General features: G+C 43.8%; 2 protein-coding genes across 3 annotated transcripts; both read left to right on the top strand.

The window, feature by feature from the left end:
- Positions 1-31,129: 31,129 nt before the first annotated feature.
- Positions 31,130-35,242, top strand: LRRC8E (leucine rich repeat containing 8 VRAC subunit E). The gene is made up of 2 exons (XM_060240682.1): positions 31,130-31,291; positions 32,597-35,242. The coding sequence occupies exons 1-2, from the start codon at positions 31,154-31,156 to the stop codon at positions 34,847-34,849; spliced, it is 2,391 nt and encodes a 796-aa protein (XP_060096665.1). The 5' UTR covers positions 31,130-31,153; the 3' UTR covers positions 34,850-35,242.
- Positions 35,243-58,783: 23,541 nt separating this feature from the next.
- On the top strand, positions 58,784-129,630 carry MAP2K7 (mitogen-activated protein kinase kinase 7). Of its 2 annotated transcripts, XM_060240680.1 has the most exons (12): positions 58,810-58,945; positions 69,733-69,780; positions 110,461-110,605; positions 111,484-111,550; positions 111,919-112,032; positions 112,307-112,426; positions 112,913-113,020; positions 115,584-115,763; positions 116,600-116,680; positions 124,618-124,760; positions 128,597-128,642; positions 128,991-129,630. In XM_060240680.1, the coding sequence occupies exons 1-12, from the start codon at positions 58,822-58,824 to the stop codon at positions 129,126-129,128; spliced, it is 1,314 nt and encodes a 437-aa protein (XP_060096663.1). In that variant the 5' UTR covers positions 58,810-58,821; the 3' UTR covers positions 129,129-129,630. The 2 variants fall into 2 exon arrangements, with proteins under 2 accessions (XP_060096664.1, XP_060096663.1); XM_060240681.1 differs by lacking the exon at positions 69,733-69,780 and having other exon boundaries at positions 58,784-58,945.
- The last annotated feature ends 14,549 nt before the right edge of the window (positions 129,631-144,179 follow it).

The following is a 144,179-nucleotide window of genomic DNA, read 5'->3' as shown; positions in this document are numbered from 1 at the left end:
GGACGTTCAGACAGAATTACTTCAGGAGGAATATGTGAATATACAAGCTCAGTACTGTGTCTCCCAATGGTCTGAATAACTGTATGGATCTTTCTTGTTTTTTATGATTTGTGAATATTAATCATTCATAATTACGGCTGTATCATTGTCAATACATATATTTTATATTTGTAAATATTGTACGGTTCGGGTTTGTTTGCGGAGTGTATGTAAATGGTCCTTTAATGGAATCCTGAGTTGGGGGCAGGGGATCCCCTGGTTTGGAGGCCCTCTCCCTGCTTCAGGGTCATCAGAAAGTGTGAGGGGGGAGATATCTGCTGGGCACTCCATTATTCCCTATGGAGGCTGATTCCCATATGGTATAATAGAGAATTGATCCATAGGTATCTGGGGCTCTAGGGGAGTTGTTTTTTGAGATAGAGGCATCAAATCTGCAGCATCCAGTGCCTCTTCTCAAAAGACCCTCCAAGTTTCAAAAAGATTGAACCAGGAGGCTCAGTTCTATGAGCCCAAAGAGAAAATGCCCCATCCTGCATTATTTCCAATTGAAGGAAGGCATTTAAAAGGTGTGCAGTCCCTTTAAATGTGATGGCCAGAACTCCCTTTGGAGTTCAATTATGCTTGTCACAACCTTGCTCCTGGCTCCACCCCCAAAGTCCCCAGATATTTCTTGAATTGAACCTGGCAACCCTAATTGAAAGTGCATTATTTAGTTTGTGTGATCACAGCCAGAATGAAATATAATGACAGAAAGACAGAGATACAGAGAAAGAATGAGAGAAAGAACAAAAGGGAGGTAGAAAAGAGGGAGGGAGGGAGAGAAAGAAAAATGAGAAAGAAGATAGAGAAAGAATGAGAGGAATGAATAAAGTTAAGGTTACATAAAAGTTTGGGAGAAAGGAATAAAATAAAGTGAACGGAAGGAAGAAGGACAGGGAAACAGAGAAATGACAGGAAGACAGGCCAGTAGACAAGGCGGCAAGCCACCATTAGAAGCCTGCCTTTCACGCTGTCCCACTTGCAGGTGGGGGGGGGGAGTGAAAGGGAGCCTTCAAATGGCTTCCTGCCTCTTAAAGCAAGCAGCCCACTTGCTTTAAGACATTTGAATAGAAAGAGTGAAGACTATTTGCAGGTGGAAAGGTGATACCGAGTCACTATAGAATCAGTTTCTCTGCTGCTGCTGCTGCTGCTGAACTTCCCCCACCCCCCGTTGTGGTGGAACATTTCTTTTCTGATAGTTGAAAAGATTTTTCTGTCAGATTTTGCTTCAGTGTATATAGTTACTAAATGATGTTCAATGTTACTTAAGCAAGTAGGTGTGCCACATGATATTAGTTCACACTGGATTTAATTACTGACTGTGCTGTAAATGAAGTGGTGTAATATAGCTGCATAAGAAGGATTTTCTGGCATACTTATAAATAGAATATATATATACCTCACCTCCCTAACAATAGGGGGGGGCGTACTTAGAGAGTGCAGTTTTGATGGGGAGTGTTAGTTGGCGGCAGCAAAATGGTGGCAGTGTGTTTTTTTTTGGGGGGGGCATGGACTGAGGAGAGCCAGTAGTGATCAGAAAGGTTCCAGGAGAACCTCTCAGCAGAGAACTGTCTCACTCAAAGGTCAGTGGCCTTCTGATGGGGTTCTGGCCTGACAGGGCCGGCAGTAGGCGAGACACAGCAAGATTACCCAGTGACAGGGGGGAGTGGTGACAGAGTGCAAGATCACTCCTGTGATTGCCACAACTTCCAATAAAAATTGATGATCGAGCCACCATGTTCAATTTTTATTATATCTACTAGGAGTAAGGCCTGTTGTGAAGAAAAAATACAACAGGTTCTAGAAGAAGGCTCTGAGCAAGTGCCCACCACCCTTGCTGTCTTCCCTCCCACCCAAGCGAAGGCATTAACTTTCCCCCACCTCAAGGGGAACTTATCTCTGCTATCTAGAGAGCACTTGTAAATCTGAGTGATCTCCAGTGGTTCCCTAGGAGGAAACTGCATTTTACCTGTCTGAGGTCCCACCCCTCCACAGGCCCTACCCTCCATAGGCCCCAACGCTTAAATATCCATGAATTTCCTAATCTGGAGTTGGCAACCCTATCTCCTTCGCTTTATCTGCCCCTCTGACTTCAGCTTTCCATCTCCTTCCCCCGCCCTGCAGCCCCTACATAGGCTGTCTTTCTCCACAGTGGGGGGAGAGGAACAAAGCAATGCATCATTCTCTTCTCACAGCCCCGTGAGGTAGGTTAGGCTGGAAGTCTGGCTGTATTTTCTGCATAACAAATCTCACATTCATACTGGATGGCTTTTATTATATCTATGATGTGTGCCTTTAAGTCTCTTATTGAATTTTCCCCTCGCTGCTAAATAACCACAATGAACATGAATATGAGGCACAGGGTATGACTTGACAATTTTCATTTGAGAAACTAAGCATATTTTTGACCTGTGTTATGATTCTGACATTCACATTGCCACCAACAGGGGAAGCAGGTATCTCAGTACAATGTTAGCTAAATGATCTTCAGTACAATCCTAAACAGAGTTACGCCCTTCTAAGCTGTTGACTTTAGTGGACTTAGAAAGGTGTGACCAGAGCTGGTTTCTGGTACCCTAGGCCCTGCCCCCCTGCCTGCTCCCAAGGGCAAGCGTGGAGGTGGCAGGTGGAACAACACTGAATGCCTCCAAGCGCACCTGGCACCACGCCGCCCCCACTCAGTCTTCCCGGGTCTGTGCTTCCGCTAGATCAGAGACCTCCAAATGTACTTTACAGAAGACAACTCACTCAACATGGCTCAAGGCCTTCAGCCATGTTGAGTGAGTTGCCTTCTGTAAAGTACATTTGGAGGTCTCTAATCCCAGTTAAGTCTGGAATGAATGTATAGCTTCATTGCTTTATTAATGCCTTTCCTGATGAAAAAAAACACTGAAACGAGACAAGTCAATGGTCTTGTTGCAACTATTTTGAGATTATAAAATATTTGGAATGAATATAATGAAATTGAACTATTCAAGAATACATTATCCAAAGGAATATTGATTATTTTGGAAGAAACAAGGACTTTGTACCTGTTTCCTGGATTCTCCCTTGTGATTGTGACTGAATGCGAAAATTTTGAAAAGTGGATTCTCTTGTATGAGTGGTATTGTATATAAAAATGCTGCATATTTTTTATGTACTATGCCGGTAGCAAATCCTTGTTGTAGAGAGTTATAGTATCATTTTTTAGTAAATATTGTCACAGTGTTACTTTTTACAAGCTTGGTTCTGATGACTCTCCTAGTGTTGGAACCTCCAGGTGGAGCCTGGAATCTCCTAGAATTACAACTGATTGCCAGACTACAGGTGGCTGTTTTGGAGGACGGACTGTATGATGCATATGGACTAGAGAGCAAGGTTTTCATTTGATTAGTTCTTTTTTGTTAGATGTTTTAATGTTGATATTTGTATTTATTTTCTCTCTCTCTCTCTCTCTCTCTCGGCTTGACTTCGCGAACGAAGATTTAAGAGGTGTGCCTCCATGCTTTGCGATCTAAGGCTAGGTCAGACCACTACTGATGGTTGATGCGACAGGTGCCAAGGGATTTCTTCAAGGAGTCCTTGTACCTCTTCTTTGGTGCCCCTCTATTTCGATGGCCGGTGGAAAGTTCGCCATACAGAGCAATCTTGAGAAGGCGGTGGTTTTCCATCCTAGAAATATGCCCTGCCCAGCGCAGCTGCGTCTTCAGCAGCAGTGCTTCGATGCTTGTAACCTCCGCCCTCTTGAGGACTTCAGTGTTGGTCACAAAGTCACTCCAGTGGATGTTGAGGATGGTGCGAAGGCAGCGCTGATGGAAGCGCTCAAGGAGTCGCAGGTGATGACGGTATAAAACCCACGTTTCGGAGCCGTAGATGAGGGTTGCCATCACAACCGCTTTGTAAACATTGATCTTTGTGCCTTTTTTCAGATGCTTGTTGCTCCACACTCTTTTGTGCAGTCGGCCAAATGCACGATTTGCCTTTGCCAGCCTGTTGTCAATCTCCTTGTCGATCTTGGCATCTGAGGAGATGATGCACCCTAGGTAGCTGAACTGCTGGACTGTCTTCAGAACTGATTCACCCACAGTGATGCAGGGAGGGTGATAATCTTCCTGGGGTGCAGGCTGGTGGAGAACTTCTGTCTTCTTCAGACTAACTTCTAGGCCGAATAGCTTGGTAGCCTCTGCAAAGCAGGACGTCATATGCTGCAGAGCTGATACCGAGTGGGAGACGAGTGCAGCATCATCAGCAAATCTTGTGGCAAATCTTGGAACATTTAGGATGTCCCCCAAGGTTCCTCAGCATGATCATCCAGCTACATGAAGACCAGCGAGGCCAAGTCAGACACTGCAACGACCTCTCAGAGCCCTTCCCAATAGGCACAGGTGTAAAGCAAGGCTGCGTTCTCGCGCCAACTCTCTTTACGATCTTCTTTAGCATGATGCTTCAAAGAGCCGCAGTAGATCTAGATGATGACGATGGTGTCTACATCCGCTATCGCACTGATGGCAGCCTGTTCAACCTGAGGCGACTAAAGGCTCACTCCAAGACAATGGAAAAACTCATCCGAGAGCTACTATTTGCTGATGATGTATTTATTTATTTACTAGTAATAAGACCCATTGTGAAGAAAAATACAACATGCTCTGAAAGAGGCACTGGGCGAGTGCCCCCTTGACCTTGCTGTCTTCCCACCCACCCAAATGAAGGCATTCACTCCCCCCCACCTCAAGAGGAGCTGATCTCTGCCCTCTAGAGAGATCTCCAGCCCTCACAGGAGGTTGGTAAACAGGAGACACCTGTGCTGCAGACTCTTACTCACAAGGAGTTTTAAAACTACTCTTATTTATCATAAAGAATTATTATTCAACCTTAATATCTGTTCAGTCAATATTATTTTTATAAATTCTTGTATACACTTATGTAATGTGAAAGAATTTTTTAAAGGGAAAACACCAAATTTTTATACAAGTATAATGTTTTAAACTCAAAACTATATCATAAACATAAAGAGAACACTGAAAAGTCCACCAAGCCAAAAGGCCTGTAATGAAATCCTTGCTTGCTACGTAGACTTCTTATTTCATCTGTTAATGTTGCTATGTAGATAGTCCCTTCAGCAACAGCGTTGCGATGCAGTCATTACAGCTGAAACAAAGTTCCAGTGCTCTCCAAAAATGCCAACAAGGTTGTGAGGTGGGCAGGACTGACAGACTGTATTGAAATATATAACGCATATTCTAGATAATCACATGTTTCGATAGCCACTTCTTCCTGATCACACTTCAAATTTTGGAATTATAACAAGATTTATACAAGAATGAACAATATTACTACAGAAATATATTTAAAGAAATACAGAACGGAGAAGGAGGTTTACCCGATGCTCAAAAGGCTATCCATGCCGTTAGTCAATTGCGGAAGAAGTTCCGCATTTATGGTGTTCCCCCTACTTTATTCACAGCCATATGTGGGTTTACAAAGTCCAATCTAACCAAAAAGTCCCCAATATTCTTAGTCCTCCTAAAACCCATCCTGGAAACATCCTGACAGTTCTTTAACCAAAACCCAAAATTTTCTATAATATTTTGGATGGAATGTGTTAAAGGGGAAAATTGCATCGCACACGTAATTCTATTTTCAGACTCCCTATGTTGAGATTGCTGTCTGTTATTCAAAAGAATGGATCTCTGAACACTGTCAATTCTAGAACAAAGTAGGAATCAAGTTTCACCTTTAAGACCAACAAAGTTTTATTCAGAATGTAAGCTTTCATACGCATGCTTCAGACGAGGGGATAGGGTACAGTGGGCCGAAATACATGTAGTTGGTGGGTTAATAGTGTGAACATTTGGTCTTGATAGCAATCAAAGGTAATAAAAGTTGTCTGCTAATTGCTGTTGCTGCACTGTTTCAGACCAACACAGCTGCCCACTTTGAACTGTCAGTTCTAGACACTATACCTTGCAGAACCCTTTCAGGATATCCACGTCAGGATATTAAGCCAGTATGTAGACCATTTCTTAAAGCCTCATCTAACTAAAATTTCTACTTATATAAAGGACATTTCAGATGTTATTTCTCAGGGGAAGGGTTTGCAAGTTACCCCAGAAGCTATATTAGTTTCGATGGATGTCAGTTCCCTCTACACTATACCCCATGATGAAGCTAGACTAGTGATACAAAATGTCCTGGAGTTGGTGCCAACTTTAAGGTTATTTGGTGTGTGTAAGAAATAGTGAAGGTTTCTTCCCTGGATTTATTGTTTGCTCTTTATAAAGCCTAGGTTGCCTTGTGCAACCCCAAAATGCGATAAGGAAATAGCTGGCAAGTGCATAGAGGAGAAGATTGATTCCGTCATCATCCATTGTGTATGGAAATTCCCTGAATTTTCTGAATTTGGGGCTCCATTTTGTGGGGTCAATCAGTGGAGGATTGTATCCTTAAGAAGACATCTATATGGATGTTTAAAGAGGAAATAGACACAGACTTGTAAACAACTACCTGATTGTGGATCCCACACCTTTATAGACTTGTTCTTTGCCTTTAAAGCTTCTGTCTTTTTGTGAGTGTGCATCAGCATTCTTACCATTGATAAATCTGTTATTATTTATTCCTACACAGTTTGTATTTTGTATTGGGGCTTTTACTGTAGCACCCATGGCCTCCACACTATGGATATTACTTAGTAACCAGCATTTCAGTCATCATCTTAGAATCATTCCAGAATGACGGTGGAGGAGGAGGAGATGATGATGATGATGAAGATCTTGGATTTATATCCCGCCCTGCAGTGAATATTAGCGTCTCAGAGTGGCTTATAATCTCCTTTACCTCCCCCTCCCCCACGACAGACACCCTGTGATGTAGGTGGGGCTGAGAGGGGCTTATAGAAAAGGTACCTTATTCTTCAAGTGACTCTGCTGTCTTAATTAAGAGGGAAAGGGGATTTTATAAGTAAAGGGTACTCAAGTACATACTGAAAGTTTTATTTCTCAATGACAAGTTAATCTTTCATATTAATTCAACAAAAGAACTTTTATCTGAGTACATAATAATTGACTGCCACCTAGTGTTTCATTCAATATTGTTCTTAACATTCAGTTCTATTTCTTTTGATTACAAAGTATACATACTAACAAAATACTATATTAGCTTTTATTGAAGGTGATACACAGCTGTATTAGTGTCAATATAAAAAAACTTGATCATTCTTCTTACTTTATATATACCTGCTCTGAATAAGGTATTTATATATTTGTATTTATATATACACATTTATTAACTCTATTAATTTAATCTGTGATTCTCAGTACCTCTATGATGTCTTTAAAATTTAAATAGTTTCTTCCAGTATTAGGGGGGTAAAGGTAAAGGTAGTCCCCTGTTCAAGCACCAGTCGTTTCCGACTCTGGGGTGACGTTGCATCATGACATTTTCACGGCAGACTTTTTAACAGGGTGGTTTGCCATTGCCTTCCCCAGTCATCTACACTCTCCCCCCCCCCCCCCGGCAAGCTAGGTACATTTTACCAACCTCAGAAAGATGGAAGGATGAGTCAACCTTGAGCCAGCTACCTGAATCCAAATTCCGCCAGGATCGAACTCAGCGCTCAGACTGCAGTACTACAGCTTTACCACTCTGAGCCACAGGGCTCCTTAGATTAGAGAGTTAAACATGATTTTTTTTTTTTAAAAGAACACTATCCAATCTATTGAAATTTCACCCAGATATAGTTTTATTGCAGCAAACCCACCTTAAGTTATCCATACCAAAATTTCCCAACTCCAATTTCAATAAAAATATCCAGCTCCTGGCACATCAAAGGAAGAGGAGCTACAATTCTTGTTTCACATAATGTTCAGTTTACACTACACTCCAAGTTAAGTGATTCCCAAGAAAGGTATATTTTCCTAAAAGAACTCCTAGACAATTATCTCACCATCATAGCTACAATTTATGCACCAAATAATAAGCAAATAGTTTTCATATAAGAAACTTTAAAGAAACTGACTGTTTTTGCTGGGAGGGGGGTGATTTCAACCTTATCATGACAACAAATTGGGTAAATCTTACCATAAACAAGGCAAAAAAAAATCTTATAAAATAGTTCTACTAAATAGGCTGACATTATAAAAGGAAATCACTTCATAAATATATGGGGGCAAATACACCCAAGAGAAAGAAAAGATTTCACTTATTTCTCAGACACCAAACTCACATTCGCATAGATCTAATTTTAATTTCGCAATCGATCACAACAGAGTTATTTCTACAAGTACAGGACTAATACAATGGTCTGACCATGACTGCTTAGAAAAGATCAACAAAACAAAGCCAGACAATGGATGCGTGATAATTCTTTATTATTAAAAAGAGAACTGGAACATGCTATTAAAAAATATTTTGAAGAAAATTATTCTGGTCTTGACTCGCCTCGTAACATGTCGATATTTTCATAGAGTTCTTCCATAAGTATTCCCATGACTCCATCTTTATTTCCTTATTTATATTTATCGCCCATTTTATCATTTGAGATTTAACTACTTCATCTTCCGTAGACCATTTCAGTAGTAATTTGTAAATTCTTGAAATCAACTTTTCATTGTCACCAAACAACATTGTCTCCAATTCTGTTTGTTCCTGTCTTATTCCATCATTTTTAATGTACTATTCCAACAAACTCTTAATTTGTTGCAATTGAAACCAATTATATTTATATTGTAATTCTTCAGCCGATTTTAGTTCCACCTTTCCTCCATGCATTTTTAACAATTGTTTATATGATAGCCACTTCTCTTCATTGGTATCTGAGTATAACTTTATTACTTCCATTGGCACAATCCAAAGCAGTTTCCTCTCATCCTCATATCTTTTATATTTTGACCAAGTATTTAACAAGTTTCTTCTTATATAGTGATGTGAGAAAAAACCATCCATCTTATTTTTTCCATAACACATATAAGCATGCCAACCAAAAATATTTCCATGACCTTCTAGTACCAGTAGTTTTCTATTTAATAACGTCATCCATTCCTTGATCCACACCAAACATACAGCATCATGGTACAGCTCTAGATCAGGCAATTGGAAACCTCCCCTTTCTTTTGCATCAGTCAAAATTTTCATTTTGATTCTTGTTTTTTTCCCGGCCCATACAAATTCTGAGATTTTCCTTTGCCATTTACTAAATTGTTTATTATCCTTCACTATTGGAATTGTTTGAAACAGGAACATAATTCTTGGTAGAACATTCATTTTAATTACAGAGATTCTACCCAGCAAAGACAAGTTCAGTTTATTCCATTTTATCAGATCTCCATCAATTTTACACCAAAGCTTCTCATAGTTATTTTTATATAGGTCAATATTTTTCATTTCCACACCTAAATATTTTACTTTTGAAGTAACTTCACACTCTGTTAAGCTTTGTAATTCTTTCTGTTTACTCTTTGACATATTCTTGCACAAAATTTTTGATGTTTCTTTATTTACATAGAAACCTGCCAATTCTCCATATTCTTTTATCTTATGAAGCAACAATGGTGTTACATGTATGGGATTTTCATTAATAAACATTACATCATCTGCGAACGCTCTGTATTTATAAGAAAAACCTCTCAATTTCAGCCCCTCTATCTCTTTGTGTTCTTGAATTTGCATAAGCAAAACCTCTAAAGTCATTATAAATATCAATGGAGATATAGGGCAACCTTGTCTTGTTCCTTTACTAATTATCATTTTTTCTGTCAAATCTGCATTTAACAAAGTCTTGCTTGTTGTTCAGAAGTTTCCAGAGTCATTTATTTGACATAAGCTCGACAGGATCCTAATCTTCTTTGGTACTCCTAAACATCTAAAGCTACAAGACCAGTGTTGATCTGGATAACTACAGAAAAGGTACAGATTGCTATCTTTCATTCCAGGACTAATTAAAATTAAACAAAATAAAATCAGAAGGTGGGAAATTGAAATCTAGAAAGCTTGGAAGAAGGGGAGAAGGGGCAAAATTTGGAATTTGTAAATTTAAAGGACAGTGCTAAAAAGTGGAAAGGAATTTATTGTTTTGTCTACTTGTGGTTTTGGAGAAAAAGCCCCATCGTCATAGATTTGCAGCTCCCACAGCCAACACAGGAAATATGTCAAGTATCATGAGATCTCTCTATCAGCAAAAACAGGATTTGGTGGCAAGCAAAGCAGGAAGTATCGGATGGAAAAAGGAAATAATTGAAGCAGCCAGCCTACTCTAGGACTATAATATCATAGAAAAACATCGGCGGCCATTGCTAGGAGGCTAAAATTTAAATAACATTTTTTAAGTGGTCGGGACATTAAAAATTGGTGGAGCCGACAAAGGTGATGATTATAAGTTAAAGACTATTGGACATTGCTGTTAATAACCATTTTAGAAGCCTCTAGAGGAAAAAGGAAAATTTTTTTGAAGTGAAGCAGAAAGTCGTGACCGCCATATTGGAAAAAATAAAAACTTTAAAAATTAATATCTGAGGAGGCTCTGAGGACGGCAAAATTAGGCTTATTGGAAAGAGCAAGCCTCACTCTTTTAAATCTGATAGTTGAAATTTAATTTGGTGAGGTCAAAATTTTCGGTGTTTTTACATGTCAGACCACAAGCAAACTCGTGCAAGGACTGCTTCACTGGAGAAAATGCAGGACCAATTAGATGCAATGGAAGCCAGGATAATGAAAGGGATGAAAGAGATGGCAACTGCTTCCAAAAAAAGAAATTAGAAAAGATATTGAAGAGCTAAAAAAAGATATAGAGGATCTCAGAAATGAGACTGTGGTGACATCAAAAAAAAGTGCAAGAGGTGGAAGAGAGAGTAAAAGTACATGATTCCACCTTGTTAAAAATACAAGAAAAAGTGGCAATTCATGACTGCAAATTGATGGAGACCCAGATACGTCTGAGAGGAGTACCTGAGGATGAAGAAACTGATTTGAAAGAATATATAATAAAAATAATTGCAGAATTTCTGGAGGAAGATCCCGAAGGGACTAGAAACATGTATGACTATATGTATAGAGTGAACTCACTATATGCAAAAAAAAAAAAATAATAATCTACCAAGAGATGTGGTTATAAGATATATAACAAAAAATGGTGGGGGAAATCACGAATAAAAACTTTGAAAAGACATTGATAGTGGGAGGCAGCAGAGTAAGAATTATGAAGGAGTTGCCAAGACAAGTGATAAATGACAGAAGAGCATATAAGAAATTGACAGAAAAATTACGGGACAATGAAATGAGGTATAGATGGATAATACTTGAAGGTTTGAGCTTTGAGCTATAAGGAAATACAATTACAAGCACACAGGAACTGCGTGGATTTTATGAAGAACATAAAGAATTTGGAACATAAAGAATTTACATCTTAGAATGTAAATGGACCTAATTCACCACAAAAAAGAAAGGCAACGTTTCATTGGATTAAAAACCAAAATTGTAATATAGTTTGTTTACAAGAAGTACATATTAAACAAAAGGATTACAAATTTTTATGAAATAAGCAATTGGGACTAGAATTTCATTCATTGGCTGAACAGAAGAAAAGGGGAGTGGTTTTTTATATTAAACAAGAATTGGACCCGAAATTAGTGTTTAAAGATAAAGAAGGAAGATTTGTAGCGGTAGAAATAATATTAAATGCAAAAAAACCCGTTGTTACTGGGACTGTATGCACCAAATGGAGCAAAGGATGCTTTTTAAAAAGACATTATACAACAATTTGATGAAGTGACATATGATAAAGTTTTGATAATAGGGGACTTTAATGGAACAATTAGGAACCCACTGGATAGGTCTGGGGGAAAAAAATAATAAGGAAGAAAAATTGCCAAAGTCTTTTTTTGAATTGGTCAAACAAGAAAATTTGGAGGATATATGGAGGAAATTTAATCCTGAAGTGCGGGACTATACCTTTTTTTCAGCAAGACATAAAACTTTTTCCAGAATTGACATGTTGTGGGGTACTAAAGATTTAGGCCTTATAACAAAGAAAATAGAGATTTTACCTAAAATAGGGGCTGATCATAACCCAATAATGTGGATTACAAAATTGTCTAAAAAGTCGAGAAGATGGAGATTGAATGAAGATTTACTACAGAATAAAGAAATAGTGACATCTCTAGAAAATGAAACTAAAGCTTTCTTCCAAATAAACTATAAAGAAGATATAGAATTTCAGATGGTGTGGGATGCTTATAAAGCAGTAATGAGAGGAATTACTCACCTTTGCCATAGGTCAGCTGTGACTTGATGGCAAAAAAACAAAAACCAATGTTAGGAATACAGAAAAGAACTAAATTTCTTTTTCTGCAAAAACTATTGGCGTAGAACAAGAAGCAAGAGGATACAAAAGTCAGTCAAAAACTATTGGCATAGAACAAGGGGATATCAGTCAGTCAAAGAAACGAGGCCATAGCTGCCACACCTCTAAGAGTTCAAGAGCGACGGTGGAAGGTTGGCTGTCATTCATCAGTCACTTCCAAGTTCTGGGACCAAGGCAGGGCTTCATACAGCAGCACTGTTTAGACTCCAGTGGGAGGAAACTTGGCAGTATCACAGAGCCCAGTTCTCCAGCCCTCATACATAGTGCTGTCAAGAAGAGAGAGAGAAAAAACAAATTGCCTATTCCAACTGCGAAACACACATGCAACCTGTTTAGAGGTAGCTCAGAGTTGGTTGAAATTCCAGGAGACAATGAAAAGCTTTGAGCCTATTCAGAGTACCTAACAATCAGCTTTCTTGAGAATATAATAAGTGTCTTTTAGAGGTCATTTTTCCTCCAGTCACCAAACTCGGAATTTAGCACAGGGTTTGTCTATAAACTTGCCACAAACAATTTACGTAATTACTGGATATGGGATTATTTTCATCTGCTTTAGCTCCGTGCTTGGCAGTACTTTGCAGAAGTGCAGCCCAAGCTAGGGGCAGCTGCATTTCAGCACCAAGCGATCTCTATTTGTGCCAAGAATTAATCACAGATGCATTAGATGGCTGGTGGCAAGATACACTAGAATCTCATTGCAGAAAACAGGAATCCCAACAGGTACTAAATGAAAAGGTCTTTGTCTTTGCTCAAAAGAAGTAGTAGAGATAGGAGACTAAGATCTTTATCATTGTAGGCGAGTAAAACCATCTGTAGCCTGGTGCTAAGAATTACTGACAGATTCAGGAGCTGGTTTTAAATGCGCGCAAGGCTGACAAAATGGTGAAGCAAGGTTCACCGTTCTGGATATTTTCCAGACCTGTGTCATGTCTGACTCTACAATCACAGATGAGAAACTGAAACAAGATTCACACAACATTTATTTTACCAAGAAAGTGATTTTTAACTCTTTGATTTAGGCCAACTACTAATTGGGTTAGATCAGATTGTGGAGACTTGCAAACTTGTGTCTGCCTGTGACCAGTCTGCCTTTTACAACTGCAATGTCTATCACCAAGTGACTCCTCCAAATCATGACCTTATGACAGAAACAGGGCTCATGTGAATCTACATGGATGAAGACACTGCAACAGATTTAACACTGGAGCAACTTGGAAAAAGTTCCCCCAATTGCTGGTTTTCCTCAGCCCATGTTAAATTTGCGAAAACCTAACTATGAGAATAGATTGCTAGTTATCAGAATGGACAATCCACGAATGGATCAAACTTGTCTACATTAACTAGTTGAGGGAATATCAGTGGAATTATTCAGAGGAACTATTCAGAGGCCTCTCCTTACAGTATTCCAGCTCTCTAAACGTGCCTTCCAGTTTACCTGAAGCCCTGAACTTTGTATAGCAGCTCAATAACTTGTTTTCAGTGGAGGGACTGGCCCTGGAACATTTAGGGTAGTAAGTCAAGAGCACCTCAAAGCATGTTCGTCACCTCAGAGTAATCTCACTCCATCCCCTCCCACCTAAGTTTAGATGGCAGAGCTTTCATACCTGCAAGCGTGGCTTGCACCTGAATGCCTCATTTTGCTTATTTAGCATTTTAAAAGCTATTTTCCCAACCAAAAAGGGTGACTTCTGTAAATAAAGCACTAGATCTACCTCTGTCATACTCACGTTTATTTTTTCCTTCGAAGAGCTGAGGGTGGCATACGTGGTTCTTCATACCCCATTTTATTTTCACACAATTCTGGTCACCGCATCTCAAAAAGGATATTATAGCATGGGGAAAAGTGCAGAAAAGGGCAACTAGAATGATTAAAGGGTTGGAACACTCTCCCTATGAAGAAAGGTTGAAACGCTTGGGGCTCTTTAGCTTGGAGAAACGTCGACTGTGAAGTGACATGATAGAGGTTTACAAGATTATGCATGGGATAGAGAAGGTAGAGAAAGAAGTCCTTTTCTCCCTTTCTCACAATACAAGAACTTGTGGGCATCAGCTGTTGACCATCAGCTACTGACTAGCCGCCTTGCCGACGTGGGGATTCAGGGGTCTGCCTTAAAGTGGTTGGCCTCTTTCCTTCAAGATCGGGGACAAAGGGTGGTGATAGGGGAAGAATCATCCCAAAGGCACCCACGTATATGTGGTGTGCCACAGGGTGCGGTTCTGTCCCTGATGTTATTTAACATCTATATGCGCCCCCTTGCCCAGATTGTCAGGAGGTATGGGCTGGAATGTCACCATTATGCAGATGACACCCAGCTCTATCTATTGATGGGTGGTCACTCTGACTGTACCCCGGAAAATCTAGACCTGGCTCTTCAAGCCGTAGCATCTTGGCTCAGGCTGAGTCGGTTGAAGTTGAATCCGACAAAGACGGAGGTTCTCTATCTGAGTCAGGGTGGTCCAGGGGGGAAGATCCCTCTGCCAGCTCTTGACGGGGTGTCACTAATCCTGGACCCCAAGGTCAAGAGCTTGGGTGTGCTCCTGGAGTCCTCTCTTACAATGGAGGCCCAGGTAGCAGCCACTACTAGATCCGCCTTTTTTCATCTTTGGCGGGTGCGGCAGTTGGCCCCCTTCCTGGAGCGCAATGACTTAGCACTGGTGATCCATGCTACGGTCACCTCAAGAATAGATCACTGTAACGCTCTCTACATGGGGCGACCCTTGGCGCTGACCCGGAAACTACAGCTAGTGCAGAACGCTGCAGCGTGGGTGCTAATGGGGCTCCCCTGGTGGGAGCACATTCGGTCAGTGCTGAGAGAGCTGCACTGGCTACCTATTGTGTTCCGAGTCCGTTTCAAGGTGTTGGTATTGACCTTTAAAGCCCTCTACGGTCAGGGGCCTGTCTATCTTCGGGACCGCCTTTCCCCACACGTTCCCCGGAGAGCACTGCGTTCAGGGACAAAAAATCTGTTGTCCGTCCCTGGACCAAGGGAGGCTAGGTTGCGGCAGATGCAAGTTAGGGCCTTCTCGGTGGCAGCGTCAGAATTGTGGAACGCTCTCCCGGAGGCCATAAGGGCCCTGCGGGATCTTTCCACTTTCCGCAGGGCCTGTATGACCGAACTGTTTTGACAGGCCTTTGAGATCTAATTTAATTTGGGAGAGAGCTGCCACTCCACACCATTACAGAATACCATGATCACCATTTACATTTATATTTATGTTAAATTATATCATAGTGATACAGCACCAAAAATGCAATGGAATGTTTTAACGTTTAAGCGTTTTAAATAATTTCAAATTGCAGTTTTATTGGTTAAATTGTAAAAATGCATGCCGTTAGCCGCCCTGAGTCCGCTTACGGAGAGGGCGGGATAGAAATTTAAAGTAATAAATAAATGCACAATATGTTCCTAAAAACAGTTTGGGAAAAACAGCTGCGCGCCGTGAAAAGCCTGACAAGTATTCATTCACCTTCTTGGACAAAGAAGGCGCTCAGCTCTCGGACTGCTCGCCCCTGGACGGCAAGGGCATGCACACGCCAAGGGCTGGTCGTGGTTGCGGGCCTCTGACGGTCCTCGGGACTCTCTACACGCCAACACACACAACACACTAGGCTTCCCAATCCCCAGGTCCCAGCAGGGGATCTCCTGGTTTTACAAGTTTCCCCCCCACCCCCCAGCCAGCTAGCCGGCGGGGGGGGGGGGAAGCCCCACCCCCCACAGCTCTAGATCTCCAGCAGTTTTAGGGAATAATGGGGAATTGATCCGCGGATATCAAGGGCTCTGGCGGGGCTGTGTTTTGAGGTAGAGGCACCAAATTTTCAGTGTAGCATCTAGTGCCTCTTCTCAAAACACCCCCCAAGTTTCAAAACGATTGGACCAGGGGGTCCAATTCTATGAGCCCCCAAAGAAGGTGCCCCTATCCTTCATGATTTCCTATGGAAGGAAGGCATCTAAAAAGGTGCGCCGTCCCTTTCAATGTGATGGCCAGAACTCCCTTGGAGTTCAATTATGCTTGTCACACCCTTGATCTTGGCTCCACCCCCAAAGTCTCCTGGCTCCACCCCCAAAGCCCCCAAATATTTCTTGAATTGGACTTGGCAACCCTACAACACACACACACACACACACACATTGGGCAACTGCCTGGGACGTGCCCGCCCAGCGGTGGTGCGGCAAGCTGCAGGGGGAGCGGGGCGGAGCTGGAAGCTCTGCTGGGGGCGGCTCCCTGGCGTGGGCCGTCGGGGCAGGTGACTTTCGGTCGTTAGTGGGCGGCGGCGCCCTGCCTGGGACTTGCTCGCTTCCCGAAGCTCTTGCACGGCGATGGGGAGGAAGGCGGGAGGGAGGCGCGCCCGGGACAGCCAGCCAGCCAGCCAGTGCCGTCGCCCGGCCGAAGGAGGAGCCGCGGGAGCGCAGAAGCCGCAGGAAGCGTCCGGGCTGCGGGGAGCAAGTCTCCCTCCTGCAGGGGGCGTCGGGGGTGGAGCGGGTCGCCGCGCTTCCGAGGAGGGAGAAGCCGCCGGGCTTCCTAGCGAGCCGGTAAGAGGCAGGGAGCGGCGGGGCGGATCCATCCCGGGGCTTTCCTCTCCCCGGACGGGGCGTCCCGGGCTGCGGCTCCGGGGGGTGGCATCCGAGGGCGGGGGCCGCTCGAGCCGCTTTTGCCAGAAGCCCCGAGAGCTCCTCGGCGTTTGCATCTCTGCTCTGCCCCTCGAGGAAGCGGAAGAAGGTGGCGGGAGTTGCGCGGCGTCGGTTTGCGGGGAGGGCGCTTCGCGGCGAGGAGCAGGAAAAGGACGCCGAGAGGAAACGTGTCGCCTTTGCCGCCGATGCAGCCCGGGCTTGGCTCCCTCGGGCTTCGGAAGCCCCGTCGCCCAAACTCCACTGGGTGTTGTCGGGATTGTTCGCTGGGGAAGGACCGGCAGTCCGCGCATGCTCGCAGTCGCCCGTCTGAGCTTGCTTTACCCGAAAAGACGCGAAGGTGCCTCGCTTTACCCGAAAAGACGCGAAGAGAGCCAGTTTGGTGTAGTGGTGAAGTGTGCGGACTCTTATCTGGGAGAACCGGGTTTGATTCCCCACTCCTCCACTTGCACCTGCTGGAATGGCCTTGGGTCAGCCAGAGCTCTCTTACCTGGGAGAACTGGGTTGGATTCCCCATTCCTCCACATGCATCTGCTGGAATGGCCTTGGGTCAGCCAGAGCTCTCTTATCTGGGAGAACCGGGTTTGATTCCCCACTCCTCCACTTGCACCTGCTGGCATGGCCTTGGGTCAGCCAGAGCTCTGGCAGAGGTTGTCCTTGAAAGGGCAGCTGCTGTGAGAGCCCTCTCCAGCCCCACCCACCTCACAGGGTGTCTGTTGTGGGGGAGGAAGGGAAAGGAGATGGTGAGCCGCTCTGAGACTCTTCAGAGTGGAGGGCGGGATATAAATCCAATATCTTCATCTACCTCACAGGGTGTCTGTTGTGGGGGAGGAAGGGAAAGGAGATTGTGAGCCCCTCTGAGACTCTTCGGAGTGGAGGGCGGGATATAAATCCAATATCTTCATCTACCTAACAGGGTGTCTGTTGTGGGGGAGGAAGGTAAAGGAGATTGTGAGCCGTTCTGAGACTCTTCGGAGTGGAGGGCGGGATATAAATCCAATATCTTCATCTACCTCACAGGGTGTCTGTTGTGGGGGAGGAAGGGAAAGGAGATGGTGAGCCGCTCTGAGACTCTTCAGAGTGGAGGGCGGGATATAAATCCAATATCTTCATCTACCTCACAGGGTGTCTGTTGTGGGGGAGGAAGGGAAAGGAGATGGTGAGCCGCTCTGAGACTCTTCAGAGTGGAGGGCGGGATATAAATCCAATATCTTCATCTACCTCACAGGGTGTCTGTTGTGGGGGAGGAAGGGAAAGGAGATTGTGAGCCGCTCTGAGACTCTTCGGAGTGGAGGGCGGGATATAAATCCAATATCTTCATCTACCTCACAGGGTGTCTGTTGTGGGGGAGGGAGGGAAAGGAGATTGTGAGCCGCTCTGAGACTCTTCGGAGTGGAGGGCGGGATATAAATCCAATATCTTCTTCTTCTTCTTCGCTGGATGGGGGTCCCTGCCCTGCTGGGAGGAGGGGACGCTTGCTTCCTTGGAATGCTTTCATCCCGCCCGCCCTTCTTGGCGGAATGTAGGGCGGTGTAAGTCCTTCGTCCTTCCTAGTCCTCGCAACCTTGTGAGGTAGGCTGGGTAGAAACGAACTCAAGGTCACCCAGCGAGCCTTGTGGCGCCTTGGGGATCATCCTAACCTCTGCACCCCTGGCACTTGAACTGCAAAAGTCCTCTATTTACCTGCTCAGGGATGTTTACAAGAAAGCGCCCAAGCACGTCCATTCACTTTAAAAATAACACCGGGTAGCAGTCCCTGGGTAAACGAATACTAAAATTGCATGGCCGGCCCTACGTGGGTTGAATGCCTAAGGTGTGCAGGGCATCTACACGCGCGAGTATAAGGGAACTTCAGTTGTGGTGAGACAGGGAGACGTGATAAGTTACAGAGTTCTTACGATTGTGGTAGGAGGTATCACAGTTTCAAGAAATTGGTGGACGCAGCAGTGCCGTAGCCAGGATTTCATGGTTGCGGGGCCCACGGCACGGCAGGATTTGTTGTTGGCGGGGGGGCCACCCTAGCTTGTAAACTGCTTTGAGTTCCACAAGCTAACCCCCCCCTTTCGCCTGGGCAGTCACAGCAGCTCCCCCCCCTTATATGCCTCTTGACTCTCCCTCCCCCCCTTTGCTCTGGAAGCTGTGTTAGGGGAGGGGAGAGAGAGAAGCAAAAAGACCAGCAGCAAGTCTACTGCTTGCTCAGAGTGAGCAAAGGGGGGGCCATACAGTTGGAAGGGGGTTTTGAAAGGATGGGCCTGCCCCCCCCCCACACCACTGTAGCTATGGGCCTGGGAGGGGGTGAGTGTGTGGGTTCCTGGCAGTGTCTCTCTCAAGCAGGTTGTCTGCGAAGTGTGAACTTTTGTTCTTTGAAAGCCTTGTGCTGCTCTGTCCCTGAGTGATTCCTGGACTGGAGATCTGTTTGCCACCATCTGTGTTAGGAGATATATATCAGTATCTATTGATCTATCTGTAGAGAGGGAGATCTCTGGAGAAAGGAGAAATAGATATATAAATGATAAAAAAAAATTAGATTAAAACTATTACGGTAGAACTGCAGTAGGAGATAGAAAGGCCCAGAATTTGGAAGGTCCCCCCCCCGCCCCCAAGATAGCAAAAAAACACCAAGCCCTTGATTGCTTTGCCCCCTTCACTGTTTATCTGAGCCAAACCACTAAATTTCCCTAAGAATTCGGAAGGGGAGGAGCAGGGAGAATTGGCCGACCAGCACAAGATAAGCAGAAACAAACAAGGGGGGTGGGGGGAGAGAAGGGCGACCAGCAGCGCCTTCTGCTTCCCTCTGATGTTTCTGCATAGGAGTTGTCTGGTGTTTTTTGTCTGTGGGTGGGGTGGGGAATCTTTGAGCATTATCAATAAGTAGATCTTGGCAAAACTTGTGCTTTTTTTTTAAGTGATTGATGTAGCCAGGTACTTTGGAGCAATAAACCCCACCTTGATTTACCTCTGCTTTAGTTTCTGTTTGAATAAAGATCAAAGGGACAAAAAAATCCCATCTTCAAGTATAGGCGAATGTGGGTTCTGAACTTGCTGAAAAAAAAACAGAAAAAAGCCACGGGAAAAAAGCTCACAGAAACCCCCGACATGGAAAAATGCCCACACAGTAAGAAGCCCACATAAAAAAAGATCTTTTACAGCACCATAGATATTTACAATTGTGGATAACCATTCACCACCATTTATGAGAATGAACAGGTATTACCAGGCCTCATTTTGGGTAGGAGCTCACAGGAGTTGCGCCCCGGAACATCTGAATTTTGTTCTATTTATTTCTTATTCCCCCCCCACAAAAAAAATACTTGCTTCTGGGCTCCGTTGTTCAAACCCCCTGTAAGAATTTTGCTGAACTCTACGATTTGACAAACTTTCTAATATTTCCCCCCACCAAAAAATGGGGAAATAACCCAAACCTATAAAGCAGACGGATGAAAATCTTCCTGTGCCACTGTGGCCACATAGGAGAAAGTAATTTTAACAGTATGATGGAAGCAGTGTTCTCTCTAAGCTGAATTAGTGTGAGCTACGTCAAAGATTTTTAGCGTCCAGCTCACGCATTTTGGTCTTAGCTCATGAAGGATGACCCCAGAGCACACGAATTGATGCAGTAGCTCACAACTTTAATGCCAGTAGCTCACAAAGTAGATTTTTTTTGCTCACAAGACTCTGCAGCTTAGAGGGAACATTGGATGGGAGTAAGGTTTTATTATGACAGTTATAATTCAAGAAGCATTTTAAGGTAGATGCTGAGCTGATATAATTTAGTACACCCCGCACGGCTGGTTCCCTAGGCAATTGCCTAATTTGCTTAGTGGAAGAGCTGGCCCTGCATTCTGAGCACTACTCATGGTGGCCCCTGGGGCCTTTCCTCTTTAAACCAAGCTCATTTTTCTTTGGTTTAAAGGGGGATTTGTGGGGAAAGTGTCCATCCATTGAGTGTCCTTCATTGCCACTGCCGGGAAGGGGTAAAGCTATGCTGAATGTTCAGAATGGCGCAGGGCAGCTCTCTACTGTACAAAATAATGTAAAAGCATAGCTTGGTGGAAGGGTCCCATGTGATCTCCATTTCACTTGGTGCTTTTTTGCAGGCGGAACTGGGGAAAAGGGTAGAAGTGGGGATGGGTGGGTGGTAAGAACATAAGAGAAGCCATGTTGGATCAGGCCAATGGCCCATCCAGTCCAACACTCTGTGTCACAGAAGAACATAAGAGAAGCCCTGTTGGATCAGGCCAGTGGCCCCTCCAGTCCAACACTCTGTGTCACATAAGAACATAAGAGAAGCCATGTTGGATCAGGCCAATGGCCCATCCAGTCCAACACTCTGTGTCACACAGTGGCCAAAATTTTATTTATTTATGCACACACACACTGTGGCTAATAGCCACTGATGGACCTCTGCTCCATATTTTTATCTAACCCCCTCTTGAAGCTGGCTATGCCTGTAGCCGCCACCACCTCCTGTGGCAGTGAATTCCACATGTTAAGGACCCTTTGGGTGAAGAAGTACTTCCTTTTATCCGTTCTAACCCGACTGTTCAGCAATTTCATTGAATGCCCACGAGTTCTTGTATTGTGAGAAAGGGAGAAAAGTACTTCTTTCTCTACCTTCTCCACCCCATGCATAATCTTGTAAACCTCTATCATGTCACCCCGCAGTCGACGTTTCTCCAAGCTAAAGAGCCCCAAGCGTTTTAACCTTTCTTCATAGGGAAAGTGTTCCAAACCTGTAATCATTCTAGTTGCCCTTTTCTGCACTTTTTCCAATGCTATAATATCCTTTTTGAGGTGCGGTGACCAGAATTGCACACCGTATTCCAAATGAGACCGCACCATCGATTTATACAGGGGCATTATGATACTGGCTGATTTGTTTTCAATTCCCTTCCTAATAATACCCAGCATGGCGTTGGCCTTTTTTATTACAATTGCACACTGTCTTGACATTTTCAGTGAGTTATCTACCACGACCCCAAGATCTCTCTCTTGGTCAGTCTCTGCCAGTTCACACCCCATCAACTTGTATTTGTAGCTGGGATTTTTGGCCCCAATGTGCATTACTTTGCACTTGGCCACATTGAACCTCATCTGCCACGTTGACGCCCACTCACCCAGCCTCAACAGATCCCTTTGAAGTTACTTACAATCCTCTCTGGTTCACGCCACCCTGAACAATTTAGTGTCATCTGCAAACTTGGCCACTTCACTGCTTACTCTCAACTCCAAATCATTTATGAACAAGTTAAAGAGCATGGCACCCAGTACTGAGCCCTGCGGCACTCCACTGTTTACCGTCCTCCACTGTGAAGACTGCCCATTTATACTCACTCTCTGCTTCCTATTAATTAGCCAGTTTTTGATCCACAAGAGGACCTGTCTTTTTACTCCATGACTCTCAAGCTTTCTAAGGAGCCTTTGATGAGGAACTTTATCAAAAGCTTTCTGGAAGTCAAGGTAAACAATATCTATCGGGTCTCCTTCGTCCACATGTTTGTTCCCCCCCTGCATGAGGACAGTTTGTGTTCCCACTCCACGTGGCTAATTTGAAATCTCTTCGGATTCTTCACCATGGTAGTTTTATTGGATGGCTGGGGAGGGGCATCCATACAAGGTTGCACATTTTGAAAGTTCTACCCACACTGGTCTCCGTGGCTACCATTCCCACCCATGAGCTTTTCAAAAAAATATTTGCTAGGTCACGGTACCACAATAACATTACAACGATCCATTGCCATGCTCTGTTAGTTTCTCTGAATTTCCATGTTTTAAAAGAGAAGAGGGAAGTGAAGAATACAGAGACAATAAGATGGAGAATTCTTTATTAAGATCCTTTTTGGAAGGACAGTAGGGAAGGGAAAAGCTGTACATAGTCAGACATATAGGTTGGACTTCAGAAAGGCAAGCTTTGACAGACTTAGAAGTATGCTGAGTAAAATCCCATGGTCAGAAATACTTAAGAATAAGGGAGTTCAAGAGGGGTGGGAGTTTCTTAAAAGTGAAATATTGAAAGCACAATCATAGACAATTCCTATGAGAAGAAAAAATGGAAAAAGCCTAAAGAAGCCGAAGTGACTCCATAAACAGCTCTCTAAAAACTTGAGAAATAATAGACTGATTTAGAAAATGGAAGGAGGGCCTTATAACCAAGGATGAATATAAACAAATAACCAGGGCTTCTAGAGAAAGTGTAAGGAAACCTAAAGCTCATTATGAGCTTAGGCTAGCAAAAGATGCTAAGAACAACCAAAAAAGGTTCTTTTCTTGTGTTCAAAGTAAGAAAAAGCAAGGACATGGTAGGCCCATTGCAGGGACAGGAAAGTGAAATTGTTAACAGGCGATGAAAAGAGGACAGAACTGCTCAATTCCTCAGTCTTTTCTGAGGGAAATGGTGCTCAACATGGCAAAAACAGAAAAAAAACATACTGAGGCTAGGGAGTTGCAACCTAGGATCAGCATGGGGTAGTACATAAACACCTAGTTTCTTTAAATGAAACAAAGTACTCAGGGTCAGATGAACTGCATCCAAGGATACTAAAAGAGCTTGCAAATGTAATTTCCAAGCCTCTGGCCATTATTTTTGAGAATTCTTGGAGAACAGGAGGTGCTAGAAGATCGGAGGCGGGCAAATGTTGTTGCCATCTTCAAGAAGGGGAAAAAAGGAGGATCCAGGTAACTACTGACCTGTCAGCTTGATGTGTATACCTGAAAATTATACCTTAGAACTGTCCCAACCGGCACTGGTCAGACCTTGACAAGCCGCCCACCCCCACCCCAGCTGCAGCCCTGGCTCCAACACAAGAACCCCCAACTCACCCTTCTCTCAGGAGCAGTGCTGGGAGGTCCAGGTCTCCAAGGACAGCACCGGAGGAGGAGCCCCTCTCGTGAAGGTCCCCCAGCTAAGGTGCAGGCCGAGCCCAAGGCTGCTTGCAGGGGAAACAGCAAGGCCCCCGTGGCTGGCCGGGGGCGGGGGGAGCAGTGAGATGTCGTCAAGCCAAAGCAACCCTGGGGCAAAGCGGGGGCCTCACATTTTGCCACAGTGTGCCCCCACAGCCCTGAGGCAGGCAGTGGCGTCCAGGAGCACATGCCTGAGCGTCTGGGCTTAAAGACAGGCAGGGCTGGTCAAAGGGGAAGTACAGGAATGGGTGGGAGATCCAGGGGGAAAATAAAAGGCGGCCATCCCCAAAGGTCGGGGTGGAAGGTAATAGGCAATGCGGGAGAGGCTGCCCAGCAGAGAGAGAGAGAAATGGGGGCCTCAATTGCTAGGCCAAGGAGGAGGGTCATAATGGTGAAGTAACCCGACCTCCCATTTTGAGACCTCTGGCCGCTTGGGGGCAGGACCGGGAAAAGTCTCAGTGCGACGGCGGCACCAGGACGACCCTGGGGGGGGGGGCGTGCAGGGGAAGCCTGACAAGAACAAATAATCAAACATTCAGCCTTGGAACATTTAGAAAGGTTGACTGTGATTACTAAGAGCCAGCATGGGTTTTTCAAGAACAAGTCATGTCAGACTAACCTGATCTCTCTTTTTTTGAGAAAGTTACTACCTTGTTGGATCAGGGGAATGCTGTAGACATAGTTTATCTTGATTTCAGTAAGGTTTTTGATAAGGTTACACATACTGTGCTTGTTGACAAGTTGGTAAAATGTGGTTTGGATCCTGTTTCTTTGAGGTGGATCAGTAACTGGTTGACAGATCACACCCAAAGAGTGCTTGTGAATGTTCCTCATCCTCTTGGAGAGGAGTGACAAGTGGAGTGCCTCAAGGATCTGTCCTGGGGCTGTTTTGTTCAACATCTTGATAAATGAATTGGAGGAAGGAGTGGAGGAAATGCTTATTAAATGTGTAAATGATACTAAATTGGGAGGGGTTGCAAATGCAATAGAAGACAGAAACAGGATACAGGATGACCTTGACAGGCTGTAAAACTGAGCTGAAACCAATAAAATGAATTTTAACAGGGATAAATGTAAAGGTCTGCGTTTAGGTAGGAAAATCCAATGCATGGTTATAGTATGGGGGAGACTTAGCAGTAGTATGTGCGAAAAGGATCTAGGGATCTTAGTAGACCATATGCTGAACATGAGTCCAGTGTGATGAGGTAGCTAAAAAGGCAATTGCAGTTTTGGGCAGTGTTAACAGAAGTATAGCGTCCAGATCACGTGAGGTGATGATATCGCTTTACTCTGCTTTGGTAAGACCTCACCTGGAGTATTATGTTCAGTTTTGGGCACCGCATTTTAACAAGGATATAGACAAGCTGGAACGGGTCCTGAGGAGGGAGACGAAGATAGTTTGAGGGATCTGGAGATCAAGTCCTATGAAGAAAGGTTGAATGAACTGGGCATGTTTAGCCTGGAGAGGAGGTGGCTGAGAAGTTATATGATCACCATCTTCAAGTACTTGAAAGACTGTCATATAGAGGATGGTGTGGAATTGTTTTCTGTGGCCCCAGAAGGTAGGACCAGAACCAATGGGTTGAAATGAAATCAAGAGTTTCCGGCTCAACATTAGGAAGAACTTCCTGACAGAGCTGTTCCTCAGTGGAACAGGCTTCCTTGGGAGGTGGTTGGCTTTCCTTCTTTGGAGGTTTTTGAACAAAGGCTAGATGGTCGTCTAACAGCAATGCTGATCCTGTGAACTTAGGGGGAGGTATCTGTGAAATACCTGCATTGTGCAGGGGGTTGGACTAGATTACCCTGGAGGTCCCTTCCACCTCTATGATTCTGTAATGTTCAGGAACACATATGTAGCAGGCTGGGAATGAACAAACCTTGTTTTCCCCTTGTACTGGAAAGAGTGACTGAAGCACATTGATTAGAAGAAACTGGTTGCTAATAGGGATGGGCAGGAACTGCAAAATGCAGTTCATGTCTGAACCTTAAACCAAACCATGAACCAAAAAGATTCTTGACCCTTGCTTTCTGCTCTCTGCCGCTTTTGGACCAAAATGGGAGATAGAAAGCAGGGGGTGGAATGGCTTTGAGCAATTTAACCCTCCACTTTCTGCTCCCCGCTGAAAGCAGTGGCAAGCAGAAAGAAGGGGGTGAAATGGCTTGGAGCTACTTAAACCCCTGTTTTCTGCCCTTCACAAACCAACACGCCACAAATTGTCTTAACTGGCCAAAATCCATGATGAACTTCAGTTCATGAGGTGATTTGTGCCCGTTGCTAGGACTTCTGAGTCTTGTTCCTATCTGGAGAAACCTTCCTATGGAAATTTAAAATGGTGATCTAAAAAAATCTGAAGAATCCAGTCAACAGCTGGATTATTAAGATTGATGCGAAGTTCTTTGCAGTTTCCCCTCCCTTTTTAACTGCTACTTGTGATTGGTAATGCATGGAAATCATTATTAACTAATTTGGTGTTTACACAAACTGCGGGGATAGCAACTGTTATAGTAGTCAGGGATGTCGTCCAGGCCTAGTAAACAATTTCATATATACTATTGTTCATAAATCACAGATGTGCATAATTACGTGGGCTGATCTCACATGTGAGTTTATAAATATGCTCAAAAACTGTGATAGTTTAGGGTTCCCCAGCACATCTGCATATATTGTATATGTACAAAAATGTACAAAAGGAAACCTAAAGAAAAAAGTAAGGACCAAATTGTATGGTTGTTCATTCTGCTGCATTGCTGCCCTCTGGTGTTTGAAAACCCATCTCTTTTATGTACGGTACCTCTCCAGCTAAGTAAAAGCAATGAAGAATACATCGTCATTCTAGGCAGGCCTCATTTCAGCCAGGAGCTCCCGGGAATGGAGCTGCAGAACTTCTACATTTTATTGTGCTTTTTCTCTCCCCACCCCCAAAAAGCTTGCTTCTGGGCTCTATTGTTCAACCCCCCTGTGAGACTTTTTTTGGAAGATTTGACAAACTTTCTAATACTTCCCCCCCCCTCAAAAAAGGGGGAAATAACAAAAACACATATAAAGCAGACAGATGGAAATCTTCATTATGCCACTGTAGTCGTATGGGAGAAAGTAATTTAAAAAGTATGATGGGAGTAAGGTTTTGTTATGACAATTATAATTCAAGAAGCATTTTAAGAGAGATGCTGAGCTGATATAAGTTAGTAGACCTTCCAGTGATGTCAGGGGTGTGGCATATGCAGATGAGTTATTCAAATGAGTTGTGCTAATTAGCTCTGGCACCTCTTTTTCTATTAAATGACCTCTGGTTCCAGGGAAGTTAAAGATTGTGTGTGTGTGTGTGTGTGTAACAGTCAGAAAGGATGAAATGAGATCTCCTATTCTCTTGGAGATCACACTGATGTCCAAATTGTAATTCTCAAATTAATAACTGTACTCAGGTAGCAGGAATGCCTTTGCATATTTGGCCACACGTCCTTGATGTAGTCCATCCTCCAAGAGCTTACAGGGCTCTTTGTACAGGGCCTACTGTAAGCTTCAGGAGGATTGGCTGCATCAGGGGTATGTGGCCTAATATGCAAAGGAGTTCCTGCTACAAAAAAGCCCTGACTGTACTGAAATATGGCCTTTGGAATTTCACATTTAAAGGTAATATAAAACCTTATATGTTCTCATTCTTAAATAGTTGAATAAACATTTGATTGTATTCTTTTTTTCCTCTTTGTTCTGTTTGTTCTGCTTGGGGTTGGGGTTTTTTAATGGGAGAGGAAAGGAAAGATATTCTATGATAATACTACTCAGGAAAAGTTTTCTTCTGGATTGCTGGACCAAACTAATGTTGAATGGTAGGAGGGTAGACTGAATTCTCACCTGCTTGGTTTCTTTTGGTACATTCCAAGCCATTCCTCTGATACGTGTAGGCAGGCTAATGGTGTGAGGGCCCAGCTACTATGGCAACCAGAATCTCAAAGATTGCTCTGTTCCATGGTGGCAAGGGAAGAACTGTGAGATGACACAGGTTTTGTTCTGCGGGGATCCCTGTAGAAGTCTTCATTCCAGGGTCAGATGCAAAGGTCTCAGCTCTCTGACATCCCATCCTGAGTCAAAACAGTGGGATGAGGGAACTCTGAATAAGCTACACTGAGCAAGTTTGATATAATTACTTTAGTCCATCACAAGATTAGATTTTTCTGCTGGTGGTGGGAGTCAGATCTACCTTGGCCATGAGCTCGCTGTTTGGGTGAGTGAGGACAAAGTTACCAGTGTGCATCTACTCCTGTGTGTGAATGTAATATAGTTGCGGCTTCACTGATACTCTGCCCGGATCATCTTCCCATCTTGCTGCACTGATGTGACGCTATCAAGCACCACCACATTTAGGAATGTAGCCAGCCTTCCATGCTTGGCAGTGGGGAGGGCTGGCAACCAACCGGCCTTGTTTATTTAGTTGGTTTATATGCCATTCCCTCCCACTATCATGGGACTCATAGCGGATCACCACATAGATGAGCAGTTAACAAACAATTAAAATTTATACATACAATTTAATATTTATACACTGCCCACTGATTTACCAGAGAAAGAGGGGAGGGGAAGAAACAGAGAGCAGTGTATAAATAGAAACTCCCTGGTCTTACCCATAAACCTGGCTAATTCCATTTTGCAGGCCCTGCAAAATTGAGCTAAGTCCCTTGGGACCTGGGTCTCATTTGGAAGCACATTCCCAAAAGCTGGAGCTATTGCCAAAAGGCTCTAGCTCTAGTTGAGGCCAGGCAAATGGTCCTTGGCCCCAGGAACATCAGGTATTGTTACCTAAGGAGCATAATGCGCTTTTTTTTTAGGGGGACGTATGCCAGGAGAGGCGATCCTGAAGATATGTTGGTCCCAGACCGTGAAGGGGTTTAAAGGTTAAAATCAACAACTTGAACTGGATCTGGCATTCAATCTGGAGCCAGTGCAACTGTTGGAGCACTGGCTGACTGCGTGCTTTAATAGGGGTTCCGATTAGGACCCTCACCACTGCATTCTGGACAAGTTGAAGTTTCCAGGCTAGTCTCAAGGGTAGCCCTATGTAGAGTGAGTTACAGTAATCCGGTCTGGAGGTGACCATTGCATGGATCACAGCGGCTAGGTCCGAGCGAGATAGAAAGGGGGCCAGCTACCGAGCCTAGCATAAGTAAAAGAACTCCGACCTGGCCACATTTGTGATCTGGGCCTCCATTGAGGTATCCAGAATCATGTCCAGGCTCTTCACTGCTGGTACTGGTGTCGGGAGGGGGGGGGGCGTTGTCCAAGATCCCAGATACCCAATCCCAGAGCTCTTTCCCCATCCACAGGACCTCCATCTTTGATGGATTTGGCATCAGCCTGCTCTGTTTCAGCCATTCAGCCGCAGCCTCCAATCCCTATGCCAGATTTTCTGGGGTGGCACATGGCTGGCCATCCATCAACAGGTATAGCTGGGTATTATCAGTGTACTAGTGACAACCCAGTGTACTAATGACAATGCACCAACTAGACAAGGGGGTCCATATAGATGTTGAATAATACTGGGGAGAAAATAGCCTCTCTCCCTTACTGCCACCTCTGTTCCCAACCTTAGACAAAGGAGGCAAACCAAGGCAGTCCTCTGAATCCCCCCTCATCAGTGAGGCGGACAGGTCATAGTCAACCTGTCAAATGCTGCCGACAACTCGAGTTGCAGCAGTGCTAATCAGCCTTGATCCTAATGTCTGCAGAGATCATCTGTCAGGGTGACCCAAGCCATCTCCATCCCATGGCCAGGACAGAAACTGGACTGGACTGGGTCCAGTGAGTATTGATGCATCCTCTAGGACAGGGATGGCCAACGGTAGCTCTCCAGATGTTTTTTACCTACAACTCCCATCAGCCCTAGCCATTGGCCATGCTGGCTGGGGCTGATGGGAGTTGTAGGCAAAAACATCTGGAGAGCTACTGTTGGCCACCCCTGCTCTAGAAAATCCTGAAGCTATTCTACTGCCGCTGTGTTAACTACCTTACCCAGAAATGGCAGATTAGAATATGGGTGGATTCATTGTCCTTGGATCCTGCTCCAGCAAACAGCCCTTATTTCCCTCTTAGAAACTGTTATTCCTGAGGCTCAGGATAATAGCCAGCCTTCCTTACTAGATGCAGTGGCTGGTTTGCAGGTGGGGCAAGCCAGCGGTCCACATGAGGTATTGTAGCAAGGCCCTCATCCTTGCTACAGCCATCACTGTGCTGTTGGTGGAATAATCTTCCATGTGATTCTGAAGATGAGCCCATTTGCAGGGGAGGGTGGGTTATAAATATAATAAATACTAGGAAATACTATGTTAGCAGCCTTTGGCGGGGAGGGTGGGAAATAAATGGGATTAACTAACTAAATAAATAAAATAAATTTACCAACCTCAGGATGAGAATCAGGCATCGTGTTTATCCCATGAACAGGCTGTTTATGATGCCAGTCTGAAATTTTGTGAGCAAGTATTACTGACGCATTGTTCTAACATAAGAACCCCCATCATATATATGAGTTGCATCCATATATTCCTAGGGGATTCCTAGGATTGCTGAAAAGCACAAGTCATTTTATCTTTGTTTTTCCATTTAACTTATTAAAATCTTCTCATTAAAAAATCCCCCAATATTAGGTAATAGTGAGAAACAGCAACCCCTTTCTTTTTCTGTAGGCTACACAAGTTGAAGTTCTGTGAATAGATCAATTCTTGAGCGTTGTTACAAAAAGCAGGCATGTGGAGTGGGGGGAGATCTGATCAGGGCCACAACGTGTATATTTCTCCCAGCATTGCAAATGGCAGTTCTAAGAGACCATTTGAGATTGGGAAATCTCTTTCCTCTAGTAACACACCTCAAGTCTGAACTGAGAACTTCCCACTTCCTAATTACCAGTAAAATCACATATGACATCCATTCACAGATACTCCACCATCTCATCTAATTTGACTCAGTGAGAGGCGGCAACCTTGGAGATTCTCGTGTCTAATTGTTGCTGTCCATAGTGCCACTGTACCTTAGAAGCATTTGCATTTCAGTGCCTGCTGAGGGAGCATACCTAGCTCTTGGCTCTCATTTGTCTATAGTAGAACTGTGTAAATGAAGGGGGCCTGGAATATACAAGACATAGCACACATCACAGACCGCAAAGCCTACCATGAGCCAAACAGATTAAAACAGACGTTGGTAAAGGGGAGGAACTTGGCAGACAGTTGTACTGTTCTAATCCCTCACTATTTTTTGGCAGGCAGCATGATCCCAGTAGCTGAATTCAAGCAATTCACAGACCAGCAGCCTGCTTTCAAAGTTCTCAAGCCCTGGTGGGATGTCCTGGCTGAGTACATTACTGTTGCCATGCTGATGATAGGTGTTTTTGGCTGCACTCTGCAAGTGAGTATGGGGGAGCACGACACAAGAATCTCAACAGGCTACACCGTCATTGACATTCTGGAGTTATATTGCACTAGTTTTTATTGGTGCAACATCAGCTCAGGAAGTCTGGGCAAGTGCAGGGAAGACCATGCCTATAACTTTTACTTATCCAACTCCACCACCCTCAGCTATCCGCAGGTCACCTGCTCCCTACAACAATGCTGCTCTTTCTCCCTTGCTGTTCCTTATGCCTGGAAGTGTCTTCCAGTATGCTTGCCTGATGCTACCTCTCTCACTCCCTTCAAATCCCTCCTCAAAATCTATCTTTTCCATGAAGCTTTACTGAAACTAAGCTTGTATAAATGAAAGGAATGCATAATCTTCCAATGGGGGAACCACTACCTCTCTTCTCTTCCAACTTTTGCCCCCTTAATGTAAAATTTTGGACTGTAAGATCCTTGGGGCACGGACTTGTCTTCTGATAGACACTGATGGAGCTATTTAATAAAACAATTTTAAAGCACTGGTTTTAATCGTTTTAATGCTGAGGGGGGGTTGCTGATTTAAATGATTTTTGAGACATGATTTTATTATGTAAGTTTTAATTTGTTAGCTGCCTTGGTGCTAGCGTTGGAAGAAGTTTAAGTGCTGGTGCATTGAACAAATGCCTAATGTTAGCACATTTCTTACAATTAAAATGCTTCTTTAAGTTTATAGAAAAACCTGGATTTATATTTAAGTGCAGGGGAAAGTGAGCTTCCCCAACAGGTCATTTCAAGTTCCCCACCGTGTAACTGGGCCCAACCTGGTGACTGCTACCACACAACTAGACCATAGTTTTCCTGGGTACAGGCCACTGAGGGAAAGCTAAAGATGAGGGGAGGCACATAAAACAGGTTGATGGGTGGATAGGAGGGGAGAAAAGCAGGAAAAGGGAAGAGGCCATGGAAGCCATCAGGGAGCGGAAAGATGAGAAATGAGTGGAGGGGGGAAATGAGAAGCCCCCTGTAAGTCCTTGCAGATCCACCCCTTGTTTGTATCTATATCTGGCATGAATTAGTGCAGTTTTATAGATGCTAGGGTGCAAATCTATTGTTTTATGTGATGGATAAATCTTGAACGCAACTTGTATATCAAAGTCTTGAAGTGGGCTTTGAACAAAGGGAAGGGGAACTGAAGGGCATTCATTGCCAGGACCATCATTTGGTCTAAGGCCAGCCTGACTTCATTCCCACTGCAGGACGCAGGCTGCTGTTCTTTGCTCTCCTGCATTCTGTGATGTGTCATGTTCTCTCTTTTCTCTTCTCTTCTCTGACCTGACAGGTGACACAGGATAAGATTATTTGTCTTCCCAACCATGTCCCCAGTGGTACATCCTTTGCTGATGCCACTTGTGAAGATTTTACCAAGAAGATAATAAATGCCTCTGAGATAACTGAGTCTCCCACCTATCAGGAAATGAATGGATTACAGAATAACCTAGACCTCCAACAGTATAGCTACATCAATCAGATGTGCTATGAGACAGCCCTCCATTGGTATGCCAAGTATTTTCCCTACCTTGTTGTCATCCACACCCTCATCTTCATGGTGTGTGCTTCTTTTTGGTTCAAATTTCCTGGTACTAGTTCCAAGATTGAACATTTCATCTCCATCTTGAGCAAGTGCTTTGACTCACCTTGGACTACTAGGGCCATCTCTGAAGTCTCTGTGGAAAACCAGGACAATGCAAGCCCAGCAAAGAGAGATCGGAGAAGGAAAAGTAGTGCTTCCAGTGAGTCTGTTGAACTTAACCCCACAGGAGGCTCCATTGCAGATAAGAAGGTTGCAGAATCCACCCCTATTAGCCTCCTCGACAAAAAGGAAGGGGAACAGGCCAAAGCCCTCTTTGAAAAGGTGAAGAAGTTCCGGCTCCATGTGGAAAAAGGAGACATCCTTTATACCATGTATATTCGCCAAACCATTCTCAAAGTCTGCAAGTTTTTAATCATCACTGCCTATAATGCTGCACTTGTCCACAACATTAGCTTTATAGTGCCATGCAGTGTCAGAATGGAAGACATGACAGGCTATGACCATTTCTGCTGTAACCACACCAAAGCACACCTGTTCTCTAAGCTAGCCATCTGCTACATCTGCTTTCTTGGCATATATGGCATGACCTGTCTCTATACTCTTTACTGGCTGTTCCACCGACCACTTAAAGAGTACTCCTTCAAGTATGCACGTGAGGAGACAGGCATCAGTGACATTCCTGATGTCAAGAATGACTTTGCTTTCATGCTTCATCTTGTAGACCAGTATGATTCCCTCTACTCTAAGCGGTTTGCCGTTTTCCTCTCAGAAGTCAGTGAGTGCAAGCTCACACAGCTCAACCTCAATCATGAGTGGACAGTAGAGAAACTGCGGCAGAAGTTGCAGAAGAACCCTCATGGCTGGTTGGAACTCCACCTCTTCATGCTACCTGGATTGCCTGACACCCTCTTTGAACTGACAGAGGTGGAATCTCTGAAACTGGAACTCCTCAAAGATGTTACATTCCCAACTTCAGTGACTCAATTGGTTAATCTCCTGGAGCTTTCACTGATTAACTGTCCTGTTAAACTGCCTTTTACTGGTCTTATATTCCTCCGTGAACAGCTGAAGGTGATGACTGTAAAGTTTGATGAGATAAAAGATATACCACTGTGGACCTACAACCTGAGAAGTCTGGAAGAGTTACACATCTCAGGACTTTTTAGCCAGGAAATAGGCCGGACAGGGACTCTGGAAAGCCTTCGTGAGCTAAAGAACCTGAAGACCCTGATGCTGCATAGCAATATCTCAAAATTGCCCCCCAGTGTAACTGATGTTGCCAGTCATCTGCAGAAGCTCATAATCCGTAATGATGGGACTAAACTAGTGACTCTCAATAACCTCAAGAAGCTCTTCTCTGTGCAAGAAGTGCAGCTCATAAATTGCAATCTGGAACGCATCCCTCATGCTGTCTTCAGCTTGGTGAATCTGCAGGAGTTGGATCTTAAAGACAATCAGCTACATTCCATTGAGGAGATCATCAGTTTCCAGCATTGCCGCAAGCTAGCATGTCTCAAACTTTGGTGCAACCACATCACCACCATCCCTGATCACATTCGCAAGCTTAAGACTTTAGAGCGCCTTGACCTCAGCCACAATCACATTGAGACCCTCCCTCACCAACTATTCCAGTGCAGTAAACTGCGCCATCTGGATCTTTCCAACAATAACATCCAGGTCATCCCTGCTGGGATGGGAGCCTTGTACAACCTTCAGCATTTTGCCATTTCTCACAATTCTTTGGAGGCGCTGCCTGATGAACTCTTCTTCTGCAAGAAACTCAAGACTCTCAAAGCAGGATACAACAAACTGCATCGCCTCTCTCAACGTGTGGGCAGTTTGACTTTGCTCACCACTCTAGAGCTGAAAGGGAATCAACTTGAATTCCTGCCCCAAGAAATTTGCATGTGCCGTGCGCTGAAGCGCTCTGGTTTGGACGTGGAAAGCACAATCTATGAGTCATTACCTTTAGAAGTCAGGGAAGCGTTGGAGGAGGAATGATGGAAAGAATTGTAGGAAGGATAGGATACTCTCTCTCAAGGTTCTGCCACACAGACATGGAGTAAGGAGGAATCTTGCTGAGTTCTTCATATTGCTTGGATATGTTTTTTTCATGCTTTCTCCCCTCTCCCATGTTTTCAGTGGGGCAGCTCTGGAAAAGCAAGGCAAGCAGACTTCAGTGTTAGGCTGGCAAGAGGGAAGAACTAACTTTTCCATCTTTGTAAGGGAAGATCAGCGATCAGTGCAACAGAGACATAACAAAATACATATTGCCTTTTGAAAAATCATTTTCCAGAATTAATAGTAGCAGGAATTACTCATGAGAAATCAATGGCTGTGCCAGACCAAATCTTCATTAGATTTTTAAAAAATTATAAATGTGTATTTATAAAACAGTGTGTGTATTTGTATAATAGTCTGGGACTTTGTGACCATGTTTCACCCTTCTGTCCAACAACTGATGCGTTGGTTTCCATGTGTCACCTTTTGAATTGATTAAGAAATTATTTTTTCTATGCTTACTGCATATATACAGATGGGGTAGTTGGGTGAGCCTTGAAGTGAGAGATAGCCTAGTTGCATTCCCTGCTAGTTTTTGTTCCTAAAGGAAGAATATTATGATGATATTGGATTACACTCTGAATCTTAGTGTCTCAGAGCAGTCACAATCTCCTTTACCTTCTCCCCCCAACAGACAACCTGTGAAGTAGGTGGGGCGGAGAGAGCTTTCACAGCAGCTGGCCTTTCAAGGACAACTCCTGTGAAAGCTATGGCTGAGCCAAGGCCATTCTAGCAGGTGCAAGTGGAGGAGTGGGGAATCAAACCCGGTTCTCCCAGATTAGAGTCCGCGCACTTAACCACTACACCAAACTGAGTTCTTCAGTGCTGAAGAGCTGAGGTGCAAAGTCTTCTTATGCTGGTGGCCTATAAGCACTGCTGGCGTGGTGTAAGTGGGTCATTCACAATTTCTGTTTGTGGCACATCATAATCAGGGTCACATGGGCAGACCTTCATTGTAGGGGTGACACTCAGTGGCTTTTCGTGTTCATTCCCACCAGCTGAGGGGAGTAGTACTCTAGCACTTAGAATCCAGTTGCTATTGCCATGTGCCTCACCATTCATTTCCTCCATTCTTTCCATCCCTTTCCATCAACATGCTTCATATTTGGAGAAGAGCGCTAGACTATCGATCCTGTCTTCACCCCCTCACAATGAAATATCTACCTCCATTTCTAATTTCACAATTCCATTACCACAGACATTCTTTGTATGCATTTTGTGTAATTTCCATAGGTAAAGCATAACAAAAATACTGTGTGAGGTGCTTGGGACATGATAAGGTTGACTGTAAACAGACTATAAACATGTTTCTTGGGCACTCCTGGTTGCTAAGCTGATTCCCCTAATCAGCACAGGCAATCTTCTCTTGCGTCCTGTCTAGGTACCAGCACTGTAACTCCAGTCTCTCTGAGATGCAAGCAGGTTCCTCTCAGGCCTACACTAACCTGACCTTCTCTAACTAGAGGACCCTAGCAGTGCATTCCCTGTTGTCAGAGGTCTTTGGGGCATGTCAGCACAAAGATAAGAGGGTAACTGTTTCCTCAGAAACAAAGCACCTGAAAGCTAGTTCTTGATATACCTATTGGCCATACCATCTCCTACCCAACTACAGAAAGTTTTTAAAGAATGTATCGAGAAGACGAGATTGAGAAGATAAAGGGGAAAATAACATTTGCACAGCAAAATGAAATGGCATCTCACCTCTATAATGCAAACTTCTGGCCCATACTTGGTTCCTACACTACAGATTCAGTAATTGCCTTCTGGTATACCATCTGTAAAAAGAGCCCCTTGGCACAGAGTGGTAAGCTGCAGTACTGCAGTCCAAGCTCTGCTCACAACCTGAGTTCTGTCCCTGCGGAAGCTGGGTTTAGGTTGCTGACTCAAGGTTGACTCAGCCTTCCATCCTTCTGAGGTTGGTAAAATGAGTACCCAGCTTGCTGGGCGGAAAGTGTAGATGACTAGGGAAGGCAATGGCAAACCACCCCATAAGAAGTCTGCCAAGAAAACATTGTGATGTGACATAAGAAGCCACGTTGGATGAGGCCAATGGCCCATCCAGTCCAACGCTCTGTGTCACACAGTGGCCAATATATGTGTGTGTGAATATATATACACACACACACATATATATATACACACACACTGTGGCTAATAGCCACTGATGGACCTCTGCTCCATATTTTTAGCCAATCCGCTCTTAAAGCTGGCTATGCATGTAGCCACCATAGCCAGTTTTAAGACACCACCCCATAGGTCGGTAATGACTTGTTGCTTGTATAGGGGACTCCCTTTACCTTTTTATACCATCTATGGAGAAACTGGGACATCTCATAATCATGCATCCATTCCCCTATCCAAAATGAAAGTTGCTAAATTAATTAAAAAGATCTAGTATCTCCCTGTAGTATTTATTGATTTTGCCTCTTTCTCTGTACCTAGAAATCCCACTATCAACCAGTCACCCAACCAGCTGACTTCAGCTTGTTGTGAGGCGTTGCCAAGTAACATTCAGATAGACTTCCACTATGCAAACATAGGTGAAGCTTTATTGATACGTTACCAGACCTTTCCTTTATGGGGGCCTTGCCAGAAGTGAAAGTAAGAATCACAGACATCATTGACATCATTAAGTAATTCAGGGAAGTGTGGGCTTTCCTCCATCCCGTCCTTCTAACAGGGTTTCCCAAACTTTTCTTTCCCATAGCCCAGTTATTTTCATATTTCTCCTTCATGGCCCACTAAAATTTGGTGGTGGAGCCAGAAGAGTTTGGGGGTTGGAGCTGGGAGACAGGAATTATGTCATTTCCTGTAGGGTAGCAGAGAATTGGTGTCACTTCCAGGTCAAGGGCCAAGTGATGTCACTTCCAGGCCACATGGAACCAAAACACCAGCTTTTCCTGTGATGTCACTTCCAGGGCACTCCCCCAAACCTGCTTCTTTTTCTGAAGAAGAAGAAGAAGATATTGGATTTATATCCCGCCCTCCACTCCAAAGAGTCTCAGAGCGGCTGACAATCTCCTTTACCTTCCTCCCCCACAACAGACACCCTGTGAGGTGGGTGGGGCTGGAGAGGGCTCTTACAGCAGCTGCCCTTTCAAGGACAGCCTCTGCCAGAGCTACATCTGACCCAAGGCCATTCCAGCAGGTGCAAGTGGAGAAGTGGGGAATCAAACCTGGTTCTCCCAGATAAGAGTCTGCACACTTAACCACTACACCAAACTGGCTCAAAGTAACTTCGTTTTCAGAAAAATCTTTGAAACTCATGCTGAGCCAAAATGGGGGTGGAAAGTGGGCGGTCTGCAACTTTTTCATACATTCCCAGGGTCCTCTCTTTCCACCCCCACACCTGCATGCACCTGTCTGTTTGTGTGTTCTTCTCCAGCCTGCAAGCACTCCTAATGCCCATGTTCAGTTGCCTGCACCACCTACACACCCCTTCCTCAACACCACTGGCCAGTGTATGCAGTTGGGAGTGCTGTTGCCATTGTCATCAGGAATGCCAGCACTGTGTACCACCCACACTGGGTCCTGGTAGCTGCTATATCTCAAAATATGCTGACACATTTAGTAGGCCTTTCCTTCAGCTGCTACTACTGGAAACCTGCCTCAAGCTACAACCAAGCTTGCTTGGTTTCAAGAAAATCCTTTGACAGCTATTTTTCATACTTTCCTTGGCTGAAATACTGGGAAATTGCTGTGAAAGGTAGCAGAGAATTGTACACCAATTAATGAATTAATTTCAAGTTATATGAAGTTCACACAAGCTTTTCTGTAGTTATCCCAAAAAGGCTATTTATGAGAAGCTTGTAGGTTTTTACTGGCTGTGTTTTCATTGCCTTTAAAAGCAACCTGTTTTGCAGATATTTAGCCAGTGAACTTCTTTCATCCTTTTTAATATCTACAGGAAGAGTTTAATTTTGGTGTCAGACAGCTGTTAAAACAGGACCAGTAAAATGGTGCCAAGTTCATAGTACCATCGCTTCCAGTTCTGTTGAGATATACAGCAGTAATCTCCAATAATCTCTTTCTGCCCCACACCTTTCGCTCTTACACAGAAATCTCACATTCCCAGGTGGCCACCATCTCCACTGTGAGAAACAAGATAACTTTTCACAGACCATCCCAAGAACATTACATATTCAATACACCACAGCCTCGTAATAACAGTTACATAGAAAAACTAACCATGGAGGAAGGCATGACAGGAGACATTGTCTACCACCAGGTTATATACAAAGGGATGAATGAATAGAGGTTTCAGCACCTCTTACTTCATTGGTCTAGAAGAGATCTATTCAATGGGAGAGTGAGGAAGAAAGCTGTGTTTAAGGTAATAAATATTATTTATAGATTTATCATATTTATTATTGCTTTAAAATCAAGATGAGCCCCACATTAACACAGGCAGACAACAAATGGTTCATTATAGCTCAGTATGCCATTCTACCTTATGTCAAGCATGGTAGAATTCCACTGGTAATTGATTGTTTTAGGGTCCTCCATAAAGCTGGCCTGTGAAATATCATGGAGGACCAAGGTCTATTAACTCTGTTATTCTTTCCCCTGTCTTGCTTTATTGCTTGCGAAGTAGAAGTAGAGAGAAACAGCCCTCATCTATGGCTCCGAATCGTGGGTTTTATACCATCATCACCTGCAACTCCTTGAGCGCTTTCATCAGCGCTGCCTTCGCACCATCCTCAACATCCACTGGAGTGACTTTGTGACCAACACTGAAGTCCTCAAGAGGGCGGAGGTTACAAGCATCGAGGCACTGCTGTTGAAGTCACAGCTGCGCTGGGCAGGGCATATTTCTAGGATGGAAAACCACCGCCTTCCCAAGATTGCTCTGTATGGCGAACTTTCCACCGGCCATCGAAATAGAGGGGCACCAAAGAAGAGGTACAAGGACTCCTTGAAGAAATCTCTTGGCACCTGTCGCATCAACCATCACCAGTGGTCTGACCTAGCCTCAGATCGCAAAGCATGGAGGCATACCATCCACCAGGCTGTCTCTTCCTTTGAGAACGCACGCATAGCTGGTCTTGAGGACAAAAGGAGATTGAGGAAGAATCGCACTGCTACAGCACCAACCCCAAATCAGACTTTTCCCTGCAGCCACTGTGGCCGGATCTGCCTGTCCCGCATTGGTCTTGTCAGCCACCAGCGAGCCTGCAGCAGACGTGGACTACTGCACCCTTCTTAAATCTTGGTTCGCGAAGTCAAGCCGAGAGGGTGTGTGAGAGTGCATCCCTCGCCCCCACCTTTTAGAATCCTTTTGAAGTATGCCTTAAAAGTATTATATCAATCTATCTTTAGCATCACTCTCAAGAATCTGTTACACAGAAAGTATCGGTCTATCAATAAACGTAGTTTTGTAGCAAACCTGACTCGTCATTGAAACCGCATGCTTGACATTTTGAGAGTGATCCTATAAGAAGTTTAACAGCCCTGGCAACTTTGTAACCGGATGGCTGAAAAGATTCCAGTGAGCAGTGAACTTCCAGAACCCGAAGAAGGGGCGAGAGCACCAACACCACCATGGCATGTGCTGGATGCCTGGAGAGTCGCTGGGAAGGGCTCCCCTCTCCTCATTCAACAACTCTCGGTCACCCCGCGCCAGTGGCAACCGCGCACTTCTACCACCACGATGGTTGAGGCCCTGGCACGCACAGATGCCATCCTAACCCGGCACAAAAAACAAACCCCTCAGTGCCTTATGGATCAATTCTCCATTATACCCTATGGGGACCTGTCTCCAAAGGGTGTGATGGAGTGCCCAGCAGACATCCCCCCACCCCGCTTTCTACTAACCCTGAAGCAGTGGGAGGGCCACTAAACCAGGGGATCCCCTGCAACCCTACAGGGCAATTCTATGCAGTTCCTCCAGTTGAAATCCATGGAAATCAAAGGGCTGAGATTGCAGTCTTAAACACACATAGAACTTGGGATAAGTATATGTATTTACAATTGCACAGGAGTGCAAAAGAGTCAGTGAACAGAGGAAATGGCTGTTTTAGATGGAACTGGAATCTTCTTGAAAGATACATCTCACAGTATGTTGGTTATTTTTGTTCCTGATGCCACTCTATCATCCATGCCTTGGTCTCTTTTAGGCTCCGTTAGTGTAATGTGCTCTACATGAGGCTGCATTTGAAAACTGTGGAAAGTTCAGCTGGTTAAAATGTTACTGCCAATTTCTTGATGGGTTTAAGGGAAGGAAACATATTACAACTTTGATCTGAAAATTACACAGTAACTACAAACTTTTCCTGTTACAATTCACTGTGCCAATTTTAACCTTTAAAGCCCTAAACAGAATGGCCAAAGGCATTTTTCTTCTGTATAAACCCTCTTGCTTTTTTACAAATAAAGCTCTGGTCAAGATTTCACTTCAAGTGGATGCAAAATTAATTCTAGGAGCAGGAGCTTAATTATAAAGCAATATAGACAGGTTTTAAAAATAAATAAAAACATAAAAGGGGTAGGAGACTATATATGCTGCCTGAGCCCTTCGGAGATTAAAAAGTAAAACAAATGTTTTCAGGGCTTTTTTTTGTAGAAAAAGCCCAGCAGGAACTCATTTGCATATCAGGCCACACCCCCTGGTGCCAAGCCAGCCAGAACTGCATTCCTGCTCCAAAAAAAGCCCTGAATGTTTTAATAATAGCCATGACAACCATTTGTTTATTGATTTCAGTTAGTCCTTTTCCTTTCTGTCTTCATATACCCTAAGTGTATTGTGGAAGAGCAAATAAAAAGAAAGAGCAAAATTGTAATTGGAAATGATCGTAGTGTCTTGGGTGGCTAGCCTTGTTTTTTACTCCAGTCCTTACCTCTAGCATGTGGCTGCCATGGAGACTGGATAAAGCCACTTGCTTTGAGAGTTGTTAGAGTTAGAGTTGTGTGCAGACTCAAAGCACAACCAACAGCTTGAAAGAAGGATCCTTATACAGTGAGGACAGCAGAACAGAAAGACTACATAAGGAGGATATCGCACACTTGCAGGTGAGGAATGAGAGTCAGAATATGATGTCAGATGTGGGGGAGGGGCTGGAGAAAGGCTTGGAGAAAGAAGGTGGCCTGGAGCACAAGCCATATAATCTTATTCAAATAGCCAGGGCTTTTTTTGTGTGCTGGAGCCCACAGGAGTGGAGCTCCACCTGGTTTGGCCAGGACTCTGGCTGCCTCAACGTGCCATGCAGCAGCGATATGTTTCCAGGCCAGATGGTGTGGCCTGATATGCAAATGAGCTCCCGCTGGGCTTTAAAAAAAACCCCAAAACCACTGCAAACAGCCCCGGAGAAGTTTGAATGGGAGTTGCTAGTGGGCCTACGTCTTCCAGGATCCCTTCTGATTGAGTGGCAGAGTTTTGGAGGGGAAACTAGTCCAAGAGGGGAGGGGGGGGGTAGGACCTGGGAAGAAGCATAAAAAGGCCTGGCTAGAAAGGAAGTTTGTTCTCAGTAGAGAGGCCAGAGAGAGAAAGGTGCTCTCTGGAAAACTGCAGTCCAGAGAAAAGGCTGTAGCTGGAGGAAGAGATTGCTCACCTAAAAGGGGTGGTGAGTTTTGGTATTAGTAGCAGGGGATGTCCAGTTGGTTGCGCCAGGGCTGTTTAGTTATTTGCACCAACCTTTACTATTTCTTATTCACTGCTGTACTGAAAGTCTTTACTATCCAGTTATTGTTTTTGAGCACTATAAATAAACTGTTGTTAACTACCTGGGTCCTCGTGTCTCCTTAGTCACGTTTAAAAGGTATCTGTTAATAAGGAAGACACGGGTTGGGTGGGTGCTCTGCCCCCCCCCCCCCGGACGGACCCTTACCAGAGTGGTGGCAGCCGGTAAAGGCCCTTCCTGGTCCCCTGCTATGTGGCACCTGTACACAGGGTTTCATGGTATGACATTACATCAAATGTCACAACAGCATCAATACAAGGGAACACTCCTTTCTGCATTGTTTATACATACCCTGTGTCCTCTTTATGGAAGATACTGTTAGCAAACATTGAGGGTGAGCGGGAAATGTATGTCAAATACATCCAGCTTTATATTGTAAAATGGGTTTTAAAAGTAGCTTTGAGTGGTTTCTTTTTTTGGTTATGGTGAAATGTTCAGACGATATGACTCGAGAATTAGCACTCCCACTTCCCTTCCATCCCACCCACCTCCAGGCGAAGTGTTCAGATATACACACGCACAAACAAACCAGCTATACCTACACGTGATGCAAATAGGGTTGCCAATCCCCAGGTGGGGGCAGGGGATTCCCCGGTTTGGAGGCCCTCCCCCCGCTTTAGGGTCATCAGAAAGCGGGGGGGGGGGGGAGGGGAGGGAAATGTCTGCTGGGAACTCTATTATTCCCTATGGAGATTTATTCCCATAGAAAATCATGGAGAATTGATCCACGGGTATCTGGGGCTCTGGGGGGGGGGCTGTTTTTTTGGATAGAGGCACCAAATTTTCAGTATAGCATCTAGTGCCTCTTCCCAAAATACCCCCCAAGTTTCAAAAGGATTGGACCAGGGGGTCCAATTCTATGAGCCCCAAAAGAAGGTGCCCCTTTCCTTCATTATTTTCTATGGAAGGAAGGAATTGAAAAGGTGTGCCGTCCCTTTAAATGTGATGGCCAGAACTCCCTTTGGAGTTCAACGATGCTTGTCGCAGCGTTGATCTTGGCTCCACCCCTAATGTCTCCTGGCTCCACCCCCAAAGTCTCCTGGCTCCACCCCCAAAGTCCCCAGATATTTCTTGAATTGGACTTGGCAACCCTAGATGCAAACAAATTTCATCTCTATAAGGAAAAAAACAGCTGAAGGCAGGAACAAACGGGAAATGCAAATATGACAGAAAACAAAGTTCTTCAACTATGATTGCAAGTCAAGTGGTGTTCGTGGGAACAGATTCATTTTCGAGTCCCGACATGATAGTTTAGGTTGTGCATCTATTACAAAAATATTTCAGTTCCATCATCTATTGCCAAGCCCTGCCTTTTCATCCTCAAGTGTTAGTAAATGCACGAATGCATAGAGCTAAGAGAGGGCCTGTGGGGGCACAGCCCTGACTTCTGGGAGAGGCCCCCTGACTCTGGGGCACCAACCAGCCCCTGGGGCCTCTGCCATGGCTCCAGGACAGTGGAGAGGTCGCTTCTGGGGTGGGGGGCATAAGCAGTCTCAGCCTCTGGCCTGAGTTAAAGGGCCTGCCAATCAGCTGAGCCACGGGCTCTTTAACTAGCAGGGGAGGCTGGGGGCTGCTTTTGCTGCCGGTTCGTGCATTATTTTACCGGTGGGGAAGAGAGGGCGGCGGTGAGCTCGCCACAGGCCTCCCTTCCCTTCCACTAAAACAGCACGTGGGCCAGTAGCAGTCGCGGCAAGTGGGGGGAGGAGGGGCGGTGAGCGGGAGAGCACAGCAGGGGGGCGAGCGGAGCAAGGGAGCAGAGCACCGCTGCAACAGGTGGGGGCGAGCGGAGCATGGCAGCAGGGGGGCGCCAGGGGGAGGTCACCTGCCTAGGGCCTATTCGCCCTAGAGCTACTCCTGGCAGCAGCAGCCCCAGCCCCCCCCTGCTACTTAATGGGCCTGTGGATCAGCTGTTTTGTGGGCCCTTAACTTGCACGGGGGCCTGCTTCTGCTGCCGGCCCGCACGTTATTTTACTGATGGGAAAGATAGGGCGGTGGTGAGCTCACGACAGCCTTCCATTCCCTGCCGCTAAAACAGTGTGCGGGCTGGCAGCAGTCACAGCGAGCAGGGGGAGGAGGGGTGGCGAGTGGGGGAGCAAAGCGTGGCAGCAGGGGGCAAGTGGAGCGCCGCAGCAGCTGGTGGGGGCAAGTGGAGTGCAGCGGCTGGAAGGCGCTGGGGGAATTGCCTGCCTAGGGCCTGTTGGCCCTAGAGCCGCTCCTGGCAGCAGAAGCAGCCCCCATCCCCTCCGCTACTTAAAGGGCCTGTGGATCAGCTGTTTCATGGGCTCTTAACTCACACAGGGGCCTGCTTCTGCTGCCAGCCAACATGTTATTTTACTGGTGGGGAAGAGAGTGTGGTGGTGAGCTTGCTACAGCCCTCCGCTCCCTGCAGCGAGCAGAGCACCAGGAAGGCAGGTGGTGGTGAGCGGAGTGCATGACTAAGGGGTGCCAGTGGGGGGTTGCCTGATGAAAGGGTCTTGGTAAAAGTCGGATCTACACAGATCTTCATGAATTCACATGATTTTTACATTGAAATGAAATAAAACCACTATTATTCTGTAGATCCTGTCTTAGACTATAGGCAGGACCACAAAAATCATGCCTCCACGGATTCGTGACGCCTCAGCAGTGCAAAAACAGGGTTCCAAAGCATGGATCCTCATGAATTCTTGTGATTTTTATGGTGAAATGAAATCAAAGCATTGTCATGCAGTACAACCTGATCTAAACTATAGGCAGCACCAGAAAGGTCATGCCTCCACGAATCCATGGGGCCACAATAGTGGAAAAACACATTTCCAAACCATGGATCCTCATGATTTTTGCATTGGGCCACCCAAGCCCACCATCCAATCACATATCATGTCCATGGGCAAAGCTTGCACCACAGAAATCATAGATCCACGACTTCATGGCAGCACTATAGACCAAAATCTTAGTTTTGAACCATGGATCCTCATGATTTTTGCTTTTGGTCCCCCCAACCTCACCATCCATTAACATATGATGTCTATGGTAGATATTGCACCACAGAAATCATGGATCCACAGCTTCGTGGCAGCACCATGGACCAAAAACTTGGTTTTGAATAATGGATCCTCATAGATCCCCATGACTTTTGCTTTGGGCCACACCAAGCCCACCGTCCAATCACATATCATGTCCATGGGCAGAACTTGCACCACAGAAATCATAGAGCCACAGCTTCGTGGCAGCAGCCTAGAGCAAAAACTTGGTTTTGAAACACGGATCCACATGGATTCTCATGATTTTTGCTTTGGATCCCCCCCAAGCTCACCATCCAGTTATATATCATGTCCATGGGCAGAGTTCGCACCACTGAAATCATGGATCCACAGCTTCGTGGCAGCACCCTAGAGCAAAAACTTGGTTTTAAACCATGGATCCTCATGATTTTTGTGTTGGATATCCCCAAGTTCACCATCCAATCACATATCATGTCCATGGGCAGAGCTTGCACCACAGAAATCATGTGGTGAACTTCATGGCAGCACCAGGGACCAAAAACTTGGTTTTGAACCATGGATCCTCATGAATCCTCATGATTTTTGCTTTGGATTCCCCCAAGCCCACCATCCAATCACAAATCTTGTCTATGGGCAGAGCTTGCATCACAGAAATCATAGATCCACGACTTCGTGGCAGTACCATGGAGCTAAAACATGGTTTTGAAACATGAATCCCCATGGATCCTCTGGGGTTTTTCTTGGAGTCACCACAACATCACCATCAAATCACGTATCATGTCCATCGGCAGAGCTTGCACCACAGAAATCATGGATCCACAGCTTCGTGGCAGCACCATGGACCAAAAACTTGATTTTGAAACACAGATCCTCATGGATCCTCATGATTTTCACTTTGGGCCACCCCAAGCTCACCATCCAGTCACATATCATGTCTATGGGCAGAGCCTGCACCACAGAAATCATGGATCCATGGCTTCGTGGCAGCACCATGGACCAAAAACTTGGTGTTGAACCATGGATCCTCATGATTTTCGCTTTGGGCCACCCCAAGCTTACCATCCTGTCACACATCATGTCCATGGGCAGAGCTTGCAACACAGAAATCATGGATCCACGGCTACGTGGCAGCACCACAGACCGAAAATTTGGTTTTGAAACACAGATCCTCATGGATCCTTATGATTTTTGCTTTGGATTCCCCTAAGCCCACCATCCAATCACAAATCTTGTCTATGGGCAGAGCTTGCATCACAGAAATCATAGATCCATGACTTCGTGGCAGTACCATGGAGCCAAAACTTGGTTTTGAAACATGAATCCCCATGGATCCTCTGGGGTTTTTCTTGGAGTCACCACAACATCACCATCAAATCATATATCATGTCCATCGGCAGAGCTTGCACCACAGAAATCATGGATCCACAGCTTTGTGGCAGCACCATGGACCAAAAACTTGATTTTGAAACACAGATCCTCATGGATCCTCATGATTTTTGTTTGGGCCACCCCAAGCTCACCATCCAGTCACATATCATGTCCATGGGCAGAAGTTGCACCACAGAAATCATGGATCCACAGCTTCATGGCAGCACCCTAGAGCAAAAACTTGGTTTTGAACCACAGGTCCTCATTGATCCTCATTATTTTTTGTTTTGAGCCACCCCAAGCTCATAATCAATTTTTATATCATGTCCATGGCCACAATTTATATCCCAATACCGTGGATCCACAGCTTTGTGGTGACACCGTGGAGCAAAAACTGGTCCAGCACCATGGAACCACATGGATCCTCATGGTTTTTGCTTGGGGTCTCTCCAACATCAACATCAAAGCACATATCATGTCCATGGGTATTATTATTTATTTATTATTTATTATGTTCAACTTATATCCCGCCCTCTCCACAAGCGGACTCAGGGCAGCTCACAACATCATATCAATACAATTAAGCCAATAAAACATATAAAACCATAATTTACATATTTCAATTTTTAAAACATATTCAATTTTTAAAACCATTCTGTGGTGCTGCATCAGTACAGTATAGGCGGCATTGAATTTTCGAACAGTGATCACCAGCATTCTATGTGATGTCCCGGTGGCAGCCCTCCTTCCGTCAAGCATCGAAGGCCTGCTTGAACAATTCGGTCTTACAGGCCCTGCGGAACGCAGACAGATCCCGCAGGGCCCTTATGGTTTCTGGAAGGGTATTCCAAAGTTCTGGTGCTGCCACCGAAAAAGCCCTGGATCTTGTCACGCATAACCTGGCTTCTTTTGGTCCGGGGGCGGACAGTAAGTTTTTTGCCCCTGAACGCAGTGCTCTCTGGGGAATATATGGAGAAAGGCGGTCCCGTAGATAGGCAGGTCCCTGCACCACAGAAGTTATGGATCCATGGGTTCGTGGCAATGCCATGGAGCATGAACAGGGTTTCAGACCATAGATCCTCATGAATCCTCAGGATGTTGTCCCAAAGAATGAATTTTCAAAACTTTGTGTGTGAGCACCACAAATTCAACATCTACTCACTTATCACATCCCTGGCCACTGCAAGTACAGAAGTTTATTCAATCATTTGCCTACCACCATGTTACGAAATCAGATATCTAACGTACAGATCTCTCATAGATTCATATTTATGACTGGGCCCTTTGAAATGCAACATGGAATCACATTTCACAGCAGGGTCCACAGACTATAGCACAAAACACACCATTTTGTGACACTAACTTTATACAAAAACTTTGGTAGAAACATGGCTCATCATGTAGCATGTCAGTAAATGCTCAACCCACCCAGTTCTGTGAGTTATGCTACCCGTGACTCTTTGGGCCCAAAAAGGCGTAAGGAGAAGGATGAAGCTCACTCTCCCTTTTCATGGTGTTACAAATCCAAAGCTGACCCGCATGGTGATTTCTCCACAAGGAGCTCACAGCTTCCATCCTGCTGCAAATCCCTGCAGCCATCTTGTGATTCATGGTCTTCTTTCACTCTTTCTTTTGCGATGCTAGAACACAGTTTTTCCTTGGTCGTCTTATAACAGGATTAATTAGGGTTGCCAAGTTGAATTCAAGAAATATCTGGGGACTTTGGGGGTGGGGTCAGGAGACTTTGGGGCCGGGAGCAAGGTTGTGACAAGTATGATTGAACTCCAAAGGGAGCTCTGGCATCACATTTAAAGGGACTGCACATTTCACATGCCTTCCGTTCATTGGAAATAATGAAAGATAGCGGCACCTTCTTTTGAGGCTCATAGAATTGGACCCCCTAGTCCAATCCTTTTGAAACTTGAAGGGTATTTTGGGTAGAGACACTGGATGCTATGCTGCAAATTTGGTGCCTCTATCTCAAAACACCCCCCTCCCTCCGAGCCCCAGATAGACGTGGATGAATTTTCCATTATACCCTATGGGAATCGGTCGCCAAAAGGAATAATGGAGTGTTCAGCTGACACCTCTCCCCCACCCCCGCTCTCTGATGACCCTGAAGTTGGGGAAGGGCCTCCAAACCGGGAGATCCTCTGTCCCCTACCTGGAGATTGGCTACCCTAGTTTCCGGGTTAAAGGGTAGGCCGGCATAGAGCAAGTTACAGTAATTTAGCCTGGAGGTGAGCACTGCATGGATTTTTTGTTGTTGTTCAGTCGCACAGTCGAGTCCGACTCTTTACGACCCCATGAACAAAGTCACGCCAGGCCCTCCTGTCTTCCACCATCCTCCGAAGTTTGCTCAAATTTGTGTTCGTTACATCAGTAACGCTGTCCAGCCATCTCATCTTTTGCCGTCCCCTTCTTTTGCCTTCTGTCTTTCCCAGCATCAGGATCTTCTCCAGTGAGTGCTCCCTTCTCATTTGATGGCCAAAGTATTTGAGCTTCAGCTTTAGCATCTGACTTTCCAGGGAACAGTCTGGGTTGATTTCCCTTAGGACTGACTGATTTGATCTTCTTGCAATCCAAGGGACTCTCAAGATTCTTCTCCAGCACCACATCTCAGAAGCATCTATTCTTTTGTGCTCGGCCTTCCTTATGGTCCAGCTCTCACAGCCATACATTACTACTGGGAATACCATCTCTTTGACTATATGGACTTTTGTTGGCAGGCTGATGTCTCTGCTTTTTATTATACTGCCTAGGTTCGCCAAAGCTGTCTTCCCAAGGAGCAAACGTCTTTTAATTTCATGGCTACAGTCACCATCTGCATTAATCTTGGATCCCAGAAATGTGAAGTCTGTCAAGACTTCCATGTCTTCCCCTTCTATTTGCCAAGGTGTGATGGGGCTGGATGCCATGATCTTAGTTTTTTTTGATGTTGAGGTTTAAGCCTACTTTTGTGCTCTCCTCTTTCACCCTCAACAAGAGGTTCTTTAGGTCCTCCTCACTTTCTGCCATTAGAGTGACGTCATCTGCATATCTGAGGTTGTTGGTGTTTTTCCCGGCAATCTTAATTCCGGCTTGTGCTTCATCCAGGCCAGTATTCCGCATGATGTACTCTGCATTTAAATTAAATAAGCATGGACTGTACGGATTACCATGGCTAAATTTGAACGAGGCAGGAGGGAAGCTTGTTGCCTGGCTTGGTGTAGGTGGAAAAATGCCATTTTAGCAATATGTGTGACCTGGGCCTCCATTGAAGGAGAGGCATCCAAGGTCACTCACAAGCTCTTGACTGTTGGTGCCGGTGTTTAGGGTGCCCCATCAAGAACAGACAACCTACTCTCTAGCTCCAACCCCGGTCCCCCCAGTCACAGAACCTCCATCTTTGAGGGATTCAGTTTCAACCTATTCTGCTTCAGCAAGCCCACTACGGCTGCCCAACCCACAGCCAAGGATGATGGGATCAAGGCCGATCAGTCACTGAACAGCAAATACAGCTGAGTGTCATCTGCATAGTGATGACACCCTAGCCCAAAACTCCATACCAGCTGGGCAAGGGGAGAGGAGTACCCCTTGAAGAACCCAGCAAACCAGGTGGTGTCGTAAGGACACATCCTCTCCTTGTGCCACCCTTTGTCCTCATCCGTGGAGAAAAGAGGAGAGCCATTGTAAGACCAAGCCACGTATTCCCATGTCATCAAAGCGGTGAGTCAACAGATCATAGTTGGCTGTATCAAAAGCTGTTGTGAGATCTAATAGTAACAGCATTGCCGACCCGCCTTGATCCAGCTGCATTTGGAGGTCATCTGATTAGAGCAACCAGAACAGTCTCGGTCCTGTGGCCAGGGTAGAAACCCGACTGGAATAGATCTAGCACCGATGTGTCCTCCAGGAATCCTGGGAGCTGCTCAGCTACCGCTCTCTCAATTACCTTACCCAGAAATGAAATATTTGATACTTGGTGGTAATTGGCGAGATCCACAGGATCTAATGATGGCTTCTTTAAGAATGGTATAACCATTGCTTCCTTTAGGCCCTCTCTGGAAACATCCAAGTTTCTAGGGACAGGTTGATAATTTCCTTCATGGGGCCCGGGAACCTCACATGACCAGCCTTAACCAGCCAAGAGGGACACAGGTCTAGTAAGCAAGTGGTAGGTCTAACAGCTCCCAGGACCGTGTCAACATTGGCAGAATAGAGCAAGTAGAAAGTCACAAACTGAACCCAAAGACAGCCAAGGGGCCTTCAGTATATTTACTGTATCAAAGTTGGCAGGTAGGTCATCATGGAGCAACAAGACTTTATGCACGAAAAAGCTCACGAATGCCTCAGAACTAATAGCCAAATTATTTCCTCTATTTGAGCCTCTAGTTGTGAGGGATGTTAGTGACCAAATTATTTTAAACATTTGAGCTTGGTGTGGGTAGGCCTGCCAAGCTCCCACGGGGAGCGGACGATCCCCCAGCCTGGAGGGCCCCAACTTGGCCCAGGGAGCAGGCCACTGGAGGGATCCCTGCGCCCAAAGAGCCCTGTCACCATGTGCTGTCCCTGGCATGATGATGTCACCCAGAAGTGACGTCGTCATGTTGGGGATATCACACCAGGGACTCTCTAGGACTTGAGAAATAAAAAAGACTCCTTTAGGAACTGGAAGGAGGGCCTTATAATGAAGGATGAATATAAACAGATCACCAGTGCTTGTAGAGAAAACGTTAGGAAAGCTAAAGCTCAGTATGAGCTTAGGTTGGCCAAAGATGCTAAGAACAGCAAAAAAAGGTTTCTTTTCTTATGTTCAGTGTAAGAAAAAGAGCAAGGACATGGTAAGCCCATTGCGAGGGCAGGAAAGTGAAAATGTAACAGGTAATGAAGAGAGGGTAGAATTGCTCAGTTCCTACTTTTCCTCAGTCTTCTCTTCTGAGGGAAACCATGATCAACATGGCAAAAACAGGACATATAATGAGGGTATGAAGTTCCAACCGAGGATCAGCATAGGGGTAGTACACATAGTTTCTTTAAATGAAACTAAGTCCTCAGGGCCAGATGAACTGCATCCAAGGATTCTAAAAGAGCTTGCAGATGTAATTCTGAGCCTCTGGCTATTATTTTTGAGAATTCTTGGAGAACAGGGGACCTGCCGGAAGACTGGAGGTGGGTGAATGTTGTTCCCATCTTCAAAAATGGGAAAAAGGAGGATCCGGGTAACTACCGACCTGTCAGCTTGACATCTATACCTGGAAAACTTTTAGAACAACTCATCAAACAGTCAGTCCTGGAACATTTAGAAAGGATGACTGTGATTACTAAGAGCCAGCATGGGTTTCTCAAAAACAAGTCATGTCAGACTAACCTGATCTCCTTTGTTGAGAAAGTGACTACCTTGCTGGATCAGGGGAATGCTGTAGACATAATTTATCTTAATTTTAGTAAGGCTTTTGATAAGGTTCCACATGCTATCCTTGTTGACAAGTTGGGAAAATGTGGTTTGAATCCTATTACCGTTAGGTGGCTCTGTAACTAGCTGACAGATCACACCCAAAGAGTGCTTGTGAATGGTTCCTCATCTTCTTGGAGAGGAGTGACAAGTGGAGTGCCTCAATGATCTGTCCTGGGACCTGTTTTGTTCGACATCTTTATAAATGATTTGGATGAAGGAATAGAGGGAATACTTATTAAATTTGCAGATGATACTTAATTGGGAGGGGTTGCAAATACAGTGGAAGACAGAAACAGGATACAGGATGAGCTTGACAGGCTGGAAAAATGGGCTAGAACCAATAAAATGAATTTTAACAGGGATAAATGTAAAAGTTCTTCATTTAGGTAGGAAAAATCCAATGCGTGGCTATAGGATGGGGAAGACTAGTCTTACCAGTAGTATGTGCAAAAAGGATCTAGGAGTCTTAGTGGACCATACGCTGAACATGAATCAACAGTTTAATGGGGTGGCTAAAAAGGCTAATGCAATTTTGGTCTGTATCAACAGAAATATAGTGTCCAGATCACATGAAGTGATGGTATCGCGTTACTCTGCTCTGGTAAGACCTCACCTGGAGTATTGTGTTCAGTTTTGGGATATAGACAAGCTGGAACATGTCCAGAGGAGGGCAACGAAGATGGTGAGGGGTCTGGAGACCAAGTCCTATGAAGAAAGGTTGAGGGAGTTGGGGATGTTTAGCCTGGAGAGGAGGTGGCTGAGAGGTGATATGACCACCATGAAGTACTTGAAGAGCTGTCATATGGAGGATGGTGTGGAATTGTTTTCTGTGGCCTCACAAGGAAGGACCAGAACCAATGGGTTGAAATTAAATCAGAAGAGTTTCCAGATCAACATGAGGAAGAACTTCCTGACAGTTAAAGCGGTTTCTCACTGGAACAGGCTTCCTTGGGAGGTGGTGGGGTCTCCTTCCTTGGAGGTTTTTAAACAGAGGCTAGATGACCATCTGACAGCAATGAAGATCTTGTGAATTTAGGGTGAGGTATTTGTGAGTTTCCTGCATTGTGCAGGGGGTTGGACTAGATGACCCTGGAGGTCCCTTCCAACTCTGTGATTCTAATAGCCCAATCTGATTAATGAAAGACTAATATGAAGATGATCCTATCAATCAATCAATCAATCAATCAATCAATCAATCAATCAAAATCCATAATGTAATCAATCGGTATTCAGTTAATTAATTCACTATCTCCTATACAGAAGTAAAATACAATTTGGGGGCCCACTATGTGATTTAATGGTGTATTTCTTCTGAACTAATGCAAACATCATAAGGATCCATGAGAATTCATGGTCTGGAACCATGCATTTGCTCCATGGTGTTGTCGCTAAGCCATGGAGCAAGCTATGCTCATGGACATCATATCTTACAGTGTGTCTTAAGGTATTTTTGGATTACTGAAGTAGAGATGTAAAATTTCTGGAAATTTTAAGCTTGGGAAAAAACCCCAGTTTTTTTCTTTCTTTTTTTTCTCGGAAAAAAATGGAAATTTTCGAAAAAATTGGCAAAAAATGCTACATTAGCACTTCCTTTTTCTTAAAAGTCATTCTGTTACTTTAGGAATATAAAATATGACTATGGTGTCAAGATCGACTAATAACAACTTAAGACTGGGGGATCATGGCCTAAGCAATAGGCCCTGTTAAAATCTTAATGGATCCACTGCTGCTAATGTTCTACCTTAGTTGCTCCCCTTCCCCCCTTTTCTTATTTTGATTTGTAACTGGGGTGAAGGAACTAGCTGGAGCCTTCTCAGGGCATGAGGTGGGAGGAAGCCTTGCATAACAATTCAAGAGCATTTGCTAGCTATCGTCTGAGGAAGTATCTAGTAGTTGTGTGTGAATGTTTCCTCCTGTAACCCCCCCCCCCCCCGTAGGAATGTTTTGAAGTGTACCTTAAAACCCATGTATCACTGTATTGGTTTCATTCTTAGCAAGCTAGAGGCTTGCGCCAGAGTACCGGTTATCAATAAATGGGAACTTAATATCAACTTTGACTCATTCTTGAAACCGTCGACTTGACATATGGACAATTTTACTTGGAAGGAAGTTATCACAACTAGCATATTAAAAATATTGTGTATCCAAACAATTATTACAAACAGAATTTTCTTTTTAAATAATATTCATTTGTAATTGCAACAAATGGAGCAACAATCTCCTGAAGTGTTTACTAGTTTATGTGGAACAGACCAAAAAACTCTACAAAACAATTTTTAAAAATCCTGAGGTAACAACTATTCATATTTCCTCTCCACGGTATTAAATAAAAATAAAAAACTCATTCTCATAGAAAGAATTGAAGAGGGGGGAAGTGTATAGAAAGGAGTGTAGGACTAAGTTTCAGTGAATGGGCAGGACCTAGGATTTGCTTGTCCTCAGTGCACAGAAATTAGAATAATCTGATACCATACATATTTTTTTTTTAATTATTTGGAAAATATTTGAACACCTCTTAAAATATTTTATTCATCATATTAAAATGATATGTTCCATAATTCATTTTTTCCCCTTTCCTTTCCTTTTTTTCAATATTTCCAATTTTTCGGAAAAAAACAAAGGCTTCATTTTTTTTCTGAATTTTTCCAGTTTTTTCCTGGGCCTTCACATCTCTAGATTGAATGCAAAGACTCTGAGCATCCAAGAGGATCTGTGCTTCAGAACCATCTTTTGGCAGAATGGTGTCATCATGGACTTGTGGATCCGAGATCTTTCTGATGTAAACCATGATCATGGGAATGATATGTGATATGATGGGGATATTGGGGTGATCCAACACAAAACCCCCAAAGATCGATGAGGATCCATGGTAAAACATGTTTTTTACAGAATGGCTTCTCAAAGAAAGTGTGGATGTATGATTTCTGTGGCGCAAGTTGTACCGTGGGTATGATATGTAATTGATGGTGATGTTGTGCTAACTCCAAGAAAAACCCCAGAGGATCCATGGGGATTCATGTTTCAAAACCATGTTTTGGCTCCATGGTGCTGCCACGAAGCCATGGATCCATTTCTGTGGTGCAAACTCTGCCCATGGACATGATATACAGTTGGATGGTGAGCTTGGAGGTATCCAAGGCAAAAATCATGAGGATCCGTGGTTGAAAACCAGGTTTTTGGTCCATTATGCTGCCACGAAGCCGCGGATCTATGATTTCTGTGGCGCAAACTCTGCTCATGGACATGATATGTGACTGGATGGTGAGCTTGGGGGGATCCAAGGCAAAAATCACGAGGATCCATGAGGATTCATGGTTCAAAACCAAGTTTTTGGTCCATGGTGCTGCCACGAAGCCATGGATCCATGATTTCTGTGGTGCAACCTCTGCCCGTGGACATGATATGTGATTGGATGGTGGGCTTGGGGTGGCCCAAAGCAAAAATCATGAGGATCCGTGGTTCAAAACCAGGTTTTTGGTCTATGCTGCAGCCACAAAGCTGTGGGTCTATGATTTCAGGGGTGCAAGCTCTGCCCATGGAATTATATATGATTGGATGGTGAGCTTGGAGGGTTCGAAAGCAAAAATCATGAGGATCCATGAGGATCCGTAGTTCAAAACTAAGATTTTGGTCTATAGTGCTGCCACGAAGTCGTGGATCCATGATTTCTGTGGTGCAGGCTTTGCCCATGTACATGATATGGGATTGGATGGTGGGCTTGGGGAGATCCAAAGCAAAAATCATAAGGATCCATGAGGATATGTGTTTCAAAACCAAATTTTCGGTCTGTGGTGCTGCCACGTAGCCGTGGATCCATGATTTCTGTGTTGCAAGCTCTGCCCATGGACATGATGTGTGACAGGATGGTGAACTTGGGGTGGCCCAAAGCGAAAATCATGAGGATCCATGGTTCAACACCAAGTTTTTGGTCCATGGTGGTGCCACGAAGGCACGGATCTATGATTTCAGGGGTGCAAGTTCTGCCCATGGACATGATACGTAATTGGATGGTGGCAGGGCTCTTTTTCTAGCAGGAGCTCCTCTGCATATTAGGCCATGCCCACCTGATGTAGCCAATCCTCCTGGAGCTTACAGTTGGCCCTGTACCAAGAGCCCTGTTAGCTCTTGGAGGATTGGCTACATCAGGGGTGTGTGGCCTAATATGCAGAAGAGCTCCTGCTAGAAAAAGAGCCCTGGATGGTGGGCTTGGGGGGGGGGGTCTAAGGCAAAAATCATGAGGATCCATGAGGATCCGTGTTTCAAAAACAAGTTTTTGGTCCATGATGCTGCCACAAAGCCGTGGATCCATGATTTCTGTGGTACAAACTCTGCCCATGGACATGATATGTGATTGGATGGTTAGCCTGGGGGGATCCAAAGCAAAAATCATGAGGATCCATGAGGATCCGTGGTTTGGAAACATGTTTTTCCACTGTTGTGGCACCACTGATTCCGGGAGGTATGATTTTTAATGGTGCTGCCTTTAGTCTAAGACAGGATCTACAGCATGACGGTGGTTTGATTTCATTTCACCGTAAAAAAATCACAAGAATTCATGAGGATCCGTGCTTTGGAACCCTGCTTTTGCACTGCTGAGGCGTCACGAATCCGTGGAAGTATGATTTTTGTGGTTCTGCCTATAGTCTAAGAAGAAGAAGAAGATATTGGATTTATATCCCGCCCTCCACTCCAAAGAGTCTCAGAGTGGCTCACAATCTCCTTCACCTTCCTCCCCCACAACAGACACCCTGTGAGATAGATGAAGATATTGTGTAACGTACTCGAAGCGGAGACGAGAGTAGGGCAACATGGTTTATTAGGAGCACGTTGCAAGAGAGGGAACACGCGGGCCGGGTCCCACTTATATACAATCCCCGGTACAACCTACAGGGTTGGTCAGGCCAATCCTGACCCGTTGAACTTCCCGCCACAGCTGTTGATAGGCGGGGAGATTCGCGCCCTGCGCTGGGGCTTCTGGGACGGCCCAGTTGCCCCTGCGCCCGGTCGCATATTATTTACTGATACACTACATATTGGATTTATATTCCACCCTCCACTCAAGAGTCTCAGAGCGGCTCACAATCTCCTTTATCTTCCTCCCCCACAACAGACACCCTGTGAGGTGGGTGGGGCTGGAGAGGGCTCTCACAGCAGCTGCCCTTTCAAGGACAGAGTCTCAGAGCAGCTCACAATCTCCCTTATCTTCCTCCCCCACAACAGACACCCTGTGAGGTAGATGAAGATATTGGATTTATATCCCGCCCTCCACTCCAAAGAGTCTCAGAGTGGCTCACAATCTCCTTTCCCTTCCTCCCCCGCAACAGACACCCTGTGAGGTGGGTGGGGCTGGAGAGGGCTCTCACAGCAGCTGCCCTTTCAAGGACAGAGTCTCAGAGCAGCTCACAATCTCCCTTATCTTCCTCCCCCACAACAGACACCCTGTGAGGTGGGTGGGGCTGGAGAGGGCTCTCACAGCAGCTGCCCTTTCAAGGACAGAGTCTCAGAGCAGCTCACAATCTCCCTTATCTTCCTCCCCCACAACAGACACCCTGTGAGGTGGGCGGGGCTGGAGAGGGCTCTCCCAGCAGCTGCCCTTTCAAGGACAACCTCTGCCAGAGCCATGGCTGACCCAAGGCCATTCCAGCAGGTGCAAGTGGAGGAGTGGGGAATCAAACCCGGTTCTCCCAGATAAGAGTCCGCACACTTAACCACTACACCAAACTGGCGCAGGATCTACAGAATAATAGTGGTTTTATTTCATTTCAATGTAAAAATCATATGAAGATCCGTATAGATCCGACTTCTACCTTTCCCCCAGAGGGCCTATTCGCTCTAGAGCCGCTGCTGGCAACAGAAGCAGCCCCCAGTCCCCCCCCTCCCCACTTAAAGGGCCCACGAATCAGCTGTTTTGCAGGCCCTTAACTGGCAGGGGGGCCTGCTTCTGCTGTGGGCCCATGCGCTGTTTTACTGGTGGGGAAGAGAGGGTGTTGGTGAGCTCCCAGCCCTCCATTCCCTGCCACTGAAACAGCACGTGGGCCAGCAGCCAGAAGCAGTCCCCAGGGCAAGTGAAGGGGCCCATGAAACAACTGGTCCTTCAACTGGCCAGGGTGGCAAAAGAGAGAGGCAGGCAGGGATGCAGCCACGAGAGGAAAGGTCCTTTGGAGCACTGGGTGGGGCATCAGTGCCCCCTGAAAAATGCAAATCCAAATGCTGGCTATGGCCACGGCAGGGCTAGCTCTGCAGAATGTGCGGGTAGTAATTGACAGCTGTGACGCAGAGGTCGAGGCAGGCGACGTCGCAGAAGCTTGCGCATGCGCGAGGGGAAAAGCCGCGAGGCAAAACAAACGTCGGGCAAGCGGGGAAGAAATTACGGTGGCCTGGGCGGCCCACGCGGCGCTTGCGCGGTGTGGTGTTTGTGTATCTGGTATGCGGGGCGGGCGGGGGAAGATGGCGGCGTCCTCGCTGGAGCAGAAATTATCCCGCTTGGAGGCGAAGCTGAAACAGGAGAACCGGGAGGCCCGGAGGCGCATCGACCTCAATTTGGAGATCAGCCCAGCCCGAGCGCGGCCTAGTAAGAGAGGAGATGTGCGGGGGGAGTGCCCCCTGCCTGGGTGTCAAGGGCCTGGCTGGGGAGGGAGGCGCCGCGGAAGGGCCGAGCGGGGAGGCGAAGCATGTCTGCACGGGGGATGGATGCAGGAGGGCCGTCGCTGGGGGTGGCACAAGGGGGCTGGGGCAGGGAAGCTGGCGGCTGTACGTTGGTGCAAGGAGGGGATTAAGGAGGGTTCCCTTTTTAAAAGTCCACTGAAGGAAAAGCGGTTGGAGCAAGAGATACTTTTAAAAAATAAGAGGGTTTGTAGGAGGCGAGGTACAGGATGAGTTGGAACCCAGTACTGGCGTTACAGGATGTTTTGAGGTTTTTGCAAGGAGCGTTGAAGACTGGATGTGGAATGAATGGGGTGCAACAGAGGTCCATGGGAACCTTGGCAACTTGGCAGCAGCACTGTGTATGGATTATCTAAAAATCTTATGTGTTGGGATTGCAACTGGATGGCATTCTTGAACTCCGTTTGAAATTCTTGGAGGGAATTAATTTATGATCAGGGGTTTTTTTTCTAGCTCAAAGTTGCTATATGATTTAGGGGGGAAGGGGAATTTTGTGTGCTGGGCACAGAAAGCGATGGGTCATAAAGCACTTGTACTGAAGAAGTACCGATTTAGGACTCTTCTACCAGTGTATCTACAATCAGATTGTAGTTCTTGTCATTCAGTGGAGGGGGAGGGTGTGGCTGATCGGTGAAGTTATGAAAATTCTTGCTTGTCTGCTTAGAAATTCCCCCAGATGCACCTTTGTGTCAGAATCAATGTGTTTTGTTGTCAGTTCATGGTATATTTCATGGATAAGGAAAGTCTCAAGCAGTGAGCTAGTTTCTAACAAGTCTCTAACAATTATGTGCATGTTAGGCAGTATTTCCCATTTTAAAAAAACTTAGAATACCACTTTTTGTCCGTCCATTAAAATTGCTGGCACACTCAAAAGAGAATTAAATAGGAGTCAGTTGCACCTTTAAGACCAACTTAGTTTTATTCAGAACATATGTGCATATAACTAAGTTGGTCTTAAAGGTGCGATTGACTCCTATTTTGTTCTACTTCTTCAGACCAACATGGCTGCCTATTTGGATCTATCTTGACCTGCTTGCAGAATAATGGACAGGCATGATCTAGCAAACTGCAGGACAATCTAGCAAACACTGCCTCCTGGCATACTGTTCTCCGCTGTACTTAGTTGCTTTCTGAGATTTCCATGCACCTGTTAGCTATAGCACAGGCTATGTAAATTAATCCTTATGTTCTTCTGGCCTTCTTTGGGATGATGTCACTGCCTATAGGTCAACAAAGAGACAGAGGATCAGTGATATACAAGAGTCTTTGATCCATGGCAGGGGGAATAGATTGGTGCATGCCCCCACTATAGTGACATAATTGTTGAAGTAATAGCTCTGCCCTCTTCTGGCAGAGTTGTGCACTCCAGTACAGAGTTTGAATGTCACTGTGATTTGTTTGAATACTTACAGAAGAGAAACTGTAAACCAGTGAATCTGATATGAAATTACTAGAATTCTGATAAATTTAAATAAAAGCTGAATGTCAAATGGATGTACTTTCTAACAAACCAGTAACCTGGGAATAATGTACAAATAATCTGGTCATAGTGTACTGTGCTGGTATTAATTTTTCAGTTTGGCAAATCTCAGTTTATGGTAATTGGCATTTAGGCACAACACAAAATTCTGATATACACACTAGAGTATGCATACAGGAGCTGCCCTGTTTACTTTGGGATTAAGGGAAACTCTTTACATGTGTATGTTTCTTTGATATGAAGGAGCAGGCCCTGCTTGCATGCATACCTGTGCTGCTGGAGTGATACCTAGGATGGCTCTGTGACATTGCCAAAAAGGCAGAAGTTTCCTTCTTAAAGTCGTAAAAGAAGGAAAGCACATGGCTCACCCATTCCTTACCGTTTTAAAATAACAATTGAGACATGATGTTTGAGGTATGGGTGACATTTCAGTTCAGTTTGGACCTAGTCACCTCCAGTAATGTGTGTCAGCAAGAACCATATAAGCAGATGAGATTATGTGATTGCTTCTTATGCCAGTGGAATGGTAAATAGCTACACCACCTTCTTCCCTCATGTCTCCTCTTTACTCACATTACCAGTGTGACATAGGTGCAACCTGGCTATGCAGAAGTAGTTCACATCTGTAAAGTTGATCCTGAATAACTTGTGAAGAACAAGGAGCATATTCCACATTGCCTGTTTCAGTTCTGAGTCTGGGTTTAAACAAGACAAAGGTGGGAGGCAGAGATTGAAGGTTTTCGTCCCGCATAGTGGTGGGTTTTATAAATGCTAACATTCTGCAGATATGAATGTCTAATGCTGTGCAGGGCTTTGTACATGATAATCAGTACCTGAATTGAACCTGGTAGGTGGTGGACAGCTAATGGCAGGGGTGGCCAAACTGTGGCTTGGGAGCCGCATGTGGCTCTTTCACACACATGGTGTGGCTCTCGAAGCCCCCACTGCCCCGTCAGCCAGCTTGGAGAAGGCATTTGTCTCTCTTAAATCGGCTTGGAGAATGCAGTTAAAGATGCTTTATTTCCACCTCTCCCTCACCATCTGTTTGCTTTCTTTCCACCTTTCTTTCAATTTTCCCTCGTTCCCTCCCTTTCTCTGACATTCATGTCTTGCAACTCTCAAACATCTGACATTTATTCTGTGTGGCTCTTATGTTAAGCAATTTTGGCCACCCCTGGCTAATGGCATGACCGCAGAATGGGTGTAATGCACGTGCCCTGTTTTGCTCTTGATAATCAAACTGAAGCCTCCAGGTTATTTTCAAGGGTAGACCCATGTAGAGTGCATTAAAGTAGTCTAATCATATTGCAAGGGCATGGATTTCCAGTAGCTAAGTGAGAGACTGTTTTCCAGGCTTGACAAAGTTGGGAAAAAGCATTTTTTGCAACTACATTAAATTGCTTCTCCAGCAGTAGTTCTGGGCCCATTATAACCCTTGGCTCTTAAGTGAGCAATAAGGGTTAGCTGAACTTCAGAGGTGGGAAGTACAATGTCCTTCAAGGCCTCAGCCTTCCCAGCTAGCAGGACCTAGGGGAGGAACGGTGGCTCAGGGGTAGAGCATCTGCTTGGGAAGCAGAAGGTCCCAGGTTCAATCCCTGGCATCTCCAAAAAAAGGGTCCAGGCAAATAGGTGTGAAAATCCTCAGCTTGAGACCCTGGAGAGCCGCTGCCAGTCTGAGAAGACAATACTGACTTTGATGGACCAGGGGTCTGATTCAGTATAAGGCAGCTTCATATGTTCATATATGTTCATATGTACCTCTTTCAGTTTGTTCTCTCTTAGCCATTTAATCATCAGTATGCTGATGACATCCGACTCTGTATCTATCCAAATTTCCTGGTGTTGCCACAGACATCTTGAACCACTGTCTGCCCAATTGATGATACCCAATTCCAAAGTTATGTATGATTTCTACGGCCGTCTTTCCATCAATATCACAGGAAGCAATAAAATCGTAGTTCCTCTTTTAATGTGCAGATATCTACATTCCTTTTAATCAAAAGGTGTTTTTGACACTAGAAATATTTACCTCTGTATTATGACCAAACAGATGTTAAAATACATATAATGAAAGGTCAACAAATCAACCCACCATAGTATGGATCACTTCTACCTCTGACAGTATGGCACTCAGCTTTTGCGGCTCCTACCTTCTCTTTCCTTTCATCACCTTTCTGCACCAGCCACTGTATCTCCACCCTTCCTAACCCAGGCATATCACAGCAGAAGCATCAAGTGGTGGACAGAACCTCTCTCAAGTGCAACATGATATGACTAATCCCCCACTCATTTCCTGAGTTTAGAGCTGGTAAATCAGTGTTGTGGTGGTACTTGCATCTGAAGAATTTACCCTTCCCCTTAATTTTGGGGTGGTTATTAAGGCCAGACCCAAATAGTGGGCCGTTGAGTATAATATTAAACCAGAAATTTAGGTAGTCTTTCTGTCTTGCCAGCTGTAATACAGCTGCTTAGTCACTTATCAGGGAAACACACCTTCACTAGTAAAAGGTAAAGGTAGTCCCCTGTGCAAGCACCAGTTGTTTCAACTCTGAGGTGACATTGCTTTCACAAAGTTTTCATGGCAGACTTTTTCACGGGGTGGTTTGCCATTGCCTTCCCAGTCATCTACACTTTCCTCCCAGCAAGCTGGGTACCTTCACTAGCTTTAGTGAAATAAGGCAAGGAATATGATTACTTGGAGTTAGTTCTTTCCTACACACTGGAATTCTGAGATGGAGTTAAATCCTGGTTTAGAATTTGGCTTTGTAAATTGAATACCACCTCTGGCTCTTCTGCATGCTTGCATTTGTACATTATGGTAACTAGTGTTAGTGTGTCTCGAATTCATATGAGAAAGGATGGTGGACAAGTGAGGTGCATGAGCATGCCACATCCCAGCTTTATTATGCCTTAAAATGATATCTGAATAGTGGATTTGTCTGTACAGCTGCTAATAAAGAACACCTATGTCCTCATTATGTCTCACGCTTAAAGCTGTCGCGTCATGTTTGTGTTGGGAGGCTCTATTCCTTTCCAGTGTCTGAAAGTTGATAATACGACTTACTGGGTCCACATCTTCATACTTAGATGAGTGTAAGGGGTGACTTTTGGTAGTTGCATGGGAAGTTTTTGGAGGAAAAAAAGAATCCAATCACAAAGCAGATATTAGCTTGACTAAGATGCTGGGAGTGTATCTTGCCAGAGCAAATTTGCATGATGAAATTGTCATGTTTTGGAAATTGTTTTGTTAAAATTCGCAGCGTATACAGATCTTTACCAAAGCGTGGAAATGCTGATGTTGTTATAATAATGATTGAAGCTACTAAATGCCCTTTAAAAATGAACAACGTGAATCAAGTAGGATTTTGACATTTGACATTTGATATTGATACATAGTCATTAATCTTTGGTTTTTATCACGCATGCAACCATTTCGATGTGTGATGTACTATGGCACTACACACTGCTACATTACTTTGGCTCCAGACTGCATTTAGAACTGTTTTTAGCTTGACTAAGATGCTGTAAAAGTAGTATGTAAAATATGCTGTTTTTCTTTGGATCAGAATAGGAAGGTACACAATTGATTTACTGCCCAAGATACATGTGGCTGACTAGGGCAGAAGGTGATTTCAAATGAGGCCTTTTAAGTACATCTCGGCCTTGAGTCACAATCCCAACTTGGTCCTATATTGACTAAATATTGTAATATCATTGCAGTGTGTGGAACCAGGGCTGTTTTTCTGCTGGAGCCCACAGGAGTGGAGCCCCAGCTGGCCCAACCTTGCCATGCGGCAGCCACAACCTCCCAGGCCGCGTGGTTTGGCCTGATCTGCAAATGAGGTCCTGCTGGGCTTTCTTTGTCTGGAGCTAATGTGTAATACCGTAACTCTGCCTGACCATTAGGCCAAAACAAATTTGTTCAGAGTTGTGTAAGGTCTATGTTTGAGATTACTGTATGATTTTAATCTGAACTGAGGCTGTATTTCGACCTGTAATTGTTTTTGAACATTTTTAATGAATACGTGTACTTTTGTATAATTGATATATTTACGTCCTATGTTCATCTGTTTTAATACTGGATCCTCTAATTTGGATTCATTTAGCCTTTAAGTTCTTAATACAGTAGCAGTCACAATGTATTTCCCAAGATGTTTGTTTGGACGAGTCTAAATTTGACCATGATAAATTTGCTATTGTTGATACACAATATTTCAGTGTTTCCAGTGTTTAGTTTAAATTGTTGTTCAAATATGCCTCTAATTGTGTTGCAATTGCATGAGTAGTCCAAATAATATACTTCCTTTTGCCTACTAAATGGTTTGTATTTTCTATTTTTCATTTTTATTTTTCATGCTAAGGTACTATAGGGTGGAGCGGTTTGTAGCTTCCTGTAATGACTGTATCCACAATTTTGCTTCTAAGCAAACTAAGGCCTTTATATGTCATAAGTACACTCAGAGCTTTTTTTGTAGCAGGAATTCTTTGCATATTAGGCCACACACCCCTGATGTAGCCAATCCTCCAAGAGCTTACAGGGCTCTTAGTACAGGGCCTACTGTAAGCACCAGGAGGATTGGCTACATCAGGAGTGTGTGGCCTAATATGCAAAGGAGTTCCTGCTACAAAAAGCCCCGAGTACACTAAATACTGCATTTTTGTATCCCAAGTTATTAATTATGCATTTCATATTAAAGCAATGAAATAAGTTTTAAGAACAAAATAATTAATTGTTTTAGATGACTATTTGATGAGTAAACCAGAAATACTACTATTGATGGATTCAGTTTGCCTACCATTTGTTTCCTACCAGAGTAGAGATTATCCCTTTCATTGGGGCAAAGGTCCTACCTAATATTTTGAGGGATTTGTCTGGAAGAAACAATGTGACAGAGGTATTTTCCTTAACTGTGTCTGCACTGCTGGTCACATGAATGGGACTGGTTTGCACTCGCTTTGGTTTGCTGCTCAGATTGCCTATAAAATTATATCAGTTGGACAGTTAAAACCTCCACCTGCTTTGTCAGTTGTCCAACATTGCACAGTGAATCAAGGCACAAAATTTGTTTTCAGTCTAATTAGGTCATGCCTTCTATCTGGATGTCGTTGCCATGGTGGTCCTACAGAGTGCAAGAAGCAGAATAGGTAAAGGCAGTGTGTTCAGAGACAACTTATCTTAAAAAGCTAGATTGTCAGATAGAAAGATGCTATTTTAGCAGTCTCTTAGAAGTCTGTTTAATTTCAAGGTCAAGAGTAAGGAGTCCCATTTTCTTGTATCCAAACATCTCTCACCACCTTTCTCCTTGCAGTACCTATGACCTCTTCTTTCGAAGCACTATGAAGAAGGTAGGTTATATATCAGCTCTTAGCTGGTTCTGTGAGCTGGATCAGTGCATCATGTGGTCTTGAGACTGTAAGAAGAGATGCAAAGATTCCAAGCACTCCTTGATGCTGACCAAGACTGGTTGGTATTTGTTAGCTCCCCAGACAGGATTTTCTTCCTTTCATAGAAATTGTTTAAACAATAGGAAATACTATCGAGAGCCAGTTTGGTGTAGCGGTTAAGTGCGTGGACTCTTATCTGGGAGAACCGGGTTTGATTCCCCACTCCTCCACTTGCACCTTGGAATGGCCCTGGGTTAGCCATAGCTATCGCAGGAGTTGTCCTTGAAAGGGCAGCTGCTGTGAGAGCCCTCTCAGACCCACCCACCTCACAGGGTGTCTGTTGTGGGGGGAGAAGATATAGGAGATTGTAAGCCGCTCTGAGTCTCTGATTCAGAGAAAAGGGCAGGGTATAAATCTGCAATTCTTCTTCTTCTTCTGGTGGCATTTTGGGAGTTTCAGTGCCAAGCTGTGAGGCTTATGTTTTTGACATTTGTCTGGTCTGAGAATGTCAGGACCAGTTGAAAAATAAGGCTTATTTCATCTTTACCCTTAACCTTAAATGGGTGTTCCTGTACTAGGCAAATATGGACTAGAAACTAATAATTAATTGGTAAATCTTTCCTGGAAGCAGCATTATTGGGTGCTGAGTACACCAACTGTTTGGAAGCATGGAGAGTGTCCTCACCATGCTTCACTACATCTTCTTGTTTTATTGTCTTCTCACTTTAGTGTTCTTAACTATAGTAGTACTAGGCTCTGATCTGAAGGGAAACTTGGAAATTTCTTGCACCAAAATCAGTTAAATTTGCTTCCAAGTAGATCTGTTATGACAAGAGTTCCACTTTGATGTGCTAGTGGCTGAAAATAACTAGAAGTACCTTTAACAAATAAGAGACATTTTTTAGTCTTTCAAGATAATTAAGGGAAGAGGGATATTAAAGATATGACAAGTATATACAGTGATGTCTTAAGGGGGAAAAATTGCTTAGAAAATTATTGTTCCTGGATTTGCTGTTGGCCATACTAGTGAAATTAAGATATAGCAAGTTTAAAAGGATGCTTTCCTCTCTCGCCATGAGAAAGCAATTATCTTCCTGTAAATAGCTATTTCCTGATCTATGATCCTGCACACAGGCTCGCTTGAGATGGCATTCCCGTTGCGGACTTTTAACTTATCCTGGAGAGATACCTGTACTTTATGGATACACAGCTCTGAATGATGTACCAAGTGCAGCTTTTTCCCTCAACCGCTGTTTTACGTAGTACAGTGTTTCTGTGGTTTAGTAATCTTGCCAGCTTGTGTGGGATTTGTTCCATACCATGTGTTAATTAGAAGTGCTGAGCTGGGGAGGCCACTGTGAAAGCTTGGACGAGGTGGGTAAATTTAAAATGGTCAGAATATTTAGGCTCCGTCATGTTAGTACACACAGACTAAGCCAGTGCCAGTGCAGGTTTTCAAAAGGAACTTGGCAGTGGGGGAATCCAGCAAAATGAGTTAATGAGTATGACTCGAGGTGTCATGAAGAAAGGTTGAAACGCTTAGGGCTCTTTAGCTTGGAGAAACGTCGACTGAGGGGTGACATGATAGAAGTTTACAAGATAATGCATGGGATGGAGAAAGTAGAGAAAGAAGTACTTTTCTCCCTTTCTCACAATACAAGAACTCGTGGGCATTCGATGAAATTGCTGAGCAGACAGGTTAAAACGGATAAAAGGAGTACTTCTTCACCCAAAGGGTGATTAACATGTGGAATTCACTGCCACAGGAGGTGGTGGCGTCCACAAGCATAGCCACCTTCAAGAAGGGGTTAGATAAAAATATGGAGCAGAGGTCCATCAGTGGCTATTAGCCACAGTGTGTGTGTGTATGTATATATATATATATATATATATATATATATATATATATATATATATATATATATATATATATATATATATATATATATTTGGCCGCTGTGTGACACAGAATGTTGGACTGGATGGGCCATTGGCCTGATCTAACATGGCTTCTCTTATGTTCTTATGTTCTTATGTGTCAGAAGCCTATTTTATAGAGAGGTTTTCAGAGGGAAAAAAATGGAGAGCTTATCCCCCTATGAGCGTTTTCATAGGGTAACAAGCTGTGATCTAGACAAAGGAAGAAAATGTTTAATAACTAGAAGTTGGATAAACATGACATTTTTGGAAAGGAGAAACATTAGATGTCTGAGCCCGTGGTGCTCCTTCGGTGGCTTGCTGAGAGCCGCAGTTACAGTTACCATCAACCAAAAGATCCATATGACTACTGTATGCCCTGTGTGGCAACCCATCAATCATACACATAACTGTTAATAGACAGTATATAACTATAACCTTTTAAATAACCAGAGTACCTTTGAGCACACGGTATCTATCGTGCCACATCACTGCTGAACCTGTACACCCTTTGTCATCTTGCTCCCTCCTGGGCAGCTCTGGTGAGAGCAAGATGGCCAGAGCTACTCTCTCAGTAGGTCAGGGAGAGCATGAGAAGGCGACAAGGGAGATAAAGGGTATCCAGGCTTCCCACTTTTGTGCCGGCCAGCAGTATTGCTGAACTTCTTTTCACAAGAAGTCTGTGCACCTTCACTTCCCTCTCCACCTTTTTGCTCTCTACCCAGGATGAGACACAGCTGCTCAGGCCAAATATTGGGATTGCCAGGGTGCCTTGAGGGAGGCTTGGCTGTGGATAAAGGGGAGTAAAACCACCACTGCCTCACTGTGGCCAGCTTGCTCTTCTGTGTAGCATTTACTTCATCTTCTCTGTTGCCAGTATGCCCTCCTGGTAGGTGCCTGGTTGCTAGGATGAGAGTGCAGAGGCTGCAGGGAATAGTGGGGGGCAGTTGGAGTGGGCAGGTCCTTTAATTCCATCCCTGGCACAAGGCACACACCTCCAAGAGCCTCACAATTTACCCACCCTCTAGTCTCTGCAGTGATGGCTGTTTCATAATGCAAACCATAAGCCTTATTGGGCAATGCTGCTGCCCACTTTCCTGAAATATGGGTAGGCACCATGTTTGGGAACAGTGCTCAGAAGAACCAAAGGTGACATGCCAGTGTTACGTGTTGCTCTGGAGCTATCGTGTGAGTGTTTCTGATCTGAGCAATCTGCTACTGGTTAAGCATATTCAGCCTAGGACAGAATTTTGGAACAGGGCATAAATTCTTTGGTCTTGCTGTTAGGTAAGGTGATCTTAATGGCCTGTTCTGGCCATGAGCTTCATATTGAAAACTGCATAGTAATATCAGGGCAGGGAATATCACTAACAGGTTTACTGGACGCCAAGATGAAAGTGCTTACTTGGTCTTGGTGTGTAGTATCGATGTGTATAAGATTGAGATTAGAATTTGAAATACGTACCCATCACTTCACTGTGCTGATTCCTAAAAACTGGAGCTGGTCTCCAGGTATTTTAAATGTTCTTAGTCCTTGATTGTGGTTGTGAAAGAGTGAACCAGTGTGTTGTTAAAGTGCTAGTCAACTGGCACTGCCATCCACAGAAATGCTGCTGTACAAGCAGTGGAGAACTACAGAACATAATGGAGCAGGGTCCATAGAGTCTGTATTAAGAGGAGGGACACCATGGCTTCCTTAACATTAGACACAGTAAGGACATGACTGCTGTGAAATTGATTCTTCCCAGTTTGATGCATCTCATTTTCACCTCGTCTGTCCCTTTATTGGTTTCTCACCACCTCCACTCCTTACCCTGGAATTGATTTTGAATATGATTTGTTTTCGTTTTGATGACTTGATTGCTTCTGTTGTGATTTATCGTGTTTTTTTTTTCTTCCTTTTCCCAATCCAGTTATTGTGATCACTCTAAGCCCTGCTCCCGCTCCATCCCAACGTGCAGGTACCAGAACTTTTTATCATCGCAGCTTGGATTTCTTGCATCATTTATTTAATGCTTCCTTCAACTGCATAGCATTGCCACTTGTCTGCTCTCTTCCAAGTGTGTGTCTGATCTTGCTTCTCTTTTCCCACTTTGGTATTCTCCTTTACTATTGATCTAGCCTAACTCACCAAGGCTAACTAGGCAGCACAGAATGTAAGGCCTTGCATGAGAACATATCCTGATTGTCCATAGCTGCAGTAGTTGCTTAGCACCTTTCTTTTCTGATAATGTCAGAGCACTTTATGAAGACTTGTAACTATGAAATGATCATGCTTCTTTAGCATCTTGAATAGCTGCATCCTCCCTCCACTGTGTGCATACATCTCTTGTGGAATGTGGAAGGTATTTATATTGTATGTTGTTTTAGTGGATGTTTTTGGGAGGAAAGGCATCTTAGAAAGTGGACTGCATATAACAAAACTAAGTAACATCTCTTTTGTGTAAAGAGTAATTGACTCTGGAATAAAACCCAATAACAAACAGTTGGAGCGGTTAAGCGCAGTTTGATTTTAGGGTAAAAGGACAAAAATTAGAATTAGAAAGGGACTATAACAACTTGGGAATCCTGGGAGCAACCTTCAACAGCAGCTCAGTAATTAAAGGCGTAAAATGATGTTTTATTAGCTTTTGCACATGCATGCAATACAACTCACTGCTTCCTAAAGCTCTTATAGCTTTAAAACTACAGATGAGGGTGTTTTAGCAATTTTATAGTTGAATTTTTAATAAAAAATTAATAAAGTAGTCCTAGTGCAGATTTGGTGCCATATTCATCCTTGTTGCTAGTTTCTGCAGCAGAGATAAAACTGGTTCCTGTGCTTCTGATAATGCCCCCCCCCCCCCCGTAGTCCCTGGTACAGAGAACTGCTTCGATCTGTTTGATGTTATATTGATTCCGTATTCTTACTGATCTATCTCCTTCAGACTCCTGAATTAATCAGGTAATGGGCACTTTAGCACTGAAAAATTAGATATAACAGTAGGTTAGAAAAGGGGTCACACTGAGTTTTAGGTGCTGCCCTGGCTTATTGAAAGTTCTCTTTGGCTTTTGCAAATGGGCTTCTTAACCTTCTGCTGTGAGTTACTAAAATGGTGAGTTATAAAATAGCTGCTATGTTTGGTTTTTCTAACATCTTCAAGATTAGGAAATACAGAGAGACCAGCATGTCATCTTTGTTAATTAGATTATCTTCCAGTAATTTCCAACTTTCCCTCCTACTGGCTGTTCCCATCTTACTAATGCATTCTAGCCCTGAACCAATAGTTCTTTGCAGATGTCATCCAGCAGGATTTTCTTATGTCTTTATTTTTTGTTTTTTTTAAAAAAGCAGCAAACTGATTGTACAACCATTAGATTTGAGTATGTAGTTGCTCTTCTTTTCCCATTGTTTTGGCATTCACCTTAAATGCTCATGGCATAGGAAACTAAAGGTTGACCAAACCCTCATGATGATAAAAAAGTAGCTTATGGGTGAGGTTCTGTTCTCTTGAGGGTGCACACAGATGGAGCCATTAAGTCCCTTCTGTTCTCTCAATGTTTTGGGGTTTCAAATGTTTCAGTTCTTATGCTCTTCGTTGTATAACTTAATTTTAGTTAATTTTTCCTGAGTGAATACAGAGATCCCAGCTTCCACTTTGAAAATAATAATAATGATGATGATGATAAACTTTTATTTATATCCCGCCCAACCCACAAGCATTTGTGATTAGAGATAATAGTTTAAAGTGTTTCTTTATTGTCAGATATAGATTGATTTATTTTTATTTAGTCAATTTGTATTCCGCCTTTTCCCAAGAATGGACTCAGGGCGGATAACATCATTTTAAAATAACAATTTAAATTATACAGTTAAAAACAGATAAAATAGCAGTATATCAAGCAATACACAAGTTAATAACCAAATTGTAAATGATGGCATAGTTAATACATTTGCAACATGTTAAGGTCTGTGACTATAGTTACGTACTAAACGATGGTAGCGCAGCAGAGATGGTTTCTTAGCATAGTGGCCAGTCAATGGAGTAGGATACCCACTGCCTCAACCAAAGGTCTGGCAGGATAGCTCCATTTTATAAGCCCTAAGAAAAGGTAGTAGTTCAGTGCGAACCCAGATTTCTACAGGGAGCTGATTCCACTAGGCCGGGGCCAAGGCTGAAAAGGCCCTGGCCCTGATAAAGGCAAGTCAGACATCCTTTAGGCCAGGTACAATCAATAGGTGTTGTGAGCTAGTTCTTGGTAATCCTCGGGCACATGTGGGGAGAGGCGGTCCCGTAAATATGTTGGTTCCAGGCCGCATAGGGCTTTAAATGTCAGAATTAAGACCTTGAAACTGATCCAGTACTCAACTGGCAGCCAGTGCAGTTGGCACACTGCTGGCTGGATGTGTGCCCAGGTAGGTGTTATAAACAGGTGAGCCACTGCATTCTGCACCTGCTGGAGCTTCTGGATCAGTCTCATGGGTAAGCCTGCGTAGAGCGAGTTACAGTAATTTAATCTGGAAGTGACCATCTCATGGATCACTGTGGCCAGGTCCTGGGGAGATAGGTAGGGGGCTAGTTGCCTGGCCTGCTGAAGATGATACAAGGCAGACCGTGCAACTGCTTTGATTTGTGCCTCCATTGAGAGTGAGGCATCCAGTGTCACTCCCAAGCTCTTCACCTTCTGAGCTGGCACAAGAGGTACACCATCCAGGGTTGGGAGCTGGATGCCTGATCCTACTTCCCCCTGGCCCATGCACAGGACCTCCGTCTTAGCAGGATTAAGCTTCAGGCGACTTTGCTGTAGCCATCCAGCCATGTCACGTTCTCAGGGTGCAGGCAGGCAGGCAGGAGTCCAAAGCCAGTCTAAGGTCAAAGTCCAGGAAATCAAGCAGGAGCCAAGTCACCAATGCAGAATCACAAGTCAATGTCCAAAAGCCAAAAGGTCAGGGTGCCAAGGAAATCAAGCAGGTCAGGATCAGGAATCAGGAAGGAGTGTGGATGCAAGCCAGAGAATATACTTGTTGCTTCCACAAGGTTACCAGATCCTGGATGGGAGCTATATGGGAGTCTCAATCAGCCTGCTCCCTGAGTGGCAGTGACTCTACTGGAACTCAGGGCTGAGAGATCTGAAGCATCAGCGTGCCTCATGTCTTCGCTCTGAAAGTTCTTTCCGGAACCTGCTTCAAACTCTTGAGATGTCAGGAGGAGAGCTTGGAGGAGATTGATCGTCAACAGCTGACACTGGTGCCTGGAGAGTGATTGATGGGCCAGCTGCTGTTTGTTCAGCTGAGGAACTGGCTGGTAACTCTTCCAGGTCTATTAATCCTTCCAGCTCTTCCTTGTCAGGGCTCATGACAGGCCACAGCTTCTAAGGCCAAGGTCAGATGACACAGGGCTGAGTCTGGGTGGCTGTCCATCAACAGATAGAGCTAGGTGTCATCTGCATATTGTTGACAACCCAGCCCCAAATCTCAGGCAACCTGGGCAAGGGAGCGCATATAGATGTTAAACATCATTGATGAAAGAATGGCTCCCTGGGGCACACCACATTTAATGGGGTGCCACAAGGAGGTCTGTTTGCCAAGCGCCACCCTTTGTTCCCGACCACAAAGAAAGGAGGAGAAACACTGTAAGGCAACCCCCTGAACTCCGGTGTCAGATTATAAACCTACATTGTATGTATCCTGTTAATATGGCAGGGGGACAAATCAGACGATGATATTGAAATTTTTGAGATAGACAGTTGTACTTGTAAAATACATTAAAAAGGTAAAGGTAGTCCCCTGTGCAAGCACCAGTTGTTTCCAACTCTTGGGTGATGTCACATCACGACGTTTTCACAGCAGACTTTTTAACGGGGTGGTTTGCCATTGCCTTCTCCAGCAAGCTAGGTACTCATTTTACCAACCTCGGAAGGATGGAAGGCTGAGTCAGCCTTGAGCTGGCTACCTGAATCCAGCTTCCCCTGGGATCGAACTCAGGTCATGAGCAGAGCTTGGACCTGCAGTACTGCAGCTTTACCACTCTGCGCCATGGGGCTCTTGTAAAATACATTACTCTGACATGAAGTAGTAGCATTATGCTGGCACTCCTTGCTTTCTGGAAATCGGTTTGAAATCCAGGACAGACTATAACAACTTGCTTCCCTTTCTTCTCCTGACAATGATTTACTTGAGGGCAGTGCAAAAATGAATTCCACTGCAAACTATTTACTCTCTGTGCTTTTCCTTGGTACAGCTAGTGAGTCTCTTTAGGATTACAATGGGTCACTGCCATTTTTTCCTCATGGGTAAACATTATGCAAGAGGAAATGCAGCAGGATACCTCCTTTAAGTAATGTACTTTTGAGCCGCCTGAGTTGAATATATTCAAAGAGACATGTGACTGCTTGCAGTCTGCATTCCAGAGTGATTCATGTATCTCACAGAATGAAAAATGAGTCCTTTTGGAATTAAAAACATTCCTGTTCCTCAAAATATTTTATATTACTTATTCTTTTAATCACCTGTTATAAAAATTCCCAGAACTGGAGAAAGGATCTAGAGATATCTTTGCCTGATCTCAGTAATGTTAAAATAGTACTAATGCCATGACAGACTTGGAACCTGTGAATTTATTTACATCTAAAAAACCCCCAAACACAGTACTCTGACTGGTAGATTTTTCTTTAACTGCATAACGTTACATAATGTGCCACCATACTACAACTATACATAATAAATCCTCACCTAATTAACTTGCACTTAGAATTACAACTGCTCTCCAGGTGGCAGAGATCAGTTCCCCTGGAGAAAATGGTGGACTCTGTGTTATTAATACCCTGCTGAGGTTGTTTCCCTCCTGCCCACTGTGGAGAAAGACTGTACTTTTCCTAGGTAGAGGCTTCAGGGAGGGGTGGGGAGATGGAAAGCTGAAGTCAAATCACTTCCTCTACGGCCACTTGAAGCACATACTCTGTGGTATACCATAACACAACCATGCCAGGCCAAAAAAGACACAAGCACATGTTGATTCTAAAAGTCTGAATATGACAGGAAAAGGTGGCAACAACGCACTGCAGATGGAAGGCATACTGAGCTTCAGCATCTGTGTGATCGTTGTCATGGTATGACACCACAGTAAATTGAGACTGAGTGCCCAAGGCCAGGGCACTCACCCAGAACCTCTTTCTAGAGCCCGTTGTATTTATTCCCATAATGGGCCTTATTCCTAGTTGTATATAAACAAAACAGGTGCGTGTGTGAGAGAAAGTTGGTTTCAAAGAACATGCCAGCAGCTCAGGTCTTCAGATAGTCAGAGGAGAAGTCTGGCTGAGGCACATAAATTTAAGTTTGCTAGGGCTTCAAAGTGTCATTTAAATTTTCTTTAATGCTTTCTGGCACAAACAAGCTTTTACTGACTAGCCACTCTGTTGGATCCTCTCACAAACACAGGATTCCACTCACACCAGCCTGTCCTTTCCCGCAAGTCAAACTAAATGGTATAAGGTCTGCTCGCTCTCAGAGACAGGCCTAGCAATTGGATACTCTATTCTCCCTCAGAGGTAAAGCTAAACAACTCTACCTAAGGATGCCATTCCCCAGTTGGGGGCAGGGGGATCCCGCAGTTTTTCAGGCTCTTGCTCATCTCTGGCAGGAGGAAATCTTGTCCCCCAGTGCAATGTGCTGATGTTATGCAGCGATGCTCTGTTTTTTGGGCAAAACACTATGGTTTGAGGGTGATTGTACCACAGAGTTTTGCCTAAAACGCAGTGTTGCTGATGCAATGATACCACTTCCATGTGACATCAGCATGTTGTCCTACTCCACCTCCACCCTTGGAAAGTCCCTCCGCTTCGCCTGCCAGCATGATCATCGGACCGGCAGCCCTAACTCTTCCACACTACCAAGCAGTGTCTTTTTTTTGAGCCAGACGTCTCACCTGATTTCTTATTCTGAGCTAGACCTGAGATCTCACTGATTTGATTGTACATGATTTATTAGATTTGTATCCCGCTCTACTCCAGGGCGGGTGACATCATTGATTAAAAACATTTTACAATTCAGATCAAAAAAGACAAAAAAGAATGCATTAGAATCAGGGCTGCATTTAGATGAAGAGAGGCCCTAGGCTACTCTACTTGTGAGGCCCTTCCCAATCCTCCACCCTCATGACTAGAAGAAAATGGAAGAGTGTTATAAACAAAATGGGTATTCAAAATTCTGCAATTCACAATTTCTCCTCTAAAGAACATGAAATGTTATTGTTAACTACCATAGTGATTGAAAAAAATGCACACATGTTAAAATTAACACTGAAAAACATTTGTAATAACTAAACTTTGTAAACCTTTTGTGGAATAAGCATTAATTTTTAGGAAAATGAAATTGTAATGTTATTCTTATAAAAAAACCCTTGAGTTTACAAAGTATATTGCCTGGGAAGTGTAAATAATATGATCATGATTACCTGACAGTGTGACACTTTTAGAATCTATTTTATGTTGTCATTAAACAGTCAGCTTTAAAATGCATATTAAGAAGTAAACTACAACCATCAAATACAGTAAGACTAAACATTTTTTTTCTAGCCTTCCTCATAGCAAAATCATCCAAAACTTCATCAAAATCTGTTTGTCTAAGTTTGTCACTTTCAATGTACAGAATGCTCAAGTGCAGACAAACCTCTCTTGAGACATCATGGCCCTTAATTCATTTTTAATTATTTTGAGTCTTGAAAAACTCTCTCCCGAGCAGTTAGTAACCATAAAGCTAAGAAATAGCCGCAAGATTGCTTCCACATTGGGAAAAGCCATCTGAATTTTCCCTTGTATATAATTTGATAAAGGTCTGCTTGAGACAGAGAGTGCTCTTCTGTAAGTCTATGGCTTTGTCTTACGTACAGGTGAAAGTGCAAAAGTTCATCAATAAGTTTCAGGTCAATATCTTCTGGGTATGCTTCCATCAACAGCTCAACACCTTGCTGAATTTCTTGCTTAGATGCTGTCAGATTACTAAGAATGGAAAACAACTGTGCAACATCACTGTACACACAGTACTTCTTTTTAAATTGGTTTCAAGTGCATCTAATATAGAAATAAAGGATTTTATCATAAACTTATCTCTTATCATCAGGTGCATAAACTTACCATCAGGTGCACTTCTGTCATTTATTTGCCATTTCCTTTTTTTGTAGTTAACATTTGGCAAAGTGGCTTTTGCTTGTTTCTGAAGCTCATCAAAATCTTCTCTAATTTTCCTTAACAAATCCAGAAGTGAACTGTACAAACTTGCACAAGAACTCAGTAACAGGTCTGATTTCTGAAGGGCTTTGCTGACCTTGTGGAAAAGACCTAGCACACAGGTCCAAAAATGCAGCAAAAATGTTCAGTTCTTCCATTTTTTGCAAAAGATTGTTAGCTTGAAGCCTGATCTCCCCCTTCCCATTAATATCAGAGTACAAATGACTGAAACCATCAGTGATAGCACTGTAACTTTCCAAAACAACTTCTGTGGCTTTTGATTGTGTGTCCTACCTAGTGTCTGACAAATATTTAGGCACTTTAGACTGAGGTGGCAAAAATGGTTTTAGAACTGCCCATCTCTTTGTGGAGGATGAAAAGAAGATATACGTTTCATTGATAATGCCAAAACAGTTCACTGCGTCAAGGCAGCAATCCACAACTGAATGGCCCACCAGATTTATTTTAAGAGTGACCTGCATATGGAACAAATCTTGCAAATTGGTTTTTTTGATGATTTTTTGCTGCATACCGTACTTACCAGCCATGTTAGCAGCATTGTCAAGACTCCCCGCGGCATTTTCTAAAGTCAGTTTCAAGCTCAGTAGTGAAATAGTTGAACACTAATCAGCCATGCTTTCTCCTGAGTGGTCTTTTAGCTCAAGGAAAGTTAAAAATCTTTCAGTTGGCAAACCATATTCAGGTAATACATATCTGATAATTAAAGTCAACTGATCATTATGTGAAATGTCAGGAGTGGAATCTACTGAAAAGCTGAAATATCCAACCTTTCTCACATCAGCCAGAATTGCATCCTTAACTTTTTTGTCATGAGTTGAATCATTTCCTCACATATAGAGCTTTTTCACACAGCCTAAATATTCCGGTATGGCAGCTGGTCAGTTACTGAACAGTAACGGATTTCTGCTGGCATTTCAGACAGACCTGATTCAGTAACTGGCTGCTACTGGAATACTGTTACCTTTTCACACAGTCCCACGGCTGCCCCGGTAGTGAGGCATGGCTGAGTCGTTATTAACAAAGAGCAGCTTTCAGTTTTTAAGCCCTCCTTCCGGGTTGAAATCGCTATGGGACGCTGTGTGAAATGTCCTGTAGTGATTCTGGAAGTGCTGTTTTCGCGCCCTTTTTTGCCTGCCGGCACACCATCTCCACCTTTTTTGGGGGGGGAACAACGGACTAAGATCGCTATAGCGCTATAGCAATGTTTCAAAACAGCACCACCATAGGGATGCCTGGGCTCCATTGAGATGCCTGAGCTCGCTGCGACTGACACTTTGTAACAAGTGCCCCATTGGATACACAGTTCAAGTGGGAGATCAGGGCACCAGGCTGTCACCTGTTGCTATCACTTCCATGCCCACACAGGAGTCATGGGAATGTGATTGGTTTGTAGGTGACTCTGAGGCATATTTATTTGGGGGGAGGCTGTTGCCACCTGGAAAGGGGTTGCCCATAGGGCAGCAGGTTTCGGCAGGAGAACAGACCAACATTGATTGATGAGACAAATGTTGCTAACCCAGCCTGATGTGCACCCATCCATGCTCACAGGCTATTGGCTGGAAAGTGACTTGTGCCAAGCTGCAGCAGGTATAAATATTAGGGGGGGAGCCACAGACCATGTTCAGATTGCCAGGCATTGTAAACTCTCTTTCCACTTGAACTGTGCATCCAATTCTATGGTGGTGCTGTTTTGAAACATTGCTATAGTGCTATAGTGATCTTAGCCCAATGTCCCCCCCCCCCCCAAAAGCCGGAGATCGTGTGCCGGCGGGCAAAAAAGGGCGCGAAAACAGCCAGCACTCGTGGAAGCAAGATAAAAGTGGAATAGTGTGAAATGGCTCGCTTCAATCACAGAACCCTACTGGGGAAAAAAAAAACATGTGTCAGAAAACTCCCATCCCTGTCCCGGATTACTCCAGGCTGGCACAATACCGGCTCCCTTCCAGTTTCCACAGGTAAGTGTGAAAAGGGCCATAGTTTTTGACAAATAAGAGGGATTGCCTGATCCAGAATGTCCATACTGATAGATATGAGCAAGTAAAAATGGATCAAATTTTGCTACTAGTTCTAAAAGACCAAGATAATTGCCATTATTTGGAGATCCAAAGTTTTCATTGTCTCCTCTGAATGGTAAGCCTCGTTCTACAAGAGTGCATATTACAGCAGCAATTCTTTCCATGACATGCTGCCAGTACTACTGTTCAGCTTTTATTTGTTCCTCTAGCTTGGAAGTTAATGCTTGCCCTCGCTTCCTTGTTAGGTAGGCCAGCATGGCATTCCTATGCTTTTCTGAGTTTTCTAGAGTTTGGATAAGCTAGGGGGTTTGCCAGTCATCAAACCCTTCCGTAGCTAAAGCTGTGGAAGAAGATGCAAGGTTTGGAAAGAGTTTACAAAAAAAGCAATAAATCCGGCCCTTAGAGGGAGAATATACAAGCTACTCTTGGCTATATGTTTCCCCATTTGCTTTTGTTGAATAAAAAAGAGCTGTTGTGCAAAACCTGGACTGCTTTTTGTACACTTGCTTGGAATTTGAAAATGGTCCACAATGATGCAGAACTTAAGCGGGACCCCTCTCTACTCAATAGAATACACCCTCATGTGATAATTTTGACCACAGATCTATGTTTGGCATTATCTTTATCTGCATCTGGAACACCTTGGACTTGTCCTATCTTACCAGGTGTGAACTGCAAAATCTGATTATTTACATTGTTTTCTTGTGGGTCTTTAGCCTCTGCCTGTCTAGTAAGTGACTCTTGAATTGGTTCTATATTTTCAGTTTGAGCCCGCATCATGGCTGCTTCCTCATAATCAGCTTGCTGTTCCACATCCTGCTTCGCTGTTTCTCTTTCAGGGAGGTTTTTGTCTGGTTGCATGCTAGTAGTTGGCTCAGGCTAGATAGCTTCACTGCTGGCTCTTGTTGCTTCAATGAGTGGTTGATGCATGAAAGCAGTGATTGGTCTTAACTTCATTACCATAGCATTTTCAAGTCTCTGTCTCTTGCGCTTGCTAGAACCACTTTCAAATCTTTTACTCATGCTCAGATTAGAATCTAAAAATAAAAAGGGCGTTTTCGCACTGACCTTAATCGGCAGCGACGTCCCTCTTCACCGCGCAGAATCTGCGCGATTTTGCACCAATTGCTGTGGAGCACCCGGAAGAGCCGCAAAGTCCCGCAGCTTTTGCGGCGCAAATGGAAACTGGTTTTTGGCGGTTTCCATTTGCGCCGCAAAAGCCGCGGTACTTTGCGGCTCTTCCGGGTGCTCCGCAGCAATTGGTGCGAAATCCGCGCAGATCCTGCGTGGTGAAGAGGGACGTCGCTGCCAATTAAGGTCAGTGCGAAAACGCCCAATAATTAATCTTCAACTGGATAAACACATGGATCAGAGGTCCATCAGTGGCTATTGGCACAAGTTAGATGGTTGCTGCTGAAGGGTTACAGAATTCAGTTTTCCACTGTGGCGAAACATGCACCCGCCCTCAGCCCTGGGGGACTGAGTAGCCGGTTTGTGGCTCGTGAGCCCTGCTTCGCCTTCCCACCTCCTTGGTGGGCTTCTGTCACTCTTCAGTAGCTGCCACCGCTCACTGACTTCCCTATGCCTTTCTTGAGAGGCAGTGGGACCCCTCTGACTGACTCATGGGGTTTGGAGATGAAAACCCCCAACTTTGGGTTTGTCCTGGAGGGTTGGCATCTGCACATTTTTGGACTTTTTCCCCTCCCAGGACCTTTTTTAAGGCACTGGTAGTGGGCAGAGCAGGGGAGACTCTGTGGTCAGAGAACCAGACTGGGTTTTTTTAAATAGAAAAAGTAACAGGATTTTAAACAGAAAAAGGCACTTTAAATCAAACACGGAAAGGAAAACACCGGGCACAAATAAAATAAGACAAAACACAGCTCCTCTGTCCCTGAACTGATCCCTATACTTATTTTCCCTTGGGATGAGGTTCAGTTACCAACCTGCAGCCTGGCCTACTGCCTTCTACAGATAGTTCTGGATCCCTCCCAGGATCCCTTCACACTGCTGCCTTCCCTGATCCCCAAGGCCTCTCTCTGCCTATAGTCAATCTGCAGCAAGAGCCTCCTGGCCTCTCTGAGGGTTGCAGGATGACTCCCCCCCTCCCAGGCTGACTGGAGTATTTATATCTTCTGACTCCGCCCCCTGGCTTTCCCGCACTTTTTGGCCATAGAGGCATCTGGGATTTGTAGGCCTACCCTGGAGTTTTGTTCTACTTCTCAGGGTGGGTGGCCATTTTAACTAAACTAAAGCAAACATAAGATGGAGTTTATTCTGTCACATCCAACAAGCCAACTCTAGAGCACAGCATCGTTCTCCAATCTAAACATTTTCGAAAGTTTATAAACTTCCAAAATTGCTAAGAGGATTCAAAATAATTTTTTCAAAGACACATGCAATTAGGAGGCTTGAACATAATGCAAAAACATAGGTTAATAATTAACTATAATTTCTCATCTAATAATTCCAGCAGCAGCAAACACCAGGCTCCCATCCAACAATCAACACTAGCCATTTAAAAGAGCTAACTGCCCAAAAATGAAAGAAATAAAAGAAATATGTAAAATAAAAGAAATATGTAAAACTTTGATTATTCTCCAATGGCTTTAGAACAATTAATCTACTATTAGGGTTTGTAGAATCTTTCGGGATCAAGTGCCGTGTTCTACTGGAGAAAGTTTTCCTTCCAGACGTTTCATTCTCAGCTGCGGAGAACATCCTCAGTGGCGTTGCAGCCGGAGCAGGCGCTCAGACCTTCTTGGCTGCTGTGCAGGTCTGAGCGCCTGCTCCGGCTGCAACGCCACTGAGGATGTTCTCCGCAGCTGAGAACGAAATGTCTGGAAGGAAAACTTTCTCCAGTAGAACACGGCACTTGATCCCGAAAGATTCTACAAACCCTAATGATGTTAAAACCTGAAATCTTTGATAATTAATCTACTATTAATGTATGAAGCAGTATTGTTTGGGTTTATTGGCATGACAGTTGACACCACCAAAATTTCTTTTCATATCCAAGAAGCTCTGAGAAAGGGGTTGCAAGGGCTCTGTGAAGTGTGATAGAGGCCAGTGCCAGTCACATGTGCTTGCTCTGTTCAAGCCAAGGAGGAGGGAAGGAATGGAAGGGACTTGAGAGAGCTTGCTTGCCTTGTCTACCTGCCCCAGTCAGCCCCCAGCTTGCACTCTCCCACTGATTCAAGTTCAGCACATACCACTACTGACCTGATCCTTGAGCTGGGGAAGGCTGTGCAGCTGGTTATTGTTGACACTGGGCTGCTGGCTCTGGAGTCCTGGGGTCTGTACTCTGAATAGTGGCACCAGGGACCTAGAAGGGTCAGGGCTTGTCAGTCCAACCCCAGGGCTGGCCTTAAGGCAATTGAAGCAATGTGGCCAAATTGGGCCCCGCGGGCCGTTCCTAAGGGGGCCCCGGCACCAGGCAATCTAGATGGATTTTATTTATATCTCTAAGATTCTGCAGACTTTGGCTGTGAACTGGGGCCCCAGAAAATTTTTTCCGTTGGGCCGCAGAGTTTCAAGTTGAGCCCCACTGGCTGGCCCTGAGTCTCATAGTTGCTGGGCCTCGAGATGCCCTGCCCTCATATGAAGTCTTGGGTTTGCAATTTTGGGAGAGGGGAGACTGCCCACTGGGGGGGGGCATGGCTGTGGAGGCCCCCTAGATTTGGAGGCCCTAGACTTCAGCCTACTTAGCCTATATATAAATCTGGCACTGATTAGCATACAGTGGAAGATGGGTTTAGCATATGTAACGAGATATATGCTAAACCTATTTTCCACTCATCCACTGTTTTCTGATGTATTCTTTTTTTTGTACTGGCAAACTGGAATGACTTTTATAATACTTTGCTAGGTGTTAAAAAGTCAGTTAGGTGGGCAGAAACACCTCTAAACAGAAGATGTTTTCTTGAGGAGAAATAGAGCAATTAACAACTACATTTATTGACTTGGGACCATGGACTCTCACCATCAATCTCCAATTCTGACATGTTTGTTGCCTTTCCTGTTTTCCCACACAACTGATGCTATCCAAACCAAGCTTGCTATTCTTTCAGTTTGTTAATTTCACTATTTTGCCATTGGATTCTTACTTGGTAAATTTTAAGGTTTATTGGATTTATATCCCTCCCTCCCTGCTAGAGCAGGCAGGGCGACTCACAACCAGTAAAATCATAAATGAACAATTAAATAGTTAAGCAAAGCAAATTAAACAGTTAAGAACAGTTAAGAACAATTAAAACAGTCTGGTGCTAATCATATTTGATGTTTTCTTGCTTTAGATGGCGTTCAGTATATATTAGATGTATCGGTCACACCATATCAGTCCTTCCATGTTAATTAAAGGCCTGCCAGAATAGGTGTCTTACAGGCCTTGCGGAACTGGGCAAAGTCCCGCAAGGCCCTAACTTCTTCCAGCAGTTGATTCCACCAATAGGGGGCAGCGATCGAGAAGGCCCTCTCTCTGGTGGACTTTAATTTGACCTCCCTCAGCCCAGGGATTGCTAATAGATTTTTCATCCCAGATCTAAGAACTCTCTGGGGAAACGTGTGGGGAGAGACGGTCCCTAAGGTAAGCAGGTCCTCGGCTAAATAGGGCTTTAAAGGTAATAACCAGCACCTTGTAGCGAATACTATTGGCAGCCAGTGCAGATCCCGCAGCCCCGGCTGTATGTGTTCCCATTTGGGGAGCCCCCAATAACAGCCTCATTGCCGCATTCTGCACTAGCTGCAATTTCCAGGTTCGAGACAGGGGCAGCCCCATGTAGAGGGCATTACAGTAGTCCAATCTTGAGGTGACTGTTGCATGGATCACCATTTCCAAGTCGCCGTGCTCAAGGAAGGGAACCAACTGCCTCACCCACCTGAGATGGAAAAAGGCGGATTTGGCGGATTTGTAGTATTTTGCAGACTTAACTACTACCCACCAGCTATATGTAGCTCTGCTCACTGTACCCCATTTCATCGTCTGATGACGTCTGCATGCATACGAAAGCTTACATTCTGAATAAAACTTTGGTCTTAAAGGTGCTACTGGACTCCAACTTTGTTCTGTTCTTTCAGACCAACACAGCTGCCTACCTGGATTTATAATCTTAATAGAGAGTGAAATGTAATGATTAATGGCCGACTTGGACCAGAGGCCTATCTGGGTGAACCTAAGCTAGTTACTCTCTGTGATGTCAGAATAAATGGGAGAAGGAGACCGTGTGTGAATTCTTTGAAGGAAGGGTAGAATACAAATGAAAAAATAAAGTCTTTCAGTACTGACACTATCTTAGTCATCCAGTATTTGACACAGACTGGTTCAGTAACTGCAAATGTGTTGAATGACCATATTCTTTTATTTCTTGGAAGCATCTTTCAAATATGTCAACAGAGTTTAGGATCCAATACCAAAGTAACCTTTAGTATATTATCAAAGATTTCAGGTTTTCACGGCTGGTAACATCATTAGGGTTTGTAGAATCTTTCGGGATCAAGTGCCGTGTTCTTTAATATATTGTTGTTCATATATTGTTTTTTCCAATTTAAGTTTTTTATTAAGCAGAAGGGGAGGGGGGAAAGAGGGAACAATACCAAAGAAAATACAAGCTACACATACATGCTACAGTTATTTCTACTACAGAAAAAGCTGTAAGATTCATTATACCTGCAAGCTACCATATAGTGACCAAATATTACCAATAAATTCTACAAACGTTTTGTGACCTTTTGTGATTTCTTACAGTTCTGTTAATCAAATTATAGATCATATCCATTTGTCCTTAATACCTATAAGAAGAAAGAAAGAAAAGAAAAGAGGAAGGAAAAATAACAAACAATAATTAAAAGTAAGAAAAAAGGAAAATGTAAAGGAAGAAGTGAGCAAAGATTTTTAGTCTGTCATGCAAGTTCATTGCTACCAAAAAATAAGATAACTTCACAATACAACCACGTATCTATCTATATTAATGAGAATTCCAAGCAAAACATGAAAAGCAGATCTCCAATGTTATAGCATATCTATTCTCTAAGATACCATAAATTGACAACAGTAAAGCTTATACTTAAAAAGTCATTCAAAATTAATTAAACATTCTTGGAAACAACGTATGCCCGAGTGCCATAATACTTACAGGAGGGGAGGGGGAGAAAACAAGAAATTTTAATCTGCCATGCAGGCTTGTTTACTACCTGAGAAAGAGAGAATGCTTCATTATGACATAACCTCCACTAAATTGCTTTACCCAAATTGAAACAAAAGAAAGCACTAAAATAATTCTATACATGGCTAAAATTTCGTCTTACTATATGCCAATAGAAGTAAGACATATCTCTTAAATACTATTCAAATTAATTGAAATTATTAGGGACAATAAAGGTAGTCCCCTGTGCAAGCACCAGTTGTTGCTTCCACAACGTTTTCATGGCATACTTTTTTACGGGGTGGTTTGCCATTTCCTTCCCCAGGTATCTACACTTCCCCCCCAGTAAGCTGGGTACTCATTTTACCGACCTCGGAAGGATGGAAGGCTGAGTTAACCTGGAGCCAGCTACTTGAACCCAGCTTCCACCGGGATCAAACTCAGGTCGTGAGCAGGAAGCTCAGACTGCAATAGTGCAGTCATATTTAAAAGCAGGGGAAAAGAGAAAAATACATTCAAAAATGTCAAAAAAAAGATGCTGCCGAATTGTGAGCTTAACTTCTAATTTGTAAAAATTATAAGTAACTACTTCTAGGTTCACTGAGGATTTAGCTTTAAAAAAATAAAATATAAAATATACCTGTACCTATTCAAAATATTTAATTCTTTATAGTTTATTAACTATTGTTTTATCCTTTTAATATTTTCTCCCCAGTGTGCCTTAAGTTTTAAAAAGCTTCCCTCTTTATAAAAAAAACGCTTATAAAACCTTCCCTGTATCTTTGATATCACCATTTCGTAGACTCCAGCCTATTTTTCCATCCAATTCCCTATTTTAAATTTAGTGTCCCTACAAACCTACAAATCCCCTGGTTTAGACTTTTATTTATACCACCCAATTGAAAAATTTAAAAAATAAATGAGAAACCCCTAAAGATCCAATTTTCCATTTCAGAGTAATACACCAATTCCATGAAGATATGTCAGTGTTATCCAAATGAAGACACCAGAGCTCATAGTCTTTTCTTCTTAAAAGCTTTCCAAGTTTTAATTGTTCTGGAGATTGCCATAGAACTGTGGATTTTTGTTGAATCCGCCAGTTCTCCCCTTAAATTGCTCATCGGTTCAGCAAGAAGCATTGAAGCCAAAACAAAGTCAAACAAAGTCACTCCCCTTTGTGTTAATCTTGATAGGCTGTAGTTTCGATTTCTGCTGTAAAACTGCGTATGTTGCCTCCATTTTGAGTTCACACAAAACATTTTCAGATACTTGTTTGTTCACTCTTCCCAGCTCATTAGGAAGATCTTGATCATCTTGGTCTGCCTGCTCCTGTATAATTTCAACCTTATTACATTTAACCAGATTTTCTGCACCTGATCTGTTAGCAACTTTAAGAAGCCGATTCCCTGTTTTATAAAAAATATGGTAGCCATAAAATCTTTTGGATCATCTGTTTTTACTTGCTGTGTTGTCTTCCCACAAAATAATTCAGTTCAATAGTGAAAGCTGAATAATACCTCAAATTAACAAATCCTTCCAAATCTCCATTTTAAAACATATTTTTCTCTTACATTCCAGTTTGAATCAATTCAGTTCCAGTAAGTCCTCAAATGCACTTCTCCCTTTTAATGTCACAGTCAGCCTTTGTTCAGGTTGTAATATGATATGTTTGTAATTCAGTTAATACTTGTTTAGTTTTAAACCATGTCTGCACCAATATGTTTGTTCTTTTCTTTTAGAAGCCTCTCTTATGGGGGGGGGGTCTCCTCCTCCCCCTCTTTCAGAACAGTCAAAGTTGGTTTTGTAATAAGGATTTCCGTAGTCAGTAAAGTTGTAGATCAGACTTACTTGCAAGATACCGTTTCAATAGTTGTAGTAGAAAAGAAGATGCTTTGAAAGATTGTTAGCATGAAAGAGAAGAAGCCGGCAGTCCTCTCCATTACCATTTAGAAATGGTGATCAAAGCAGCGGGGCATCACAGCAACAGCTGCTTAGGGAGTTGGTCGCCACCAAATTCCCAAGCCTTGTCAATCTGCTTACCTCCCAAGACCCTCCCCAGGTCTTGGAGTCGAATCTCTCCAAGAGACCCCCCCAGCTGCCAGATTTATGAGCAGCCACCGGGAGCGAGTCCGGGGCTGCTCATAACGCTGAGATGCCAAAACCAGAAGCCCATATATTGTTGTTGTTGTTATTTCAGTTTGTGAATCACTCAGTCCCTGCTGCTGCAGGGCTCTGGGCGATGTACATAAAGTTAAAAACATTTACTAGATAAAACAGTAGACAAAACTAAATACATTACAAAACCAGACGGCAAGCACAATTCCTCGTTAAAGTATCTAAATTACAGGCTGCCAGCCAGGATGGAAAGCGTTGCTGTCCTCGTTCAAAAGCCTGGAGGAACATCTCTGCCTTGCAGGCCCTGCAGAATTGTGTAAGATCCTGCAAGGCCTCCAGGTTGGGGCCAGGACCGAAAAGACCCTAGCCCTTGTTGACGACAGTCAGATGTCTTTCGGGGTGGAGACCACCAGCAAGTTGCTGTCCAAAAAATGTAACACCCTCCCGGGGACATAACAAAGGAGATGGTTCCGCAGATACATTAATCCCTGACCACTTGCCTTATAGGGCAATACCAAAATCTTGAACTTGACTTTGTATTCCACTGGGAACCTGTGCAGCACTGGATGTATATGTGCTGTCTGTGATGTTCCCACCAGGACTCATACTGCTGCATTCTGGACCAGTTGGAGTTTCAGGGTCAGCCTCAGGGACAGGTCAGCGTAGAACAAGTTATAGTAGTCTAGTCTGGAGGTGACCACTGTGTGGATTACCATGGCTGGGTCAGGGCACGACAGGAAAGGGACCAGTTGCCAAGCCTGGCATAGATGAAGAAATGCCAGCTTGATAGTATGCATGACTTGGGTCTCCATGTTCAAGGAGGTATCCAGTATTATTCCCAAGTGCTTAACAGATTGCACCGGAGTTAGGGGCACCCTGTCAAGAGCAGGTAATCTCTGCCCCAGTCCCAGCCACAGAACCTTTGTTTTAGTTGGATTTAGTTTCAGCCTGCTCTGTTTCAGCCACCCAACCACAGCCTCCAGTCCTGTAGCCAAATAGTGTGGGGTGGAATCCGGGTGGCCATCCAATAACAGATATAGCTGGGTGTTATCTGTATGTATAGCTTCATTTATGTCCAGAGTTCCTTGCTCTGCCAGAAGAAAAAAATAATTCAATGTTTTTCACTGCCCCTTTTTTTTAGAACACTGGGAGCTTTTAAAGGAATCTGACTACTCTGAGTCCCTTGAAGCCTTATGCAGATATATTTAGGCACCATAAATTTTAGATTTTTAAGGGCACTTAAAACATTAGGCACTCCTGTTTGCAGACTGCTCAAATTCCATAGATTTAAGTGTCATTCAAGTATCCTGTGTGCAGGACTGCAGCTTCAGATATCCCGTTCCCTATGGTTTCAGTATTTCCTTGATACTTTGTTCTAGCGATGAGATGCAGTTGTACAGATGGACATTATTCATTCAGCAAAATGTTGGCAACACTTATTTTGTTCCTCTGGAGACAACATGGAATTGATTCTTCCAGTCATTGGCTAGCTCAGGGGTGTCAAAAATGTGGCCGGGGACCGAATCAGGCCCCTGAGAGCTCCTATCAGGCCCCCAAGCAACTGGCTGTCATCTGTTCCCTTCGCCCTCTCTCTTGCTGCCTTCTGCATCACAGCTTGCTTTGCCAGGCTTGCTCAATCATACAGGAGCTCTGTTTTCTCCATTGGCTGAGGCCCCCCCCCCCCTTGGGGAGGAAGGGGAGGAGGGATAGCTTGGTTTGCCAGGCTCTCTCAATTGCACAGCAGAGCTACTGAGCTAATAGCCTAATAGGGGAGGGATGATGGCTCAGTGGTAGAGCATCCGCTTGGTAAGCAGAAGCCTCTCTTTCTTCTATTGTCTGAGGCTCCTCCCCCTCCTCATCCACTGGAGAAGGAAGGAAAGAGCCAGAACTTCCCTGGATCTCATGGGAGAAATACAAAGAAAACACCTTTAAGATTAACAAGTGCTAATATTTTAAGCATGTTTTAAGTTTTTTTAAAAAATCTTTAATTGTATTTGTCTGTGTCCTTTAAAAAGTTTATATCTCTGCTACCTAACCTTAAATAGGTACACACTTGGTCCAACATGGCCCGGTCCGACAAGGTCTCATTTAGGTCAGATTCGGCCCTCCTAACAAGTGAGTTTTGACACCCCTGGGCCAGCTACTTTAGCCCTCTTAGGTATGTTTATCTGGTGTTTCTTTCTGAAATAGTTACAACACATGATGTTCTTCTTGTTTCTTTCTTATGAACAAATTACTAGCTTCATATCATTGTACTAAAGATATAGTATGGGAAGCTTATATGGAGGGAGGCAAGACTATGCCAAGATTTCCAGCACACTTTGTCATAAAAAGCAGCTGGTTATATAAGTGTTTCCAGCTTCTTGAGTTCAGTGAGCAATTTGCAGGAGTATTCCTATCTTCTAAATTGATAGCATTGTAATTGGTCCTTCACAGCAGAAGATGTTTGTTTCCAGTCTACCCTGTTTTTACAGCATCTAACATGTTTCATGTATTAAACCTAGTTTCAAGTCTAATTAAATGGTACTAGTTTAAAGAGAAGCCTTGCGTGGGCAGGCCAGCTGCTGGAACGGGGTAGTTCTCTTGGCTTTACCGTTACCTTCACAATAATCTCACCTGATCTGTGGAGGGACAAAGTGTGCAGGTCTGCTGTTCCTGCAGGTCTTAGAACAGGCGTGGGGAAGCTTTTTTCTACCAAGGGCCATTTGGATATATATAACATCATTTGCGGGCCATACAAAATTGTCAACTTAAAAAATTGTCAACTGCCAAGAGAGAATGATTCAGACTGGCAAAATAAATGCAAATAATTGTTTTTCTATTTGAAGTCTTGTGGGGAGAGCCTAATTTGGCGCACGCACACACGGCCCATCAGGAACTCAGCATATTAGATCATAACCCCTAATATTAGAATACTAGGTCACACACTCACTAGCATATTAGGCCACACCATCTGGGATAATCAAATGCAAACTGAACTGGTGGTAGCTGCTCCCACCCCCCACCCCTGCCACCAATGTTCCCTCTAAACTGCAGTCTTGTGAGCAAAAATTTGTGAGCTACTGGCATTAAAGTTGTGAGCTATTGCATAAATTATTGTGCTCTGGGGCCATTTTTCCTAAGACAAAAATGTGTGAGCTGGAGGCTAAAAATCTGTGAACTAGCTCATGCTAACTCAGTTTAGAGGGAACACTGCCTGCCACCCCCTCCCTCCCTTCATGCAGAAACTGCAGCTGCTCCCAGCAGACCTTTAAAGGCACCCACATCCCCTAGCAACAGTCCTTCACAGTGCCCACCACTCAGGCTCCAGGGAGAGGGGGAGGGAAGGAAGGAAGGAGGAGAAAGGGAAATGGGGGAATGAAAAGGAAATGAAATGGAGGGAAGACAGGATAATAAAGGAAAATAAAGAAGATGACAGATTCCTAAAGAAATGGGGTGAAGAAAGGGAAGTAAATGGAAATAAAGAGAGGGGAATAAAGGGAAATGAAATGGAAGGAAGAAAGGGGAGTGGGGTAAGAAAAGGGAATAAAGGGAAAGAAAGAAAGAGAGAGAGAGAGAAAGAAAGAAAGAAAGAAAGAAAGAGAGAAAGAGAGAAAGAAAGAAAGAAAGAGGAATTCAGGGAAACAAAGAAATGGGGGGAAGAAATACAAAGAAAGGGAAATAAAGAAATGAGGGGGAAGCTTACCTGAACTGTGGCAGTGATTTTTCAAGGCCCCACAGTGATCCTGGCCAGCAGGGGTCTTTTTCTAGAAAAATAGGTAGTGGAGCTCATTAGCATAACTCATTAGCATATGCCACACACCTTTCTGACATCACCGGAAGTATGTCATAAGGCACCACTCACCATGTAGGCTTCACTGCAAAAACAAACAAACCAATCAAGAACTGGCGAGCCTATCTGGGGAAAAATTGTTTTAAAAGCACAAAGAAAGTCAAGATGTTAAATGGTTTCATTATGACATTTATTATAAAATCAACAACTCTAAAATTAATGATAAAACTTAATATAACAGATGATGAGATAGGATCTTCAGTGCCCCTCAGGATGGGCACTCAGTAAAAAGGCAATTTTAGCAACAGCATCCATTGTCACAAAGAAGATAAGAAAGTCCCAAACGTTAAAGGCTGCTTCTTTCTCACATTCTTGTCATGCTGCTTCCGCTGCAGATCTTCCTCTGGCTTGGGCCTGCAAAGAAATTAGCAGTTTACAAGGAATGGGCTTCTCACTTGCTGCTACAGGGCCAGAATGCGGCAGTGGTTATGGAATGTGAACGGGACTACTTACCTCCTCTGGATCTGGTCATGTTCTTTCAACAGTGACCACAGGTGGACTTGCTAGGCTGAAATAGCCCATAATGGCATTGGGGAAAACCTTTTTCAGTGAGCACCTGGGGGACAGAGAGAGGAGCATAGTGACTATGGAAATTAACTGAGTGAATTTCTTGTTCTGCACTCTATGACCCAGCACAGAAATCTTTACACCAAGAGGAGAAAAAGGTTATCTGCTGCTTGGGGAGGAGGGAGAATAGATAATACATTGATGCCAACATTGTGATTGAGAGGAATAAAAGAAATAAAAGCATAAATCACTTTAGTTAAGAGTGAACATAGTAAATTTTGTCTTTAACTCAACTTTGAAGGAGCTGGAGATGCCAAACTTTGGTGATGCCACCAACTTCACCTATCCTCTTTGGGGTCTTTGCTTGGGCATCCAATGATGAACAGTATCTCTGCACGCTTTTCACCTCTTTGCAGCTCTGTAAAAGAAGGTTCCACAGTCTGTTAAAGGAGATTCACCAATCATTACAAAAATGGAAAGACAGCATAATTTGCTCTACAACAGAGTGCACAAAGAATAACAACTTTCCTCAACTTAGGAGTTTCCAAACTTTAGTCCTGTCACCAGACTCCTCTGTTCTTTTTCGGGTCTTGCTTTTTGTGTCCAAAGCTGAATGATGACCTTGTCTTTACATACTTTGTTGAATCAAATACTGTTAGAGGAGGTCCAACAATTCTTATAAACAATAAATTTGTTATGGTTCTGACTTTCCAGCAGGACCTTTCTGGAGTGACAGTCAAGTTCATTTGGGAAACTCCCCTTTCACACTCACTGGAGGACATAGCAGCTGTATTGAGAATGCAGCAGATCTGAAACAGTTCCTTGGGCATTTCTTCTCTGTATTTCAGGTGCTCTCTGAAGGCTCTGAATTTCTGGTTGAATGGCTTCTCTTTCACTGAGTTGAAATCTTCTTGCCAATGTACCTATTTCTGCTTCCCCATAGAGAATACAGTCACTTGAGTTTGCTGTCCAATTCTTGGCGTCCAGAACTCTTCCACACCTTGATAGTTCTGTGTCTTCTTTTGATAGCAAGTCTTTTTTGAAGAGAAATTTTAAGTTGCTCATAGAATGTGACTGGGGATATTGGTGGGTCATCAATTCTATTTTTCTATGCAAGTAGACACCCTTAAATTGTAGCTTTTCTGTCGCCTCAAGTGCTTTTGTGTAGTAAGGACTTGGAGCAGTAACTCTCTTCCCACATATTTCAAGAAGACCCTCAATCTTACCAGGGGCTCTGTACAGATCAATATTTTTCTCTTGCAAATCCACACTTAAAACTGAAAGCTCTTGTAAAGCATCACAAAGTAATCTGAGATCCAAAACGAGTTCTGTTGATGTGCTCTTTCTATGAAGACTATCATATGTGCACTTCTCCTTTCTATCTCGACCACTCTCAGTTTTAGCTTTTTCAAAATGATGCACTGTGGCTTCATAATCCTTCCAGATAGCCATAACAGTTCTGTAACTAGATGCAACCCATCTTGTAGATAGGATCCTCGCATCTCTAACTTGGCCGCACATGCCTTGAGCTCCCTTGCAGTTTTTGGAGATGAATGGTACATTACGTATAACTTGTCCATAAAACTTTTAAATCTGTTGATTCTACCAACTTCCTTTACAACATCGTGGACTGATAATTCCAGTTTATGGCTAGCGCAATGCCTTACAACAGTGGCAGGGAACCTGTCTTTGAAAAGTTTTGCAACTCCTTCACGGGATCCTATCATCACTGCAACACCATCACAAGTCAATGAAACCAAATGCTTCTTTAAGAATCCCTCAGTGATCTTTAATGGCTCAAGAGTAGACATCAAACTTTTGAATATTCCGTTTGCTGTCACATCGTCCAGTTTTATCAAGCCAACAAAAAGATTTATAGGGTCCTGCATGTCCATCTCTTCAACGTAGGCACGAATATACACTATCAGCACTGATTATTGACTCACAGTAGTAGATTCATCAAGTAACAGTGAAATTTTACTCTTGGAATCAATGATCTTCTTAACTATTGTATTCCTCATTTCACATCCAATGTGATCTATAATATGTACACAAGAGTGCAAAATTCTCCCCATATCAATGCCATTTAAATCTTGCAAATCAATGGCAGCCTCAAAATCATTAAAAGACTGGTTCCTTCTTAGCAGTACAGAATATTTACTTGTGATTTCAATCTCTCTTTTTTGGGACTTCAAACATACTATCTTTAGAATTTCTTTCGTTGATTCAACTATGATTTTAACTGCGGCTTTATGTACTGAACTTTTTCTATGCTTACAATTTTTTTCCCTGAGAGATGACAGCTGTTGTTTCCTCAAATCACCATTAAATGATACCTCTCCATATGTCCACTCTTTAGAAAGACGCATGCCCATACTTTTTGCTGTCCCAAAAGTTCCAACATTTTTACATACTGAGCAACCTAATTTGCCAGCATTGAAAAATAGCCAGTCATTTTTTGGGAGATGGTCATTCTTCTCTACAGTCCAACAAGCGGGCCACAAGTTTTCATTGTCTCCAGAGACTCACCGGTTGTCGCAATTTCAAGTTTCAGGGGAGTTTTGTCAGGAATTGAAATTAAATCTGGATTGATTGAAGATTGTCCCTCATTAATTGCTCTATGTTTGGCTGGGGCCCCAACTAAGTAGTCTGAGATTGTCTTCCTTTTCATTGTTCTCATCCTGCATATATAAATGAAAACTTTGAATACTGTGATCTCAATTCTCAAAACAAACCACCCCATTCAGTGTCCCAATACCAGCAAAGCATTCAGGGTGAGAGGCCTGATGGCTTCCTCCCACTGGTACCTTGTGCCTTTTACAGGCATGTATCCACCAGATTGCATGGAAATGGGAGTTGGCTTCTCAAAGCAGCAAAGGAACCTAATATCAGAGCATCCCTTTGCCTTCCACCTGGGTGAACAGCCAATGGGAGGTGGCTTGGGAAAGAGCACAGCAGTGTTGCCAGGTCCTCCCTAGTCCCTGCCAGGAGGGGAGGGGGCATAGGGTTGCCAGATCCAGGCTTGGAAACTCCTGGGGATTTAGTGACAAAGCCTGGGGAGAATAGGGACCGTATTAGGTGCAATGCCATGGATTCTTTCTACCCTCCGAAATGTTTATTTTCCCAAGGGGGATTAATGTATTTTAGAGATGAGATGTAATTCTCATGGATCACCAGGGCTCACCTGGAAGCTCTAGCAACCAAAGATAGTAACATGGAAATTGGAGCAGGTGAGAAGCCCTAAGGCATCCTCGTCAAACCAGCCTCAACTGTAGAAAATTCAAATATTTTATATAGCAAATTCACTTATAAGATAATATAATGCTGTGCAAAGTGCAAATTTAAACCACACCTGAATGCAAAGTGTAATTAACAGTCTATCCCAGGCATGTCCAGCTTCGAACAGATCATGATCTATTTTTTCCGGACAAAAGTGCTGGTGATCTACCACCATGAAAATTAAGTTTCAAATTAGTTTCGAATTAGATTTTAACCCACCAAAGTTGGGTTCCACTGCGCCCCACCCCCCATTTACAATTCACCTTCTGTCATTTACTGGTAAGCAAAATAAGCAAAAGCAACACAGGGAGACGAAGATCCAGAAAGAACTGTGAACAGTTTTTCTTAAATTTTTATTGTTATAACTTTCTTTAACTGTCTTAATAACTTTTTTTAACTTTTATTGAGTAATTTGTGTTAAATGTAGGTCAAGTATTGATCCAGGCTGATCTTGCACAGTCTTTAAAACTTCGCTCTTGCTAATTAGTGAGGCGTCTGGGCCTGCATTTTATCCACCAGCTTTTTGAAGTTGGGGTGAATATTGCATGAGGGCCAGTCTCAGGGAATCCTGGAGATGTTCATCTGTCATGTTGGAGCGCTGTGTACTCTTGTCATTTTCAGATGGGAAAACGCAGATTCACACAAGTAAGTTGAACCGAAACAGGAGTGTACAGCTTCATTGCATCTTCTCAAGTTGGGAAATTTGTCTCTAGGCACTAACTTCCGAAACGATTTTTGCTCAGCATGGGTCTTGAGAAGAATGTCATTTTTAAGGGTTACTATTTCATTTTCAAGAGATGCCTTGTTCAATTAGTAATTTTTGCTGATAGCTGCAGTTTCCTTAATGTCCATATCTGCTTTGAATGGGTATGACAAGTACTCCACAACTTTTTCATTTCTTTGGAAGTCACAGAATCTTTTTTCGAATTCCTGGATAACAGAGCAGATTTCTGTCACATATTTCTCGTTCTGAAAAACAAAATCCGGATATTGTCCCAGATGGTCCTGCGTATGAGGAAAATGATCAAAAGTGTTGTTTGCAAGGTCAGTCATCATTAGCTGAAATTTGCTCTTGTAGGATGAAACTGTACTCATCATCTCGCCAATGCATTTGTTTTTACCTTGTAGTTCAATGTTCGTATCACTTAGTTCGCCTGTAAAGTCAGCGAGAAATGCCAGATCACATAACCACTCCTCATCTTCCAACTCTGCTTTGTCATTTTCCCTCTCCTTCAAAAACCTTCTTATTTCATTCAGCTAATCACGAAATCTTTGCAGAAATTTGTGCCTACTTAACCACCTTACATCTGTGTGCAAAATGATTTCCACTGCCCCTTCATCAAGAGTAAGATTGAAAAGCCGTCTTTGAAGTGATCTTCCTTGAACTGAATTTACAATTTTGAAAGTGATGTCCATCACAGTTTTTGTATTGAGTCTCTTGCTTGCCAAAACTTGCTGGCGAATGATGCACTGGTAAGAAAGGAAATCTAGAAAGTCATCATGTTGTCTACAGAGGCCTATGAAACCGTTAACCTCACCTGTCATTGCTCTTGCTCCATCAGTAGTGATGGAAACAAGTTTATGCAATGGAAGATTACACTTTGTCACAAAAGAATGGAAAGAGCTGAATATTTCCTGACCGGTAGTTTTCCCTTTTAAAGAAATCATTCCAAGTAGTTCTTCTTTAACACTGAAGTCTTCAAAAACCATCTGGATAAAGACTAGTAACTGGGCTATGTCTCTTATGTCTGTAGATTCATCCAGTTGGAGTGAGAAAGCAACACAAACTGAAACATCCTCCAACAATTGTTCAGTTGTGTCTCCACACATCTTTTCTATTCGCCGCACAACGGTGTTTCTTGACAATTGTACATCTTGAACAGCAGCTATGATCTCTCTACCTCTGACCGCTCCACGATCTACTGGTAGATTGCAGTCTACCTGTTGGACATACCTGAACTTGACCACCTAAAGATGGGAGTACTTCAACACTTTAGCAAGGGAGGCCAATTTAGTTTGGATGCCTGCTGCCTCATTCAAAGACCTGGCGAAACGGCTCCATTTTGCAGGCCCCACAGAATTGTAGAAGGTCCTGTAGGACCCTGATCTCAGCAGAAGCACATTCCACTGGGAGGGGGCTAGGTGGACAAGATGGAGCCTCTGGGGTGGCCTCAGATGTGAAAGCATCCAGCACCACCCTCAGATCCTCCACCTCCCTCCTTGGTGGAGCAGAGGTGGTCTTGGACTAGAATGACCACTGCCATTTCTGTTCCAGAGCAATCAGTGCCCAGAGACTCTCCGTCCAAACCCATTCAGCATTCATCATGACTCCCATGTGTAGTGATGTAGATGTATTGCAATGGAAACCATGCAAGTCATGTATCATCCCTGCATGGCAGTATGTCCCCAAGCCCCACCCCCATCCAAAAACATTGAGTCTGGCTGTTGCATTGGCTCTGCCACTGACTCTGGAGACTCCCATATTTCCCTGTCCCCACACCATCACCTTCAGAGATGTCTTCCTCTGGGTGATAGAAGCCCCCCACTTCCTGGAACAGACAGATAGTAATGGGCACTTGTTTGTGCACTTCCCCTCAAGTGGCTTTTGTCATTCCCTTCTCCTTTGTTTGACACTCACTTAAGCTGAGGGTGTGCATCTCACCCAAAATCACCCACCTAGCTTTCATGGAGCAAGTGGGAATGAAATCTGTGTCTCCCAGATCTAGTCTCATGTTCTAACCACCACACCAAGCTGGCTGAAGTCCTCAAAGGGAGCGACAGATGGGTTGGTGTAAGTTTCCACCTCTGGTGGCGGGGGGGGGGGGGGTGTTGTTCCCAGACTGAAAGGGCTCAGGGAACTGACTAACTCTAGTCACTCTCCCAAAACCATCCACAACTATGTCAGCACAAGGGCCTATGCCTCAGTTGCAGAAATGGTCAGCCACTGCGCCTTGCTACCAGCACCCGCAAGTGGTGGGATGGTGCTGGACCCTACGCCATTGTAAATGGACCTTACACAGCTGTATCTCAGATATATGCTAATGCAGAGGTCAGTTGGCTCCTTGACATAGCTCTGCCTGTTGTAAAACCACTGAGGTTAAAAGCTTTACTTTTCTCCAGGCAGTGGGGTAGTCAGTTAGCTCTGGGAAGGCTCCTCCTGCTCTTAAAAGAGGGTTAGCTCTTTTAAATCGATCCAGGAGTGGGAGTGGCCTGCTTCCTTGGAACCCCCCCCCCCCCAATCTATCCAGCCCTGCTTCAGAGCTCCAGAGAGCACAGTGATCCAGGGCTAGGCCTAAAGACCTACAGAGCCAGAAGGCTCTCTTTGCCTTGCTGCTTCAAGCCACAGCTGGTGGCAGATGGCAAGGGAAGCTGCCAGTGTTGGGGAATCCCCAAGAAGGGTAGCTGCAGCGGCTGACTCCTGCTTTTCGTGAGAGAGCTCCAGCCACGTTGGAGTGATTGGGAGTGTGGTGGAGTCAGTGGGAGGAACTGGTGGAGCATCAAGTCCAGACTCCTACACCAGTCCCTGGAGGATCTGGTGGGTGGAAGGGCCGGGATCCTGGGTGGTGGTAAGCTGACCACAATGGAGGGTCTAAGGAGGGGTGCACTGGGAGATGTCCCTTGGTCCCCTCTTGGTTCTTCCCTTGGGGGGGATTATCTTGGGGTAAGATACCCCAGAACTGAACCCCTGTCAGTTCCCTACATTGGTGTAGCGTGTTTGGAGAGGATTAGGCCTCTGGGGGCAAACATTGGATGCTCTGAAAAGAGCAGGAAAATAGTGGTGGCCATTTTGAACCTTTCACTTTCAGAGTGAAGGCAAGAAAATGACTGTGGAGTCAGAACAGACTAGTTCCCTGGCGGGGGGGGGGGGGTGCAGCCGGCAAGAGCGACATGCCCGGATAATTTCAGTCTGCTCAGAGTTCTGTCATTTGGGATTTAGACTTATTGGCAAAACATGCCTAGTCTAGTCTGCTTTAGTGTTTATGCTCAGATTCAATGAGAAGTCAGAGCAGCTGAATCTTCTCACAATAGGAGGCAACCACTCAAGAGAAGTTTTTTTATAAATGGGTGGGAGTACTTTTTGTTCTCCACTCAGACCCAAGAAGAACAGATATGTCAGATCCTTGAATCAAGATCTTATTATTATTTCCGCAGAGGGTGATTATGATTCCTCAGTCCAGTCATCTGAGAAGGAAGCAAGGGAACTGTCTGAGGAAGAGGAGGAAATAGTGCCTGTGGTTCAAACCAGGTTATTTCCTTAAGTACCTAAACTACTAATTTTGCCTAAACTGCTAAGGACCTTGGAGTTCTCCATGATTCCCAAGGAAAGGGAGAATCTTGATCCTGAGTTACCAGTAAGTTCAGACAAAACGATGCCAAAGCTGGGGGTTACTTAGTCTAGGATTCCCTTCCAGATTCCTTTCTACAGTATTACAAAGGCAGAGTGGGAACATCTTTCTAGATCTAAAGCTAATCGATACATGTTCTCTACATTGATTCCAGAAGCCACCAAGAGGCTCAAGCTTCAAGTAGTGGATGATCCAGGCAATCCTTTAACTTCCAACTCAGTGCTTCCTGGGGATGCTGATGATGGGAGGACACCTGGGATCAGAGAGTACAACAGGCACTTCACAAAGATTTTGTAGCATCAGTGTGTGCTATTAGAGCATCCACAGCCAGTCCTCTCTTTGCTAGAGCAGCTTATAAATGGGCTTCAGTTCAGCTTTGGTAGAGACCTTTATAGAGTTCAAGAATGTACTTAAGAAAATTGCTCTAGCCATGGCCTTTATGGTAGATGCATCACTGGATGCTCTGTACCAATTAGCCAGGTCATCTGTGTGCAGTGTAGCAACCAGGAAGAAAGCAGTACCATTTGGGAGGGTAGCCTTTTCGGAGAAATATTTTATTAAAGCTAAGGAGAAGATGCTTCCTTCAAAAAAGGCGACTAGACCTAGGAGAGGTTTTCAGCCCTTTTGTGACTTGAAGAAGTTGTTTCACTGTGGCAACTTCAGGTCCTTCAAGAGCAAGTGGCAACCAAGAAATAGACACAGTACAGCCTCCTTATCAGGTTAAAAAAATGTCTCATTGACTACACCATTTTTTCACAGAAATCTAGAGATTGGGGGGTGCCTCTAGTATTTTGCGGACCAATGGTATCTGTAAGTGATCAATGGGTGTTAGATACAGTAATGGATACTCCCTAGAATTTGAAGTGATGCCCCCCCAACCATTTCAAACAATTTCCAAAGACAAAAAAGCCAGAGTAACATCAATGGTTACTGATGAAAGTCAGAGGTAAAGAACCAGTGTCCTGTTCTCTGTGTCTTTTCCATACTGTTCATAGTGCCAAAAAAGATGTACCTAAGAAAATTGCTTTAGCCATGGCCTTTATGGTGGATGCATCACTGGATGCTCTGTACCAATTAACCAGTGTAGCAACCAGGAAGAAAGCAGTACCATTTGGGAAGGTAGCCTTTTTGGAGAAATATTTTATTAAAGCTAAGGAGAAGATGCTTCCTTCAAAAAAGGAGACTAGACCTAGGAGAGGTTTTCAGCCCTCTCTGTCTCTTCCATACTCTCTGTGTCTTTTCCATACTGTGTCTTTTCCATACTGTTCATAGTGCCAAAAAAGATTCTAGACCTGAAATGGCTAACAAGTTCATCAGAACCCAGGAGTTCAGAATGAAAACTTTAAATCCATCCTTTTGGGCATTCTGACAAAGGATTTTCTGACATCAATCTCTCTCCCATCTTTTATATTCGGTTTTGGGAATCTTATTGCAGGTCCCTTTGATTTGCTTACAATGGAACACATTTTCAGTATCAAGCCCTCACATTTTGACTGAAGTCGTCTCTGAGGGTGTTTACAAAGATGTTGGCAGTTTTGGTGGCACGCCTCAGACTACAGAGGGTGTGTTTATTTTCAGTACTTGGGCAATGTTTTGGTCAAGGCACCATCATATCTACAGAGTGCAAAAGCAACCATGTTGACAGTGGAAGCACTACAGACACACAGTTTTGTAGTGAACAGTCTGAAAAGCAAATTGCAACCCATTCAGGTATTGATTCATCTGGGAGTTCAGATAGACACTCTGCAAGATATGTTTTTCCTGTCTCGAGAGACAACAGAGGATTTAACCTTTGGCCAGAGAGGTTCTGGGCACACAAAGGTCACAGGTAATGGCTCTTGCCGGACTCTTGGACATGATATCATGTCAGGATGTTCTTCAGTGGTTTAGATTCCATATACATCCACGTCGGAGACGTCTATTCCCTTCCAGAGTGTGCCACAAAGATTCCAAATTAGTCCACGTCCCAGACATGTTGCATCAACAACTGAGGTGGCAGAAGGAACTTTCTTGGTTTCTCCAAGGGTTACCCATCAGGAACCTGGTAAGAGTTATTATGACCATGGATGCCAGTCTTTCGGGGTGGGGAGCTTACTCCCAAGGAGCAATGAAGCAAGGTTTATGGTCTCGGAAGGAATCCCTCCAGAGCATAAATTTTCTGGAGCTGAGGGCACTAAGAATGGATCTGATTAACTTCTATCCTCAACTGTCAGGTTGTCATGTCCTGGTCCAGACAGATAATATGCCTGCCAAAACCTACGCAAACAAGCAAGAGGGAACCAGGTTCTGGACATTGCATGAAGAAGCGACCAGCCTGATGAACTGGGCAGAATCCCACCTACAGTCTCCAAAGACAGTACATGTGACAGGCAAGGACAGTGTTCTGACAGACTGGTGGAACAAACATAGGCTAGATCAATTGGAGTGGATGCTGAATAACCTAGCCTTTTCATCAGATTTGTGAAAGGTATGGAACATCAGAAATGGATTTTTTTGTGATGGAACAAAATCGATGCAGCAAGATTCACAGCAAAACATCATAGTGCCTAGGCAGGAGGAGCCGATCCACTCAGCTGTGACCAGCCACAGTCCCCAGAGTCATATAAAAAGTAGTAGAACAGAAAACAGAAGCGGTGATGATTGCTCTGTTCTGGCCTCGAAGGGCTTGCTTCCTTCTCTTTGAGAGCGGGTCTTTTGGAGCAGGAGTCAGTTCTTCATCCTCAGCCGGAACGCTTAATACTCACAGATTGGAGATTGAGTGGACCTAGTTAGAGGGGCCGAGGCACTCTCCAAAAGAACTATACTAATTGGGTGTATAATACCATGTGGCAAGATTCTTCATAATTGGTGCATGAAACGTAAATGGGATCTGCTGAAGGTGGCTGTTCAGGGAGTGTTAACTTGTCTTCCGGAAGGACTGAACAAGGCTTTATCCACTTGTATGTTTTAGAGCCAGGTGGAAGCCATATCTGCAGTGGGGCGGGGTTCAGAAAGGAAAAAAAATCTTTAACTTTACATCCCCATATTCAGAGGTATTTTGAGGGGTGTTTCCTTGATAAATTCTCCTCCAATTCATAGATTTCCAACTTGGAATTTTAACACAGTGCTAAAGCTTTATGCAAATGACTTTTTAAGCCCAGGGCATCCTGTTGGGTAAATGTTGATATTTAAGACCCTGTTTTTGGTGGGTATCACTTTGGCACATAGGGTGTCAGAGTGGTGGGCCATTCCAGTACATAAAGATCCTTGTATTTGTCATAGCGACAGAGTGATTCTTCGGCCCGAGTCAATGTTTATACCCAATGCAAATTCAGTGTTTCATAGGACAGAGAAATTGGTTCTTCACTCTTTTTGTCCTAACCCCACTCCTGAAAGGGAAAAGGAGTGGCATCGTAGATGTTAAAAGAGCTTTTAGCTTCTACGTAGATTGAATGAAGGATTGGAGGAAATCAGATGCCCTGTTTATTTCCTTCTGAATATCTTCCTTAGAACATCATCTGCTTAAAGTAGGGGTGCTTAGGGGTTGCATTAGCATGGCAGTTCAGGAACAAGGCTTTGATCTTCCTGCAGGGGATGTGGCGCATTCCTTAAGCGAAGCGGCAACTTTGGTGGCTTTCACAGTCATTTCCTTTCCTAGAGGCCATCTGTAAGGCAGCTACGTGGAGGTTTGTGCATTCTTTTACCAGGCACTACAAGGTGATTAAGTGGGCCTCAGCAGAGGCTGTCTTTGGTTGCAGAGTGCTTTAACATGCTCTCTAGATGAGAAAGTTGGTTCCTGTTCTTGGGCATACTGCTTTTTTATGTTCCAGAGGTAACTGATTGCCCCACTGCCTGGACCACAGGAGAACAGAAGATTGATTTCACTTACCGTGAATCTTCCTTCTTGGTGGTCTAGGAGTGGGGCAGTCAGATCCACCCTGTTTTGGGGGTGGCTTCCTTCCTCTGGAGGGCAGGTTTGAAGAACACAGAGATGTTTTATCTTCATGTCAAGAAGGTTGGCAGTTGTTTTTATGTACAGCTAATATTACCTTTCATGTTGACTATATTCTGTCATGTTATGTTCTTCCTTAAATATGTTAAGATTCTTCTACTTTTGGGAGTGTTCTTTCCTCTTTTGGTCTGATATTCCCTAAGTGTTTGTATAGGGGGAGACATGGCTTGGTGATGACTGGGTGGTTCCAGGGAAGAAGGCCATTCCCCCTCCTGCATCAATTTAAAGGAGCCAACCCTGTTTTAGGAGGAGGAGACTTCCCAGAGGTAATTGACTACCTGCCAAGCGCCGATATTTTCCAATAACAAAGTTCTTTTGTTTTGAATCAAAAGATATGTTTATTGCAAGAAACTCAGGAGCTTTACCAAGGACATAAGCCTTGAGAGTAATGGAATACCAACAATTACACAATTGTTATGTAGGATATCATCAAAGGTTACATTACAGATGCATACTTGAGTCACGGGTTCAAAGGTTACTAAGCAACTATTTATTACCAAGGCATCTTAGGCTATTGAAAACATTAGAAAGATTTTCACACTTCTTTGTGAACAGATAAGGGTTGTCTGTGTGAAACCGGGGGAGGCCGCTTTGAGGTACCGACTGCCAGCCTATACCATAAACATCCCAGTGCCAGATATTTTTGCTACGTGCCCTCTGGGTTGTAAATAATGGGGGAGAGCTGGAGAGCTGGCGACGTGCTCTCTACATAGTAAAATGTGGTCCAGAAATGAGAGCGCTTGGCATAGCCCCACTCCTGGGCCATCAAGAAGGAAGATTCGCGGTAAATGAAATCAGATCTTCCTTTCTTTTATCCCACTTTCTCTGTCATGTGAGGAAGACGGCAAAAATGTAAAAGCAATGAGAACAGTAGCTATAAGTCCTACATTTCTCCATTATTTTGTTTTAGCGAAATGGATTTTCAGTGCTGAGCCTTGTCTTTGGGTAAGTTCTTCCACAGGCCCAAACCTGCAAGATATCAGAAGAAAAATTATATAGCTAGAATAACTTTTTTAGAATGTAAAGGCAGTTTCTTTTAAAACAATGCAGTGGAAATTTGTCTACTTATGAAAAAATTAAGTCCTAGGCTAGGCCTTCTCTATAAGGCAGCTTACTCAGTCAGCAAATAAAGCAGGAAATAGGAAATTCTAGGAAATCTCTGACTGAAGCATTGTTTTGTTAGAGGAGCTTTGACGGCTTAAAACACCCTTGTAGTGTTCGCAACTTTATCTGTTTGGAAAAATGTTGTGCCTCCAGGAACCTGCTTGAAGGAGCTTAGAAAATAAAAATTATAAAACCCACCACAGCATAAAAACATAAACCATAAAGAGAGACCACTGAAGGCTTAAAATATCAATTCCAGAGTAAAATAGTTTTAAAAGATGAACCCCATTAATTAATAGCTGGGTAGTAAATAACATTTTGGCCAGGGATCTAAAATAAAGCAATATGGATGTCAGGCATTCCTTGAGTGCCACTACTGAAATAGTCTGGTTGCCACCTGCCTCATATCTGTTCCAGTATTTAACAGACTAAAACACTTGCTTTTCTTATTTTAATGTTTTTTTTAAAAAAAAACCCACTAGTTCCATGCTTTTCTATTCATTTCCTTTATGTTTGCTTCCCCTACCCTCCTTTTATGTCTTTTTCAAGCAATCAAAACTTCACACATTCTTGAAAATCCCTGTTCTTAAACTTCTGAAAATATTTTTCTCCCCAGAAATAATCAGCTCTTTTCAGTGGCTTCTGTTTAGATTTTTAAGACAAGGAAGCTTCCTTTGGAGTTGGTTAAAATCAGCTGTTGTATATGCCATTATTTTGTAGTTGTCATCCTCATGTTCTCTAGAAGACATTTTTGATCACTCCTAGTAGGCATAGTCATTTTCTCATTTAGTGTTGTCTTGGTACCAGAACTATGACTTTCAGTAGAATTTGAAAACTCAGTCTGAATTGGGGTTTGGAATCCACTTACTTCTTCCCTTTCTTCAGTATCTTCCTCGTTACTTTAAACCACACCGTACTTCCATTACAAAAAAGTTGAAAAAGTTCCTGGTGTAAACGTTACCATGGCCTTTGACTGGTCACTCTCTTTTTCACATTGAGCCCCTAAGTGTAATGTGGGAAATAATACTACTGATTAATTTATTAATTTATGAGGGCAGTTTTGAAAATTATGAAGAGATGGCATATGGAGTGTCAGGGACACTTGACAGAAGTGGAGTGTCTTATCTCCACTGCACAGAGCAGTGGATTTAGAAACTGTGAGAGCTATGATTTAGGCACCAGAACCTCTTCCCCTCAGAAGCTCAGGTTGAAACCACATGTGCCCCAGTGGGAGGAGTCATGCCTTTTCCCCCCAGCAAGCTATCGACCTTATCAGCCTGCTAAATATATGCAATAAGTTATATTCCAGGCATTCTTTTGTTAGAGAAATTTATTTCTTGGCTAACTCAGGGAGATAGGATTGCCACAGAGCAAGCAGGTTTCAGAGAGCAGAGATCTAATTTAGATCATTGTATTGTTTTACAGCACCTCATTGAGAAATATGCTGCAAGTGGCCCAGTCTCATGATTTGCCGCTTTTATAGACCTAAAGGCCGCTTTCGATTCAGGATCAAGATCTCGGCTCTGGGCTAAGCTAGAATCGTCATCTGTAGATAAGACTCCTATTGCTCATTAGAACACTCCACGAAAACACTCAATTAAAAGTCAGATATAATAGCAATGGATGTCTCTCAGACTCTATAAATGTCAACAAGGGAGTTAGACAGGGATTTTTACTTGCCCCTTTTTATTTAATTGTTATATAAATGATGTTGTCAGTTCCCTTAACTCCCCTGATCTGCATCCTCCTAAACTACACTTGCGCCATATTTCTATTTTGCTATATGCTGATGATGCGGTGATTTTGGCTAGGACCCCGATAGGTTTGGGACTGCGCTCTCTAAATTTGCGGACTTTTGTAAGGAAAATGTTTTGGAAATAAATTACTCTAAAACTAAAATAATGGCTTTTGAGAAAAGACAAAAGAAAAAAAACACTGGGCCATTAATGGACACCCTATTAAGCAAGTGCACACCTTTAACTAGCTAAGTATGGTGATCAGGAGCAAGGATTGCTCATAGTAACTATGCAGCAACACAAGGTAAAAGATCAGCAAATGCTGTCCTAAAATTTCTGCGCACTAGAGGGGCTCATTTTATACCTGCTTCATTAAAGTTGTTTCAGGCAAAAGTGATTCCCCAGCTGCTCTATGGTACCTTTTTGGGACCTCCACCCCGTTGCTTCTGCCTACTGGAATGTATTCAGTCAAAATTCCTAAGGGCAGCAGTTCAGTTACCAAGATGTGTCTCAAATGCTAAGCTCAGACTGGAGATAGGCCTGATGTCCATTGAAGCCAAGGTAATCTTGTCCTCACTTAACAAATGGCTCAATGTCAGTTCTCAACTTCAAAACCTAACATATTTGCTTCTTTTAGATAAATTTCAATCTAGCTAGTTAAAAATGATTACCAATAAACTAAATTTACTTGGTTTCTCCCCTCAGTTTATTCTGTCCCTTAGCAGAGATCAGGCCAAAAAAGTCTTACAACAAAGGATAAAGGATGCGGAAAGACATCTTGATCTCTCAAGATGCCCGGATTTTATTGTTTCTGATTCAACTAGGTATCATCTCGTTCCTCTCCGCTATTTTACTAACATAGAGGATCACAAGATGAAGAAAGCTTTCTCCCTGGCAAGATGTTCAACCCTTCCTTCTGCTGTTCTTGAAGGAAAGTATAAGAAAATTCCATTTGCTCAGAGACTTTGCCAGTGTGAGTTGCAAGAAATAGAAACAATTGAATATGTCCCTGGCATTGTTTAGCCCATGCTAAATATATTCTCCCTTGGGTTAAGGCTAAACCAGAGCTAACAATCTGCTCAGGTAATCTGTCGCCTTTCAGATGCCAATCAGAATATCACAAAACAGATAGCTAAGTTTTGCAATGCTTGTCTCTGTATTAGAAAGGCATATATCTCTTGATTTTATTGATGCTTTTTAAAATTTTACTATCCTGTTTTAACCACATAATTTTGCCATTTGATATTTAAATTTGTCTAATTATTATTATTACTAGGCTTTTTGTTGGCTTGATGCCGTATAAATAAAACGACTGACTGACAATAAATAAACGCAGAGTAAATGCAAATTCTTCTCAGTTCTTCTTGGTTTGCTGCAGCAAAAGCACAGTTAAGGAATGTTTTGGATTTTTATCGCTTTTAAACTTACAGCCAGGATCTAGAGAACTGTGAAATTAGATCTGGAAACCCACTTCCAAATTGCTTTTTCAAATAGAAACTCCCTATTCTCTCTCCTATGCAGGGCAAGCTGTTTTTGAAAATGAGGGAATTTTCAAACATGGTTTGTAATACTGCATGGGAGTCAGTTGTTCACAGAAGAAGTAAAAAAAAATCCCACTCTCGTAGCTCTGCATTTAAGCCCAGATCTTTAGCTCACATGATGCATGGCACTTTAAACTGTTAAGAATAGTTGCCACGACTCATCTTATTTTTCTGATCATCTTTGACTGGAAAGGGGGAGGGGAGGGTGCAAGCCTGGAGGTTGTGATCACATGCTGAGTATCCTGTGCAAAATCTGAAGCAATCATTTTTGAACCAAGGCTGCCATATGAATACGTCCCCTTTTCAAGAAGCAGGAGAGGTGTTGATGCCTGGAGATGCATGAGAAGAACCATCATCCATGTGATAGCTGAGTGATTCAGGAGCTGCATTTTTCAAATATTTGTCTGCAGCTTTAAAGGGACAGAAGAATTTTGTTCTATTAGTGACTTCTGTTGAGGAACTGTGTTGTAGTCCTGGTAAGGCATGATAAAAAGCCATAGTCACGACAGGCCCTCAGTATTGCTGAGGCTTATGAAGAAAGGTGTGAGGGGTGTCTCTATTTTACTTGTGGGCAAGTCATGTCATTAGACTGTATGATTAAAGGGGCGTTAGTGCTTGTAAATGTTGGAAGTGATCCATGCAGGCAAGAGTATGAACAGGCCTGTAGCCATGGGGGGGGGCTAGGCCCCTCCACCCAACCCCCCCCACTATATGGCCCCTCCTTTTGCTGCCCCCTCTCCCCACCGCTCTGTCAGCCCCCGCCCTTCTCAGCACTGCCTTCCCGCTCCCTCCCACCCACCTGGTAAAGCGTAGGCTCCTGGCGGTCTTTCAAGGAGCCCCCCCTCCCCCGCCGATCAGCGGGAAAATCGGTGCTGAGGCTGGTGGGTCCTCTGTTGGCTTTCTGGTGCTCTCAGCATGTTCAGCTGGTCCTTCCTGCCACCGACGCCCCAGTGCTGAACGTGCTGAGAGCTCCGGAAAGCCAACAGAGGACCCACCAGCCTCAGTGCACTTTTCCCGCTGATCGGCTGGGGGGGAGCTCCTTGAAAGAGTCCCGGGAGCGGTGCTTGACCAGGTGGGAGGGGAGGGGGGAGGCGCCGCAGAGGAGGGCGGGGGCCACCAGAGCGGTGCCGGTGGAGATAGTGGAGGCCGCCATAGCGGAGGGCCCCTCCACCTAAAATTTTATTCCCTGGGCCCTCCCCCCCACCTAAAATTTTCTGGCTATGGCCCTGAGTATGAGTTACAGCTTAGCTATTACTTTGTATTTAGCTTTATCATACTGTCCAGGGTTAAGATATTGGCTGAGGAGTGGCTTGTCAACTCATTGCTTGTCAGCTTATTGCATCTGCCAAGTTCTTTCTCCTTCCTTCTGTTCTTGGGTTCAAGCTTTCTTAGAGTAACCTGGGTGGTAGCAGGAAAGATACTCTGTAACCATCAGTAACCATCGGATGGTAGCAGGAAAGATAAAAGATGAAGTGGTTTAAAATAATTGCATTGTACTGGATCTAACCATTCAGCTGCTAACCATTGTTACTAAGACTGTGAAGCATGACCTCCTATATAGGTGTCCCTGTAAATGCTCCCAGTATAACGTGGCTTCCTGATCCAGCCCTGTTTAGATTTATGACTAGTTTCAGGATAAATGGTTCTCCTTACAGTGCTTCTTTCTGCTGCCTTCTGACAAAATTGGAAGAGTGTTAGCTTGGAGAGCTTTTACATAGGCTGGTTCCAAGCAAATTCTCTTGGACAAGAAAGTGAGTACTACGGCTTTGTCCCTCAGTCCTTTTCTTGGCAAGAAATCATTTTAGAAGCTGAGCCTAATTTTAAGCCAAACCATTTCCCCTTCTGACCCCTGTTCTGTTTAGACTCAATTAAAAACCTGTAAACAGTTTGTCCATACAGAATCTGTGTAGACCTCCTCAGTAGCTAAACAGAATCACTGGTGCCTACCTATCCAGCATTCAGCACAACGCAGCATCTACCCTGGCTATGATCCCTACTTGTTAATGCTGTGTGCATAGCATTGGCATGTTTTGCTGTGATGTTGACTGCATGGTTCCTTGAATTAATAATTTCTGTTTGTGTCCAGAGTTCATATATTCCAGGCTTGTCCAAACTTGCTTAATGTAAGAGCCACATAGAATAAATGTCAGATGTTTGAGAGCCACAAGACAAGAAGGGGAGGGAGGGAGGCAAAGAAATGGGAGGAGGGAGCGGTGGAAAGAAGCAACTTTAATTTTAAATGCATCCTCCCAGCCATCAGCTGACTTGGCTTGGAGAAGTGATTTGAAGAGAGAAATGCAGTAGGGTCTTCAAGAGCCACATGATATTTGTGAAAGAGCCACACATGGCTCCCGAGCCACAGTTTGGCCACCCCTGATATAGGCCAAATCCCTTCAGAGCGAGGTATTGAAGGGCATTAAAGTCTAAAAAGATTCATTGTCTCCCTAGCCCCAGGAGTGTTCCCAGCCTTCATCCTATAAGGTCTGTGTGTATAACTTCAACAAAAGAGCACAATATAGTGACATGCAGTAGTGCATCACATGGTGTTTGGCGATAGTATGTACATTTGTGACCATTTTGAGGTTTGTAACAGTTTTTAGAACTTAAATCAGAGGTACTCAAGGGCAGCAAGGAGAACAGCGGTGATAACTTTTTAGAAATACAACTGACCTATTACTGAGACTGCTATTGAGGTGCTGGCAGCAAGCCTACATTCAATCCTGAATGCACTAGGGACTTAGGTAGCCAAAGCTTCAAACCAGGCCTCCAAGAATTATTGCCTCTGTTGGACATCCTCTTTTCTTCTCTCTCAGCATTGCAACTTCCCTTAGCCAACGATGGCAGCAGCCGCTCCTCCTCACTGGAGAGCTCACCTCAGCATCACGCCCATCCATCACGCCCCCGTAACATGCTGGGTCTGCCTCAGCCACCCTTCCTCATGCACAGAAGCATGGAGAGGTAAGCTTGGTCAGAATTGGTCAGGTGCTGGTGCTTCTGCTGAATTTATTCCCTTTTGCCAGACCTTTAACCATGCTGAATCACATGGCAAGGGACAGTCCTCTGTGCCTTTTCTGTTTAGAAGCTGTTAAGTTGGTGGCCGTAGCATGCATGACAATTCAGTTAGCATCTGGTCCGCGAACAGTACAGAAAGTCCTCATAGTCCACATGCTTGCAGAGCCCTGAGGAACAGCTTGCTGAGGGACCAGATGCTCTTTAAGCACCTAGATCACGTTGCTTTACTACTTCATAAAAGGCACGTTCTCTGATATCTGAATCCAAGAGGCCCACATTCTTCGGATGCAGCTGCTAGCGCTTTGAAAATGGGCTTGTGCTTAATACCATTTTAAGTTCACCTATATGGCTTTCAAATCCTAATTAACTGAAGCTTAATGTTTATATTGAATGCATTATCAGACCACCAGAACTATGAACTCTCCTATTTGTAAATTATACCATTTTCCCTACTGAATGAGTAGCTTGTAGCACTCATGTAAGTATACAGTAGTGGGAATACTGGCTATAAGAGCCTTGACAGATGGCAAAAGAGCTGTTTATTTCAAATTAATAATGTAGCAGGAACACAAGGCTTAAACTGCAATATTCTTATTTACAGCTAGGAAACATTTAGGGGTCTTATTATATAATCAACGAGACTTCTTCGCATTTGAAGCCACTAGAGGTGAATTCACACAGCATCTAGATAACCCCTGCGTAGAGATCTGATTAAATATAATTGCATAGAGAACTGTATGTGAATAGTGACTCCAGCAGATTGATATTTCCGTGCTGAAGATGGCAGTTGGCTCTGTAGTATTTTACCTTTTCTCTCTCTTTAGTATAGAGATTGATCAGAAGCTGCAGGAAATTATGAAGCAGACGGGTTATTTGACCATTGGAGGGCAGGTACGTTGACTTGGTTTGCATATTAAGGGCAATGGCATGACTAGCTTTGTGAGCGGGTTACGTGAGCGGGTTAGGGCAGGTAATGATTGGTGGTAAACATGATAGCCTATGGATATGAGATGGCACAGTCTGTGTTGCAGGTTGGGTAGACTACTGGGACAGCTCTAGCTTTCATTCCTGCTTGATTGTTGCAGATGGAAAGCTGGCGTCGTGGAGCAATTTGAAAGGCAAAAAAGAGTAATGCAACAACTTGAAGTCTTCATTCAGTATTGACTGCATTAAAAGTTAACCATTTCCCACATTTTCAGTAATCAGTGGACCGGTACCATCTCTTTGCCTCTAACCAGTTTGCACTCATCTCTTTGCAGAGATACCAAGCAGAAATCAATGACTTAGAAAACCTGGGTGAGATTGGCAGTGGGACATGCGGACAGGTGTGGAAAATGCGCTTCAAGAAGACTGGGCATATCATAGCAGTGAAGGTGAGGAAGGTTTTTGAGAAGCAGAAGTTTCAAAATGAATGGGAAAGACAGCAGATGGGGTGGCACAGGGGTCCATTGGCGACTGTTCGACATTTGCTTGTGCTGTTTGGAGACATGGGTTTAGAAGGGATGAGATGAAGCTTTTCAGTAGTGGCCTTTCCTTTTATGGGTGGGAAACGATGATTTATGTATTGATTATAATGCTCCGAGAACTGTGAGATGATATTTAGTCAGTTTTGTGCATGTGTGCCCTGTCATATTTCCCTCTGTCTAGCAAATGCGGCGTTCTGGTAATAAAGAGGAGAATAAGAGAATCCTGATGGACTTGGATGTCGTTCTGAAGAGTCATGACTGTCCCTACATAGTTCAGTGCTTCGGGACTTTCATCACAAATGTAAGTAAAACCAGCACTGTCACATTCTCCAGTCCGCCTGTACGTGAGGACAAATTGAGCAGAATCTTATTTATTTATTTAGAATTTATATCCCGCCCTTCCCACGAATGGCTCAGGGCGGCTTCCAATAATGAATCCAACATAAAAATTAAACAATATTTAGGCATGTAAAGGGTTAAACATTTAAAACAGATAAAACCTTAAAATTAATAAATAATCCATATGTATATAAAAGAGATCTGGCAAGTACGTTAGGTTCTCAAGCTAGGTATAGGCTAGCCGGAAGAGGGTCGTCTTACAGGCCCTGTGGAACTGGACAAGGTCCCGCAGGGCCCTCACCTCTTCCAGCAACTGATTCCACCATGTAGGGGCCATAACAGAGAAAGCCCTTTCTCTGGTGGATTTCAAGCGGGCTTCTTGTCAAAATAACTTAAAACTTTTAACTTATATAACTTATAACTTAATAACTTTCTTTTCCTGCTACAGACAGATGTTTTTATAGCCATGGAACTAATGGGCACGTGTGCTGAGAAGCTGAAAAAACGCATTCAAGGACCTATCCCTGAGAGGATCTTGGGAAAGATGACGGTGGCAGTAAGTGTTCAAAGCCAGGATCTTCAAGAGGAATAAGAGAATTGCCAACAGCTTTGTTGAATGAAGATACATATATTGGGAAGTGGTCCCCTTTTAGCAGATTCCATTTTTGAAGCACCAAAGAAATCTGGGATTGGGGAGGGTGGGAGGGTACCTCAGCAGGGCCTAGTGGTCGCAGCCTATCAGTCCATCTTCTCTGATTCCAAGGGAAGTTCCACACACCCAAACACAGAAATGAATTCATAGAAATAACATCTTTAGCTATTTTCTAGCCTTAGATAAAGAAATGAAGGAAATGTGTTAAAAAGTTTCAGTGTCCATAGGGTGGAAATGCTTTTCTCCCTGCCCCCACATATTTTTGTGGCTCTGGATTTGAGAATGCGCAATAAAAACTGTGACGACATGTAGCAAAAGTACTAAGAAGCTGTAAATCCCCTTTTTTGATCGAAAAAGGGAGGGGGGAAGACTGTAATTTGATTGCATTAGACAGAGGTATCTGATGAGTCAAATGTGATTCATCACTGCTTCAAATACTGGGTGAGCATAGAACAGGAATGGCCAGACTTGCTTAATGTAAGAGCAACATAGAATTAATGTCAGATGTTTGAGGGCCACAAGGCAGGAAGGAAGGAGAGGTGGAAAGAAAACAACTTTTTAAACGCAGCCTCCAAGCTGCCAGCTGGTTTGGCCTGGAGAAATGATTTAAAGAGAGAAATGCTTTCTCCAAGCTGACCAATGAGGCAGTGAGGGCTTCAGGAGCCACACAATGTGTGTGAGAGAGCCACACGAAGCTCCCAAGCCACAGTTCCCCCCCCCCCCCCCCTGGCATAGAATGAAAGATATATGTGAGCAGCATTGATACAGATTCTATTGTTGTATTTCTTTTGTAACATTGGGAAAGTCTTTCTTTGGAATACAAAGGGCAGATTTCCAGCTTCAGAGGAAACTGCTTGATACATGTACTCATTTCTACTTTTAGGAAAAAGCTTTGTTATCTCCAAGGTAGATGAATTTGCTAGAGCAGGGGTCCCCATTCTCATTGAGCCTGAGACCATGTGTGGGATTTGGGAGACATCCTGAATTGAACGTCACTAAGGTACTTTCCCCATTAAAGGCAGCTGATGCAAAACCATCGTTCCTTAGAAAACTCCTTCTCCCAAGTGTCTTTTTAAAAAACGTTCTTATGTTCCCATACTATCTATAAAGGTATGAAATGCAGTTTGAAATCATATTTATGCAGTTTCTCTAGCTTTTAAATTTTCAACAAATGTATAATAATGATTTCGGCGCACTGTAGTTTGAATATTAAAATATCTGACGTTCAAGAGTGAAAAGTATTAGTAGAGTCAGTCTCTAATCCAGACTCGGGAAGTAGCGATCAGTATATTTTACAGAGCTTGTGCTCCCCCTGAAAAACCATGTTTGTAGTTCGGATGTACTCCTGGATCCAACTTGGTATAGCATGGCCAGAAGTGCCTCTTATGAGCTTGTATGCTACCTATGACCCTTCTGACCACAGTTACACATGGTATGGTAAATTTCAGATTGCATTACTGTTCTCAAACAGCTTTGGTTTAGAATCTGTCTGTCAGCTTCTCTGCTTTTGGGCCCAGTTCAAGGTGCTAACAATTTGAGACTAGGAAACCTCAGGAATTGCCTGCTCCAACTTACGTAATCAGGAGAAGTCCTGCTTTGTATTTCATTGCCACTGGCTACTCAGCAGATGATCATGCACGGAGGGGCTTTCTCATTGGCAGCCCCAAAAATATTGGGTTTCCTGAGGCTGTTCTCCTTTGGCAGGTTTTGTCGCTTGTTCTGTTTTATATAGCTCTGCTACTTACCTGATGAATTACTACAACTACTACTACTACTAATAATAATACTTTTTAAATTTTACTGCAAGCTGCTTCCAGGCTTATCTGCAAAAAAGCAGGACAGTTTCTAAAAATAAATATCAGATCTCACTGAAAGTAATGAAAGTTGAGATAATTCAATGACAGGTCTTTATTGGATAGCAGATTTCTTCACAGGGTTGCAAGAAGAAGTGGTAAGGGCATAGCTTTTTGAATATTTTTCTTAAATTGTAGTCTTAAAAGCGTTTTGTAACCTGTATGACCCAAAAGAATGCTATCGCCAAATGCTCATGACATGAAATTTGTCCTAAGGTAACCAAAAATAGTCTATTTTCCAGTGATTGAGGAAGCCTTGGAGACCAGGGCTTTGATTCTAAGTACCCTTTCTTCTTGTGGTGAGCACTTGTGTTCCCTGATCCCCCTTCTCACTGCAGTTCTCTCCTCTAACCCCCTTGATGTTTCTGGGGGGAGCAGGAAAGTCACTGTTAGGCACAAATGGGGTCTTATGCCCCATTTGTGATGTGTAGGACCCAAGTCTAGCTTGTAAATAGCAATATTTCTCCAGTCAGCTGAATAAAATGGTGTTTCTCCCCAGGCATATTTATATATCATGCAGTGTTGGTAATCAGCGCTATGCTAGTGCTGTTATTTAGTATATAGTGAGCAAATGAGAGCTTTTTTTCTTCAGCATTTGTGTCTGTTGCTTTCAGATTGTCAAGGCACTCTACTACCTGAAAGAAAAACATGGTGTCATCCACAGAGATGTGAAACCTTCCAATATCTTGTTAGATGAGAGGGGCCAAATCAAACTCTGTGATTTTGGTATCAGTGGGAGACTGGTGGACTCAAAAGCCAAAACCCGGAGTGCTGGTTGTGCAGCATATATGGCGGTAAGGGGCAAGCAGGTGGTTGCAGAATGCCAGCAGAATCAAACTGTTATCTTGTTGAATTAAGGTTTTGTTTGCTACCCAAGTACACCATTCCCCAAGTTGTTCAGAGTAGGTTTTTATATAATTTTGCCAGATGGGTTCTTTCTTTGGCAGGTCTCTGGATCAGGCCTTTTGAAAATTTCATGTCTACACAAGGAACACACAGTGAGGTCAATGACAAAAAACAAATCAACTGTGTAAAAATACTGAATATGAAAACGGCTTGTGGGAGCAGTCTGTTTGAAATGGGTCTTGGAATTTACAGTGAGATTCCCTGTTTTGAATATTGACTATTCTTATATAGACCTATAAGGAACACAGTGGACATTTTCATCTATCAAAGGAAAGGATACAGCGACTGAGAGTATTAGTGTGCTTAACTTGAATAATTGTATGAATACTTTGTGTTGTAAGAATTTGTAACATAATATTATTCACATGTATTTTATTTCAAATAGAGCATATACATAGATTTCATATTCAGTAATTTTTGCACAGTTGATTGTTTTCTGCTTTTTAAAAATTTCAGCAAACTGCATTGTGTGTGCTGTAGGCCTGGCAGTTACATCTCCTTTGTTTCCCTATAAAAGACTGTCACTTAATTCTGACTTGAATTCTGGGAAGCTGCTGCAACTGTTATGCAGTTGCTGTTTGAGCAGCAAAGCTTGTCGCATTTTGCCTGCACGACATGGGTTGTGTTTTCATAATTTGGTGAAGCTTGGTACGTTTAGGTAAGAAATAAGCAGCAGACAGATGCTCTTTTGGCTAAATTGGTAATAACCTTTTTTTGTCACTAGCCTGAGAGAATTGATCCCCCTGATCCTTCAAAACCAGATTATGATATCCGTGCAGATGTGTGGAGTCTTGGTATTTCTCTGGTAAGCAATGCTTCCTTTCTTTTGTTCTTTAATGAAATATAGTTTGCTTTGTGATGTCTTGTTTGGACCTTTCAGGATCATGTCTGAAACAAACATTAATATATACAATACATGTAGCAAATGTAATGATTTGAGGTTTATTTTTAAAAGGAGTGGCGCATGAAATAAAACTGGAGCTCTTAATTCAGAGAGGATTGCAGCTGTTGCATTTGGCAAAGTCAAGTGATATCTCTATTCTAGATTTCCTGTCTGTAATGAGAGCCAGTTTGGTGTAGTGGTTAAGTGTGCAGACTCTTATCTGGGAGAACCGGGTTTGATTCCCCACTCCTCCACTTGCACCTGCTGGAATGGCCTTGGGTCAGCCATAGCTCTGGCAGAGGTTGTCCTTGAAAGGGCAGCTGCTGTGAGAGCCCTCTCCAGCCCCACCCACCTCACAGGGTGTCTGTTGTGGGGGAGGAAGGTAGAGGAGATTGTGAGCCGCTCTGAGACCCTTCGGAGTGGAGGGTGGGATATAAATCCAATATCATTATCTTCCTCCTTCTCCTTCTCCTTCTCCTTCTCCTTCTCCTTCTCTCCTTCTCCTTCTCCTTCTCCTTCTCCTCCTCCTCCTCCTCCCTCCTCCTCCTCCTCCCCTCCCCCCCCCTCCCCCTCCCCCCCCTCCCCCTCCCCCTCCCCTCCCCCTCCCCCTCCCCCTCCTCCTCCTCCTCCTCCTCCCCTCCCCCTCCCCCTCCCCCTCCCCCTCCCCCCTCCCCCTCCCCCCTCCCCCTTCCCCCTCCCCCTCCTCCTCCTCCTCCTCCTCCTCCTCCTCCTCCTCCTCCTCCTCCTCCTCCTCCTCCTTCTTCTTCTTCTTCTTCTTCTTCTTCTTCTTCTTCTCTTCTTCTTCTTCTTCTTCTTCTTCTTCTTCTTCTTCTTCTTCTTCTTCTTCTTCTTCTTCTTCTTCTTCTTCTTCTTCTTCTTCTTCTTCTTCTTCTTCTTCTTCTTCTTCTTCTTCTTCTTCTTCTTCTTCTTCTTCTTCTTCTTCTTCTTCTTCTCCTCCTCCTCCTCCTCCTCCTCCTCCTCCTCCTCCTCCTCCTCCTCCTCCCTCCTCCTCCTCCTCCTCCTCCTCCTCCTCCTCCTCCTCCTCCTCCTCCTCCTCCTCCTCCTCCTCCTCCTCCTCCTCCTCCTCCTCCTCCTCCTTCTCTATTGAAGCTTTCCCAATCTGTATTTTCGAAGCAAAAATCTTTGTCTCTCTTTTTTGTATTGCCAGGTAGAGATGGGGTAGTTATCTGGTCTGTCGGAATGCAGGTGTTTATCTTGGATTTAATTTTGGTTTTGACGTTTTGGGAAGATGATTGAAATTGACAGAAATTCAGTTGGTTTAGATTGTCAGAACCCAGTCTACTGCTGCTGGAATATCACTGAAGTGAATAAGTTGATTTTAAACCTTGAGGCAAGCATATAGTTTGGTAACTTATATCATCTTACATTGGGTAGCTGTAAATTTTGAAAGCACTAAGTTAGTTTCAGACTAGCATATCCATATACGCAAGAATTACCACTAACATGGTTTTGCCTTTTCCCAGAGCAGCCTGAAGACCTTCTCTCAATCCTATTCTTGGGGAAGATACCTTGATCTTCATCGTGGTCTCTGTGCAGTCCCACACATGGGTCTTGCCCTCGGCAACGGATCCCAACCTCGGAGACTCCAAAAGCTTGCTTGAGTGTCCTTGGCGCGCCCTGGGGAGCAGGCATCGACTGCGCATGCCTGGAGCGAGCGGAAGGCACCCCTCCCACTCAGTTTCTTCCTAACCGCCGCTTGGACAACACCTACCTCGTTGCGTTCCTCTCCTCAGCTCATTTTCTTCTAGAATCTTTCTTCTTGCAGTATTGTGTTTCTACGTTCTTTCTCTCTTTTCCTTCATCCTAAATCTTTCTTCGTCCTTATCTATTTAAAAAAAAAAGGAGGCCTTATTTCTGCGTTTTTCTTTCCTCTTCCCCTTCTCCCCTCCTTGTCTGGAGCGTATGGAAAGGAAAACTACTTTTAAAAAGTGCCGCAGGTGTGGGTCGAAGATCCCTTCAACCAACAGTCATTTCCACTATCTTTTCTGCCTTGGGGAAGCCCACAGGGTCGATTCCTGCTCTCACTGTGCCAGCTTCGGCAAACAGGAACAAAAAAACAGAACCACCAGACTGCAGAGTTTTCTTCTGGAAAAATCTCTCCAGGCTATGCCCACTTCCAGTAAATCACCACCTCCCCCACCACAAAAGGGAGATTTGGCAGCGTCGGCCGCTGTGGTATCGCTACGAAAGCATAAGTCCGACAAAAGTGCTTCCCGCCATTCTGCATCCAGTCACAAGTCGTCTAAAAAGTCTCAGCATCATTTGATTCGTCCACCTTGGCTCCAAAAAACCTCGAAAGTCCTCTTCAAAACCCACCCAGACTTCCACTTCCAAGTCAACTGTTTTGACTTCAACATCCTTGCCTTCGATGTCTTCAACTTCGACTCTTCCGCCTCCACTGTTATCAGCTACGACTCTGACACTTCTGCCTTCAGAGCTCTCAGCTCCTACTGATGTGATCTCTGAGATGCCCCATTTCACTCCAACCTCACTCATAGGCATGATTCTGGTACCATCTTGGTCTCCATCGATCCTCAGCTCTGTTCCATTAGACATCTTGAAACCTGATCTTCTGCCACTTCTACAGCCCCGACCCAGCAATCTTCTGAACCCGAATACATTCAGGGATGTTGGGGTTTCTCTCCTGTATAGGGAGCTTCGTGAGTCTTCCACCTAAGTTTCCACTCAACTTTACCGAGAATCTTCCACACAATTCTCAACTCGCAACTACAGGTCCTTCTCATCGGTTGCCCATGATAGACATTTTTCTACAGACACACTTCCATCATTGACATTCTCGTTCTCCCATCCATTGGGAATTTCATCACGACTACCACCGCCATGACCGGTACGACTGTTCTTCAGCCTCTAGATCACCTTCTCCTTGGTACTGTAGAGTTTATAGACGGTTCTCGAGATCCCCTTCAGATGAAGGGTTCAGACGCTCTTGCTATTGTAACTATGATGCATTTTCTCGGGACCTTTAATTTGGACATTCTTGGGTTCGACGTACTACTCCACCTCAATATGCTCCTCAGATCCCAACCCTGGCCTCAGCTTTCGCCTCGGCTCCAGCTCCACTTGTAACCCCGAAGTCTCCAATATGAGTTCCAAGATCACCGCTCAGATCCGTGCCTTCAGCTTCTACAGCTCCATCAAAAGAGGATCTCAACAAAGGATCTTCGCCTATGACTCCAGATCAACCACTTCCTGCTCCAGATGAGTCCATAAGCTCCAAGTCATCAGATTCTGACCACCCCAATTCTCCAGCCTCCCCAGGTTCAGATGCTCCTCGCCCAGATCGTCTGTCTCCATCAGATGGCTCTAAAGCCTATCTCAATCTTATCTCCGCTATCGTTGAGGCTCTCAATGTCACCCTACCTTCAGACAGCCCTACAATTTCGGATGTGGTGCATGACTTAGTTCAAACTGACCTACCAGCTGGGACCTTATTTCCAATGCTTCCAGTCAACCTTGAGGGACTTCGGGAAGCATGGGACAAACCGGCCTCTGTCAATCCTATGCTTAGAAGGTTTGACTCCCTTTATAGAATCCATGCTCTGGATTTCAAATTCTTCTCCTCTCATCCAGCTCCTACCTCGATTATTGTGCTTCGAAGGCTAAGCCCTCTAGGCACCCTGCTCCTCCAGACTGTGAATGGCATAAGCTCAGCACCTTAGCCTGGAAAATCTACGGCTCTACTCTAAGATTAACAATTACTTAGTTTACTTCTCAGTTTATGTCTTTATCCTTGCCAGCCAGTTTGCACCTTTGATCCCCACGCTACCAGATGCTTCTCAAAAACTAGCCAATCCATTGGTTTATGAACTCTCTAGGGTCAGTAAACAACAAATCAACACAGTCCATCATGTTGTCTCTTGCTCTTCCAGGGTCTTTGCTTCGTCAATAGTGCTCAGACGCCATGCATGGCTTCGCTCTACAAATTTGCCATCTGACATCAAACAAAAAATAGAAGAAGTATCCTTTGATGGCCAAGGGGTGTTCCATGCATCTACCGATGAAGTACTCACTTCTGTTGATGATGGCGTGCTAAGCGCTTAGGAGTCACACAGCAGCAGTCTCAGCCCTTCTCTCACTCTTGCCCCTGGAAACAACCCCACCTGAAACACCAACGTTCTCCTAAGCAGCAGTCTAAGTACTGGCGATGTAAGGGCCCACAAACTAAACAGCCCTACTAGCAAAAGTCATGTTCTCAGCCAACCAAGAAGACTATACCACCCTCCAAACAGTCTCTTTGACTTTCCTCCCATACCTCTTCCATTTACAGATGCTCTGTATCACACGAGGCTCTTTCCAATCCTCAAGACTTGGCAGAAGATCACCACAGATGTCTGGGTACTTACAATAATTCAAGTCGGTTACTCCATAGAGTTCATTTAGCCCCCTCACCACCATCACTTCATTCTAACTCCACCTTCTCTGTTTCTACAAGAAGAAATCCAAGATCTTCTCCACAAAGGGGCTATAGAACCTGTTCCTCAACATCTCCAAAGAACAGGGTTTTACTCCAGATACTTTCTAGTCCCCAAAAGAGACAGTGGCAGATGACCCATTTTGGATCTCAGAAATCTCAACGACCAAATAATCTACAAAAAATTCAGAATGATCTCTATTCAGTCAATCCTACCATTAATTCCTCAGAACACCTGGATGGCATCTTTACACCTACAAGATGCTTTCTTCCAATACCGATCAGACCCCAGCACCAAAAATATCTACAATCCGCCATGGGTCACCACCACTTCCAGTATCGGGCACTTCCATTCGACCTGTCCACAGCCCCTCGCATTTTTACAAAGTGCATGGCAGTAGTGGCAGCAGCTCTTCACCTATGCAATAGTGCCGTCTTCCCGTACCTGGACAACTGGCTCCTAACTGCTCAGTCACCTCACCAACTCGAAAAGGACATTCTAGTCATACTATCTCTCCTAGCTTCCTTAGGCCTATGTGTGAATCTTGCAAAGTCACATCTCACTCCTACCCAAGACCTTCAATTCATAGGTGTCCGTTTCTGTATGCACCTTCACATGGTCTACCTTCCTTTGCCTCGCAGTTTGCAAATTGTCACAATAGCCACTACCATTCTTCAATTTCCAAGTCAACCTGCTATCATGTTTCAACGTATTCTGGGATACATGGTGGCAACCACATCTGTAATCAAATTCGTCAGGCTTCGGATGAGCCTTTACAACTCTGGTTTGTACGTGCCTTCCACCCGCACAGTCAACCTCAGAATACTATTCTCACTGTAACCAAGGACGTTTTACTTTCTCTTCATTGGTGAACCCTTCAATCCAACCTCCTCCAGGGGATGTCCTTTACTCTGACTTCCCCTACTTCAAATGTCACTACAGACGCCTCAAAGTGGGGTTGGAGAGCCCACCCAGAGGACAAGACTGTCAGGGGCCTATGAACTATCACAGAGAGAAAATTCCACATCATCTGTCTGGAACTGATAGCGGTACACAGATCCCTACAGTCCTTCCTCCCCTCTCTAACCGGTCGCCGTGTTCAAATCACATCAGACAACATGGCAACTGTCTTTTATATCAACAGACAGGGAGAACAAGGTCAGTTCGTCTTTGCCACCTATCCATTGCCCTTTGGAACTGGTGTATCAAGCACAACATTTATCTAACAGCAGTCCATCTACCCAGGGTGGAGAACACTCTGGCGGACTCTCTCAGCAGGTTTCGTCTTGACGACCATGAGTGGTCTCTCAGTCCTGTTGATCTTCAACGCATCTTCCTATGCTTTGGGAACCCTAGCGTAGATGTCTTTGCCACCCGATCCAACACCAAATGTTGTTGTTTCTACACCACGGGCAACAACGATGCATTCCTCCACACCTGGACGGGAGGCCTTCATTACCTGTTTCCTCCATTTCCCCTAATTACATGCTTGATTCTCAAGATGGTTCGAGATCAGACAGATTGCATTCTCATCACTCCATGGTGGCCGAGACACTTGTGTTTCATGAAGCTTCTTCAGCTTTCAAACCACTGCTACTGTCGCCTTCCTCTGGCAGCCGAACTTCTCACGCAGCATCAGGGCCAAGTCTGGCATCACAACCCTCAACTTCTGCATCTCACAGCATGGAGGATTCTTCTGCCTCCAGAGGTGCAACATGTTATTCTTAATGCAAGAAAACTCTCTACTAGATGTTCTTACCTTCTAAAATGGAAGCGCTTCTGCACATATGCACAATTCCACAACTTTAATCCTGAGGCTGTTCCTCTTCTATTCTACAATACCTGTTATCATTACAAGTTTCTGGACTTAGTTACTCTTCTTTAAAGGTTCATTTGTCGGCCATCTCATTGTTCCATGTTCCAGTTGACGGCCACATAGTCTTCTCCTACCGTTAGTCCAAATCATTTCTAAAAGGGCTTCTGCACCTTCATCCCCCGGTCAAGCCCATTGTCCCTGCTTGGAGTTTATCACTAGTCCTGGCACAGCTTGTTAAGCCACTGTTTGAACCCTTAGCCTCTATTGACTTATGTTTACTCTCCTGATAGTCTGCTCTGCTAGTAGCACTCACTTCGGGTAAACGAGCAAGTGACTTATGCACATTTCATTCAGACTCACCTTATATGGTCTTCTACAGCTCTAAGGTGGTTCTTCATGCGGACCCAACTTTTCTTCCAAAGGTTGTTTCCCCGTTTCACCTTTCAAGTTCAATGTCTTTACCAGCATTTTTTCAAGAGCCCAAGGACTCAGGACAAAGGATTTTGCACACCCTCGACGAGAGGCGAGCTTTATCCTTTTACCTTGCACATACACAACCTTTCCACAAGGACCTCAGTTTGCTTATAGCCTATGGCAATCACCATAAGAGCTCCAAGATATCTGCCCAGAGACTATCTAAATGGGTGTCTAGTGCTATTCGGTTGTGTTATGAAACTGCTAAACAACCATTACCTGTGAGACTCAAAGCTCATTCTACTAGAGCTGTCTTGGCATTTCTGCAGGGTGTATCCTTGGAGGATATCTGTGCTGCAGCAACCTGGTCCTCTCCGTCCATGTTCGTCACACATTATGCTCTGGATGTACGTGCTCGATGTGATGCCTCCTTTGGCCAGGCCAGGCCAAAGTCAGATCTATCTCCACTGATTCTGTTCCGAGTGAGTGCCTATAGATAGAGTAGGTATTATTCTTTTGCTTACCAGCTTTCTAGCACCCACCTCCTTTTTTCTTTTTAGCTTGTTCATCACCCATGTGTGGGACTGCACAGGGACAATGATGAAGATAAACAGGTTGCTTACCTGTAACTGATGATCTTCGAGTGGTCATCTGTGCAGTCACACACGCCCACCCAGCCCTCCCGTCTGCTGTCTCTTTGCTTTCTCTCCTGCAAGGATGTCAGTAGTGGCTGGAAGAAACTGAGTGGGAGGGACACCTTCCGCTCACTCCAGGCATGCACAGTCAATGCCTGCTCCCCAGGGTGAGCCAGAAAGCATGCCAAGGATGCTCAAGCGAGCTTTTGGAGTCTCTGAGGCTGGGATCCGTTGCCGAGGGGAAGACCCATGTGTGTGACTGCGCAGATGACCACTCGAAGATCATCAGTTACAGGTAAGCAACCTGTTTTTTCTGGCCCGCCCCCATATCGAGGAGCATTTCAGGCTGCCATGGGAAGGGAAGAGGCAGAGAAATCATACTCCATAGGCTTTGGATCCGTGGAAGTAGTCTGGATCCAAGCCAGTTTTCATAAGTGGGGGGGAGCCTTACTGTTACTAAGTGAGGTGCTGCTGAATCTTAACAGTTTGTTTCCATTTTTAAAAAATAACTTTGCTCTGTGCATCCCCTTTTTTGTGCAGGTTGAGCTGGCTACGGGTCAGTTCCCCTACAAGAATTGTAAAACAGACTTTGAGGTTCTCACCAAGGTGTTACAAGAGGATCCCCCACTTCTCCCAAACAACATGGGGTTTTCTGTAGACTTTCAGTCCTTCGTTAAAGACTGGTGAGTGAACTGTCACTTAAATATGCTGACATAGGCACAGAACTGTCAGTCAAAAAGTTGCCAGCCAGTTCTGTGATTCCTAAAGTCCTAGTGATTTTTATACCCTTTACTCACCACTTGCACATCAGTTGCTTCTTCAAATACTGCCGGTCCTTGATTTGGGGCGTCTCCGCCTTTGAGTCTTTCAACGGTGTGCTTAAGAGAATTAGAACTGTCATGCTTGGTAAAACTGATTACATGCCATCACAAGAGACTTAGCTCAGCCTACACTGATAACAGTTTCAATAATAATAATAATAATAATACTTTTTATTTATATCCCGCCCTCCCCGCCGAAGCAGGCTCAGGGCGGCTCACAACGTTTTAGTGCAACACAATACAATACAATATAATACAATACAATCACATAGTTCAATAAATACTACATTATAAAACCATCATTTAAATCAACATTCTAATCAAAATTAACAGTTCTGGTGCTAAAGTACAGGTTTTTAATAAATTGATGGCAGAATACAACAGCAGCGAATCTATCATTAGCTCAGCCATCTTAAACCGAGTGGTCTTGCAGGCCCTGCGGAATTGGTCAAGACTCCGCAGGGCCCGCACTTCGTCCAGAAGTTGATTCCATAGGTGTGGGGCTGGAATAGAGAAGGCCCGGTCCCTTGTGTTCTTCAATCTGGCCTCCCTCGGCCCAGGGATATCCAGCTGGTTCTTTCCCGCTGACCTCAGTGCTCTCTGTGGTTCATATGAGGAGAGACGGTCCCTCAGGTAGGCAGGCCCTCGACCATATAGGGCTTTAAAGGTAATAACCAGCACTTTGTACCGAACCCGGTACGCAACCGGCAGCCAGTGCAGCCCGCTTAGCCCCGGCTGTATGTGCTCCCACTTCGGGAGCTCTAACAATAGCCTAACCGCTGCGTTCTGCACCAGCTGCAGCTTCTGGGTTTGGCACAAAGGCAGCCCCATGTAGAGGGCATTACAGTAATCCAGTCTTGAGGTGACCGTTGCATGGATCACTGTTGCTAGGTCCTGGCGCTCAAGGAAGGGGGCCAACTGCCTCGCCTGTCTAAGATGAAAAAACGCGGACTTGGCAGTGGCCGCTATCTGGGCCTCCATTGACAATGAAGGCTCCAGTAGAACCCCCAAGCTCTTGACCCAGTGTGCTGCTTTCAGCGCCACACAGTCAAAAACCGGGAGAGGAATTTCCCTTCCCAGAGCCACGACCCAAGCAAAGGACCTCTGTCTTCGTTGGATTCAGCTTCAACCCACTCAGCCTGAGCCAACCAGCCACGGCTTGCAGTGCCAGAGCCAGGTTTTTTGGGATGCAGTCAGGCCGGCTGTCCATTCGTAGATAGAGCTGGGTGTCATCTGCATATTGATGACACCCCAGCCCATACCTCCGGGCAATCTGGGCAAGGGGGCGCATGTAGATGTTAAATAACATTGGAGAGAGAACTGCTCCTTGCGGCACCCCACAATCTAGTGAGTGCCTCTGGGACAGCTCTCCCCCAATTGCCACCCTTTGTCCCCGTCCATCAAGGAAGGAGGAAAGCCACTGTAAGGCCAACCCCCTAATCCCTGCGTCGGCGAGCCGACGGGTCAGTAACCGATGGTCGACCGTGTCGAACGCGGCCGACAGGTCTAACAACATCAGCACCGCCACGCCGCCTTGATCCAGATGAAATAACCCTTTTAGCCTGTAGCGATTCAGAGAGATAACCATTTTAGCCTGTGCAGTAAGAATAAATGCAAGTCTAAAGACGTGAACTCTAGTCTGGAAAAGCTTATGTTGGAGTAAAATTTCGTTAGTGATGAGGTGTGACAAAACTTTTGCTTATTTTTGTTACACTGGCAGCATTTTCCAGAAAGCAAATTCCTATTCTGGAGAGCTAACCCTGGACATATTTATTTATCATATTTATATTCCGCCCTCCCTTAACGGGCTCAGGGCAGCTAACAACAATTAAAAGCAACATCAAAGTTAAAAAACAAAATATACAAAAAGGAATTTCATATAATTTGCAATCCCTAAAAATCCAAGATGGTGTTGATATTATTAATTATTGTTGAGCACTACATTCATTGGTGTCACTGGATGTTGTTTGGTGCTCTACACTTACACTGGAGCTGGTTAAAATTGTCAGTTCTGTGGAATGGTGGTCGTCTCCCCATTAGACATTGAAAGCCAGTTTGAACAGTTCTGTCTTGCAGGCCTTGATGTTGTTTGGGGAGAGCATTCCACAAGGCGGGAGCTGCTGCCGAAAAGGCTTTAGCTCTAGTGGTAGACAGCTGAGCTGGTTTTGGAAGTTTGAGCATAGTGGTCTCTGGGGCTCATATGGGGAGAGGCGGTCCTGGAGGTAGATAGTGGTGCCTGCATCCTCCATTATTTACAGTGGAGGGGGGAAATGCCTTTTAGTTGGCTGAGCTAAAAATCCATGTGCTACCAGCTAAAATTTTGTGCACAAGCGATGGTAGGTCATTTTGTGCTAGGGAGCTTCAAGCTTATATGTCTTGCTTCTAGAGATGTAAAAGTTCTGGAAATTTTGAAGCCATGGTGTTTGTGGGAAGGGTAAGACATTTCTCTTCATTTTTTTTAGGTGGGGGAAGAAGTTTTGGGGAAAACAGAAATATATGTAATACTTACTGTCTTATCAAACCTCAACTAATTGTACTGCTTTAACAACATAAAAAGCATCATTTATAACTTAGCATATAAAATTGCAATATTTGACATATTTATTAATTTAAAAGTTATAAAGGCCTTAGTTTTGTGCAAACAACTTGCAAATATACCCAGTAATTGAGAGAAGTCTGCACGCTGATACACTCCTTGCTGTTTTATCACATGTACCTTCATTTTTCCTATTGGGTTAGAGAGAGAAGTTCTTAATGAAACTCAGGTTTTCCTCTGAAACTTTGGTGCAGTTTCTGCCCCACCTCTTTCTGAATTTCCCTCTCCCTCCCTTTGCAAGGAAGGGCAATAAGCTACGCTTTACTCAGTCTGGGTAAATGTATCCAGGATTTTTTCCCCTAGAAAAAGACCAGCAGGAACTCATTTGCATATTAGGCCACACCCCCCTGAAATCACCATTGTTCCACAGAGGGCTTTTTTTGTAGAGAAATCCCAGCAGGAATCATTTGCATACTAGGCCACACCCCCTGACACCAAGCCAGCCGGAACTGCGTTCCTGTTCAAAGAAAGCCCTGATTGTATCATAGTGGTTTGAAGGAGAGATGAAAAAGGTCAACCACATCAGGTAAAAAGGACAACAGAAGGCATGCAAGTGTTGAGAAGCAATGAAAGCCGTGCATGGTCCCCTTTTGAAGAATAGGTGTCCTTCCTGGTGCAGAAATGTGTCTTGGATTTAACAGCTGTGTGTCCACCTTGTCTCTAAAAGCATTTCACACATTCTAAAAGAAAATATTTCATAGGAGTGTTTTTAAGTACTCCCCAACATTTCCAGGTTTTCCACTGAGAAATTTTTTTAAAAGGAGCAGGGAGGAGGTTTGTTTCCGATTTTTCCAGTTTTTCTTCCTGGCCTTCTTCCACCCCTGCTTCCTTTAAGTAGGCACACTACACAGTCGGGTTGGTGCAAGCTGTTAAGGGAAAGAAGGGTTTGGAGCATAGGAGACAGACCTTGTGGCTTCTTGCATATGACACAGCAGTGAACTTTTGTCCTGTGAGCTGGCAGAGTTCTAAAAGTAGTATAGACCACCTTAGTTCTGTTGTAAGGGTCCCAAGTAATGCCCATGTGTCATGCTAATAACACCATAATTCTTCTTCCTCATTTTTCTAAAAAGGAATTGACTGTGGTTTTTTTTTGCCTTTGCAGCCTTACTAAAGATCATAGAAAGAGACCAAAGTACAACAAGCTACTTGTGAGTATTATACAGAACTCTTCAGTGCGAAGTTTACAAATCTCAGCAAGAGGCTGCAGCATTTCCTTCTGCCAAATGTTTGAAGTTGCCACTCCAGGAAGCAATCAAGGCTAGCCTGTAACTGGCGGGCAGGCTGGAATTAATCTTGTGGTGTTCATCCTTACCTGCACCTCGTTTCTTCAAGCCAAACTTGAAGTTGCTTGTTTTTGTTTTATGTCTTGACAATTTCTTCCTGCCAGTGGGCAGCCCTTTATTGAATCCTCACTCCCTTTTGGAGAATACATGTTTTGTAAGCCCAGTTGGGGGAGCTGAGATTCCTGATTAGGTTATCCTTCTGTTTCTTTATAGGAACACAACTTCATCAAGCGTTACGAGACACTGGAAGTCGATGTGGCATCCTGGTTCAAAGATGTCATGGCCAAGACAGAGTCCCCCCGCACGAGCAACATCCTCAGCCAGCACCACCTGCCATTCTTCACCAGGTAGCCATATGGTGTGGCTCTCATGCCAGAGGAGGTCTACTTGGCAGTTGGAGCTCACAAGGAGAGGCAGCAGAGAGCACCACACCACAACAGACACCTCCCCTCACCAGAGCAACTCTTCAGCGGCACAAACTCTTCACTTTGCCTGCTCAGTCACCCTTGTCTGTTTTGTCTCCTTCGTCAGTATTGCACAGAAGAGATGGGGGAGCTGTCTGGTCTACCTTGAATGCAAGTGTATTGCTTCCCCCTCTTTGCATCTCAGTGCCAGACAGCCTAAGGATACGAAGCTTTGGGCAAGAGAGCCTTTCTGTCTTTGTATCTCCCTGTGATGAACTGCCTGCCACAAGGAACTGCCAATCAAGTGAGTGTGTGCTCCCTGCTTCTCTCTCCATTGTGACTGGAGGCTCAAGGCCACACAACAGTGACTGTTGCTCATGCACTGTGAACAGACAAAAACACACAAAAATGAAAAAAAGTAAAGAAAAAGATATTTTTTTTACCACTTATTTATTAAGTTTGGACTTCCGGCGCTGCGGGCTGTATCCTGCACCCCTTTGCCAATCCTTGCATTATTATATGTCCTTTTTTTTGTTTGTGTTTGTTGGGATTGTATTTGCCGAGGGGGAATAGGGTTGGGAGTAGCTGCTGCTTTAGTTTCTGAGCTTAGCTTTTGCTGTTGTATTGGTTTCATTTTTTCCTAGGGCCGGGGGTGGGGCAGGGTTTTGGGACAGAAAGGGAAGGTTTGAGGGTTATTCTCACTCAAGAGTAGCTCTGTTTAAGTGATTTTTCCCCTCTTCAGTTCTTTTTGATCTCAGGGGTTCCTATTTCTTTTTGTTTTGAACGTGATCAAAGGTTTGTCAATGGCATTTTATTTACCAAAGTGTGTGTTTGGTGCTAGGATAAATACTTATTCGTTTTCTTCCACTATTTAAAAAAAGGAAAAGCAAAACTTAAAAAATAATCCTGGCATCAAGAGAGCCATTTAAAAAAATGATTCAGCCCAAATGATCTCTTAGTTCTCTGTGTTAGGGACCTTTTTTAAACAACAAAAATCAGTTGGGCATATGTTTGCCCCATCAGACCTCTAGTGGTCTTCCTGTGCCAGATTCTTAACTGTAGCATTAAGTGTATCTCAAGTTGAGGAGCAGTCAAAGAATTTGCTGTCTGGATACTGGAGCAGAATCTGCACTGTCTGGATTGTTGAACTGTTGTGACTTCTCAGATGTGAGATCCTGAACAATCCACAGAACAAGGATAAGATCCTTCGTGTGCCATCCTCTGTTTCATAATAAGCTATTTTTCTGTTGGCATTTTTCACTAGGCAGATAGCAAGAAAGGATCCAGTTACTGCTAATTCAGAGGTACCTCCTAAATCGATAGGGACGTTTTTTGGGAAGTCAGGTGTCTGGATTGCCAGAATAATTCTTTAGGGACAAGCAGTGCTACCATCAGCTTTGGGAATGAAACACAGACAGAGATTTTGGGGGAACTGAGCCCTGGTTTTTCCTCTTGAACTATTCTTTCAATAACAAACTGCAGCTTCTTCAGATAGCTTCTTCAGGCTCACACAAAAGATCTGTGTGAGTCTAATGGTGAGACTTATTCCTGCTTTCTCCTGCTTCCAATATTTTGAGTAGCATGTCCCAGTCCTCTGGACGTTAGGAGTAGAGGAGGACCTCACGGCACAGGCAGGTAAGGGCCTTGTAAAGGCAGCAGTTCACTCTGATGGTTTGCGAAGCTTTCAAATGCTACACAAAGGAAGCCATAGCAGAACTCGAGATGTATATAAATCAGTTTTAAAGAAACAATCCCCCCCCCCTCCGTAAAATTAACAAAAGTTTGTGTCTGACGTCATGTAATGCTTGGAATGTCTTGAAAAGAAATGAAGCTGTGACCATATAAGATTAAGAGATATTTCTTTTAACACTTCTCTTAAACATTCTGCAACAGAGCTAGCTAATGGAGAAAAGAGCAGCTTTAGTATAATTCGGGCTTAGGCAGCCATCTCCAATTTGTGAGAGGCAAAGAAAGCTTTACTGAAGTTAGGTGTGCCAGAAGTGAGGGTTTTCATACATAGAAAAATGAACTTGCTTGCCGTGTGAGGGGGTACACTGAGTAAGGGAAGTGGTTAGTGAGTGTTGTCTGTAGTTTTTTTGTTGTTGTTCAGCAGCTGTTAACAAAAAGATACAGTATGCCAAAGATCTAAGAACAAGGCTTTACTTCCACAAGTTGGAAACTCTCAGTCCAGGTTGAGGTCTTCAGGTGCAGCGCAATGTAGAATGTGTGTATTTCTGGATTGCCGTCAAGAGTTACATGGCAGCATGTTTTTCAAAATATGAACGAAGATTATATAAGGCCAGTAGATTTATGCCAGAAAGGGAACACTACAGAGTGCATTGGGCAAAGGGATGCTGAAGAAGTTAGAAGTTAAAGGATGATGAAAATGAAGTGCAGTGAGCTAATGTGAAAATGTTGGAAGATGGGGATTTTAATAATTATTTTGGAAGTGGAGTAGATGAGTGAAGCCAGAAAGTGTGGAAAGTGTGCAGTGCAAGACAGAGCATGATACCAGGGAAGACTTTTGAGAGATGCTTAGCCACCAGATTGACTTCCTCAACACAATTTATATTTGTATACATGCCATCTCTGAAATTCTGCTAGCTGTGATGTTTTCATAAAATTTCCAAGGTTTTAAAAGAGCATAGAAAAATATGAATTCTTCCAAAGGCCTTGGATTTTTAAGATCTTAATGATGATGTATGATAACTTTTTTGATGTTGTAGCCCAGAATGGAATGTACTGTATAGGAACAGAGTTTAGTAATCTTGAATCTCCATGTCTGCCTGTAGTATTGGCATATTTTACATTAGCTATCCAAAGCTGAAGTGCTGTTTTGTGTTTTATGTGAGCAAGTCACAAGGAAGTGCAAAGATAACAAAACTCTTCAGATATTTAGAGGGTCTCACAGAAAATGTACCTTGTTTTCCTTCCTATGAACATGGTTTGGTTTGGAGATTTCCCATTACACATGTAATGATGCCTGGTTTTCCCTCAGTGACTGGCTCTAGTTCACCCACTAGTTCTTAAACGGCGCGAGAATTGCTGTGGTTATTTTGCAAGGGTACCTTGAGGTATTTATCTTGGTGTGGAAGCGAGGTCTGGGTAGGTCTTCAGGAGGTTGTTTTGGTAGGGAAGTAAATCACCCTGGGTAGAGAATGTTAGAGAAAGTAAAGAGCTGGGAGGTGTTGAAAAGTGAAGGTTGTTTCCAAATCCTGACTGATAAGCAGTGTATGCAAGTAGGGATTGGAACTGGGCTGTGTGGTGAAGATAGTGTTGTCAGGTTGAAGTGCAGAGTGCACAAGCGAAGTACTGAAAGGTGAGGGGAAGGGACAAAGATGGTTACTTGTAGCGGCCTTATAGGCAGCATACCGTTGAATAGTGTGGTTCTAGCTGCTGGAAGTGCCTCCTTCTGGCTTTGCTGCTTTGTGCTTTTTGTTTACCTCAGTATTAACAGTACTTCAAAAAGAGGGCAAACGACTAGTGTTACATGGTGTTGCTGCCCCTCCAAAATGCCCAGGGGATCTTAATGGTGGAGGTAGGAAAGAATCTTGCCTTCTAACAGAAATGAAATTCAGAGCACCCCCAACCCCCCCCCCCCAAAAAAAAAGAACTAGTGTTATTAGTAGCTGCCATATTGAATATATTAGACTCACAAAGTGGTTGGCCAGTCTCTAGCAGTCCTATCATGTAGCTGACTGTTCAAGAATGTTAGATAAGAACTAAAAGAAAGCAAATTACATCCATCATTTAATAGGCCTTACAAATACGGAAGCTAAAAACTTAACTCCAAAGCCCTAAATAAGAAGGTTCCATATTTGCAATTAATCTTCCTATTTAGGGCTTTGGAGTTACGTCTATCTTCCAATGCCTGAGAATATGTTGGCATGTGCTTTGCTGCTCTGTTCCATGAGCATCTGTTCCAGGATTCCAGCAAGTAGAGGACTGCCAGCCTCTGTGAATATGCTTCTTGTGACTGAAGTCACAAGTTTGCCAGCTTTTTTTAAAAAAAAATAACTATTCAGTTCAATGTTTGTGGTTTAAGAAGTAACTCCTATATTGACAAACTTCTTAAAAGGGACAGTAGCACTTAAGAGCATTGGTTATCTTCAGTCCTGCATCACCTAAGCTTCCATCTGGTAGCTTATTTTACCTGTCTTTTGGCTTTCATCCCTCTAAGTGCTATAAATCTCCAGAGTTTTTACTTCAGATATGCTTCTCTTTTTTAATATTGTTGGATTAATTGACCCAAGTACTTGGAGAGCCAGTTTGGTGTAGTGGTTAAGTGCGTGGACTCTTATCTGGGAGAACCAGGTTTGATTCCCCACTCCTCCACTTGCACCTGCTGGAATGGCCTTGGGTCAGCCATAGCTCTGGCACAGGTTGTCCTTGAAAGGGCAGCTGCTGTGAGAGCCCTCTCCAGCCCCACCCACCTCACAGGGTGTTTGTTGTGGGGAAGGAAGGTAAAGGAGATTGTGAGCCGCTCTGAGACTCTTCGGAGTGGAGGGCGGGATATAAATCCAATATCTTCTTCTTCTTCTACTTGCAAGTACGGTCCATGAGATTTCTGCTGTGTGTCTTACGAATGGTAACAATATGAAACAGAGATGTGCCAAGATGTTTCCCCAGTCATCTGAGTTTATCGTCTCGTCATTCCAAGGCAAAAATTATGTTATTCCTGAGAACAGGAAATGTAAGGAATATTAGACTGTCTAGTGCTTGGGTATTTTTAATACAATGGTAGCAGGACTGAGATATCTGCTTGATTATTAAGTCTCTGTTAGAGAGAAGGCAATGCAGTGGGTTGGTGCCCAGGATAGAGGATTGCTTGTTGTGAAATTTCGGCAAGGGTTAGCGAGCACTGAAGTCCTGGTCTACATTCTTATCTTAGAACTGGCAGTGTTTGGTTGCAGACCTAAGAAATAAGGATGGTGAAAGTGTTTTGAAATAAGTGGGTTAAATTCACACATAAAATTTCTGTTGTTAAGAGGATTATGACTTAGTTTATGTTGGTGTTTTAAAAGGGATTTTTTTAGAATGGATTTTAAAATCCCTTTGGATTTTTTAGAAAGGTTTCCGCAGGAGAAATGCTACTTATACACCTGTCAAGAGAATAATTTTGTTTCTGCTATTCTGTTTCTTTTGGAATTTGAAGCTTCTGAATACTGTAAACCATTCCAAAAATGTTGCCTTCTCAAAGAGCACAGCTCTCAATTCCTTTAATATCAGGAGAAAGCAAGAATAACAGGGAGGTTATCTCACTTTGAAACATTGAGGGGTATCTTCCATTCTTAACACAAGATCAAAATTTTGAATTGCCATGGCGGGGAGGGTGTTTGGGGGCAGCTTGGTAATGGTGCAAAGCTTTTTTTTTTCAAATGTTCAAAAACACAGGATGTCTTTTCAAGGGAAAAAATGAAGAAAATGCAGTTTTATTGCATTTTTAGAATTATTTTTAATGTATTAATTTAGAACAAATCTTTGTTTTAATGTTATTTTTAATCTGGGTGGCTAAATGTTTACAATCGCCTGCCTGATATCTGCTCTTAAACGTGTGTGGGGGGGTCTTGGGGGGGCACATGTTTGCAGTGCGTGGTGCATGCCATTCAAGTGGGGATTTTAAAATAAAACTGTACAAAAAAATCATGCCAAAGGTAAGGCAGAGACTAGCTGGGTAGATGGTTATATTCTAGGCATTAGCATTTCACTATATTCTCTATATATCATATATTATAAATTTGCATGTTAAAGTAAATAGAAGTAACTTTTATCTTATATGGAAAGGGAATTTAACTTTGGAGTACTTGTAAATTTGGTCACTGTCTCAGTTCAGGGTTGCCTGAAACATTTTAAGCTTTAGGAGCTGCTTGATTTTGTTTTTGTAGCCCCCTTTTTTCTTGGGAGGGGGGGTAGCCAGCAAACTTTCATTTTGCCTTATTTTAATGTAAAAAGGGCATGGTTTATCCAGGGTTTCCTAGAAGGGTTTGAAAGCAAAAGCAGCTAAAATGCAGCAGCAAAAATTGGTTTGAATTGCTGCCCACATGGAACCAATAACCAGTTAGTTCTCTCTAAACACTTTATCTTTCATTGCCGGCCTGTCACATTGAAGTCTACACCATGGCTATGTTTTGAAGGCTTTTGTTGTACCACTGACGTCCCCCTGGACAATGCTGTGCTCTTAGGAGCAGGCAAGAGGTTTTCAGATGGCTAGTGGTTTACATTTGCTTGTTAACCAACTTCTCTACCTTCCTTCCAAGAGATCAAAGCTATTACTTGTGTAAATTTATTTATCACCCAGAGGGAACTCTGTGTGTTTGTGTGTGAGAGTGTGTGTGTGTGTGTGTTGGAGTGTATGTGAGTGAGTGAGTGTGCATGGATATCTATAATTTAATTTTTTAAACATTCCCTCAATTATGGGAATGTGTTTTTCATCAGTTGTATTTGGGTAGGCTGTTGGATCAAAGTGGGAGGATGGAACATTTGATTTCATATAAATCTCTCTCTCTCTCTCTCTCTCCCCTGGACAAATAGCAAATTGCAATACCTGATCCTTGTCAAAGAGATCTGCAGTAAATTTTAGCTCGGGTTGCTTTGTAATTGGGCACAAGAGATCTTGGAGCCAGGTGCCTCAAAGTTTAGTGAATCACTTTTTTGCTGTTCAAGGGATCCAGAAAAGAGTAGATGATCTGGTAAGGAGTACAAAGTTTCATATTACTTTCCCAAGCTGGGCCCCAGAGTTGGTGGGATCAGTGGGCTCTTTGGGGAACTGAGGCTGAGAACTGGAAGCATCAGGAGGTGCACATTTGATCAAATTTGGGGAAATGGTTGATTTAACAATCATGATTTAAGGCAACATGTTGATAAATTTTCACTTGCCTTCTGGCTTCAGACTTTGGATTCAGCACCGACACTGTAGTCATTTAGCACAAAACATTTTTTAAAGACGTTTTATTGTAGATTAATCTCTTTGAGGTTCTTTTCAAACACCTGAATTGCAGGAGTATATGAGGGGAAGATAACCTGCCAGGGGGAGGTGATACAATACTATACAAGTGCTATTGCTCTAGCATCTGTTGTGCTTGTTACATTTCACCCCGAATCACAGAAGTGCTCCAGGCATGGCTGGAACTGAGTGCACAACATTTATAGATAATGGGACTGTAGGGGGAGAAGGTTGTCCTTGGGAGCAATTTTTCCTGTTATTTCTGAAAACAAATAGTATTATTTAGTACATTTTGTCCCACTCTTCCTCCAGAGAACTCATGCTGTCATATATCGATAGCTGCCCTTGCTTCCATTTTATTCTCACAACACACCTGTGAGGTAAATTGGGCCGAGACAGAATACCTGGTGCAAGATCATGCAGCAAGTTTAGTGGCAGAGTAGGGAATGGAACCTGGGTCTTTCCGAACCTAGTCAGACACATTAGTAGCTACCCAAAACCGTTCTTTGTTTTATTTTTGATTTCAACACAGTGCAATTTGAAGGGATTGTCAGATCTCTTAAAATTGTTGGAAAAGATTGATACTTTGAACAGGTCTGAAAAGAGGCACTGTGTCACTTATTCTTCTTGAGGTTACATTATTTTTTATTAAAAAAACAATACATAATTTGTAGAGGCTGTAGGCCCTCTACTCCCCATAGGCTGTTGTTCTGTGTTGGTGCTGAAAACCAAACAAAAATATGATATCTGTACCAAAATACTTCAGTGGTTCGTTTGGAAGGTTACAGTGGTGGGAAACTTAATATCACCCATCCATACATCTCAAACTGGTTAGGGCCAGCCTACATGGTACTTTACCCACACAGCAAACTGCATTTGTGTAATGATTCTTTGTACTCCTCTGTGACATTGAGTCCAGCAAGTTATACTGATACCCCTATCTTGTTGGAGATTTCCCTCACCAGCGCTAAATGTCCCTGGATGTACCATGGAAACTCTCCCTGCAGTTTGTGGATCCAAATGGCAATCCACAGTAGACATTACAGTAAGGTAAGGAGAGCATGGAAGCTGCCTTCCCAGCCTTCAGTATAGTGAATAATGTGGCTTGTCCAAGGAGGCAAACCTTGCCTGCGTGTAATTAATTTCACTTGGATAGCATCTCTTATCCCAGGCTTGGAGTCAGTTTCTGTATGTTTGTTTGGTTGTTCAGCCCATTGATTCCTGCCTTTTTCTGTAGGCTGAAAAAATGTGAAAACAAGTAGATAAGTTTTCTGTTTGAATATTAATTGTACTTGGGGCTTTTATAAATAATTGAAGAATAGTACCGGCTCGACTCTCTTCAAGAATCTCTGCGAAACGCTCCTTTCTAGACTGTGGGAAGTAAGCAACTTCATAGGATCAGCCCAACAACATAGGACAGTGTTCAGTTCATGCCCGCTTCCTTCCATTTACTGTTTGCTAGAGTCCTCCATCTGGGATTTCATTGTCTTGAATCTCACTGGCCTTATCCCTGTTTCATTTCTTGATATATGGTGATCCCCAGAATGAGGATTTGGCTTTACTAGGGGTTCCCCCAACCAGTAGTCCAAACAGCTTTGTTAGAAGTAGTTGTTCACCTCCAGTCATTGAGGTCAGTTTCAATGGAACTTTTGGATTTAAAAACATACCTATAATAGTAATAAAAAGAATACAACATTCTTGATTACTTTTGAAAAGCTTTTTTTTTTGTTTACTGTTTGTAAAACCCTCATAGAAGCTTAAAAATAAAACTTTCTTTCCCTAAATATCCGTCTTGGCCCTTTTTAATGCACATTTCTGCACCCTCATCCATTCCAAGCATGGCTTCAAAACCATTCTAAGCAGTGAAGCGCTTTGAACTTGGGATCAACAATGGTCGTTTCTCAGAAGATTGTTCAAGCATGTGTCAGGTTTCCTCTCTGTGCCTTGTATTTGCATCCTGCTCCATGGTTTACTAGAGGTCCCAAAGTGGGTTTCTACTAAAAATAATACAATATGCAAATTTTAAGTTAAAAAATAATGCAGTATGCAACGATCTCTAGGGTGAATTATAGTAAATAATGAAAAACTGTGTCTCAGATCTGGAAAAAATTGATGGCTTACTAGAACAAACAGGGGTGAGGATATCTGTCAACTGCAGTGGCTCTTGAACCTTGGAAACTGCAGCCTGTTCTTTAGTATATGTGACATATACACTAAAATCCTAATACAGGAAGCCACTTCAGGAGATGTTTCCTATTATTTATGATCTGGTTGTTGATTCTTCATATCTGACCTTCAATTTTGAATTCTGTCCTGACAGAATGATGTCAGTAGAGGAGTAGAAACAGTATACTTTCTCTGAAACACTGCTCAAAAGTGATACTGGCAACCATGAAGTACCAAACAAGCACACACACACACCAGCCTTCCAGTAACTGATTCTTAGATCCTGCATAATAAAAGTGTGTGTTGAGGTTATCAAATGTCCCCTGTTTCTACATGCAGTTCGCTCGCACTTCCAGTATCAAGCAGCATTGAGAATGTGGTAGGTGTTCTGGCAACAGTGTTATCAGATGTCTGAAGAACAGAAATCTCCCCCCCCCCCCACCACACACACACACAATTCCAGCAGCTGATGAGCATTTGGTGCCCTTGAGCAGGGTTTATTTTAAATACTCTTGAGTAATGGTGTGATCTACTGTGAATGGGCTTGTAATCCTAGCATGTGTGCAATATGTTCTTAGACTTCACTCTTGCAACTAGCAGCTCTTGTGATCATAAATATGCTTGGCTTTCCTTGCCAAACTACCGGTACTACTGTTCTACTCTTGGAGTGTACTTGGTATGGTATCACTGACCTTTCCTTGCCCACATGCCTGCCATATATACTTTGATGCCATCTTCACAGCTTTATGCTCGAGTCATTCCACACCCATTCCTTCAGGGTGATTGTGGTGGCAAGCTTTGAGGACTGTACCTGAAACCTAGTTATTGGCTGTGCTCTGTAAAAAGACTAAAGGCATCAGCAGTAGTAGTGTCTAGGGTACTTTGTGGAAGTGGGCATGGGCTTCAGATTTTTAATTCATCATGAAGTTACCTTAGGGAAGCCGTCCCCTTCTACTCATCTGAGCTAGGTGTATCAAGGCTGTAATGCTGCTCCATGGTCTTTAAAGTTGTAAAATCAATATAAAATGTGACCAAACCAGTGACTCCCATTTTATTGAAGAATTAACAGTGGGGCCACATGATATACGTGGGAGTAACTTTATGCTGAGCCTGATGGATCTAGTTTGGTTCTGTCTGCTTTGCCTAGCAACAAGCTTCCAGGGTCTCTAGTCTTTTCTGGCCCTACTGTTTGGTGGAAGATGCCTGGTATTGCATCTAGGGCCCTCTGATTGCCAGCCATGCACTTACACAGAGCTGCAACCAGCCCCTTGGAAAGGAGTTTTTGGATGAACATTCATTCAACCCAACTCTTAAATTGTTGGGGGTTGAAAAGAAATGGCAAGGTCCTGAGCAGCAGTGGTGTTCTCAAGTGCTGTGTTAAGCATCTTAGGAACATCAGATCTCTGCAGATGTTGTTTGCCAGCGCTGGTATTCAGAGGTCTGCTGTCCCTGAAAAGGGATGTTCTTTGATCTCATTCTGCTCCTTGTTAGCTATAAGATAGTGAGTTATAAGAAGCATTATCCTGTCTCTTTTACTCAAATTTTATTATAGACTCATTACCATTACTACCTGTTCCAACAGGTAGGTGTACCATAATAACAAATCAAAAACAACACAATTTAAAGATATTTCAAGTGCTACCATTCCACACCACTTTATATATATATATATATATATATATATATATATATATATATATATATATATATATATATATATATATATATTTATATTTATGTCTATTATGTCTATTATATTTATGTCTATTTATATTTTCTATATTTTTATAGCAGAGGAATAATAAAGCTTAACAATGCTAATTTCCCTAACAGCTTTAAAAAAAAAAAAAACTTAATGCCACACGCATTCAATATAGCTTCTTATCTTCCTTCTCTTGATTATTCCTTCTACTCTCAAAAAAAAATCCATAAAGAATAAATTATAACAATATATCTCAGTCCCTGGAGACCTTAAAGTTTAAGGTCAAAAAGAAAAAAAGAAAAGAAACTCTTTCTTCTTCACCTGGACTGAATTAAACAAGGAGGGAAATTACCCAGGTGCTCTCACCATCTGTCCCCACCCAGCTCTTAGTTCTGAAAGAAAAATCAATACTTATAAATTATAAGTTTCTTCAGCTTTTCCCTTACCTTGTAGCTTCAATTTCTTTTAAATAGAGTCTATATTTTCTTCCAAATTAACATAGACTTCCTCAGTACATTCACGGGTTGTCCTTGGAGGGATGAGAGGAGAGGATTCCTTTCTCTTATTAACTCTTGATATAGGAGAGGAGGGAGTTAACTTGGATATTAGTATCTCACCAGAGGCTGCGTCATATGCTGTAAACGAAGTGGAGCCTTTTTGGACACATAGTTTGCCTGATTGTAGCCATTTATATTTAATTTTTAAGTCCCGCAATTTGGCAGTTGTGTCCTTAAGGTCTCTTCTGATTCTTAAAAATTCAGGAGGGAGATCCGGAAACACCTAAATCTTTAACCCCTGGTAGTCCAGGCCTCCTCTCTCCCTAGCCTCTGCAAAGACTCTTTGCCTCATTCGATAATCCTTAAACTGCACCACAATATCTCTGGTATAAGACAAATTGTCTTCACATACCTTGCCTACACGATATGCTTTTTGGATGAGTGGAAGAACCTCGACCTCCAGGTGGATTACTTAAGCAACCCAATTTGCCATGAATATATATATAAGTCCATTTCTGCTTCCACATCCGATTTAAAGCCTCTAAATTTTAGGCACAGCTCCCGGCTACGAAAATCCACTGTTAAAACCCGTTCCCTCATCCATACATCTGCTGTTATCTCTTGAGCTTTTTTTAACGCTTCTTGCGCCGTTTGGGTTGCTTGCTTACAAGAATTCTCTAATTCATCCAGACGCTGACACATTGGTTGAAGCGTAGAAGTTATGTCCTCTCGTATTTCTTCTCTTAGTTTAGACATTGCCTGAAACAATAAATTCACCGTGAGAGGACTTTCTGCAGGTGGTTCCTCACATCTCTCCAAGCTTGCATGGGAGGTGGAAGGCAGTTCCAAGAAATTAGTTAAAGGCTGAAAGCTTTTTTCCTTCTGCTTGGTCTTTTTCACCCCTTTCGGAGGCATCTTTCAAAAGTTCAAAAAAATAATTTAAAGAGGTAAAAAAAGATATAACTTTGGAGGCAGCTGGGAGAGCGTTAGGCAAAGGCTCCTGACCGGATATTGGTCAAAGCCACTCCCCCCTATCCTGTCTCAATACAAGGGCTGGCTTGCATAATAAATTTTTGCTCTCCTTGGGGGGTAATTCCAGTTGTCCCATTTTCATGTCTGTGTCTGTAAAATTATATCCAAACTGAACTCAGTTGGCAAAGTAGAAAAAATGCCATGAATCCCCTCCCATGACATCCATCCCCTATTGACTGAATAGTGTTTCTGACATTCTAGCTAGCCATTAAACAGTGATACTTCAGAATCAGGCTACCTATATGTTTCTTCTGTTCGCACCAGCACTAATATGTTGCCCAGGCATATACCTTGGCTGAACGTGGATGGAATTAATCCTTTCCTCTCGTCTTTGATAGGCCCCCTCCCAAACAGTCCACAATGAATGCATCTGTATATCAGTGTCTAGCCCTTGGTGGCTGTCAGTTTACCCATCTGTGGGCTAAAAAGGGTCCTTGGCATATGCAGAGAGTAGATGGCAGCAGATTTTCCAAGAAAAGGCAGGTCAGTTGCAGGAGATGGGTAGGTTCCAGGATAAAGGCAAGGCTGGATTGTCTGAGAGGATTACCTTATTGGGACAGAAGAAACCCCACATGCTTTCCAGAAAATAACCGCAAAATACTTCATGTCCAGTTTACAGTAAACAAAAAAAGGGCTTCATTGTTTTCAGTACATGTTTATCCTACCCTTCCTCCAAGAAGAAGAAGAAGATGATATTGGATTTATATCCCGCCCTCCACTCCGAAGAGTCTCAGAGCGGCTCACAATCTCCTTTATCTTCCTCCCCCACAACAGACACCCTGTGAGGTAGATGAAGATATTGGATTTATATCCCGCCCTCCACTCCGAAGAGTCTCAGAGCGGCTCACAATCTCCTTTCCCTTCCTCCCCCACAACAAACACCCTGTGAGGTAGATGAAGATATTGGATTTATATCCCGCCCTCCACTCTGAAGAGTCTCAGAGCGGCTCACAATCTCCTTTACCTTCCTCCCCCACAACAGACACCCTGTGAGGTAGATGAAGATATTGGATTTATATCCCGCCCTCCACTCCGAAGAGTCTCAGAGCGGCTCACAATCTCCTTTCCCTTCCTCCCCCACAACAGACACCCTGTGAGGTAGATGAAGATATTGGATTTATATCCCGCCCTTCACTCCGAAGAGTCTCAGAGCGGCTCACAATCTCCTTTCCCTTCCTCCCCCACAACAGGCACCCTGTGAGGTAGATGAAGATATTGGATTTATATCCCGCCCTCCACTCCGAAGAGTCTCAGAGCGGCTCACAATCTCCTTTACCTTCCTCCCCCACATCAGACACCCTGTGAGAGGGCTCTCACAGCAGCTGCCCTTTCAAGGACAACCTCTGCCAGGGCTATGGCTGACCCAAGGCCATTCCAGCAGGTGCAAGTGGAGGAGTGGGGAATCAAACCCGGCTCTCCCAGATAAGAGTCCGCACACTTAACCACTACACCAAACTGGCTCTCCAGGAATCTCATGGAGGTGTACATGATTCTCCAATCCATTCCACCTAATTTTATCCTCATAACAACCTTGTCCAGGTGGCAGTATGACTGGTCCGAGGTCATCCAGCAAGTTTTGTAGCTTAAGTGGGGCTTTGAATTGAGGTCCCCAAGATCCTACTACAGCGCTGTGTGCTATACCACACTGTAGCTCTAGATTAAAGGGAATTCAGCATAGGGAATCGAATAATGCACTTTTAGCTTAGTGAAGCAGCAGTTCTTGTCAAATTCTTCCTACATATTTCTGAAGTGCTTAGGCTCTGAGCAGGTACTGTGGCTTTTCTAGGAACCAGAGGCAAAAGTGATATGAGCTGGGAGTGGGGGTTTATTGTGTGTACCTGAGCACTGAATGGTGCTGTTAAGTCCTCAATTAGTGCAAAACAAAATAAAAAGTATATGTCCCTTAAAAGGCTAACAGATTGAACTTTCATGGACTAGAGCACTCTTTATCAGATGAGTGAAGCCACTTGGCAGATATCCATAGCCGTGAAGAAATTGTAAACAGCGGGGATGAAAGACCAGGAAATGCAAGAGGTTTAGGTGTGACAATTCTTAACAGCAGTAACAGCTGATAATGCAGCCTTCTGGAATCGCCATGGGTTGTCATCTAGAAAATGTTTGAGAGGGACTAACATTCTTCTTTTGGGAACCTGACAATGTCCATTCCTGCTATTCTGTACCAAATTTTCTTCAACTCAAACGTAATGCTATTCAGTCAACAAGGAATGGAATACGATCTGAGTTTTGTCAGTAGGGTGAAGTATATTCTTTGGCTTGCCACTGATTTCCCTTGTAGCTGTGGAACAATCCCTTTGTTCTTATCCATATGCCCTAGGAAAGATTAATAGATGGTATAAACGTGTGTTTCCCACCCCCCCACCCCCCCGCTTCTTTGCTGCCGCTTCAAAAATCCTCATGGCTTTTCTCACCCCCCTTTCTTTGTCCCCTGTCTAATGATCCATGGAAGTCAGTCCAATTACTTGGCATTTCTCTTTCCCGGCCCTACTTCATGGGGGTGGCAGGAGGTCATGCTGACCCAGAGTGCAGCAAAGCACGGGGGCTCAACATACCTTCCAGTGCCTCTCAGGAAGTCTCCTTTGCCTGCGTTAATCATAAATCCATCCATCTCCTTGAACCCTAGTTTATTATTCCACGGGA

This window comes from Heteronotia binoei, chromosome 5, assembly GCF_032191835.1.
Source record: "Heteronotia binoei isolate CCM8104 ecotype False Entrance Well chromosome 5, APGP_CSIRO_Hbin_v1, whole genome shotgun sequence".
NCBI classification, from domain to species: Eukaryota; Metazoa; Chordata; class Lepidosauria; order Squamata; family Gekkonidae; genus Heteronotia; species Heteronotia binoei.
This window is presented reverse-complemented; position numbering and strand designations above follow the sequence as displayed.

What these genes read in the sequence shown, in the direction of transcription:
- LRRC8E (XM_060240682.1), top strand. Translation starts at nt 31,154, where the DNA reads ATGATCCCAGTAGCTGAATTCAAGCAATTCACAGACCAGCAGCCTGCT. An exon ending in TTTTTGGCTGCACTCTGCAA is followed by an intron (nt 31,292 to 32,596) that starts GTGAGTATGGGG and finishes CTGACCTGACAG; the next exon opens with GTGACACAGGATAAGATTAT.
- MAP2K7 (XM_060240680.1), top strand. Translation starts at nt 58,822, where the DNA reads ATGGCGGCGTCCTCGCTGGAGCAGAAATTATCCCGCTTGGAGGCGAAG. An exon ending in ATTTGACCATTGGAGGGCAG is followed by an intron (nt 111,551 to 111,918) that starts GTACGTTGACTT and finishes ATCTCTTTGCAG; the next exon opens with AGATACCAAGCAGAAATCAA. An exon ending in CAGTCCTTCGTTAAAGACTG is followed by an intron (nt 124,761 to 128,596) that starts GTGAGTGAACTG and finishes TTGCCTTTGCAG; the next exon opens with CCTTACTAAAGATCATAGAA.